The 144,179-nt window shown below is 42.2% G+C and overlaps 4 protein-coding genes and 1 long non-coding RNA gene across 5 annotated transcripts in view; 3 read left to right on the top strand and 2 right to left on the bottom strand.

Moving 5' to 3' along the window:
* Positions 1–48,921: 48,921 nt before the first annotated feature.
* SARAF (store-operated calcium entry associated regulatory factor) lies at positions 48,922–64,471 on the bottom strand. Its single transcript, XM_079726695.1, has 6 exons — positions 64,342–64,471; positions 56,976–57,154; positions 53,355–53,772; positions 52,583–52,712; positions 51,801–51,955; positions 48,922–49,763 (listed from the first exon to the last, which is right to left on the bottom strand). The coding sequence occupies exons 1-6, from the start codon at positions 64,442–64,444 to the stop codon at positions 49,738–49,740; spliced, it is 1,011 nt and encodes a 336-aa protein (XP_079582821.1). The 5' UTR covers positions 64,445–64,471; the 3' UTR covers positions 48,922–49,737.
* Positions 64,472–67,592: 3,121 nt separating this feature from the next.
* LEPROTL1 (leptin receptor overlapping transcript like 1) lies at positions 67,593–76,947 on the top strand. Its single transcript, XM_079726633.1, has 4 exons — positions 67,593–67,686; positions 73,252–73,327; positions 75,669–75,855; positions 76,684–76,947. The coding sequence occupies exons 1-4, from the start codon at positions 67,671–67,673 to the stop codon at positions 76,798–76,800; spliced, it is 396 nt and encodes a 131-aa protein (XP_079582759.1). The 5' UTR covers positions 67,593–67,670; the 3' UTR covers positions 76,801–76,947.
* Positions 76,948–84,188: 7,241 nt separating this feature from the next.
* Positions 84,189–91,515, bottom strand: MBOAT4 (membrane bound ghrelin O-acyltransferase MBOAT4; the record flags this gene model as incomplete). The annotated part of the gene is made up of 3 exons (XM_079726605.1): positions 91,196–91,515; positions 87,972–88,196; positions 84,189–85,152 (listed from the first exon to the last, which is right to left on the bottom strand). The coding sequence occupies exons 1-3, from the start codon at positions 91,315–91,317 to the stop codon at positions 84,189–84,191; spliced, it is 1,311 nt and encodes a 436-aa protein (XP_079582731.1). The 5' UTR covers positions 91,318–91,515.
* A 6,742-nt stretch (positions 91,516–98,257) lies between these two features.
* On the top strand, positions 98,258–123,611 carry DCTN6 (dynactin subunit 6; the record flags this gene model as incomplete). Its single annotated transcript, XM_079726584.1, has 7 exons — positions 98,258–98,280; positions 106,558–106,622; positions 116,282–116,387; positions 118,343–118,431; positions 119,690–119,737; positions 121,406–121,548; positions 123,148–123,611. 7 exons carry the CDS (start codon positions 98,258–98,260, stop codon positions 123,244–123,246), a joined length of 573 nt encoding a protein of 190 aa, XP_079582710.1. The 3' UTR covers positions 123,247–123,611.
* Positions 123,612–141,359: 17,748 nt separating this feature from the next.
* The window catches only part of LOC307068735, a 3,006-nt gene continuing 186 nt past the window's right edge, over positions 141,360–144,179 (top strand). The window contains exons 1-2 of the long non-coding RNA XR_013811470.1: positions 141,360–141,449; positions 143,098–143,174. This is a non-coding gene — a long non-coding RNA (uncharacterized lncRNA). The remainder of the gene's footprint in view (positions 141,450–143,097; positions 143,175–144,179) is intronic.

Raw genomic sequence — 144,179 nt, 5'->3', positions numbered from 1 at the left:
TGTGGAGGAAAGTTGGATAGATGGGTAAAGTCGGGAGGGTAGAATTAATGAGCTCTACAACAAGCCAAGTAATTTGGCTTAGTATATCTGATGCAGTAGTTCCCTTATACCAAATATTCACTTATTCAGTCATTATTACTTAAATCACTAGGTTCAACTCTTCACTTCTTACCAGACCTATCACCTTGGGCAAGTCACAGAATCTTTCTGAGCCTCTATAGTTAGGATTAGGTTTGATGGGAGACTTAGGGTGGAATAAAATAAATCGCAGTACCTAAACAAGATACAAGTTTATTTCTCTCTAGCGTAGGAGTTCTGAGATCTGCAGTCTGAGGCTGGTATGAAGGTCTGGCTGAGCAAAGTCTTCAGGGGCCTAACTCCTTCCGTTCCAGAGTGTGGCCTCATCATCACGGCCCTAAGCAGTACCCACATTCTAGGCAGCAGGATGGAAGAAGGGAGAAGAGAAGGAGTAAACGATGTTCACCACCTGTCTCTTAGGGGAGTTTTCCATAAGCTGCCACCTCTCCTGCCACTCTAAATCCCACTGGACAGAACTTAGTGACATAGCCACACTTAACTGCAAGGAGAGGGGTTAATGTCATCTTGAAAGTGAGCATTCATGTACTCAGTCAAAAATATCTGTTATCAAAGAACAGGGAAAAAATATGAGGAGACAACTAGCTGTTTCAACCACACTGTAGTTTACCTTAAATACATGGAATGTATTTGGGAGGAGGGTTAGAATTAAATGAGAACGTATAGACAAAGCACTTTACACGATGCTCATGAATGAGAGTCCCAAGCCTCCTTCTCCTCTATATGCACAAAAATCAGCTTATCCACATGTATCTGCTGACCACCTTGCATCTTCAGACCAGTTACAATCATTAACCTTTCCAAGTAGAAAAATTAACATGCTGCAATTTCTCCCTATGTTGAGATCAGCAACCTAACACAAAAATATTGCCAACTACATTTCACAACCTTGCACAACTGTTTACACTGCACATTGTGAAGGCGCCCGTTAGAACAATGGGACAGTAGCAGTGAGGTCCTAGGCTTACACTCTCCTGTAGGATGTAAGCACTACAAGGGTGGTGATCTTGTCTTACACAGTCACACTGAAGCCCTGGAAAAGTGGCCGGTACATGGTTGAGATCAATCAGTTTTTGTTGAAGGAACTGATATTGGAATTGTCAAATATACACTGCAAAATATATAATATTTAAAAGAGAGAAGGAAGGAGTGAGCAGGATACATTATTATTGCAAAACACACTGCAATGGATAGACAAATAAATCGGGATACATTCACAGAATGGAATGCTACAAAGCAGCAAAAATAAAGAACTGTTTATATATATCAGTATGGATAAATCTCTCAAACATTTTTCAGTATGGATAAATCTCTCAAACAAAAAAGCAAGTCACAGGAGAATATGTACAGTATGATTCCATTTATATAAAGCTTAAAAACAAGCAAAATATATATATAAATAACATATTGTTTAAGAAGTAATAATAATAAGTCAGTTATATAGTGCTTACTCTGTGCCAGGCACTAATCTGAGCATTTTACATTACCTCAGGTAATCCTTATAACCCTGTGAGGTAGGTGCTCTCATTATTTTCAATTCACAGATGAGGGAACTGAAGCACAGAGGTTAAGTGACTCTCCCACAGTCATACAGTTAATGTAATATGTGTAACAAAACTAGAGGTGCTTCAAGGGTTCTGAAAACGTTCTCTTTATGTGTATGACAGGTACATATGTGTTTATTTCATTACTATTCTTTAAACTAAACAAATGTGTTATATATTCTCTTTTATGTATGATATATTTCGTAATAAAAATTAGTAACAAAGGGACTTTCCTGGCGGTCCAGTGGTTAGGACTCCGAGCTTCCACTGCAGGGGGTGCAGGTTCGATCCCTGGTGGGGCAACTAAGATCCCGCAAGCCACATGGCACAGCCAAAATCAATAAATAAAGACTTCCATTTAAAAAAATCAATAACAAAGAAACACATTGGTATGAATAAAGAGTAACAAGTGAAAGGGAGCTCACCTCATCAAAAGGGAGTTTATTAGACAGAAATTTTTTTTAAAAAAGGTGGGGTAAGCCCTAACAAAAAGGAAAGAAATTCTTTGAATTTACAGAAATATTGCTATATATATTAAAGAAGAATCCCATTTTGACTGTCCAGTTCAATCTAGTACTAAAGCCTTATCATTGTAAAAGGACCAACAATAGAAGTCTATAATTAAATGAGAAAGAGAAAACTGGAAAGAGATACACCAAAATGTTTGCTCATGCTGAGAAGGCAGGGCTGTGCATGATTTCCCCCCTTATTTTTGAAGATCATAGACAGACTCTGGAGTTGGACAGACATGAGCTTGATCTGGGTATCTGTAATGCACTGGTTGTGAGACCTTAGAAGAGTTATTTAAATCTCTCTGAACCTTCATTTTCTCCCATGTAGAATGAGGATAATAATACCTTGGAAGTGTATTGTGAGATTTTAATGAAATGATGTGTGTGTGTGTGTAAAAAGCAGCATGGCACTTAGCTTGTAATAAGCCAAGAAAAGCTGGTATTGTTATTTGTAGTGACCTTTGTCTCCCTTTATTTGCCTGCCCCCCCGCTTCTGAGCATAACTCACAGAAGAAGAGCCACATGAGGACACAGCAAGAAGACATCCATCTGCAAGCCAGGAAGAGAGCCTTCACCAGAAACCAACCCTGCCAGCACCTTGATCTTGGACTTCCAGCCTCCAGAGCTGTGAGAGAATAAATGTCCATGGTTGAAGCCACCAGTCTATGGCATTTTGTTATGGCAGCCAGAGAAGACTAGTACAGGTAGGTTGGAAACAACAGCGAGTATGTTCATGGCTATCCTAATTGTAGTCTCCCACATCTGAGATGAGAGGTTGGCATTTTTTTCCTGAGTGCTTCCAATTCTCCCAAACTTTGAATATGTAGGAACAGGGACCAACTCAAGTCATGCTGGGAGACTCTGGGTGAAACCTGGGAGAACTGGCTAATAAAAGCAGGCAAAGTGTCTTCCACTGGCAGTTGGTGGAAAAGCAAAGTCAATTTATTGGCTATTCCCAGGGCAGAGCAGGTTTTCTGTGTGTAAATCTGGAGACAAAATCTCTTTGTCAGCAAGTTTAGATGGGGGTCTAAATTTGAGGTTGAACTATTTGTCTGTATTTCTTTTAGTCTATTACACATCGGGGTCCCTAAGTGAATTAAAGTTCAGCTACTCTAGGTAATTAGAGTACCTGTTTTTCTCTTAGCCAGAAAGGTCAGAGAGGAGAGGAGATATGCCATGTCCCTGATCTCATCTCCTTTCCTATAAAACCATCCTTCTTCCCTTCCATCTCATTGGTGTGACAAACAGCTGCATTCAATTTAATCCTGAGCTGCTCTGCCACAGGTTCTCTTCGGAAAAAGATCCTCTGGGGAGTTTTCACACATTAAGAGAGTAGCCAACAAGATAGCAGGAGGTGAGTTTTCCCCACTCATCGGACTTATATCAACCTAAAGGCAAGACCAATAATCAAACAGCAATATCTGTTGAGTGCATATCATGGGCCAGGCACCGTGCTAAGAATTTTATACACATCAATCTCTATTGTCTTAGTGAAAGTCCTCCCCAGCCCTGATAGCAAATCTCCCTTCCTGTCTTGTCCCCTCCGTTTCCAGGTAGGTGATTCTCAAATGGCCCTGATATGAGCAAGAGATAGGTGCAATAATATAAATGTCCCTTTCACTTGGTGGAGGTAGTGGGGGGGAATACATTCCCGGAATTTGGAATATTGACTCCTTCAGAGCTCCCAAGGGTGTTATGGCATCACCTAAGTGAAGATGGGACCCCAGAATCATCCACTGGCAATTACAGATTGTTCCTTTCAAATCCTCTGAAGTCAAATGGGCCTCTCTCCAACTCGACCAATTTCTATTCATCTTCATTCATTCAACTGTCAACCAATCATTCCAAGGTTGCAATTATTTTTATGGTGTTATTCTTAATGTCCAAGGGTATCCACCAATTCCTAACTGAGTACTAAATTTTACCCCCTGCTTCTGCAATGATGCTTCCAGACACCATGGAACCCAAACTTTAAAATCCGCCATGATGTTTTCATTTGGTTCATGGCAGGCCAGCACCATCACTAATACACTTTTGACAGCTGTTATGGGTCAAGTTGATTCACCAGAATACAAACTAATTGGCAGAAAGAGAGACCACAGTAAACAACACACACTGCAAAATACAGTCAACTCAGGATACAGTGATAGAGCAGTCATTGGCTGAAAATATTTGCAGCATGGTACATTAATGCCAGGTTTATATAGAAAAGCCAATGTATACAAAGAAAGTAGCATTAGAAGGGTTAGCTCTCATTGGCAGAGAGCATACTATGTTGGGGGCAAAATTTGCAGCAGGCAGCTATTATTTCAAACAGGTCTACAGGGAAAAAGCTAGACTAGAAATGGTTGCTTTCTGACTAACAAGAGAATACACACAGTATATCTAGTAGAAAGTCAATTAACATAAAGCTGGTGAATTCGTTTATGAGAGTGGTGAGTAATTAACATAGGACTGGTGCGTTCATATACAGCTTAAGTAAGCAAATTCAATATTCTATACAAACAATTTATGGCTTAAGTAAACAACTACAGTTTCTTACAACAAACACATTTTTCAACACTTTTGGTTATCACCAACTTTCCAGTTAAAACATTACTTTCCCAGGAAGTAAAATTATTAGAATACCATTAAAAAATAGAATGACTTAGAAAGCCTATTGCTTCTTCTCCTTGTATGCCCACAAACATAAAGAAAAGAAGTGCACCATGATGACAAGAAATAAAGCAGAGTAAGCTGTTTGTTTGTGGGTTTTTTTGGCCACAAGGCACGTGGGATCTTAGTTCCCTAACGAGGGATCAAACCTGTGCCCCAGGCAGTGGAAGCAGAGTCTTAACCACTGGACCACCAGGGAAGTCCCCAGAAAGTTTTAAATTTAAACAGGACCTTTGCCCCACCAGGCTAGTACCTAACGGGGGCCTTTGTTCACTGTACTCTGTGGTTAACAATATGTAAGGTGCTCTAACCTTCTCTAGTTTACCTCGCTGAGACACAATAGAGCAACCTGCACTTAAATTTTCAAAGGTCCTCCCTCAACAAGACATATGCTGGGCTTCCCTGGTGGCGCAGTGGTTGGGAGTCCGCCTGCCGGTGCAGGGGACACGGGTTCGTGTCCCGGTCTGGGAGGGTCCCACATGCCGCGGGGTGGCTGGGTCCGTGAGCCATGGCCGCTGAGCCTTGCGCGTCCGGAGCCTGTGCTCCGCAACGGGAGAGGCCACGGCAGTGAGAGGCCCGCGTACCACAAAAAAAAAAAAAAAAAAAAGACATATGCTATCCAGCCTTCCATAAAGGAGAATTGTTACCCATAATTTCTTCTAATTTTATGTAAGGTGGATTCAAAGTTGTAGTGGTTTTTTTGTTTCTTTCTTTCTTTTAAAGCTTATACTGTTACTTCCATGGTTCGATAACACTCAGAAAATGGAATTTTTTTATATAGAAAACATACATCATGTACTGTTTTCTGTAATTGATTGTTTTACATAAACACACACATCTATTTTAGAAAACTGCTCCAGAGGGAAATGGCACTATAACAAATTAGCATTGCAGGGAGCAACATTAAACTGTTATCCATATATTACTTTTCTAATAAAAAAAGGGCACCCAGTAAATGCAAAAATAACTTTTTTCTAGAACCTAAGGCCATTTTCTACATCAGTAGAGACTCACTGAAAATGTTTTTAATAACATTCAGAGTTAGCATCTCTTCAACCACTGCTTATGTCTGCTTGCTCACCTTAGTTTTTTTGTTTTTGTTTTTTTTTGTTTTTTTTTTTTGCAGTACACGGGCCTCTCACCATTGTGGCCTGTCCCGTTGCAGAGCACAGGCTCCGGACACGCAGGCTCAGCGGCCACGGCTCACGGGCCCAGCCGCTCCACGGCATGTGGGATCTTCCCAGACCGGGGCACGAACCCGTGTCCCCTGCATCGGCAGGCGGACTCTCAACCACTGCGCCACCAGGGAAGCACTCCCTGTGATTTTGATTCGAATTTCCCTGACGATTAGTGATGTTGAACTCTTTTCATGTACCTGTTGGCCATTTGTATGTCTTCTTTGGGAAAATGTCTACTTAGGTCCTTTGCCCATTTTTAATTGCATTATTTGGTTTTTTGCTATTGAGTTGTATAAATTCCTTGTATATTTTGGATATTAAGCCCTTATCAAATATGTGGTTTGCAAATGTTCTCTCCTATGCCGGTTGCCCTTTCCTGCTGTGGAAGGTTTCCTTTGCTGTACAGAAGCATTTCGGTTTGACGTAGTCTCACTTGTTTACTTTTGCTTTTGTTCCTTGTGCTTTTGGTGTCATATCCAAAAAAGCACTGCCAAGACCAATGTCAAGGGGCTTACTGTGTGTGTTTTCTTCTGCGAGTTTTATGGTTTGCGGTCTGACGTTCAAGACTTTAATCCACTTTGAGCTGATTTTTTTTTTTTTTGCAGTACGCGGGCCTCTCACTGCTGTGGCCTCTCCCGTTGCAGAGCACAGGCTCCAGACACGCAGGCTCAGCAGCCATGGCTCATGGGCCCAGCCGTTCCACGGCATGTGGGATCTTCCCGGACCGGGGCACGAACCCGTGTCCCCTGCATCGGCAGGCGGACTCTCAACCACTGTGCCACCAGGGAAGCCCTGAGCTGATTTTTGAGTGTGATGTAGCATAGAGCCCACCTGGATAGTCCAGCATGATTGCCTCATGTCAAGATCCCTAATTACATGTGTAAATCCCTTTTTTCCAAATAAGGTAACAGGTTCCAGGGATTAGGGTGTGGATCTACATTTTGGGGGAACCACCATTCAACCTACTAAGTCATGCTTATTAACATAATTTGTTTTTTGTCTAAAAGTAGGTTAAAGCAGAGACTTGGCTTATATACACTGGCATTGCCCACAGCACCCAGAACAGGACGCTGCCCAAAAGTCCACTGAACTTGTTTTTAGTAAACTGATCTGAAAATCTAAGATTGAACCAGAAGGAAAACAAAACCACTTCCCACGACATTACCTAAGACTACCTCCTGCTTCCTCTCCTTTCTCCAGAAGTCACTTTCAGAGGAGACTTGAGACCGCTGGGGAATGGAAGGATGTCATTGAAAAGACCTACTATTACATAATGATAATGAACTCTGTGATGAAGAAATACTCTGAATTATGTTTGAAAATAAGAGGAACTACCACAAACTTACAGATGAGTGATTTGAAGATCCAGTATTTAGAGCAATCCCTCCAAGTGGGAAACCTCCTTACCCTCTATCACAATAGAGGTGCCAAGAGAGACCACTCTCAGGAATGTACAAGTTTACATGTTTATAGTCAGAGATGCACCAGATGTAAAGTACACAGAGCACATGTCCAGAGAGAGGGAGACAGAGACAGGGCACAAGGGTGCCGGACGCAGTGTCTGGGACCAAGAGAAGCTGTGATATTCAGAGTGACTCCCTGAGCTGAAGAGATGTATGATCTTAAAGTACCAATTCCAGAAGCTGAAGCCACACTGGAATTAGCTAAGAAGATAGTGACAAGGCAACCCAGGTAACAAGGAGCTGACTGTCCCCACCGAGCACTGGGAGGGGTGGAGGAGGCCAATCTCAGGCCGAATGGGTTAGGTAGGAAGTGAGCTCTGGGGCAGCAAGGCGGCTGGAGGGCAACGTGGTGTCAGAAGCGACAACACTCTCAGCCTGACGTTAGGAAAGAACTTCCAGATGCAGGCTCCAGCCTTCCTATTCGCATCAACAACCCCCATCAACAATATCAGAATCCTCAGCTCCGGACCAGCTCGCCTTTCCTCTGAACACAAGCCTTTGCTCACGCGACTCCCGCCAGTCCCGACCCCCGAGGCCACCTTCTCCACGGAGGTTTCCACGAGAGACCCACCCACGCCCATCCTCCCCCAGCTCCGAACTGCCTGGGTGCTGCAGGCTCTGCCCCGCGTCCTGTCTCAACATCAACGTCATAGCTGAGGCCAAATCTTGTATCTGGATCCCTGCCCAGCTTCTAACAAGGAGCTTTTCGTGTAGCCGGTGTTCGATAAACGCTTGTTGAATTAAAGGCACGTCCTGAAAGTTCAATTGAATCCAGGATGGCTGGTGACTCAGGAGCCGAAGAAAAGTGTAGGAAGTTGGTCTGAGAGAAATTCCTGGCCAATCATCTCTCAGTACTCAGCCCACTGCCACTTCCTTCTATCTTGATTTAACACCCCTGTTACACAGAACCGAACCTGCCCTTCTCTGTACCCCAGAGGCCCTGTGCATGCTTCCATCATGGCAACTATCACAATGTGTTTTTAATTTGCTGACATAAATCCCACCTCCTTCCCAGTCGATTCTAAGATCCTTGAGGGCAGGCACCATTGATTCCTGTCTGCGTCTCTAACATTTAGAGCAACGGCTCAGGGCTCAGACTTGGGGATCAGATAGGATGGTATCTGATCCTACTGTGAGCTGTGTAACCTTGGAACGCTTTTGTTACTTCCCCTCTCTAAGCTGACTTGGTTGATGCAAGGATTATTGAGAAATAGTATTCTCCATAATTACTGAGATAATCATAATTACTATTATTAATGCAAGCACTGCATTTAATTCAGTGCCTGGCTCAATCAATCAGTTAAATAAATGGTTCAAAGTTCATAAAGGCTGATTTTTCACCCTCTTCTTGCCTGTATTACTGCCTTTGCCAGGAAACTGTTTCGAGAAATGATACGTTCAGCTACTTATTCAAAAACTCTCTTTTCCTGCTTTCAGATTCCCGACACAGACCTTCCAAGTTCTTCTAGGGCTTCGAGTACATGGATCTTCGACTACAGAATTTCTCTGGCTTCTCTGTCCCCAGTGCACCCTCTCTGACGACACTGGTGTGTCCGTGTCCCCCGTAGCACAGACCGGATCGCGGCCGCACCCACTGGCACCAGCATGATGCCACTTATCACTGTGCCCTTTGCATTTATGTCACTTACGCCCATGTCTCATTCCTCCTCTGGTCAAAAATAGGAGAATCATAGTCCATTGTAGAGAATATTAAAAGCGCAGAAATCAAACTAGGAAATTTCAAAGTGAAATTTCAATTATCTTGAGAAAGAACAAATGCAGTGTGGCCTTTTTTTTTTTCAGTGTGGACTTTTGAAGGATTACTCAAGCCTCTATAGGAAAAAAAAAAGAACAACTCACACCCAAAATAGAAAATACACGAAAACCTGTAAGATTCTGTTCTACCCATGTCTATAGTCCAGAGTTATACACACACACACACACACACAATAAGTTCCATTTTCAAGAAAGAAAAGAAACAGATTTTCCTATCAAGAAAATCAAGCTAATAAATGAAGAAAGTCGTGAATTAATGAGAAGATTCGAAAATAAAATTTTTAAATAACCAGGATAATTTCTAAAAAAAGAGAAGTCAAACCACAAAATTAGAAGATGTATAAATTAGCATTTAATAATTCAGCCAAGGAAATAAGGTAAATAATGTTCTAGAAATCTCTAGGTTGTGTATGTGGTAAAGCGTCAATTTCATCACAGTAGACAAGGCAGCCAATAATTCAAACCAAAAAGAATCTGCTTTGCATCCCAAAAGACACAGCAGAGCTAGCCCTGTGTCAGCACTCCCTTCCCCCACCTGATCCCGTGACAAGACACCACTGGTATGAGCTTGCAGACTTCAAGCACCCAGAGAACCAAAGCCACTGGATCTCAGAGCTAGCAACGTGGGTTCAGATCTCCTCACTCCCACTGCCCTCTAGCCCCAGCCTGGTCAGCCCCTTGAGTGCTACCTAAGCTGACCCTGTGAGTGACACAGCTAATGATTATGGCTAATGGGAGTGTTCATCACTGCATGTGCTGAAAAGTCAAGTTCGAATGGGTCTAGTCTGGACTGCTAGGAGTGTAGGGTCTAATTCCTGCCTTAAAAGGCCATACGCTTGTGGTAATGACAAATGTCAACACACGGCAGATGGCAAAAGTGGCCGTGTCAGGTTCTGACCCATTTAACATTTTTATTAAGGATCCAGGAGAGTGTAAATGGCATGTCAATAGTATCTGCACATGGCAGCGTATGGACAGCGAGCCCTGAGAAGATGATGCCGCAGTCCCAGGGGCTCGAACAAAGGAAGAAAACCAAGAGTCAAGCTGGCCGAGGGAGAGATGAGTTAATAGGCTTAGGAAGGATGGACAAAGCACAGGTAATGAACGGGCTGACCGGCCAGCACTGAGGATGGAAACTCGGCATGAGTCGCGTCCCCACAGAGCAGAAGCTGTGGCTCTGTCAGATCGCTGCGTGGATCCCCAGCTCAAAGCCCCTCCGGGGAGGAGAGTGCGCGCTGTTATAGTAAAAGTAACTGGAGTGATGAGTCTTGGTGGACTGGGGGAGGAGAGCATGAAGACAGGAAACTCTGGAGAAGTGGGGGAGGAAAGGTCAAGGCATTCTGCAAAGGTCAGGAGTACAGAGCATACACTCCCTCTCCTTCCCTTGTGCTCACACTCCCTGACTTTGCTTCTCAGTCACAAGGTGAACCAATGAACCTCACACGCTCACTCTCAAGTTGGCACAAGCAATGCATACGGTCTGGGGGTCCACAAATGTTAAACCAGCATCTAGGGTTAGGCCAGGTTCTCCTCTACCTGGCTCTCAGTTTCTCAAGTGTAGGGCCTAACCATGAACGGAACCCCCCTAGATGAAGAAATACATCTCTGGGATTAGCCGGAAGTCCCTTTGCCCTTTATCACCAACAACTAAAGAACACCAGGCTCTCTTCTCTGGAGGTGTATGAGGACGATGCCAACAGCTATTGCAAAAACCCCAGAGAGAGAAACGGGGTGGGATGGGGTGCGGGTCTTCATGGGAGCCAGTGGCAGGGCAGCTCCCCTCTAACCTGTTTAATCAGAGGGTCTACAGAGTTCATGGATAATTTGCTATTAACAGGTTTGAAACTCTCTGTTGTCATTGGTTTCCTGCCTTCATTCATCCTTCTTTGTCTGCAAGCCCTTCCTCGAGCAGTTAACTGCTCATTAGCACCTTCACAGAAAAGGAACGAAACTGAAAAGGGATGGGGGTAAGATGCTGAGTCGCAACTTGACCTGAGACAGAGAAATGGTTCAGCTGATACCTTAGGCATCACCTAAAATAACAATCTTATAGATCTAACTCTAGAATTGTCCTTAAAATCAAGGTAAGAAATAATGTTTCCTCCTGTTTTCCTTTCATTTTTCTTTCTTTTTCTTAAATGTTTGTGTTATGACCCTTGATACTCAGAATCTTGGGATACTATCTGTCTTAATGATAATCTATCTTCCAATTTATAGAAAGGAGTACGAACAGGATGAATCTTCTCTTACTGAGACTCTGTCTCTGTTTAAAGTAGTTTTCTATTGGAAACCTGCAGTGTTCCAATTCTTGAGGGCAATGGAACGGGGTGAAGAGACAAGGGGGACACTTTTCTGAGTCGCCAGAGAGCCTGGGGAAGGGGTTACTTCTGGCAAGACACCCAGGCCCCCGGTATCTAAGTCATCTTCACTCTGTAAATTAGGTAGTGACAGCAGGAACCCTTCAGGGGGAAACAAGAGTTTAGCAGACAGGCAAAGAGTCCACTTTTGAATTAAGAAAAAGCCCAGAAGCCTCTCTCAGCCATCAGATGGGCCCAGCCTATGCCAGGAATACCTGAGATGGAGGCTCGCTCATGAAAATCACAGCTGAAGAAAGTCAGGCTTCTCCAAAGGGAAAAACCAGCCTCAGCAAGTAGCAAATACAGATACTGATGCGAAATGAGTGGGACAGGCTGGATACGCAGATTTTAGGACCTGGGAACATGAAGATATGTAAGTTTAGCTATGAAGCACCCCTCGTGGAGATAATAATCCTCCTTGATGAAGCCATATTGGTTTCTGTTTCCAAACCAACCCCTGACTCCCTGAGATGTCAAGAAGTCATCTCAAAATTAACATGTCCAAAATCAAAGTCACATTCACCACCCCCATCTCAACCGAAACCCTATCATTTCAGTTGCTCAGGTGAAAAATCTTGGAGTCTCTCCCTTGACCTCTGTGTGTGTCTGTCTGTCACTCACACACACACACACACACACACACACACACACACACACACACACACACACACACACACACACACACACACACACACACACACACACACACACACACACACACACACACACACCCCTACGTCCAGCTCACCAGCACCTCCTGCTGGCTGACCTTCCTAGTTCCCTGACATTCCCAACACTTTCACCACCAACTGGTCTCCTTCCACACTCACCCCAGTAGAGTCAATTCACTGCACAGCAGCCAGAATGATCCTTTGAAAACTTAAGTCAGATCATGTTATTTCTCTATCCAAGGACTCTCCAATGGCTTCTCATTTCATTCAGAGTAAAACCCAGAGTCTCTCCCAGGGCCTATAAGGGCCTGGCATCCTGGCCCCCCTGCTGCCTCTTCCATCTCCTTGTCCACTGAGCAAACCTTCCCCTTCCTGCGGCTCCTGGCTGTTCCTATGCCTCCCAGGCATGCACCCTCCCTCACACCCTCCAGATCTCTGCTTACATGCTGGCTTATTAGAGAAGCCTTCCTTTAACACCCTACATAAAATAGTCAGCACCCACCCATGCTCCCCATCCCATTTGCCAGATTTTACTTTTCTTCTCCAAAGCATTTCACCACCGAGTGTATCTGACTGTGTTTCTTATCTGTAGCTCCCACTACAGAACGTGAGCTCCATCAGGACGAGTTCTTCGTTTCACTGCTGTAACCCCCAGGACCCAGAACAATGATGGATGCATCACAGAAACCCAACACGTCCTTGATGAGTGAATAATACCCCCGACTGCTCTATCTATATAGTTTCCTTGCTATTTCCTTAGTGTGATTTGTTTTTGTCCGTTAGAAAGTCCTTCTGAAAAATTTCTACCTTATCCAGGCTGGTCTAATGGAACAAATGATCTGCCTACACGAGGCTTGAGGGCAGAGAAATTATCCCCTGAGAGGCTAGGCCTGATGACAGCTGGGGCCATGCCAGGCTGAGGTCCTAGAAGGAATGAATGGAACGGAGGCGGCGGGGCGGGGAGCAAGTCCAGAGAGAAAAATAGGAGAGGACTCCGAGCGGCTCAGAGCACCGATCTCTCCTCCCTGTGGTTTTCCTCATAAAGTTAAACCCAGAAAGAGTAAGTGACTCGCCCAAGGTCACAGACATATTTACTGGCAGAGCTGGAAATACAAACCAAACCCCTCACTGTGTCCTGGGCTTATTTCCCTCCAAAGTGCATTTGTGAAAGAAAAAAAAATTATTTTTAAAAAACTGTTAAGCTTACTTTATTTCTGGGTGTTAATTGATGAATCCATTTCAACCCTAACCCTTTTATGTTCAACATGTTTTTCATCAATCTGCACAAAGAAAAAGAAGGCAAGCTTCTCTCATTTGCATGTGACATAAACCTGGGGGAAAATATCTAATATAGTGAATGACAGGACCATGATCAAAAAGATGATGAGCAAAAGCAATGAACCAAAACTGACAAGATAAAAATTAGCAGGAGTCTCAAAATTTAACTACAAAAACATAGGAAGGAAATGTGATGTAGCAGCAATGCTTATGAAAACTACGGGGGTGCTTCAGGTCACTGCAGAGGTTTAACCAGAGGAACCCAATGGAATACACAAGCCTGGGCCCCAACCCTGATTCAGGAGATTCCAATCCAACAGGCCCAGTTATCAGTACACTTTCTAAATGTCACAGGTGATTCAGAAGTACACCCGAATTTGAGGACCACCAGTTAACAGCAAGATGAGGGTCAGTCACAAACGCAGCAGGGTCCCCAGAAACATCAAGGTCGTCTTGGGTTACATTAATATAGATAGAAATATAGACTCTAAAACAAAGGTGATCCTACTTTCTTGTACACAGATAAAACCTTTCTGTTTATTCATTCATTCATTCATAAAATTTTGATGAAGTGCCTTTGAAGAGTGAGGCACCGGGTTTACAATTAAAAGACCTAGTCCTGTGCTCACAGAGCTTACAATCTAATGGAGAGAGGCCATGCCGCGTAGCTGGTGTCCCAGGCTTTGCCAGCCTGTGGGCGCACATGAGGATAATGCTACAAACATGACACTAGATTCTGATGCTCCTTGTCTCCATATGTTTGCCTCACAAGAAGTCCAACCTTTCCCTAGGATTCCTCACTCCAGGCATTTCCAACAGTCTCCAGGAGGGTTTATAACTGTCCACAATTCACTCCCCATTTCTTCTCACTTCTTGGCAGGAGAATAGGGACTTAAACTTAGCCCAAGGAGCCAGACTCTACAACCAGTGGCTTCAGTACTCATCGCAAAGGAAATTTCCAGCACAGCCAGTCTTTCATCCTTACGGTGCTCTGCCCTTTTTTTTTTTTTTAAATAAATTTATTTATTTATTTGTTTGTTTATTTATTTATTTTTGGCTGCGTTGGGTCTTCGTTGCTGCGTGCGGGCTTTCTCTAGTTGCAGCAAGCGGGGGCTACTCTTTGTTGTGGTGCGCGGGCTTCTCATTGCGGTGGCTTCTCTTGTGGTGGAGCATGGGCTCTAGGCGCACAGGCTTCAGTAGTTGTGGCACGTGGGCTCAGTAGTTGTGGCTTGCGGGCTCTAGGCGCACAGGCTTCAGTAGTTGTGGCACGTGGGCTCAGTAGTTGTGGCTCGCGGGCTCTAGGCGCACAGGCTTCAGTAGTTGTGGCACGTGGGCTCAGTAGTTGTGGCTTGCGGGCTCTAGGCGCACAGGCTTCAGTAGTTGTGGCACGTGGGCTCAGTAGTTGTGGCTTGCGGGCTCTAGGCGCACAGGCTTCCGTAGTTGTTGTGCCCTGTCTTTGAAGGTACAGAGCATGCTGCTTCCCTAAGCAGGGGGCCTCCCATCGCAATGCTGCCTGTGCCTCTAAATGTCACCCCTCTCGTAAGCCACATCCATGGAACCAGAAACACCAGCTCCGCCCACCGTAGCCTGAGGAGGTCAGGAAGGGCTCCCTACCCAGTACTATCCACCCCTCCAGGCATCTGGACCTGATACTGAGGGTCACTTGCAACTCAACTCTTCTTGTCCTTACAGCAAGTTCCTCCCAAGGGCCCCGTTCTCCTCGTCTGAGCCGCCTCGGTCTGTTAGACATGTTTTTATACCCTTGGACCAAGGTGGGAGTCAGAGTCACGTACTCTCTCCCAGGGACTTCCCAGGGCCACATGTAAAGACATGGCTGCAAATAGTCAGCCTCACTTTCTAGAATCAACTCCATCTCCCATCTCCCTCCCAGCCAAAGGCCTGTTCAACTCCAAATACTGAAATCAGTTCTGGGGGCCAAATTTTAAAGGGTGAGGAACAAGCTGGAGTTTTTGTGGGGTTTTTTTTCAAAAGAGAATGGACAAGAAAAAATGATAGGGGCTTGTCTGGTGGTGCAGTGGTTAAGAATCCACCTGCCAAGGCAAGGGACACGGGTTTGAGCCCTGGACCCGGAAGATCCCACATGCTGCGGAGCAACTAAGCCTGTGTGCCACAACTACTGAGCCTGTGCTCTAGAGCCCGCAAGCCACAACTACTGAGCCCACGTGCCACAACTACTGAAGCCTGTGTGCCTAGAGCCCGTGCTCTGCAACAAGAGAAGCCATTGCAATGAGAAGCCCGCATACCACAACAAAGAGTAGACCCCGCTCGCTGCAACTAGAGAAAGCCCATGTGCAGCAATGAAGACCCAACACAGCCAAAAATAAATAAATTTATTTAAAAAAAAAAAAAAAGAGGGCTTCCCTGGTGGTACAGTGGTTGGGAGTCCGCCTGCCGACGCAGGGGACATGGGTTTGTGCCCCGGTCCAGGAAGATCCCACAGGCCACGGAGCAGCTGGGCGCGTGAGCCATGGCCACTGAGCCTGCGCGTCCGGAGCCTGTGCTCCGCAACGGGAGAGGCCACAACAGTGAGAGGCCCGTGTACCGCAAAAAAAAAAAAAAAAAAAGATAGAGGACTTCCCTGGCGGTCCAGTGGTTAGGACTCCATGCTTCCACTGCCGGGGACTGAGTTCAATCCCTAGTAGGGGAACTAAGATCCCGCATGCCTCATGGCATGGCCAAAAAAAAAAAAAAAATTCATTAAAGAAAAAAAGAAAGAATTAGATGTGTTAAGCCTGATTGCTTCTGAATCTGGGTTTCTCCGAATAGCAGAAGAAAGCAAGCTTTTGGTGGATAGGTTTGGGTAAAGGTGTGTAGTCTGGATCAGCTGAGTGAAGCACAGGCAGACAGCAGGAAACAAAACTGAAAGGGATAGTTAGGCCTCAGAGAGCCTAAGAAAGTCTATTTGGGGTTTGAAAGACCATAAGGGACTCATGGAGACTTGTGTGTGGAATCCAGACCTGCTCAGTGGGCTGTGGTCCTCTGTCAGAGGACGGATTTGTAAGTGCAGGGCAGAGACTAGAGACAAAGCAATTGGTTAGCACACCATCAAAATGCCCGCAGTACCAGACAGGGAGCATCTGAACTAGACAAGGTGTGATGAGAACCCCCAAAAATAGGATTTGATGTAAGAGACATTACGAAAGTAGAATTCAGCCACCGAGTGGATGGCAGAAAGGAACCCAGAAGAGGAAGGAGTCAGGACTCTTTCAAGTCCAAGCCAATGGGATCAAGTAACTTAAAAATGAGGAAGAGATTTAGGTTGGGGGAAGGGAGTGGGGAGGGACTGAGGTCTGTAAGTAAAGAATATTTATTCCATTTTGGACATTTTGAGCTTGAGATCCTGGTAGGCACCCAGGTGGAAATGTCTAGAAGATTATGAGAAGGTAGAAATGATGCCTATTGGAGTAGGCTAAAGTTGAGGTAAAAAACACTCAATTAAATAAGCAGGTGATCTTTGTAACCCTGGAAAGAACAACTTCAGGAGAGACTGGGGAGTGAAAGGTGGATGGCAAGGCTTAGCAAAGGAAAACAGTCAGTTAGAGGAAGTGGAAAAAAACAAAAGACAAACAATAAGATGGCCTTTTATGATTATTAAAATTAATACAAATTTTTGTATTTCAAGGACATATAAAGAAAAAAATTTTAATTTCCCACCCCAGAGATAAATGCTATGAACATCCTGACATTTTTTTCTATGCATATTTTAGGGAGGTTTGTATTTTTTTATTTGGAATCATACCTTAATGCAGGTTTATTCCTGATGGTTTCATTCAAATTCTATCTGGAGCACTTTCCTGTGTGATTAAGTAGTTTTCAAATGCTGTGTTTAATTTTTTGAGTAACAGTCCACCTTTTGCCTAAACCAAAATGTATGTCAACAGCTAGGATAGTCAGGGTTGTTTCAAATCTCTTCCTGTTATACATAAAGATCCATCTTTCTTGATGTTGGAAAGAAAGATAAAGACAGGAAGTTTGCTCCAGGGTATGGCAGGTTGGGGGGAAGAGGATTTTGAAGGATTTTGTTTTTAATGCAAAAGAAAACCGAAGTTGTTTGAAGACAAAGCCAAGAGAAATTGAGACAGAACACTGAAAGAGGAAGGCTCTGGAAAAAGCGTTGAGTTTAGGGGGAAGGTGATGTTTTTGAGCCCCAGCCTACAGACAACAGCCCCAGGAAGACTGTACACAATCAGGGTCAACTACTACGTGGCAACGCTTCTGTCCAGCCTCGCTGCCCTCCCCTTCGGGGGACTTGATTTCCTGCTCAGGAAACCAGGTGGCACTGGGGGAGTCATCCTCACACAGCTGCCCTCGGGGCTAGTGAGAGCACTTCCTCTGAGCCCCTCAGAGAAAAAGGCTACCTAGATTCAGGACCAAATATTGTTCTAATTATTTCGATCGGAGCAAAATAATTATGGGCCACGTTTCTTCCTCGCTTCCTGTAGGATGATCAATCCAGGCTCATGGGGCTCAAAGCTATTTCCCTTTCCCTCATTTTCCATCCCTCCCAGGAGCCCGTGTGTCTATTCCTTCCTTGCCTCTCGGCCTTCCTCCGGTCCCCTCCTGGTCCAGTCCCCATCCCAACCCAAAGGAACAATTAAGATCTCCGGATGCCACGGTCCAGGTTCAGCTCCCATGCACTTGAGCAATCCTTCCAGTTTGCTTTTGCGGCCCAGATCCCCCCACAGAGGTTTTGTTTGAGCGTTCTCATATGCTCCACTGCAAACTCTCCATATCTTTGTTCTTGAAAGCACCCAAATAGTGCATTGCCAGAAGAAAAGGGAAAGACAAAAGCCTCCAAGGGGTGAACATCCCTTTGCTTTTCTGGTCGTCTGAGACTATCATGCCAGGGAGTAAACGAAGCACCATTTATTAGGCTACGTGCATTGGTGTCACAGCCAGTTTCCCTGAGACGATGCTAGGGAAACAGGAATGGGAAGCAGCAGAGCTATTCGGTAGCCACGAGCGCCCTCTAGTGTTCAATCAGAGGCCTTAACTCCCCCACGACCTAACAAGAAGAATAAAACAATATGTGGATACACAACGGATATTCTCTCACAGTATCTTAATTTTTCATTGCATTAGGTCACACAAAGAAAAGCTGTCTCTGAATAATTAACAAATTATTCAGAGCGAATAAAAACTTTTTAAAAGGTACCTTGGGTCATTTAATTCACTAGCCATTAGCTGCAGTTTCCATGTTTAAACACTGAGCAGAGTTGTCATTCTACATTAGTGAGCTAACCCCAGAAAAGGTTTTCACGGTGAGATCCAGTACTGTCAAAATTGTAGAAAAACAGATAAACTCATACTTTGCTGGCGTCATTATATATTGGAAGAGCAACATGACAGTATGTTTAAGTATCATGAAATATAATACCTTTTGATCCTGATTCCAGGAAATAATGCAACAGAATTTTTAAAATTATATAGACAGGAACGTGGACCACAACTTTATGTGCAACAGCTTTTCACTATTATATTACTCATACACTTAAAATAATGACTTTCAAACCTCTGTATGTGGTTTGATGTGAAATGAAAAGAGCAGATTATAAATTGCATTACAGTATAATTACAAATTGTAAAATGTGTATATTGTACGGATATGTCCTAATACCAGCTTGAAATATAAAATAATGAGAACAGTTGTGTTAAAGGATTGATAGTCTTTTGTTTTTTGTTTTGCTTTTAATTTTTAATTTCATTTTAACTGCTTATTAACAGATATTTAGCTTAGGATAAAATTTTTAAGTCTACAGGACCCTTCCCCAGTCAGGACTAAGCTGTTAACTCTCAGCTTGTAGCTTGGGGCCAAATGATCATTTCAAGGCTTTTGCTTCTAAAGGTCAAGAACCCTATTAATTTGAGAGAAAACACAATAAACACACAGTAAAAGAAAAGAGTATATGTATAGCTGATTCAGTAGATGTATAGCTGATTCACTTTGTTATAAAGCAGAAACTAACACACCATTGTAAAGCAATTATACTCCAATAAAGATGTCTAAAAAAAAAAAGAAAAGAATTACTAAAAACAAAACAGCCTATCAATAAAATCACATTATATGAATTGCATGGCTGTCAGGGATGACTGTAATGCTGGTCATTATTGAATGTCTAGGTGAGTGTAATGTTGATACAAATAAATTGGAATAGAATCTTAAGAAAACTACTAGAACACAAAATTATATATTCATACCTATTCTTGACAGTTTAGTCACTGGTATATGTACATACAGATCAGAGACAAATTTGAACTGCTTCATGTTAATGAAATTGTTAATGTTTACTCTTATTTTACTCTAAAGTTCCTGTGGTTCAGAATTTTTGATGACAACTAACCCTAGAGATTAAGAACGCTGGGGTCAAGTACACTTATGCTTAGTTCTGCTCCTGCCTCGGAAGACCCCATGGTCTCAGCAATTTCTCGAGAGACCCAGAGTATTTTCAAAAGCAGGGAAGCAACAGCCGAAACAAGGTGATAGTCTGAAAGGCAGCTTTACAATGGCCTCTGGGAGAGCATCAGTAACATCCAGCTCAGGATTTGGGACAAAGGTAAAAATTCCAGGCAAGGTTTTGGTCTCTCCCTGAAGGTTTGATTTAAGCCCCCGGAGTGGTCATAGAACAGACTGGAAATCACAAGCCATGCTCATGCCCATACAATCTAAACTAACGAGATACCATCCAAATAGCTTTAGATTCATGATGTGGGGATAGAGACCCAGCCCAGGGAATGTTTCAGAAACAGCCACACCATCCAAAGGCAGAACAAATAAATGTAAGGTATGTCCTCAAAGCAGGCCAGACTATGGTTCAGGGACAAATAAATCAATTTGGCAAATAACATTAATGTCCTCATAGATGTCTTCCTGGCTGAAATATGTATGCAAATCTATTTAACAGTAGAAAGATAAGGGGGGAAATGGAGCTTATTCACAATCAAAGTGAATAAAAAGCCTTCACAAAGATGAACACATTATAATTAGAAATAAACCCCTAGGGAAATAGGACTAGTTCAGCATGTAAGAATATGCATTCCACTTGCCAGTGAAAAGATTACAGTCGTGGCAAATATAATACGTGACTATCCCTGCCAAGTGGGTTGAGTATCTGAGCGGGAGTTCCCTTTAGCTTCATGCTGTAAAATTCCATGAGGGTTACACCCAGGGGGAAATAGGGCTTTCTTTTCTTTTGCTGAAATAAATTCCACTCTTCTGCTTCAGAACCAGTGTTCAGAGTTCTAGGCTGCTTCTCTTTCCTTCCAGTTCCAGACTCCTCTCCTCTTTCCTTCTTGTGACATCCAAACCTATAAAAGTAAGGAATCCCAGACGGGAGTGTTTGGGACAGACTCCAGTCTTATGCAAGGGCCTGGATCTTTTCAAAGCTGTTTTCATTGCCCTTAAATACACCACAGAAAGCTCACTTTAAATGGCTTACCTGGAAAGCTGACAGCAATGGGTGAGGGTGAGGGACCCAGTGCCAAGTGGGTGGCCCCAAGACAGAGGGGAAGTTTAGAAGGGGATCTTTCATGTAGGAAGAGAAAAAGGCCTCAAGGTAGCCAGCAGAAATAAACTGGGTTAAATTACTAAATGTAGAAGAAACTGAGCAGAACAACCAGACCATGTAGCAAGAGACAGGAGGTGGGGAAAAGGAAAAGATAAAAAGCAGAACTATGGAATGCTTTGCATCTGTGACTTCAAAAGTCAGAGGAATATCCAACCATGGCTGAACCCCATTTGCCCACTGCTAAGGGACCTGGTGCCCATCCCCCTTCTTTTGGCAGTGGCTTTCTGGTCAGAATAAAACGCATTCCAAAGAAGAAAACAGGGGCTTCTCTGGTGGCGCAGTGGTTGGAAGTCCGCCTGCCGATGCAGGGGACACGGGTTCATGCCCCGGTCCGGGAGGATCCCACATGCCGCGAAGCGGCTGGGCCCGTGGGCCATGGCTGCTTGGCCTGTGCGTCCGGAGCCTGTGCTCCGCAATGGGAGAGGCCACAACAGTGAGAGGCCCACATATCGCCAAAAACAAAGAAGAAAACAGTAATGTAAGTCTAGGTTCTGTGCAGACTACCTGGCTCCATCTTGGATGGAGAAGGAGTTGTTCCGGAGAGGAGCCTGGAAGACTTTGTGCTTTGGGCAAAGAACGATCAGAAGACTGATTTGTGTACTCAAGGGAGAAGTTGGGCTTCTGAGGGCTACTGACTTGTTGCTCCTCCCATGGTCAACCAGGGAATAAGTTGTGTGATTACATATCCATAACCTCTCCTAGTTCTACACCTGAGCATCAGCCTGGAAGGCACCATTGTGTGGGAAATGGTGAACAATCATTCTCCCAGGGTCCTGGGTAATTGGTCTGGGTTAGAAGCAATCTATACAGGCTGCTGTTAGATTGTACTCTATTTGTTAGAAGTCAGCTTGGAGCAATCAACAAAGAAATAAACAATCAAAAAATGTTAACAGTGGCTTCAACAAATCCAGGTAAATAATCCAAATTTCAAAGTTTGCTCCACTGTGACAGGAACCCAGGTTCCTTCTATATTGTTGCTCTACCACGTGGAGCCTTGACCTGGTGGTCCAAGATGACAGCACCTTCTTCCAGGCAGCAAGATGAACAAAGGTTCTCAAAACCTGTTGAACAATATTTCCACTTGCATCCCCTGGGCTACAATTTAGTCACAATGTCATACCCAGCTGTGAAGGAAGTTGGGAAATGCAGTGTTTTTTCCAGACAGCTATATGCCGAGCTAAAAATTGGGAGTTCTGTTACCACAGAAGATGGGGAGAACAAATATTGGGAGAAAAGTAGCAGTCGGTGCCTTCCTCTCCTTGACCTTATCATTATCCAGATGGAATGGGGAAGGGAGAACAGGGAATAAACGTATAGCAGCAGGTGTATTGATTTTAGAAACATGAGTGCCCAGACAGTGAGAGGTTTGGTCCAATGTCTATTTTAATTTTAATGGCTAATGTGTACCAAGAACTGACCTTTTAGAAGAAAGGTGTCTCTTGCCTGGTCACTGCCATAGCAGCTGGAGAGGAGTTAGAGGAGCTTAAACAACAAGAGGCCAGCAGGAGGGTGCTGGGAACCTAAGAAGATAAGTCTTGGGCTTCCAGGAGAAGAAGAGGAACAGAGATGGAGGAGAAAAGGTACCCAGATGTCAAAAGCAACCATCATCTCTATGTATGCACCACACTTCTCCGAGTGTCTTGGGTTGCTGATACCCAGTTAATTTTAAACTTCACTTCAGGCATCCTTACCTCCCAGAAGCCGGGCCTCATCTTTGAGAAACACCAACAAGGATATCACTCTGAAAACAGAGCAAGCCCAGCTTGACGGAGGCTGCCGTGGCAGGAGTCTGAGGGAGTGGCCCTGTGGCACCAAACAGCCATGGACCACACACAATCTTGTTCCTGTTTCTACCAATAATGTGTTGTCATCTTCCAAGAAGTCTCCTGGATTCACTAACCTACTTTTTCCTATTTATATAAGTAGAAACGATATTTCTGCCCTCTGGCCATCTCTTAGGTTCACAGGAAGGGTAAAACAGATAGTACAGAACTTGAAGCACCTTGGAGATAAGATAATTTATTATACAGTTATAATCATATATAATAGATAATCTATAATAATGGCTATAATTATATAATATAAAGATGTATATCTAAATTAATTATATCATATACCACATATTATATAAATATGTGTGTCTATTATTAATATCACATAATATATAATATAGTATGTTAATTATATTATATAATCACATAACATTATTATAACTACATAATATCATCATCACATCATTTACTGTGTGATTATATAATATAATTACATGATAAACTTTATTACTATATAATTATAATATAGTATATGTACTATATTATATATTATAATATATTATTTCTACTTAAAAATAGGAAAGTTTAGAAAATACATATTATTTATAATATATATTTATATATAATATAAAATAGTCTCACACAATTTACATGGTTTCCACTAACCAGAGGTTTGAGAGAAAACCTGGAAGTGTAAGAGAAAACGTGCAGGCGCCCGGCGCCCACCCCACCCCACCCCCGCCAGACGCAGGGCGCCGCCTTCTCAGCCGCCATCACGGCCCAGGCGCTCAGGCTGCAAGGCGGGCTCTCCTTAGCTCACGCTGGGCCACCCAGGAACCCCCCTCCCGCGCATTCTTTCCGAAAGAAGTCCTAAGCCACTGACCTAAGTTGCCCTGCAAACGTTTATGGCCCCGACGGTGCGTTCTGTGGAGGAGACCCAACCCGGAAGAAGCCACGGGGGCAGGTTCCACTCTGGCGGAAGGGCCTCTCTCTGCCCGTTGCCCCAGCGGCCAGCCGGCGCGTCTCCCCATCCGGTTCCTCTCACCCGGTCTCTGGGTCCGCGACGGTGCTGAGAGACCCAGTCCCCGCAGCCAGCTCTCATCCCGCCACGGCCACGGCCATGGGCCCCCGAAGGCCCCCTTCCCGCTGCCTCCCCCTCGCCCCCGCCGGCAAAGGCCACTGTGCCCACCCTGCGCCCGCCTCCGACCCCCTTCCATCACTGCCCCCGAGTTCTCTTACCTGGTCCAGCTGGGCTCGCCTCCGTGGCGGAGAAGTTCACGCAGCTTGCGTGCGGAGCGGAGAAGCCACGCTATCACGTGACGGACGTTCTTAAAGCGAGACGCTGCGGCCCGCAGCCGCTCAGCTCATTTTCCCAAAGGCTGAGGGTCCTCGCGCCTCCGCATTTTCCTGCCTCCCTCACCTCGGGACCTCCAGCTCGCCTTTCACCAGAGCACCTCACGGTAAGAGCCAAGGCCATTGCACACTGGTCACCGTCCCAGGGACTTGGTGGAGGAGGTCATGCAGAGGACGTGACTGCCGGTTGACCTGTGAGCCCGAGCGCAATGGGAGGCTTCTCACGCCCTCCCCTGTCCAGAACTTCTGAGATTCTACCGGGAGGTGCCGAGATCTACTCGTCTTGCAGCAGCCCAAGGTAAACCTGTGCGTAAGTTCCCTTGCTTATTGAACCCGCCACCTAGCATTCTGCCTCTTTCTTGGTCTCTCCTTGCCCTCCGTATTCAGGACCGGTTTCAGATTCCACCCCGGAAGCTCCTGAGGCTTTGAGCCAACAGGACCACAAGGCCCTGTAGTCACCATTTCCACCCCTGCCCTCCTCCACCCTCACATACTCCCCAAACTTGGTCCTAACAGACCCTGTCTCTGGTGCCAGAACACCTGAGACCCACACTTACAGAGAGAGGAAGAATCCATACACCAGATGCTTTCCGAGAAGGGAGGGGAAACCTGCAGGTGCATCTGGAACCATCAAGCCTGACCTCTCCTTCCCACCCCACATCCTCCTTCCTAGGACCAGCAGCCACTCCTCAAAATCCCCAAGTGCGCCAAACCTTTGGATTACAAATTACACATCCTTACTTAAACCTCATAGGTGAATAGCACAAGTACATCCCAAACACTACAGAAGAAGTTGGTGGTGTGTTTCTCTCTAAAAGCTTACAATCCAGTTAGAGAAGCAAGAGTGGCCCACATAAAATAGAGCCGGAATAATTAGCATAAGGGCATATAACAGTTAAGAATTGCATGTAAATCAGTGTTTCTTTAGCACCCATCAGACCACCTGAAAAACTTACTAAAAACAGATTAAAACTTTTATTTATAAAAAAATAAAATAAAAAACAAATACAAACCATCACACACACAAAAAATTTTTTTATAGTAGGTCCGGGGTAGGCTTGTGATCTTTCTAAGAAAACTCCTGTGTGATTTTGATGCTTGAGGGCCAAGGGTGCAGCACAGAGATATGGCACAATAAGCATCATACATTAGTTAGCAGTTCTGTTGCAACAACCAAATAACAACTAAAGCTATTAAAACTATGTTTTCTCTACCGCCCGGTTCCATTACTGTACCAGTCACCACTCTTAGCAAAACCAATTATTCTATTTCAAAAAGGAGAATCAGAGACTACAGGAGAAATGCCGCTCTGTCTGGAAAATCTCAAACGCATTCCTTGACTTAACAAAGCACGTGAAAAGAAACAAAAAGCCCATTTCGTACCTCTGAGCATCAGGCAAAAAAATATATTCACGTTTTCTTTGGAGAAATTACTAAATTTTGTTGCTGTGGGTTGACTTAGGTATCTGGGGCAGCTGCTTTAGCTGGTACTATGAAACTCGAATATTTTGAATTTATTCAGGCCTTAGAACCTGAGAGCATCGTAGCCACCCCACCTCCACCAAGTCTTCCTGTGACTTCAACACTTTATCAGCAGGATCCAGCTCAGCATCACTAGGGGGAAAAACATTCCGATAAAAGAAAACCATAATTTGGTTCCATCTGTATTTCCAGCTCAAACAACTTCTTAATAAATGTTCTTTACTATAGGAATGACACAATTTTACTCTAAGTTGCCCAAATTATTTTTCTCTAACTGAAAGACATCTGAAAAGAGAAGAAAAAATGAGTTCAGATTAATTTTTTAGGGAGGGTCAGATTAATTTTTTTGGTTGGCCCAGAGGTAGAGGAGACTTCTGGCTTCTTGTGGTCTTGATCAATCTGCTCAACCCTCAGGGCCATCAACCTTAGAGCCAGAAACAAGGCCACCCATGCTGCCCCATACCCACCCAGCAGACTCTCCTGTGAGCTCTTAACAATGCCAACTGCTAGGATAGAACCCTGCAGTTCAAAGATGGAAGACACTGTGGTCATCCATCATTTCACCTTTTACCAACCTCTTTATTTTACAAGTAAAGAAACAGATGCCCAGAGATTCAAGGTCGCAGAGCTAAAGCCACCTTTCCTGGAAGTGGGAAGGGCCCTCATGTCCCCTGCAGCCCAAACTCGGTGGCTCCAACCTTCTCTCTTTTGGAAAGAGGGTTACAGAGATGGGAGTGGGTTTCTCTTGCCACTTAGCCTTGTGTGTTTTGAAATCATCCATTAATCCACTTGGCAGCCTTGTGATGACAATATATTTAACCCTGCCGGGGGCCCAGTAAAACTTGCTCACTAGCGGGGATGGGGCTAAATGACTTGCAGTGAGTGAAATGACTCCCCAGGGAGACAGGACGCCAGGAAGGAAACGTGCACTCATGGGGCCACCATCTCCCTACACAGCGCCGGAGCTAAAGGAAACAGGGGAAGCACCCGCACAAGCAAGGGTTCAGGTTACGCTTTGGTTGCAGGCTTCCTCTCTCCGGGTGTTAGGAGCCTGCAAGAAAGACGGGGGTTGGGGAGAGCTCCATCTACACCCCAAAGGACTAGCAGGGCTGGGTTCGCCTAAGCGCACAGAAGAGTCTCAGCGTCCAGTGTAGCCTAGAGCCGGTCTGGGCGGTCGAGGGCTGGCAGGGCCAGGAAGGGAGGCTGGGCTGGCCTCCGGGTTCCAGTGCCAGCGGGGTGGGCAGGCGAGGAAGGGGGAGGCTCTTTCCGGCTGACTCACCTCCCCCCCTGCAGCTGCTCTCCCTCCCCACCCTGCCCTCCTCCACTCCCACCCTTTTCCCGGTCTGGGTTCAAACCTTAGCAACTAGCTCCGGCAGCTAACAACACCTGCTTACTCAAAAACCTGGCACGCCGTCAAGGGACCGGCACAGAATCTACTATTTTGACACCGCACCTTCCCGCGATGCCAAGATGCTGGAGAGAAAGAACACAGCCCAGTGGACTGGCCCCCGGCCACGTGGCCGCCTCGGGCGCTCACATTTGCATTGGCTGCCTCGGCCCGCCTCCCCTCGGGCCCCGTCAGTGGGGCGCACAGAAACAGGTGGCAAGCGCGGCCCCTGGCGGATGCACTGAGCGCCCACGGCAGATGCAGCGTCACTCTCCTTGCAGGTTTCTTGGCATATTCCGGCCCTTCCTGAGCCAGCGGCTCACAGGAGCTTGCTTCCTGGGGCGAGATCCAGCCCCTTCAGCGTAACTGTCCAGGATCTGGCACTCACCCCACAGGAACTGGGCACTGCGTTTTCTAGGTCATGGAAACCTCTGCCTACACCTCATTGCCTGCAGCTCCTGACGGGTCACAGAGACAACCAGGTACAGGAGAGACCCAGATCATGGAGGCCTCGAGGAGGAAAATCATCATCCCTGGGCAGGGCAACGGCAATAGCAAAAGGAGAATTCTGGGACCCTCTGGAATACAGGTCTCCAAATCGAACCACTTACTTGTCCCACCCTGGACCAGCCAAATGATGCCCAGTTTTCACAGAGCTCTCCCCACACTCGCAACGGTTTGGATTAAAAAAAAAAAAAAAAAAAAAAAAAGATTTTTGTTTTCTATTGAAATGGCTATTGAGTTTTAGCTTTTAAATTTCAAATCTTCAAATCACTGGAAATTTCTTTGCATGAAATCAAGTACCTGACCTCAAGGCACCTATGTTCTCATAAGAAAATTCAGGTGGGCAACTATAGGTAATATATGTAGCTGGTTCACACAGCTCCATGACACAAGAGGCATAAAAAATGCCTATTTTTTAGTCAAATTAAATCTAATAAGACCCTCCTTTCCAAAAGTGATGAAAAGTCTAGTGTCTGTCATTTCAGAAGGTTCTTTTCCCTCCCATGAACATAAGAAACCATGGAGCTTATATGATTTAAAAAAAAAGAGGATCCTGACCATCACCCCAGCATGATATATACTGCCTTGCTCCTCGTCCAGGCTGTATGCTAGGTGTATTCAGTGACAGGCAGTTTTAATCCCTCCTTTATGCCAAGTTCAACCACGAGGGAGAGTCCTCACACAGCCCAGCAGCCGCTGCCTTTGTAGGTCTTTCCACCTCTGAGATGTTGAATTCAAGTGAGCTCAGCTCTTCCCTGTTTATGATAAACTCACAAGCCTCTTTCCAGCCCTGGGGGACGTAGCCACTGCCTCCCCGTCCTTCCAGGCCTCAGCTCAGACAGCTCCTCCTGGCACTCTGTACCCTGCAGCCCTGTCATAGCTTCTTCATAGCACAGATCAGTATCAGAAACCATTTGATTTATGGACTTTTTTTCCATAACCACTTTGTTATGGTTTCCTGGGTTCTTCAGAAGAACATAAATTCCATGACAGCCGAATTTTTGCCAATCCTATTTGCTGATATATATCCAATGCCTAGAAAAGTGCCTGGCACACGCCAGTGATAAATATCTGTTGAATGAATAACTGAGTATGCCAGGTCTCCAATCTCCTCCTTTCCTTATACTATCACCGTTCTTCTGCCAACAGACCCCCACCCCTAATGGACCTACGTCTTCAAAAACAGCATAACTCGGGTGGAAAATGGGAAAGTGTTTTTCATGCCTTCAAGCTGAGGCCACAGCAGAAGAAAAGTTAATTTTTCAATTGCTTATCACACACATATATATATACAGATACATCTTTCATGTCAGGGTTATTTTAAGGGAATAGTTGGTTAGGGTCTGAGCTGGACCACATCACAAAACTGATCTGATTTTCAGAGTGGTGATTTGGACTTAGTTTAAGGTTATTTTTGCTTTTGTTTGCTACCCAGCTACCCAATGAGCAGTGAAGTGAATATGCACGAAAATAAGCTACGGTTGAGTAGAATACTCCTGTTGCCTCCTAATTCCTCACAGGGAGCCCCCCAGAACTGAGTGGTTTCATCAGGTCAAGTAGAGTAAGGAATCCACCAAGATGGAAGAGCCCAGAATCTCAGTTTGTTGACTTTCATAGGAACTTCCTAAGCCATATGGGAAATTCCTGCCGTACAGAGGGATATACGTCTGTCCTCTATTTCTAATAACACCAGTGGGCCAGCTTCAGGTGTGGAGGACTAGGCTTGGTCACAACCCACCATAGAAATTATGGTAGAAAATAGCTTGGTATCGTCAAAATAATAATAATAAATTATTAGATTATTATTTGAGTTGATGTATGGTTTAATCAAGGAGAGTAGTGTGCTATGGAAGACAGGAAGAAGAAGATGCCTTCAAACCTATGAAGTAGTTTTAAAGACTTGGAGAAGAGTAGAAATTGTGCAGAGGGGAATAACCCACAAAAGCAAGCCTGGCTCAAAAGCCGGCTGTGGGCAGCGATTTACATTGAAAGAATAGAGCCACCTGGTGGAGAACATTGAAAACAACCAAGAATAATAAGAATCAGTGAAAATCTGCTGGTGAAATCAAATCCCAGAAGTGGTGACTATAAGAGACCATTTATTTTCATATGTGATGAAATTGAGACCCAGAAAATTTAAGTGATTTGCCTAAGCTGAAAGAATCAAGTAATGGCATTATTAAATGGGTCACACTTGGATATGATTTAAATCCAATATGAACCAAAAAGTGGAGATACTGTTTTGTTTTTTATAAATTTATTTACTTTATTTATTTATTTTTGGCTACATTGGGTCTTCCTTGCTGCACGCAGGCTTTCTCTAGTTACAGCAAGCGGGAGCTACTCTTTGTTGCGGTGCGCGGGCTTCTCATTGGAGTGGCTTCTCTTGTTGTGGAGCATGGGCTCTAGGTGCATGGGCTTCAGTAGTTGCAGCACGCGGGCTCAGGAGTTGCAGCGCAGGCCCTAGAACACGCGGGCTTCAGTAGTTGTGACACATGGGCTCAGTAGTTGTGGCTCACGGACTCTAGAGCGCAGGCTCACCAGTTGTGGCGCACGGGCTTTGTTGCTCTGTGGCATGTGGGATCTTCCCGGACCAGGGCTCGAACCCATGTCCCCTGCGTTGGCAGGTGGATTCTTAACGACTGCGCCACCAGGGAAGCCCGAGACACTGGTTTTGAAGAACCTCAGTTATCAGGGGGGTTTTGTAATACACCCTAATACTTTTTAACTCTTGTCTCTCCCTTAAACCCAGGAATGTATAAAAGATCAATCATAAAAAAAAATCAATCATGATCTCTTAGTTAGTCTTGATTCTTTACCTGGTTGATCTCCAAGATCACACGCCGGACTCACGGCTATTTGTCACAACTTCACTGCCCAGCCTGAGGGACTCCCAACAGGGAGGGAAGCAGAGGCAGCAGCTTCCCTGCTGGAATAAAGATTGCCTTCTCCACACCACCTCTTATCATTTGTGGCAATAATAAGATTCCAAATAAATTTCTCTCGATGATTAGATGCACCTATCCTACCTCAACTGAAGAAGAATTATGAAAATGTACCTTGTTCGGATATACAGAGCTGCCTTTGGGCCTGAAACTTGCAGAATGGATCCACTGGAGACATGCTTTTGTACACATGTGAGCACAGGCTTGTTTTAACACAAGTAGAGTATGGAAGCTACTATGCAGACAGGAATAAAACACCATTACTTATTTCAGTAGAGATAGTCTCTGAGGCCCTATCTCAAGGACAAATACAAGTAGCCAAAAGAAAAAGCAAAGCTATAACACTCAGAATTTTTAGCTACAACCTGTGAAGTCCACTCAGGCTACTTAAGCAGAAAAGGAACTTGCTGAAGTATATTAGGCAGCCAAGAGAATTCCTGGGAGGGGGAGAAGGCCAGGCACTGAAACTATGCGGGCAGGAACAACACCCAACCACATTGCAGAGACTCCTGGTGAACCACCTTTGCCACACGGCTCATTCCTATGGCTCTCAAGGCTGCATGTTCAAAAGCTCACTATCACTTTCCCAAGAAACCAGCCATCTCTCACCGTGCTAGTCAAAAGAGCAATTCCACCATGTAGCAGAACTCCTATGCACTCACCAAACCCATGAGGTGTGTTATGTGCCTGAGTTCTGGCCAATAGTATGTAGGAAGAAAAGAAGCATACCACTTCTGGGAAGAGCCTGTAAAAACCTCCTACAAATGGTTCTCTCTTGCTTCTTCAACTGCCGGAGTTTCTGAGAGCCCACATGGAAATCTGCTGCACCAAGAACTCCGATATCAGACTTTGTTATGAGTGAGAAGCAAGTGTATATTGTGTTTCGGTCCTGAGGAAGAGGTTTATCTGATACAGCAGCTACTGTTACCCTAAGGATACCACTCACATTGCTCATTTCTAAATTGTCTTCTATGGGAAAAATCTAGGTTAAACACTGCACCCTCACTGCAAGAAAGCCTGGGGATGCAGGTTTTCTGACATCATTCTTGTGAAAGCAGGATGCTGCATGTGGACAGTTATCAAGATGTAGAGAAAATACTTAGAGCAGTGATAAATGAAGCATGATCCCTACAGAAAGGAACAAATGGTTCACAGAAAATGAAACCTCAGTGGCCAGTAAATATGTGAAAGGATTGTCAGTTTTACTACTAATCATGGAAATACAGATTTATACCAAAAATAGAGTATTTCATAGCCAATAGATTGCAAAATGTTCTAAATTTTTCACAAATTGGGTGCTGATGTGGAGAAATGGCCCTTTCTCATCACCTTGGTCAAAATGTAAATTATTACAACCATTTTGGAGAGCAAAACTGGACATTATATAATAATGTTGAAGTTGTACATGACAACACAACCCAGCAAGTCTGCTTCTAGACATATATCTTAGCAATGGAGTGCCTCACACCAACAGATAAATGCTGCAGCCCAGAAGTGACAAGTATTGCTTTTATTCACATACCATTAGCCAGAACTAGTCAGATGCAAGGGAAAAGGGAGAGTATTCCTCCCAAGTGTCCAGAAGGGGGAAGAAAACTGGAGATCACTTAGCACTAGAAGTCTCTGCCACACTTTTTCAAAGAATGTCAACGTTGAAGCCTTTCTTGCATGAATCAGCAACAAAAGCCTGACTGCAAGAGCTTCTCACAAAGCAGAGACTTGTCACTGAAGGATTGCAAGAACTTTTGATTGAAACAGAACCCGTAGTCGGGTTCCATAGAGGAATGGTTAGCCCTCGAGACTCTGAAACAGAACCCATAGTTGACCACTCTTCCTTCCTCCTGCTTCGGCTGGAACAGAAGACTCTCCACCCAGTAAGGGTGTGTGTGGCGAGTCCAGGAGCAGAGGGAGCAGGTGATCTCTCTGAAACTTAACAGAGAAACCCAAGAAACGGAGGGGAGTGTATTCATTGATAGCATTATAGAATCACAGAATGTGCATATTCATGGATAGCATTATAGAATCACAGAATGTGCATATTCATGGATAGCATTATAGAATCACAGAATGTGCATATTCATGGATAGCATTATAAAATCACATATTCACAGATAATATTATAGAATCACAGATCTAACCCCTAGAGTTAGAAGGGGCTTTAATTTCACACCTTCATTTAACAAATGAGACCCAAGGTTGCCGAGGTCACTGATGGAAACAATCAATCTTTTGTTCATTTTTGCTCTTCCATTGCAGCTCTTTCTCCACAGAATTCAGTCATGAGACTATGAGGCTGGCGGAGGGCGGGAGCAAACCAAATAACAGACCTCAAATTGTGCTCAGAACCCTTCTTCTCTGTCACTTTGCCCATTGTTTTTGAAGGAAGCATGTACACATGACTTTTTCATCCCTAAGGATAAATTCTTTGCCGAGAGGTATGTCTCCCCTCACACAGTGAACTCTCAATGGGCTCATTCACTGTCCTCCACCATGTGCACATCGTTTGACTTTCAGAGTGGATAAAAGTTGGACTTTCAGAGTGGATAAAAGTTGGACTTTCAGGCTAAGACCTTTATGACATGAGAAAAATCCAACTAGCCACCAGTGAACCAACCATTCACCTCTAACTGTACCCTAATGGGAAACAAGTCTCACCTTTCAGCCAAAGTCATGTGTTCCTTGGGTGAAATTCTCTGGAATGCACTGGTTGGTAAAAATATTTCCCTAAATCAAAGGAATTAACCACACACACACAAAAAATCAACCATAAAGTTATCTTGCCTACTCCCTTCTTTCCTATAACAATAGAAGATGGATTTTTATAGCTGCTTTGAAAGCTACCAGCACACAGTTACTTTTAAATCAGAAAACGTCATATTCGGAAAATTAAGCTAACAAACATTAACATAAGATGGGTGATATTAGTTATTAACTGAAATACCCGTCTTATAGATTGCAATTATATTTCTATCTCAGCCCATGGAAGGTCATCATATAAAGATAACTAAAGTAATCATCACATACTAATGATGTGCGTTTATCATGAGTGCATACAACATGAGTTGTAGTCTGCAAAACATCTAGAAAAAGGGTGAAAGAAGAATGGCTCCATCTTACAAGGAACAGAAATTCCTCCCTAGACTGTGGGTCTGTATAAAATAGGAATGACCAAGCCTTCACGGTTCCATGGCAGAATCCCCCAAATTATCCAAATCCACATTCTGACTCTGCAGATCAAGTAAACATCTGGTATTAATTTAGGTTCCTGAAAGAGGCAATATACCATGGGATTCCATTACTGAGTAACATCAGTGTAAATGGTAGAGTAGGGAAATCTAAAAGTCCATCTCTCCATAAAAGCAATGAATAAACTGGCAAAATTTGTCAGAATCAAGTTTTTCAGAATGCCGCAATCTAATCAGCTTACAGTAACCATTAATCAAGAAAAAAACAGCTGACCCTTGGGAAAAAGAGCTCTGTGGCACTTTTAACTTACCCTGGCCCCATCCTTGAGTGGCCCAGCTTGGCAGTGGCCTTGAAGGCAACAGCCCACATTCCCAGTACAGGTACCTAGTACTGGAGGGGGGGAAGAGCAGCTTTATTCTTAAAGATTGTGGTGGTTTGTTTCGACCTGTCTGGTAGTTCCCTGAAAGACTAGCTCAAAGGGCTTGCCTTTATTTCAAGAAATTCACAACTTTCCCAGGGCTGAGACTGCTACCTGGAGCGGGGAGAGTGGGTGAGGGACTCATTTGTTAAAAATATTTAAAAGAAAATATATTAGCTGATGCCACCTGGGGCAATGAATAAACACTGGAATAAACAGTAGACAAAATGAAAAGCTTAGGAGGAGAGGCTGGGGTATGAAATGCTTTGTAGAATAACGGCTTTGAAAAGCTCCCACATATTCCTAGGAACCTAGGAGGCTACACACATGTCCAGGGCTGATCTCTCACTTCTGGCCGGTGTTCAGGCTCTGCACAAGCAGGAAATGAAGGATAAAGCAGGGCTGTAAATTCCCTGGTGGAGCGCTGAAGACATTACCCAACATACCCAGACCATCTCCAAAGAATAGGAGATTTTTGTTATGGTTCCAGGCGTGAAAGACATCTCTGTAGAATCACTGGTTGATCATTAAACTAACAGCAGAGATTTCATTGGCTACAATGACAAAGAATATAGACTTTATAAAATTAGTCCATAAAAGTCACTAAACAAGCAGCAACTCCAACAAGCAGTAACAAAATACCCTAGGTAGTGGGGGAGAATCAGATTAGCAGAGTTACCATGTTCTAATATCCAAAGTGTTCAGTTTTCAATTAAAACTTACAAGGTGTGAAAAGAGAAGAAAGCCAATAAACAGGAAATAAGGAAATTAATAGAAATTTCCCCTGAGGAAGCCCAAGTTTTGTACTTACTAGACAAAAACATTATATTAACTATTTTAAATATGCTCAAGCAGGCAAAAGAAATTATACACAAAGAAATAAAGGAAACAATGATATCTCACCAGATAGAGAATATCAGTAAACACCTAAAAATTATAGAAAGGAACCAAATAGATACTCTGGAATTAAAAATAAAGTACAATAATGAAATTTAAAATTCAGTATTATCAGTCATTAAGGAACTGCAACTCAAAACCACAATGAGATGCCACTTCACACCCACTAGGATGGCTGTAATTTTTCGAAACGGGAATTCCCTGGTCGTCCAGTGGTTAGGACTCTGCACTCTCACTGTTGAGAGCCTGGGTTCAGTCCATGGTCGGGGAACTAAGATCCCACAAGCCACGCAGAATACAATAGGATAGAATACAATAGGATAGAATAAAATAAAATAAAATAATTGGAACCCTTATACATTGTCAGTGGAAATGTAAAATGGTGCAGCCACTGTGGAAAACAGTTTGGTGGCTCTTCAGAAAGTTAAACACAGAGCTACCATACAACCCAGCAATTCTACTCCTAGGTGTTACCTAAGAGAACTGGAAAATGTATGTTGAAATAAAAACTGTACACAAGTGTTTAGAGCAGCACTATTCATAATAGCCAAAAGTTTCCACCAAAAGGTGGAAACAACTCAAATATCATTAACTAAAGAATGAATAAACCAAACGTGGCATATCCATATAATGGAATATTATTCTGCCATTAAAAGGCATGAAGTGCTGATCAGTGCTACATGATGAGCTTTGAAAACTAATGAAAGAAGCCAGACACAGAAGGCCACATATTGACAATTTATATGAAATGTCCAGAATAGGGAAATCCACAGAGACAGAAAGCAGAGTGGATGCAGGAAGCTGGTGGGAAGGGAAGACAGGAAGTGATTCTCATGGGCATGGAGTGTGTTTTTGGAGGGATGAAAATGGTCAGAGTTAGATGGTGGTGATGGTCACAAAGCCTTGTGATGTACTAAAAGCCACTGAATAGTACACATTAAAATGGTGAATTTATGTTATGTGAATTTCATCTCAATTTTTTAAATGTGTGTGTGTGCATGTGCCCACACATAGCATAGGATTAAGTTATTCAAACTGTGGTTAGTCCATAGGCTGTATTTGACACCCAGCTCTGCCAGGTAGGTGAATGAAAGCAAAACACTTAACTTCTCTTAAGTCTCAGTTTCCTGTGTAAAAAATGGGGATAATAATCATACCTTGCTCATAGTGTTGTTATGAGGATTAAAGGAGCTAATGAAAGTAAAGAACATACCACGGGACTAGAACATAGTAAGCACTCAGTAAATAGTGCAAAACATAACTGAATGCACAGAAAATAGATACCTATACAAAGAGAGAGAGAGAAAGAGAGAAGAAAGAAACAGACTCCTACTGCAAAGAATGTGCTAATCAGCCCACAGGAACTTTCTTGTCTTGAAACTTTACTGGTAGGAATTTTGTAATTTATCATTCTCTTTTAGATTTGCCTAGAATGACTCAGTCCCCTAAAGGCAAAGTACTTGATAAAATGACGAACTGAAGTCATTGAATTAAAATGTCATCCTGTTCATACGCACGCGCACACGCACACACACACCCCTGAGAGCCTGTCTGACATAGCATATTAGTTCCACTCTAAAACAGCATCAGCAATGACTGAGGAAAGCTGTTCATTGCAAGGGAAAGCAAATGTTGTGAATTTCCACTTTGTGCAATGCATTCACCAAAATTACAGCTCCACATAACTTGCATCTTCTTTGTCCATACAAATCTTTCCAAGGCCAGCTCAAATCTCACCTCGATTGAGCCTTTCTAATCACCCCAGCAGAAGATACTTCGTCTTCCATTGAGCTTCTCAGAAAAAGGAAGGAAGGAAGGGAGGGAAAGAGGGATGGAAGGAGGGAGGGAGGAAAGATAAAGAAAAGGCACTAATTCAAAAATCCCAATCTCCTACCGTAACCTTTGCTTTCCCATCACTTTCTCAAGTTCCTCCAATCCCAAGACAAGAGTTCTTTGACCTCATCAATGTCCCCAACACACCGACACTTCCAAACATTTTATCCAGTGTGTCCTTCCTCATCCAGCAGCAATTCCAGGATCTAACACTGCATTTGCAAATACCTGCAACTCCTTGATCTCCTGCTTCCAAATCAAAACCCTAACTATGCATGGATCCAATACCACCTAACTCCTCTGTGCCTCAACCTGAAACACTAGTTATTGCTGGAGAAAAACCCCAACCAGGCAGAATGGTAAAAGGTCAAATCATAGTGACCAACCTCAAACTTACACTCAACCATGCTGCAAATCTTCCTTTATCTGCTGAGGACCTCTCCCATATTTCATGATTTCATACCCCTCCCCTCCACCAAAATTCCGACTTCCTCCTTCCCTTATACCCGCAGCTGATACTCATTCTTCACACTTCATGAAGAGTACAGAGCCCTCCAAGCCGAGTCCCTCGTATTTCAGCCACCAAACCTCCATTTGCAACTACTATCTTCTTTCTCTTTCTGTTATGCAGAGGAAGTGCCTTTCCCTTCATGATACTCATTTTTCTCCATATCTGCACTGGACTGAATTTTCTCTCCACTCAGGGTCTGACTGTCCACCCAAGGTGTTTATAAGCCAGGTCTGAGTGATCATGGGACAACTGACTCTGGTTTTTCCTTTTGTTTATTATGGAAGTTATCACTGATTACTTATATACTTTTTTTTTTTTTTTGCAGTACGTGGGCCTCTCACTGTTGTGGCCTCTCCCGCTGCAGAGCACAGGCTCTGGACGTGCAGGCTCAGCGGCCATGGCTCACGGGCCCAGCCACTCTGCAGCATGTGGGATCCTCCCAGACCGGGGCACGAACCCGTGTCCCCTGCATCGGCAGGCGGACTCTCAACCACTGCGCCACCAGGGAAGCCCAATTACTTATATACTTTTTTAACAGAAGAATTTAAGACAAAGGTATGATCCATTGTCTTCTAAAAGTTCTGACAAGCTTGGAGATACGGTAATACCTCCCCCCTGACCATCATTTGAGTCAACATTCAGCCCCCATTCCCTTTGGAGGCAGGAATAGATACTAAATTCCACCAGCCATGAAACTAGATGGGCCCAAGTCTTGAGGAGATCATATTAAGTGCTACTGAATATAGCAACTACATCTTGACAGGCTGTATAGAGGCTCAAGCCTCTTCCATAGCAGATTTAATTGTCACTAATTTTCTAATTTACCTTAATCATAAAAACTGAGTCAGAGAGCTTACCTAATCGCCAATCTCTGAAAGAGGAGTGAATTCAAAAGGCATCTGACAGCATTTGAGGGACTTGGGTGTAGGAGGGTTTACCTCTGGGGAGCCACTTTTCTTGTCAGTGAATCACACAGTCAAATTATAGGAGCAAGTGACAAGAATTCGGCTAGATTCCAGCTCCCGGTGTCAGAAGGTTATTCATCAACCCTACAGCAGGAGCTGTCTGTTTGGCAAGGATGTTGCTTCTAATTAGTAGTGCTCCCCGTGGGCCACCCGGCAGGACCTTTATTTTCTCCACAGTTATTAATCAGCTCTCCGGTGTTAACAAGAAGATCAGATCTAAAAGTACGTAAATTCACTCTCGATTCTTTGTCCAAATCACTCAGCAGGCCACCTTACCAGCTCACTAATGAGGTACCGGCCAACTAACTAGCAAGCTGGCCGACTCCTGTTCCTAATGATTACTTCCAAAATGGGATTTTTTACATTTCAAATACATAGGCCAATCCAACACACTGAAATATATAACTTTTCAGCAACTTTCTGATAAAACTTTATCTAAACTAGGCCAAGTTAAAATTCAGTCACTAAATTACAATAAAATCGAAGAAATGCCCAGAATTGAAGAATTCAAATGGGCACAAATTCAACACCTGGGGACTTTACTGTCTGTCCCCAGAGAGGGAGCCTTCATCTGTATTCTGTTATCAAAATTTCATCCTTCTGATGTTTCTTCCTCTCATAACTTCAAAATAGAATTTATACTCTGAAGCAAGTATTAGATCGAACCTTATGAAACTGCCAATTTTTGATGTTTTTTGACTTAGGATCATGGCAATTTCATACAGTTCAACCTAATGCACAGGCCTTTGGAGGGTTTTTGAAGGGGACTGAGTTTTTCAGGCATAAAAATAAATAATCATAGGAACAAAATAGAGAGCCCAGAAATAAACCCATGCAAATATGGTCAATTAATCTACAGCAAAGGAAGCAAGAATATACAATGAGGAAAGACCGTCTCTTCAATAAATAGTAATGGGAAAACTGAACAACTACATGTAAAAGAATGAAATTAGCACATTTTCTCACACCATATATTGATACAAAGGAAACTCAAAATAAATTAAAGACCTTAATGTAAGACCTGGGAAACCATAAAACTCCTAGAAGAAAACCTAGGCAGTCGTCTCTTTGACATCGGTCTTGGCAATATTTTTTAGGATCTGTCTCCTCAGGTAAGGGAAACAAAAACAAAAATAAATAATTGGACCTAATCAAACTTAAAAGCTTTCACACAGCAAAGAAAACCATCAACAACATAATGTCTTATATAATAGTTTGTATATATAATAGATATATACATATAGATTGTATACATATATAATGGATTATAATATTTATTAGGTGGATAGATTGATAGATCTGAAATAGATATAATTTTAAGATCTGAAAAACCTGGGTAGTAGATACAAGAATATTTGATACACTTTTCTCCATACTTTTCTCATATTTGATAGTTTTGTAATATATTTTTAAATTAATAACTATTCACAAGAAAATGTAAAACTTATCACTGAGGATGAATTCACTGTTTTGGTCTCTGCCGACATCTGACACAGGAGAGAGAACTAGGCGTCCAGATGTTCCCCACCTGTTCTCCTCACAAAATTCCTATCATAAGTGATGTCACTAGTAAGAAAACAGCCTAGCACCTGGGATGGGGAGGAAATCAGACTAAGATGTACCTAAGGAAGATGGATATAGTATACATTAGGGCAGAGATTCTCAATACTGTTTCCTCTACACCATATCTGAGGAAGAAAAGTCACATTTGAGAAACACTTCCAAAAGAGTAACCCAGATATTTTTAAATAGCTAAGATTAGCTGTGGGTTATGAGCAGCATCATAATCTGTTGATTTGCCAGCTATAAGTCCACGTGTTTCTCTTCCTCATATCAGAGGGAATAAAACCTTGACCTAAGGTTTGAAAAAAATAAGGCATTGACTTTAGGCATCTGACTTCCTAACCAGACTAGACCAGAGAACCAGTCCTATACCTGACCTGGGGCATGGTTTGTGAGGGCTGGTGATGCCTTCTGGACAGCCTCTGCAGCTTCCTGACTGCTTCCTGTCTCTTTCCCTCCCACAGCTGCTCTGAGAGCCAGTCATCACCCCAAAGGGAGGCCTGGGAGTGAGGCATATTAGGGACGCTGAGAAAAGACTGAGGGATTGAAAGAGGATGCCACTCCCAGTGCTGGAGCCAGTGGTTGACAGTGGTGGTTGGAAGTGGGGTAGGGAGAGGTGCAGCCAGGAGAGCTGATGTTTCCATCTTTCCTCTCCCTCTCACTACCTCTTGTGCTATTCTACCAACCCTAGTCATCTACACTCCTCCAGAGCCTACCCTCTAATAGTGTGAAAAGAAAAGAGGAGTGGCCACAGGCAGAAAGAAGAGAAGTGAAGGAAACAGAATGGAAGGCAGTAGAGACAGGAGAGGAGGTCCCGTGACTGGACCGTTGACCCAGTGAGCTGGGTCGGTGTAGGTAGGGGATTATCAGATGGGCCAAAACTAGTAGAGGATAGGGAATATACAGGGCAATTTTCCAAAACACTAATGAAAGCTACTTTTTAAAAAGATTGCATAAGCAACAAGGATTTACTGTATAGCCCAGGGAACTATATTAAATATCTTGTAATAATCTACAGTGGAAAATAATCTGAAAAAGAATGTATATCTATATATGTATATATATAACTGAATCAGTTTGCTGTACACCTGAAACTAATACAGCATTATAAATCAACTATGCTTCAATTTTTAAAAATGGGGATTGGGAGGAATTCCCTGGTGGTCCAGTGGTTAGGACACTCCCTGCTTCCACTGCAGGGGGCACGGGCTCAATCCCTGGTCCGGGAACTAGGATCCTGCATGCCCTGTGATGCAGCCAAAAAAAAAAAAAAAAAAGTGGAGATTGGAATTCATACTTTACATGATGCTCATATATTTTTTTCTTTTTTTTAACATCTTTATCGGAGTATAATTGCTTTACAATGGTGTGTTAGTTTCTGCTGTATAACAAAGTGATTCAGCCATATGCATACGTATATCCCCATATCCTCTCCCTCTTGAGCCTCCCTCCCACCCTCCCTATCCCACCCCTCTAGGTCATCACAAAGCATCAAGTTGATCTCCCTGTGCTATGCATTAGCTATCTATTTTACATTTGGTAGTGTATATTTGTCAGTGCTACTCTCTCACTTCGTCCCAGCTTACCCGTCCCCCAACCCCATGTCCTCAAGTCTGTTCTCTATGTCTGCATATTTATTCCTGACCTGCCACTAGGTTCATCAGTACCATTTTTTTAGATTCCATCTATATGCATTATATGCTCACATATTTTTAAGTGAAGGCAAAAGAGGAGTCTTATTTTTAAAAAGATTGTCTTATTGGAACTCAAAATTTTAGTTAATAGGTGTTTCTGCTGTTCTTGAACAGGCGGTCAGTAATTTAAGGAAATCTGGCCATTTAAGATCCTAATACTATGGGACTTCCCTGGTGGTCCAGTGGTTAAGCCTCCGTGCTTCCAATGCAGGGGGAGCAGGTTCGATCCCCGGTCAGGGAACTCATATCCCACATGCTGCATGGTATGGACAAAAAAAAAAAAAAAAAAAAAAGATCCTAACACTTGTTCCAGTGGGCCCTGGTCTTAATTCGATCCCACACATACCCCATATTCTGTCTGCCTAAAAAATTTTTTTTTTAAATGTTTTCTGTGACTTCTTTGAAATCAAGGTAACCATCAAACTTCTCCATTCCTTCACTATTTTTCCCTCCTATGTCCAAGCTTACAGGGTGAAGCAGGAGAGGAAAGCAAGGAGAAAAAACAATTTCAAGTTTCACATTATTATTTCTAGAAGGTAGTATTGGAATGGAGGCTGACATGTCCCAAGATCTACAGGGTGGGTTGGCAAGCTGGACACCCATGAGAACCAATGGTATGGTTCTAATCCAAAGACTGGCAAGCTCGAGACCCAGGAAGAAGCTGATGTTTTGGTTCAAAGGCAGTCAGGGAGAAGGAATTCTCTCTTATTTGGGGGAAGGTCAGCCCTCTTGTTCTAGTCAGACCTTCAACCGATTATGTGAGGCCCACCTGCACTAGGGAGAGCAATCTGCTTTACTAAGCCTACTGATTTAAATGTTAATCTCACCCCAAGACACCCTCACAGAATAATGTTTGTCCAAATATCTGGGTACCTATGGCCCAGTTGAGACATAAATCTAACCGTCACAACACTTAAAGATGGAAGCCAGCCAAGAGTGTGTCTTTATCTATTTCCCACCACTGCTGCATTTGACCTACAGAAAACGACAGTAGATCCTTTCATTTCCATGAAATCCATTAACTAACAAATTGTGAATCACTTTACAAATATCAAGTTAAGCAATACTGAACTAATAATACTAAGAATGTCTATGTAATGAAGAGTCTGACTCCATTTTTGATGTCTGACTGCTGACAGCTTTTTTTTTTTTTTAATTGTGGTACGCGGGCATCTCACTGTTGTGGCCTCTCCCGTTGAGGAGCACAGGCTCCAGATGCTCAGGCTCCGGATGCGCAGGCTCAGCAGCCATGGCTCACGGGCCCAGCCGCTCCGCGGCATGTGGGATCTTCCCGGACCGGGGCATGAACCCGTGTCCCCTGCATCAGCAGGCGGACTCTCAACCACTGCGCCACCAGGGAAGCCCTGCTGACAGCTTTTAAGTCTCACCCCTCCCTCTCCCTCTTGTGTCCCTGGCCCTGCATAGGAGCTCTCACCCCAGCTTCACACCCTAATCATGATTAAAACTCATTTCAAACCTGCTTGAGAGGCCGGCCCTATTCTCCCAAGACACCTCAATTATGTCAGTAATAAACTTTTTTATACCCTCTTGTGTATGTGAGACATCATCAGTCTCGACATCCAATCCACACTTTGGGTGGACATCCATGTGCCTCTGCGGGGACCATAACAGCATGTATTTAAAATGATCGATTATGTGTTTGCCACTATATGTGAATCCAGCTGTCAAGATACTAAAATAAATAATATTATCAATCTGTTTATTGTCATGATGCTTTTGGAGCTCCCAAGTTCAAAAGAATTCATTCTCCCGGTAAGATTTCCTACTTGCAAAGACTTTCCTGATTAATATGGTTTTGAATAACTGTAGGAAATAATTTCTCTAATTCATGCCACTGTCCCTCTCTTGCTAGCCAGAGCATATATAGTGGGCTATTGTATGAGAACAAAACTGGTATATGATCAATTGCTTATTCATTCATCCAGTATGTGCTCTTTGAATGCCTGCTATAAGATAGACACTGTTCTGAGCAATGCAAATATAGTATAGAACAATATAGACAAAATCCTTGCCCTTGTGGGACTTCTACTCTAGTGAGAAGAGGTAGAAAAAATAATAATAAAGCATATAATAAGTTAGAAGATAAGTGCTATGGAGAAAACATGCAAGAGTGTAAGGAAGATGCAAAGTCCTAGGGCAGAAATGGGAAGTTGGAAATTATTTAAAATTGTAAAACAGAGTAGTTTGGTTTCGTTACTGTTGATTAGTAAACATATTTGGTTTTCCATTTCCAGGCCCATGTTATGATTGTACTTCCCTACCATATTAAAGTTAGGCATGGCCATGTGACCTGGTTAGGCCAACGAAGAGCAGAAATGACATGTCATTTCTGGACAGAAGCTTTAAGAACAGTGCATGATTCTCCACATGCCCTTCCCTCTGCTGCAGCCACAGCAGAAGAACATGCTGAAAGGAAGCTCTTGTGCACCAGAATCCCCGAGTAACTCTGATGAGCAGAAGGCCCTACTCATTTGATTTAACCCAGTGGGAATAGGGGATTAGTTGTTACTGGTCTATCCTAATGGATGCAAGTAGTCGGAGTAGACCTCACCGAGTGACAGATGATGGTGACATGAACCGGAGTGGCGACAGTGAAAAAGTTGAGGTGTCATCAGAATCTGGGTTTGTTTTTATGTATAGAAAAGAATTAAGTCCTATGTGACAGAAAATGGGGCACCAGTGACACTGGTTTTAATAGTATGTCAGAAACAGCTCATGTGAAAAACAATTGTAATATAAGCAACCCTCATCTTCCAGTAGCAGTCTGGGGGAAGATTATCTATCTGGTAGGTCTACAACAGCATCAACAAACCACAAAATATTCAAAGTAGAGACTTCACTGCACACTAACTTTGTATAGTGGAGCGTTACTGCCCTCTAGTGATAAAAGAAAAAAAGGTTTAGAAAAAGCTAGACACTGGCCACCAATGCTGCTAAGAAACATACATTTTGAAATTTTCAGTTCTCCTTGTGCCATGACAGGTTACTTCATAAGAATTTTTCATTAGGAGATACCATGAGCAATTCTTTTTTTTTCCTTAACATCCTTATTGGAGTATAATTGCTTTACATTGTTGTGTTAGTTGCTGCTGTGTAACAAAGTGAATCAGCTGCACGTATACATATATCACCATATCCCCTCCCTCTTGCGTCTCCCTCCCTCCCACCCTCCCTATCCCACCCCTCTAGGTGGTCACAAAGCACCGAGCTGATCTCCCTGTGCTCTGTGTCTGCTTCCCACTAGCTATCTATTTTACATTTGGTAGTGTATATATGTCCATGCCACTCTCACTTCATCTCAGCTTACCCTTCCCCCTCCCCGCGTCCTCAAGTCCATTCTCTACATCTGCGTCTTTATTCCTGTCCTGCCCCTAAGTTCTTCAGAACCTTTTTTTTATTTTTTTAGATTCATATATATATGTTAGCATACGGTATTTGTTCTTCTCTTTCTGACTTACTTCACTCTGTATGACAGTCTCTAAGTCCATCCACCTCACTACAAATAACTCAGTCTCATTTCTTTCTATGGCTGAGCAATATTCCATTGTATATATGTGCCACATCTTTATCCATTCATCTGTCGATGGACACTTAGGTTGCTTCCGTGTCCTGGCTATTGTAAATAGAGTTGAAATGAACATTGAGGTACATGACTCTTTTTGAATTATGGTTTTCTCATGGTATATGCCCAGTAGTGGGATTGCTGGGTCATATGGTAGAACTATTTTTAGTTTTTTAGGGAACCTCCATACTGTTCTCCATAGTGGCTTTATCAATTTACATTCCCACCAACAGTGCAAGAGGGTTCCCTTTTCTCCACACCCTCTCCAGCATTTATTGTTTGTAGATTTTTTGATGATGGCCATTCTGACTGGTGTGAGGTGATACCTCATTGTAGTTTTGATTTGCGTTTCTCTAATGATTAGTGATGTTGAGCATCCTTTCATGTGTTTGTTGGCAATCTGTATATCTTCTTTGGAGAAATGTCTGTTTAGGTCTTCTGCCCATTTTTGGATTCAGTTGTTTGTTTTTTTGATATTGAGCTGCATGAGCTGCTTGTATATTTTGGAGATTAATCCTTTGTCAGTTGCTTTATTTGCATATATTTTCTCCCATTCTGAGCATTGTCTTTTTGTCTTCTTTATGGTTTCCTTTGCTGTGCAAAAGGTTTTAAGTTTCATTAGGTCCCATTTGTTTATTTTTATTTCCATTTCTCTAGGAGGTGGGTCAAAAAGGATCTTGCTGTGATTTATGTCATAGAGTGTTCTCCCTATGTCTTCCTCTAAGAGTTTTATAGTGTCTGACCTTACATTTAGGTCTTTAATCCATTTTGAGTTTATTTTTGTGTATGGTGTTAGGAGTGTTCTAATATCATTCTTTTACATGCAGCTGTCCAGTTTTCCCAGCACCACTTATTGAAGAGGCTGTCTTTTCTCCATTGTATATTCTTGCCTCCTTTATCAAAAATAAGGTGACCATATGTGCATGGGTTTATCTCTGGGCTTTCTATCCTGTTCCATTGATCTATATTTCTGTTTTTGTGCCAGTACCATACTGTCTTGATTACTGTAGCTTTCTGGTATAGTCTGAAGTCAAGGAGTCTGATTCCTCCAGCTCCATTTTTCTTTCTTAAGATTGCTTTGGCTACTCGGGGTCTTTTGTGTTTCCACACAAATTGTGAAATTTTTTGCTCTAGTTCTGTGAAAACTGCCATTGGTAGTTTGATAGGGATTGCACTGAACCTGTAGATTGCTTTGGGTAGTAGTCATTTTCACAATGTTGATTCTTCCAATCCAAGAACATGGTATATCTCTCTGTTTGTATCATCTTTAATTTCTTTCATCAGTGTCTTATACTTTTCTGCCATACAGGTCTTTCGTCTCCTTAGTTAGGTTTATTCCTAGGTATTTTATTCTTTTTGTTGCAATGGTAAATGGGAGTGTTTCCTTAATTTCTCTTGCAGATTTTTCGTCATTAGTGTGTAGGAATGCAAGAGATTTCTGTGCATTAATTTTATATCCTGCTACTTTACCAAATTCATTGATTAGCTCTAGCAGTTTTCTGGTAGCATCTTTAGGATTCGCTCTGTATAGTGTCATGTCACCTGCAAACAGTGTCAGTTTTACTTCTTCTTTTCTGATTTAGATTCCTTTTATTTCTTTTTCTTCTCTGACTGCTGTGGCTAAAACTTCCAAAACTATGTTGAATAATAGTGGTGAGAGTGGGCAACCTTGCCTTGTTCCTGATCTTAGTGGAAATGGGTTTTTTTCACCATTGAGAATGATATTGGCTGTGAGTTTGTCATATATGGCCTTTATTATGTTGAGGTATGTTCCCTCTATGCCCACTTTCTGGAGAGTTTTTATCATAAATGGGTGTTGATTTTTGTCGAAAGCTTTTTCTGCATCTATTGAGATGATCATATGGTTTTTATCCTTCAATTTGTTAATATGGTGTATCACATTGATTGATTTGCATATATTGAAGATAACCTGCATTTCTGGGATAAACCTCACTTGATCATGGTGTATGATCCTTTTAATGTGCTGCTGGATTCTGTTCGCTAGTATTCTGTTGAGGATTTTTGCATCTACGTTCATCAGTGATATTGGCCTGTAGTTTTCCTTTTTTGTAACATCTTTGGTTTTGGTATCAGGGTGATGGTGGCCTCATAGAATGAGTTTAGGAGTGTTTCTCCCTCTGCTATATTTTGGAAGAGTTTGAGAAGGACAGGTGTTAGCTCTTCTCCAAATTTTTGATACAATTCGCCTGTGAATCCATCTGGTACTGGGCTTTTGTTTGTTGGAAAAACTTTCATCACAGTTTCAATTTCAGTGCTTGTGATTGGTCTATTTGTATTTTCTATTTCTTCCTGGTTCAGTCTCGGAAGGTTGTGCTTTTCTAAGAATTTGTCCATTTCTTCCAGGTTGTCCATTTTATTGGCATATAATTGCTTGTGGTAATCTCTCATGATTCTGTGTTTCTGCAGTGTAAGTTGTTACTTCTCCTTTTTCATTTCTAATTCTATTGATTTGAGTCTTCTCCCTTTTTTTTCTTGATGAGTCTGGCTAATGGTTTATCAATTTTGTTCATCTTCTCAAAGAACCAGCTTTAATTTTATTGATCTTTGCTATCATTTCCTTCATTTCTTTTTCACTTATTTCTGATATGATCTTTATGATTTCTTTCCTTCTGCTAACTTTGGGGGTTTTTTTGTTGTTCTTTCTCTAATTGCTTTAGGTGTAAGGTTAGGTTGTTTATTTGAGATGTTTCTTGTTTCTTCAGGTAGGATTGTATTGCTATAAACTTCCCTCTTAGAACTGCTTTTGAGACATCCCATAGGTTTTGGGTCATCATGTTTTCATTGTCATTTGTTTCTAGGTATTTTTTGATTTCCTCTTTCATTTCTTCAGTGATCTCTTGGTTACTAAGTAGTGTATTGTTTAGCCTCCATGTGTTTGTATTTTTTACAGATTTTTTTCCTGTAATGATATCTAGTCTCATAGCATTGTGGTCGGAAAAGATACTTGATACAATTTCAATTTTCTTAAATTTACCAAGGCTTGATTTGTGACACAAAGTATGATCTATCCTGGAGATGTTCCATGAGCACTTGAGAAGAAAGTGTATTGTTGTTTGGGGATGGAATGTCCTATAAATATCAATTAAGTCCATCTTGTTTAATGTATTCTTTAAAGCTTGTTTTTCCTATACCTATAAGTGGACTATAACCTTTAAAAATTGTGAATCATTGGGCTTCCCTGGTGGCGCAGTGGTTGAGAGTCCGCCTGCCGATGCAGGGGACACGGGTTCATGCCCCAGTCCGGGAGGATCCCACATGCCGCAGAGCAGCTGGGCCCGTGGGCCGTGGCTGCTGGGCCTGCGTGTCCAGAGTCTGTGCTCCGCAACAGGAGAGGCCGCAGCAGTAAGAGGCCCGCGTACCGCAAAAAAAAAAAAAATTGTGAATCACTGTATTGTACACCTGTAACATATATTATACAGCAACTATACTTCAATAAAAGAAAATAAATAAATAAAAAGAATTAGTAGTATATGTAGTGATAACACACAAATCTGTTCTTGTCTTTCCTAGCAAAATAATGAAGTTTAATGAGTATAACTGGGAATTGCTGAATTTAGGTTTTTTGTGTGACCGGTAGCTAAGGCAAGACTACCACAGGAAATTACTGTTTAGGGAGAGGGAACTTCTGCATGAACCCCCTTTCCTTTGGAAAAAAAAGGTAAAAAAGTAACACCAATTTGTGTCAAGGCTGGTAAAAAGAAAGAATAAAACCCTTGGTTTGTTTTTATTTTTTCTGTCATTTTAATGTAAGATTGACACAGACTGCTACAATATCTGAGATTCCACAGAGAACTACATGCTTCTGTTATTAGAAAACCTTTGCTGAAGCACTTGAACTTCTTTAAAAAATGAATATGGAGGCTTCAAGCATTTTTGTCAGCACACTACCATTCACAACAACCTTCTAGATACTTATTTTTTACCTTTTCCTAAAAAGGTAGTTCTCACTTACCAGAACCCCACACACCACTGACAGGTTCAAAGCTCCTGAGCTCAGAAGTGATCAAAACACACAGGGAAGTATAATTAGTAGTCCAAAGTTTGGTTTAAATGTTTGAAGAACAGCAAACACCCAATAACACATACCAAATAGATTATTATCGCTTCTATGATGTAATGAATCAACAACTAAAACCACCTAAGACTGAAAATTTCTGTACTCAGTGTCTATTGGTATAAAGCCTTCATTCTTAATGCTTCTTATGGCATCACAGGTGTCAGAAATCACACAATACATTCTCAGCATTCTACAGTAGTCATCACTTTGAAAAACTATAATATACATCTGCATGTTACACAAACATATGATTCTCTAGATAAAGCATTTTGTCATATGTCAACTCCTAGCCTCAAATAACAGAACACAAAAAACTATACAGGACAAAACACCACAGAACTTTTGCATATTCCCCTTCCCTAGTTGTTAGCAAGGGGCACGTTTTATAAGAGAAAGTGATGAAAAATCAGAAGTTTTGCATCCAATGTTTCACCCCAACTTTTTACTTTCTTATCGTCTTCTGGTACCACCATATCCTAGGATGAGAAGAGTAAATTTTATATTAGTTTTTTTAAATGCATTAGAATTGCTTATAAAATTACAACAGTAATACACGTTTATTGTTAGCAAATGATACAAGACATGAGGGAAGAAGGAGAGAATGAGCTTGCGGACCAGGGCTGCAGGACTCAGTGCATCAACTCCCCACAAGAGCCCTTCCAGCCATCCAATCAGCATCAAGTCTGCTAAACACATACACGCTTGCTGGCAATAACTTTTAGTCAGGAAACCAAAGATGTGTTCTGTGCTGGGGCCAGCGTGGTACAGGCAAGACCCAAAGTCTGAGCCAAACAGGGCAGTGGAGCCTAAGCCAGGCCCTCCTACCTCTCACGACTCCAGTGGTAAATAGAAGTAACATGGGGGAGGATCACGGACTTTTGATGGTAAAGGTTACCTAGGCACCCCCAGCTCCCCCAAGATGCAAACATGCTAACAGACAGGTTACAAGACCACAGTGTTCCCATCTGGAAACTCAATTTTTCTCAGATCTTCCTGTAGGTTATTTGGTAATGTCTTATGATTTTCTTCACATAAGTCCCATACATTTCTAGTTGATATATACAGTTTCTTACAATTCTTGTTTCCACTGAGAACGAGGTTTCTTTTGTCACATTATGTCCTACATAGTTACATCTTTATATATCTTCTCAATTATTACCACCTCTTTTTCTCCCCCAAAGCAACCACTATCAACATCTAACACCACAGATTAGTTTTGCTTCTTTTTAAACATGTATATTTACAAAACATCAATGTTGCAATCATATTGTACATATTCTTGTGCGTCTGGCTTCTTTCTTTACATCTGATAAATTTATCCACATTATCACATACAACTATTTACTTACTCTCACTGCTGCACAGTATTCCACTGTATGAATATAACTCAATTTATTCATCCATTTAACTGCTGGAAGATACATGGATTTCTTCCAGTTGAAGGCTATTATGAATAAGGATGCTACAAACATCCTTGTACTTATCTTTAAGTGTAAAAGTCTACGCACTTCTGTTACTATGTATTTGTGAAACTGCTGTATCTTGAGTATGCTTATGTTCAATTTTAGTAGGTAATGCCTAACAGCTTTTCAAAGTGATCGTATCAATTCATTCACACCAGCACTATGAGAATTCCACTCTGACATTTTTAAACATATTTAAGTATATTTTCTGTCAATTTCAAGAATTATTCATTGTTCTATAACTTCTTCCCTCTGCTGAAGAAGACAAATCCAACCCCAGCAATCTACCACCGCCTCATTATCAACTACCTCCAATTCTCTAATTGGCTAGATATTTAACTCCAAATAAGTTGTCTTTTTATATTATATCTCTGCTTCTTTACAAAATTTCCTCTTAGCCATTGCAATAAACATATTTTTGATAATGATTTAAAGAATGGCTCAATACATTTTTATTGAGTTTTACCAAACTGAAAAGTTCAACCTTCTACCTAGAAAATTCCCATTTTAGAGCTTACAGGACCCCTAGAGATTAACCAGAATTAAACATACATGGAAACCAACGTCCAGGAAGGGTTTTTTTTGTTTTTTTTTGTTTTTTTTGCGGTACGCGGGCCTCTCACTGTTGTGGCCTCTCCCATTGCGAAGCACAGGCTCCGGACGCACAGGCTCAGCGGCCACGGTTCACGGGCCCAGCCGCTCCGTGGCATGTGGGATCTTCCCGGACTGGGGCATGAACCCGTGTCCCCTGCATCGGCAGGCGGACTCTCAACCACTGCACCACCAGGGAAGCCCCAGGAAGGTTTAAGTTAAAACCTTGGTTAGTGACAGACATGAGTCTAAACCAAATTTCTGTTTGAGTTTTAAAGAACAGAAGTGGGAGGAAAGAATAGATCTGAATTATATTTTAATCTCAGTTAATTGTGCAACTAATATTTCTGGTGGGTATACCACATAAAACCATGACTGCTAAATGTATAGTTAATCATCTAAGTTCCAAATTGTTTCTGTACTTTACTGAATAGGAACTTCTTGATTTTTTGCTCTCACCTGATGCTGTTCTGGTTCTTGGCTCTGAGCTTGAACACGATGAATAGCTTCCTGGGTCTCCGCGAAGTGGTGAATAAGCACGACTATTCCATGTGCTGGAGTATGAGGGAGGGTAGGATGGGTAGTACCACGAGTCAGAAAAGGGTGTTGCTGCTCTATAAAGACAAAAGTGTGTCAGGCATTTTTCTTGTGACTATGATTTTTAAATACCCTCCTATTCCTAAACCATCAGAAAACAATTTTTATCAAGTGTTTTTTCCTCAGTGTTCTGGTATATTAGGATTAACATAAAATAAACACTGTTTTATATTTCTGCCATTCTTATGGTCATTGCTATGAGGAAAGAAAATGACAGGGAATAAAGGTTCTTTCGTTTTGAATTCGCATTCAAATACAATCTAAACTTAAACTACTATTTAAACTGAAGACATTCCAAAATCTGGTCACAAGCTCTTTCCACCCTTGCTTCTCTCATTCTCCAACCAAACCAGAATGCCAACTGTGCCCCAAATGTTGTGTTCTTTCCTGCCTTCCCAGATGTCAACAGTCTTGCTTCTAACTCATATCTATAAGCATGACATGTGAAAGAAAACAACACATATAATATTGATCAAAGTACAGATGGCATTCTTTCCCATCCCCAGAGAATCTGATTTAATAGGGTAATGTCACCATAATTTATTTTCCTTAACAAAACAAATCCAGTCAAATTGTAAGTAAAACAAAGAAGCCTCTAAAGAAAGGCTGAATTAAAGAGCAGGTGAGATAAATGGAAAGCCTACCTGTTGCTGCCAAACAAATATCCTAATATTCCTCCAGTTCCCAAGCCAGTCCAGAACCCTGGTCCTGAATTTTCATGTCCTTGTTGTCCAGTGAAAGCACTGCCAAAACCAGAAGTTGCACCATGCGGTCCTAAAAATAAAAATGATTATGTATCCTCTCTTAAACCACAGTCTACAGAACTAAAGATAATATGACATTTCAATTGTTTCATCTGTATGCTTTAATACTACTACTCAGGGGACTTCCCTGGTGGCACAGTGGTTAAGAATCCGCCTGCCAATGCAGGGGACCACTCTCTTAATGTTGTCTTTGATGACTAGACATTTTTAATTTAAATAAAGTCTAATTTATCCCTCTTTTCTTTTTGGCTGGTATTTTTTGCATTCTAAGAAAGTTTTGCCTACCGTGACAAATATTTTCCTATGTTTTCTTCTGGAAACTTAATTGTTTTACTTTTATGTTGAGCTCTATAATGCTCAGTGAATAAAATTTTGTGTGTGGTGTGAGATAGAGTTCAAGGTAAATGCTTATTACCAAATCTGATCAAGTTTGATTGAGATGATCTGCAATTTAATCATGCATCCTTAAAATAGTAATCACAATTAACCTTATAGAGAAACAGAACAGAAGAAGTAAAAGAAGTTGAAAGTAAAAAAATAAGACAAATCTGCTTTGGTTTCCCAATGCAACCATTTTCTATATCAGAAACCAGCACAGGAATTCACTACCTGACTTCTATCCTACTTACTGCCATTGCCTAGGAAAACATACCTGTGAACTCAGACTTAAAGCCTGCAGGAGAGGGTCCTGCAGAGTCGGTGAATCTCTGATAACGATGGGAATATGGAGGATACTCAGAATATGGTGGAGGAGAATCATGACCATCACTAAGGAAGAATTTATAAACTCCAAAGGCAATAGCAAGTAGCACCACGATGGTAAGCACTCCACTGATGCTACAAGATTCTCGGGAGTACAACTTGTTAAAATAATCAGAGAAAGAGTTAAAGCCATGGTTTTTTCCAGACTCTCTCAATTTCTTCAGGCCAAGTTCCGTGTAATCTAAGTGATACTCCAAGCCACAGGAACCTCTCAGTACATACTGGTCTTCAGAGGATTCATAGCCTTCACAGCTCACCACAGTTTTTCCAAATTTGTACGCGATATCTAAATCGGTCTTACATTCCCACTGTGAAGAAAAGTAGAAACAGGTTATTAGAACCAAAAGATTTTTTTTTCATTTAATATACATTATTTGGGCTAAATAGCTGTCATAAAACAGCAAAATGAAGCAAGGGAATGATGATCAAAATTCAGGACGAGTATTTCTGTGTTGGGGGAGGGCAAACCAGGGGCTTCCAAGATACTGGTGATATTAACATTCTACTTAAGCTAGGTGGTGGGTACATGAGTGCTCATTTTATTACTATTCCTTATTCCTTACATATAGATGTAAAGAATTCTTTTGTACATATTAAGCATTCCTTAATTTTTAATTTTAAGCAAATTGTTTAAATGTCAACTTTTTAACCACTGTTGAAGATGCTTTCTTTAAAAATAGGGGTTTTTTCAATATTAAGGCTCAAATATCAGCATCATATATGAATATTTGGTAGCTATTGATATAACCTTCTGAGAAAAACTTCCTACACAAATTCTATAAAAACCATGGACTACCCTTCCCAGGGTCCAATCCATTAAGTAATTTTCTTAAGTTTTTTTAAAAAGACATTTAGAAAAACTACAAAAAGAATCTATGCTAGCCTCAAATTTTTCCAGCTTAAAAAAAAAGCCCCCCCCCAAAAAAAGCCCAGGTCTAGTTTGAATTCTATAACTATTTTGAGCTGAGTAGGTAATATGCTTCTCTAACAACATTAAAAAAGATATAAGCCAAAATAGATCTGATTGGTTCTATTGCTTTTCTCATTTTTGGACAAATTATCTTCCTCTTTCAACCTTCAGGTACACTATATCAGCTTTATTCAGATGCAATTCACATACTAGACATTCACCCATTTCAATGGTTTTTAGTGCATTCACAGAGCTGTGCAACCGTCATCACAATCAATTTTAGAATATTTTCATCGCCCCCAAAAGAAATCTTATCTCCTTTAGCAGTCACTTCCTGTTTCCCCCCAAGTCTCTTAGCTCTAAGCAACCACCAATCTGTCTGCAAGGATTCCCCTACTCTGGACATTTCATGTAAATGGAATCATACAATACATGGTCCTATGTGACTGGCTTCTTTCACCTGGCAGAATGTTTTCAAGGTTCACACATGTTGTAGCATAAATCAGCACTTCATTCCTTTTTATGGCTAAATAATATTCCATCGTATGCATATACCACATTTTGTTTCTTCATTCATCAATGATGGACGCTTGGGTTGTTTCTACTTTTTGCCTTTTATGAATAATGCTGCTACAACGTTTAGTATGTTTCTGTGTGGACACACATTTTCAAGTCTCTTGGGTACACACCTAGGAGTCGAATGACTAGGCATTCAGTAACTCTATGTTTAAACCTTTGAGAAACTGCCCGTTTTCCAAGGTGGCTGTGCCATTTCACATCCCTAATGGCAGTGTATGAGGGTCTCTCCACATCCTCACCAACACCTGCTACTACGCCTTTCTGATTACAGGCATCCTGTTGGCTAGGAACTGGTATCTTACTGTGGTTTTGATTTGTATTTCCCTGATGCTGCACACTTTTTCAGCTAATGATGCTGAACATTTTTTCACATGTTTATTGGCCATCTGCATATCTTCTTTGGAGAAATGTCTAGTCAGATGCCTTACCCACTGTTAAATTTGGTTATATGTCTTCTTACTGAGTTGTAATAGTTCTTCATATACTCTGGACACAAGTCCCCAATCAGATATATGACTGCAAAAGCTTTCTCCTATTGTATGTGTCCTTTTCGCTTTCTTGATGGTGTCTGTTGAAGCCTAAGAGTTTTTAATTTGGATAGTATACAATTTTTCTATTTTGTTGTTATTGTTCTACACTATTCCATTTTTTAAATAATTTTATTTGGAGGAAGATTTATAAGCTTGTTGATTTAGGTAAATAAACTCAATCTCTATCGGTATTTCATGTTAACTGTCATTTCCTTAATAGCATATACTGAAAGTGGCTTCTAATTATTATATTTATACTCTTGAAATTAGAAGAGGCTCTCTCCTGCTACTAAACATAAGTCAATGTATGACATCCTCTATACTTCGTTGCTCATGCCATTCACTCCCTTCTGTATCTCTTCAGCTCTAAAAATGTTATCCTTCCTTACTAACACAGTACATATAATACTTTCTTCTTCAAGTCTTTCCCAATCCCCCCAACTGGACGTGACTTTACAATACTTTGTTGGCACGTAGATGTAATGTGAGTGCTTGTCTTATCTATTCTCCTAGGAAGAGAGTTTCTTGAGGGTTGTGACTCCATCATTCATTTTTGTATAATACTGTTTAATATATGTTTAATGAATGACTTTGCCGTTAGTATCTTTTTTCCATCAAGACTGAAAAGTAATATAAAAGTAAAAGTAATTTCAGCTTTAACCTGAAGATTCTGTGATTTGGTTAACAAGACTAGGAAAAGATGTTGTGAAATACATATTACCAAGCAAATATGAACTCTCTCCCTGAACTGCATACACTAGGCACAAAGGTTGTATCAAACAAGAATATCACTCTGATGGAAGGGAAAACTGTCAAAGCAAGTTTCTGGCCGAATGACCAACCATCTTAAATCCTTTCTGAAAGCAGGCAGAATACAAAGTAGAAATCTATTAGTATTGATTTAAACTGAATTCACTTAAAATCTATTCCATTTCTAAAGGATAATAAATTTTGGAACTTCAAGGAGGTGGTCTATCCTAAGTATAAAATGCCAAAGACCTGAAGACAATAAAGCCCACTGAAGTGCTTTCATTCGTAAGTAACAACCAAAAGTTGTTCTAAAACAACTTTTTAAAATCAAGCATTTGAAGCACAATAGGGACACAGGAACCCCACCCCCACTTACAATCTACAATTCCTTATCATCTTAACTTTATGTTTTAAGGATAGGTTGGTATTCTTTGAGGAATGACAGAGAAATGACAATCAAAAGAAATCCTCTACCTTTCAAAACAAAAGTTTTGAAAATGTACTAATGTCTTCTGAGAAAGTTTTGGTATAAAGATTACAATGAATATTTCCAGGCTTTAAAATCAGTTCATTTCTTTCAGAGGATGTTTCTTTCAGAGACCGAATCGCTGATTTATATTTGTATATTTTAGGTAACCGGAGATTTTCTATATGTACTTCCCCAAAATACTGAATAATGTCTCAGTAAACACTTCACTGAAAAGGATTCCATTTAGACTGCCATCAACATAAAGAGTATTACCTGTACATCATAACCATCCCAGCCTTTGTTCTGACACTGTATGACTTTGGGGGTGTAAGAATCACATCCAGCTGTGCCTCCAACACATTTCAACTGTGGGATCGGATCCAACCTACGGGAAGTAGTATAGCGGTCATAGTGGAGGGTAAGAGCTTTTATATCCCGCAACAATATTCTGTCTGAAACAGTAAGAACACAGATAAACAGATGGTAAACATCTTGTCATATAGAAAGATTCATTCTAGTAAAACTCTTGTCATCAAAAATACTTTCAAAAGTAAGGGTCTTTCTTGCCTTTTGAGGATGACTAAGGAAGAGAAGATGGAACAGTTTCCCAAATCCCAAAGCCATCGCAACAACCTTCAGGCCTTTTGCACAAAAGTCAGAAAGTCACTCCTTTAAGGTCTCCCTTCATTTCAGGATTGATGTCCCCTAAACTGCTTCTATATCGTAAGTTCTACATAATTTTTGCAAAATCAGAACCAAAAGTTCATTAATCTGAAACATTGTACTACTGTATGACAATTGACAATAATATCAATGGTTAATTAAAATAGCAAAACATACATGAATGTTCCTGAAGCGCATTTAATGACTTAAATGTCTGTCAACAGATGAACGGTTTAATAAAATTTTGGCCTATTCACAAAGTGGAATATTCTACAGCAGTTAAAATGAGTGAACTAGAATTCATGTATCAGAATAGAAATAGTAAAAACATATTAAGCAAAATGCAAGTTGTAGAATGTTTAGTAGGATGGCTTTACATAAACTGCGAAAACTGGCAAAACAGTACTACGTATTGTTAAGGTCTATACGTGTATATACCAGTAGTATGAAAACATGCATAGGAATGACTAAACACCAAATTCAGAGCACCACTGAGGAGAGAGGGAGAGCAGAGACTTTCGCTCTCTATCCCTAATGTTTTATTACTTTTCAGGGGGGGAGGTTTGCTTGCAAATATAGTACAATGTAAAGATTCAATAAAACTGGGTGGTGAGTTTTCATTGTGTACTTCTGTGGGTTTAAATATTTTAAATATTTCACAATTTTAAAAATTAAAAAGTTAAACTATTTCACAAATTAAAAATCATATTGACAAAGCAGTTTAAAAAGAAGTCAAAACAAGGAAATTATGGCCGGCATGGATGTATCAATACATAAGTGAATTTTGAAGTGTTATTGGAAAATGAATAGTCTTCCTATTTATCATCCTCAGATTATGATGGAAGATACTGTGGATTGGTTCACTCAACATCCATTCTGCCCTCAAACTGGTATGACTTCTTGCAAAGCTAAAAGACTCCTAAAACCTCTTGCAGCTACAAATCCCAAAAGTGATTTTGGTTCTGTCAACCAGAGGGACTTAAGCGAGATCCGGAGATCAGAGCTTAAACTCAGACAGTGCCCAGGCTAGCAGGCAGTCATGGGGGCTCGGGGTTTTCCTGACACTGTCCAGTGCTCCGTAATTAGCGTCGTGGATGCCAAGAGGCTTGATGTGAGCCATCCAGTGTTCATTGCTGCAGATGTAGCCGACATCACTTTCCACCATTTTGTTAGCACCCAATTCCCTATATTCAACCTGTCAAATTAGCAAAATTTGCTGCCTCTCAAATTCCACTGAAAGTACAATAATTGAATTGTTTTGCCGATGTGAACAAACAAGGTCAGGCAAAACAGAAAAGGAGATGGTAACAGAATTTTGGAAGGTGAAAGCAGATAGACCAATAGTTATGTGACTAGTCCTAAATGTAAGTCAAGTGCCAGACCAGCAGGTGGGGAAAACTGAGAACCAACCTGACACACATAATGGAATCCCTAAAAGCAACAGGAAATGGCAGCTGTTGAATTGGAGCTGACTAAAGTAAGCACTACAAGGTGAAAGCTGCTTAAGAAGAAGCTACATCCCTAGATGGTCTCCCCAGCTCTTTTCATTCATATATATATATATATATATACACACACACACACACACACACACACACACACATATATACATACACACATACATACATATACATATTTCACAATTTTTTTAAATCTAAAAGTAACACTTTTTCCTTTTAAAAAGAGAAATCCATTCTTCCTCCAATTTCACATTTCTGTGATAACCAAAATTAGCAGCCTGGTCAGTACCTTTTTCTTGCTCACACAAACAGATACATATACAGGGGTTGCTTTGATTTTTGTTAGTTTATTTTTATAAAATTGAATCATACAGTGCACATTACTCTTCACATGCTTTTGCACTTAATCAGACATCAAGGATATTCCCTCACGTCAGCAAATACAGATCTTATTTATATTTATTTACCAAAAAAAGAGCTTAATAAATTTGACTAAGATGAGACTTACTGGTCACCCTTCTCTCACCAAAATACAATAAAACTAGAAATATAATAATATAAAGTAATATAATAACATATAAAACAGTAAAAAGACAGCTGAAAACCAGTAACAACAAAGAAAGGAAAATTGGGTTACAGCAATCAAAACATATCTGTAATTAAATCTATAATAATGTAAACAGTAACACAGCATTAGGAAAACTGATCATGTGCACAATGTATAAAAATTAATCCCTGATGGTTAAACACTTACCAAAAAACAAACAACAAATTAAAAGTACTAGAAGAAAACACAAAATGAAAGAATATGTTTATGATCCTGGGATGGGAAAGATCTTAAGACACCAAAAGCAAGACTGACCAGCAAGATAGTGACTATACTTGGCAAATCACGTTCAATCTATGAAAACCCAAGAATCCATAATAATACTCAAAGGGAAAGCCAAAAACTCACTTGTCTATACTTAAAGTGGCTACCAATTACCTCCTTACTTTGAAAACTAGCAATTAAAGATTTTAAATTAAATGTTTAGCCTGACTTTCCACCCAGAACCATAATCTGAAATAGCCTCAGTTGATAAGGCAAATCTCAACTTTACTGAAGAATATCAGTCAGTAAATGCAGAAGAAGTGATAGAAAAATCACCATTTTACAACCCCTAAAGAAACAGATTCAGAAAAGGATTAATTAGTTTTAAAATCATTAAGTGAATGGATATTGGTATGGTGCCAAGTAACATTACACGGAGTGCTTTCTAGTCACAAAAGGGGGAAAATGTAACTTCACGGGGGAGAAATAAGCCACCGTAATCCACTAGTCAAACTTAACACTGCTAACGGTATAAAGATCGATATTACACCATCTCCTATAATGTAATCCCCAGAAGTATTTAATATGAATCTAATCAATCCTTTGGACCTAGCATTCAGTTTACTAGAAATACAAGAAAAAAAAGCTAAAACAATGTCATAAGAAAACAGAATCCAGAACGTAGGATATTCTAAAGGATAACTGGCCCAATCCCTTCAGCAAAGCAGTAGCATGAAAAGAGACCATTCTACATTTTCAAAAGACTAAAGGGATAATTCAGTCAGATGCAATGCCTGGTCCTGGACTGGGCCCTGGTTTGAACAAACTAGTTTAGACATTTTAGGGACAACTGTGATATCTGGCTATGGAATGAGTAATTAGTTGATATTAAGAAATTAGGGTTAATTTTGTTAGATGTAATGTTATTTTTACTAGGTGGAGAAAAGTTCATTAAAAAAAGGCTTATACTGAAGGATTTAGTTATGGCCTATCATGATGCCTGTAACTTACATTAAAATATATCAACATTTTAAAAAAGAGAGAGTTGAAAGAAAACAGAGAATATAAGATTAATAACTTTCCATCAAAACTTAAAATATTTTCCCCAGAATCCCTCCAGTAGACTGATGAGAATGACTTAGTGTCAAGGGATTCTAATAAAATGAGTATTTGGCTTTTCCAGTATCTATGTGGAGGAAGACAAGGAGAAGAAAGTAGAGAACAGCTTCTGAGTAATCATACAACAATGTCTGTCACGCTTGGTACAAAGAGTAGTAGAAATAAACATTTTATTTACAGTTGTTGGACCTACAAAATCCAAGAAAACTTCCCAAAAGACAACTCTGCTATATTAAGAGAATTTGATAAAACGGCTGGATATTTTATCAATTACCCAAAGGCAAAAGATTTTTCTATAATTGTAATGTCCAATTACAAAAGAAAATGTAAAGTCTATCTCAAATTAGTGACAAACCATACATCCATAAAATATCTAGAAATAAACTTAGGGTCAATATGTGATCTATATGATTTACTAAAATTATCTGGCAGAGTACTCGACACATAATAGGTGATCAAGTATGATAAATATTATTGAGAATGTTTAATGAGCCATATACCTATGTGTTATCGTTACCATGACTCTACAGCATCTTTCCTCCCTAGAGATCCTAAAGGTTACTATGTTTTGTAACCAGAATACATAATGTTGAAGCCTTAATCCCCAATGTGATGGCATTTGGAGGCAGGTCCTTTGGGAGGTGATTCGTTTTAGATGAGCTCATGAGGATGGAGCCCCAGTGATGGGATTAGTGCCCGTGTAGGAAGAGGAAGAGACCAGGGCCCCCATCCACCCACTCACCCCCACCTACCCCCACCCCGCCCCACCCCCGCTCTTGTTATGTGAGAACATAACAAGAAGACAGTCATCTGCAGAGCAGGAAGAGGGCCCTCTCCAGACACCAAACATGCTCGCACCTTGATCTTAGACTTGCCAGCCTCAGAACGCAAGTAATAAATGCTGCTTACCACGCAGTCTGTGGTATTTTGTGATAGCAGCTCAAACTAAGACAAGGTCTAAGAACAAAATGCTCACAACCTTACTCCACTAGTACATCAGTCAAGGGTGACACAGAGTTCCCTGAAGTCCAGACTCACAAATCGAAATCCACTTGCAGGTCTCAAACTTAAGATGAACAAAACCAAACTCCCCCAAGCCTGATTCTCCCACAATCCCACATCTCAGGAAACGGTAATTCCATCCTTCTAGTCACTCAAGACCCAAAACCTTCGAGTTATCTTTGTCTTCTCTCCTCCTCTAACCCCTGTATCTAATCCCTCAGAGTATCATGTCAGCTCCACCTTCAGAACAGCTGAGAAGCCCACCACTCTCACCAACTGCACTGCTTCCCCCCACCCACCCCCCGCCAACCATCACCACTCGGGACTTGTTGTACAAGCAGTCCCTTCACTGGCCTCCCAGCTTCCCCCCACCCACTCTCACTCCCACAGTCTGTTTCCCACAGAGCAGACAGAATGTGCCTTTAAAACACAGATCATATTAGGGCTTCCCTGGTGGCGCAGTGGTTGCGAGTCTGCCTGCCGATGAAGGGGACACGGGTTCGTGCCCCGGTCCGGGATGATCCCACATGCCGCAGAGCGGCTAGGCCCGTGAGCCATGGCCGCTGAGCCTGCGCGTCCGGAGCCTGTGCTCCGCAACGGGAGAGGCCACAACAGTGAGAGGCCCGAGTACCGCAAAAAAAAAGAAAAAAAAATCATATTAAAAAAATATAGAATAGAATAGAATGGGATAGAATACAGGTCATAGCAGACCCATCCCTTTAGGGTTCTCATCAAATGTCACCTTAACAGTGACTTCTTCCCTGACTAATGTATATTTTGAAAATCCCTGCTTCTGCCTGCACACCCTGTTCTCCTTACCCTGTTTTATCAATGTCCAAACCACTATTCACAATATGACACGCTATTTACCTGATTTGTTTATTTTCTGTTTCTCCTCAATAGGTGTGAACTCCAGGGCGAAACACTGTTTCGTTCACTGCAGTATTCCCAACACCCAGAAGAGTGACAAATACAAAGTAGCTCAATAAAGAATTGTGAAAATTTTTAGGTAATCTCTTTAGAAGTCGTACAATTTTTTTTTTCTGGACAAATTTTTGCTTTATGTTAGCTAAAGACTAAGTGAGCACAACCAAAGTCAAACAAAAGACAAATAAGGGACTGACTACTGCTTGATAAAACTACCTGATAAAATCTAACTCAATAAAATGCCTTCATAAAATAGTTCCTCAAAAGAAATTTAAGTCCAAGTAGTTTGATTGTGTTTACTCTGCAAAATATTTTTGTGCCTTTTGTTCCAGAACAATAGTTTTATAGAGTAGGTAGACAAAGAGCTACCAGGAAAAGGTTCATCGTTAATTTAAATTTGGCTCTGTTTTTTTATTCCCCTGACTCTTCATCTGTAAACCTCCTTTTTTTTTTTAACCTCCTTTTTTTATTCAAGAATTGATTGAGGGTTCAACTAATGTTTTAATCCAGTTTTTAAACTGTAATTCTGATCAAAGTCTCCTATCTATATAAAACTTTCTAGAAATACATAAGGAAAATGTACAGACATTTAAATCCAACTTGGCTTTTTATTAATTAGTAATAAAACATCCACATCAAAGGAGTACTCAAAATCAAGTACTTACAAATAGCACCTTCTCTCTCATTTTAGCATTTAAGAATAAAAAATAAGAAGCTACAGAAATAAATCTGTTGCTTAAGTTCAAAAACACAGGCATTTCCTATCACCAAATCACGACTGCAACATGGGTACACTTTCCATGCTTTCACATCTTTACTCCCCAAAACAAAAATGTTTTCATTGTTTGAAAGTCATTTTTTACATCACTCCAACTTAACAGCATGCATCATTTATTAAATGGAAAACTGTATGTATGTATACATATATATGCACACACATATGTATTAATTACATGGCATATTCTCGATTCCATAAAAATTCGTTAGACAATTCTAATAACATAGTGATATGAAAGAACTTTTTTTCCTAGAAATCACTTATCGTGTACCATCACAAAAAAAAATTTTTTTTTAATTCAGCAGGAAAAGCTGGTGTAACGCAATGTACGTCACTGTAATGGTCAGAATAAGCAGCGTGAGTTGTGCTCACATAAATAGTACAGTCTATGATTCTGCTAACCTACCTCCAAGGTTTGCAGCCCTGTCCACTAAATGTGACTCAAGGGCTGCCGGTGCCATGCAGCTGCCAGGTACAGCAACAGGCAGCCATGACAACAGTCAGCGACGATGACATCAGACAGTCTTGACAACAAAGCAAGATGCGCAGGTGAGGGTCGAGCTTTCCAGCCAGACCCAGGGGATGAGGGCTGTAGCCCGAGAAAGAAGAAGGTGGGCAAATTCTGGGAGTCCAAGCAAGGGAGAAGGGAACATTAACAACATTAGAGTTGTCCCGCCCCGCCCACTCCCCAACAGTCCACACTCGTCCAGGAGGACGTCTGGGAAGAGCAAAGAGGCCAGGCAGGGCACAGATGAACAGCGAAGAGGATGGAAATGAGGAATTAGGGTAGAAGGGCTCAAGGGGCGGCGAACAGAAATGGTGGAGCCTCTTAACGCTGCCTGAAGGCAGCAGGAAGGGGGGAGTGAAGGCAGCACTCACCAGGGTCTTTCCAGCCCCGGGCAGAGCCCGCGATCAGCAGAAGCAAAAGGAGGCTGAACAGAGCGCAGCGTCCAGCCGCTTCCGGCCCGCCGGCCGCCACCATGGCGCTCGGTGAAGATGGCGCGCGGCTGCCGGGAGCTCGCGGGCCGGAACCCTGGCTACGGAAGGCCGCGCACTGTTAAGCACCGACGCCGGCAGCTTCCGCCGCGGAAAAAGGTCTACCGCAGGGGCGCTGCTGCAGGGAAGGTCCGTGCGCAAGTCTGACGACACTACAGCGGCGGCGAGTGGGAGAACTGGAGTGGTCGCTGCTGTCCCCGCCCCTGGAGCCCAGCGCGGCTGCGGGCGGAGTCGAGGGCGGGGTGCCGCCGTTGAGGGCGGGGCCAAGGGCGGGACGCAGAGGCTGTGGGCGGGGCCTAGGGCCGCCCTCCTGACGGTTCAGCGCGAAGACTGAAACCATCACAATGCAAAATCTAAGTGTAGTCACGTTATTTACAAAACCTTAATAACCTTCCCGAGGGACGCTCCTGTCCCTTACTCAACTTCACGTCTTCAGCAACTAGCATAGCGTCTGGCGCATGACTTGCGTTCCATTAGTTTGCTAAATACAGAGTGGATTTGAGAGAGGCAGCACGGAAATATATTGTCTGGTTTCAGAAGCTCAGAACCTTTACATATTTCCTTCCACGTGGAGACAGTGGGAATTTACAAGATATCCGGAGGAGAAACTACCACCACCTAAATAAAGAACCAGCCAGGGAAAACAGTTAAGAGTGCATAGGCATTATCTTTGAGGTCTGACAGTCCTGGATTTCTCTCCTTCATTCATTCATTCAACAAATATAGGTTGAACGCCTAGTATGTGTCTGGCGCTGTTTTCAGCTTGGAGTATGCAGACAAGGTCTCTGTACTCATGGAGCTTACACTGATGAGAACTAAGATAAACAAAATTAAATAATAAATTAATAAACAAAGATAATAGTGATAAGTGCATTGATGAAAATAAAACAGGGTGATACAGTAGAGACTAGGAGCCAACTTCAGGGAGGGCCTTGCTGAGGAAGTGATTTTGAAGCTTTGAGACCTGAATGATGAGAAAATACAAAGATGGGGGAGAGCCTTCACCGCCTGGGGAACAGTGGATGCAAAAGCCCTAAGTTTCTGTTTTGAGGAACATCACTCACTAATTTGATTAACACCTTTATCTATTTAGTACCTAACAGTACCTGCCAGGCACTGTTCTAGGCACTGGGGATACAGCAATGAATAAAACAAAACTTAGGGGTTGGGAGAGGCAAACAAAGCCAGGGCAACTGAAGCAAAGTAAGTTTGGGGAAGAGTGGAACAAGAGTAGGCATAACAGTGGTGGCTTGGAGTGGGACCAAGTGGGACTGGAATAAAGATAATAGAGAATTCTGGTCTCCACATGTTAGGTTTGAGGTGACTTTTAGGAATCCAGGTAGACATGTCAGACACTTCGATATTCAAGTCTGAATTTCGAAGCCAAGGTAAACTTGGTAGTTATGCTATCAAAAAGAAGACAGTATTTAATGCCACAGGAAGAGATACAATTCATAGGGTGAGAATTTAGATATAGCAAAGACGGAGGCCCAGGACCAAATTAAGAGAACACTAACATTTGAACCTTGAGCAGAAGTTCCTAGAAAGAGTCTGAAAAGAAATCTCTGGTGAGGTATAAGAAACAAACAGGAGAACAGTGGTATGGTAGTTGAGAGAAAGAATGGTCACCAGTGTCCACTGTTGTTGAAAGTTTGGATCAAAAAGTGACCTTTGGGGGGCTTCCCTGGTGGCGCACTGGTTGAGAGTCTGCCTGCCGATGCAGGGGACGCGGGTTCGTGCCCCGGTCCGCGAGGATCCCACGTGCCACGGAGCGGCTGGGCCTGTGAGCCATGGCCGCTGAGCCTGCGTGTCCGGAGCCTGTGCTCCGCAACGGGAGAGGCCACAACAGTGAGAGGCCCGCGTACCGCAAAAAAAAAAAAAAAAAAAAAAAAAAAAAAAGTGACCTTTGGATTTTGAAAGGTAGAGAATTACCTTAAAAAGAGAATTTCTGTTATTTGAGATCCCATCAGTTGCCACGTACAGTTCTAGACAGTGGTGAACAAACATAAAACGTTGTACAAATTTACACTCCAGTGGGAGAGACAGCCAACAAATAATATAGTTCAGATAAATAATAAGTGCTTTCAACGAAGATGCAACACAGCCAAAAATAAATTAATTTAAAAAAGAAAGGAAATTAGGGGACTAGCACTTCCCTCAGCCACCAGGGCTTGTGCCCCAGAAGGCTTCCTAAATGTGATCTTCACCTCCCCCACCCCTGTAAACACTGTCCCTTCCCCATGATGGCTTTTCCCTTTTCTCTCCTAGTTACACACCTGTTCATCCTGCTGTTGTCCCTCCCTCGGGGAAATCTCACCTGACTGATCTAAATCAAAGACTGTCACAGGACTATCCACTTTCTTTGCAGTTATCATTGTTGCAATGTTACGCTTTTTCGTGTCTGTCTCTCTCACTAAACAGCAAGTTCCTTGAGGACAGAAACCGTACCTAGTTTTGCTCACCTCAGTGTTCCCCACACATAATATCAGTAAATGTTCAATCAATTTGTAGGATTACTTAACTAAATGTGTTTGTACCTCTGCTTACTTTTTTCCTAGCCCTGTTACTACCAAAAAAAAAAAAAATTCTCACAGACTCCCAAGAGTTCGGATTTGTATTAAATCCACTTGTTACTGAGTCCCGCCGCTCCTCCCTCTGGAGGTGGGTCTCACCAGACCCTAGTTCTGCGTCGGAAAGCGAGAAGCCTAGTGCAGACCACCCAACTGGCCTTACTGCTCCTTTATTACAAGATAGGGAGGAGAAAGTAATGGGTGCGCTTTGAAGGACGCAAAAGGATCCCCCAAAGGCATCACACCAGGCCTCCCTAAGGACCGCGTCGACTCGCGCTCCCTTCCCGAAGGATGGGGAGGTTGCGGGATGCGCGTTGGGGTCTGCGGGATGGAGTTTCCCGGACACTGCAGGGAACACGGGAGCTGGAGTCTCCACGGCCCGGGAACCGGGGCAGGGGCGGGAAGCCTCGCAGGGCGGCGATCCCACGGGAGCAGAGCCGGGGAGGAAGGGGTCAGCCCGAAGGCCCCCAGCCCGGCGCGCCCCCCGCGCCCCAGCGCGAGCGCGAGCCGCCGGCGGAAGTGCTGCGTCGCGCACTTCCGGGTGTTGTCTGGCCGTCGCCGCGCGTCTCCGGTCTCACGGCCGCCGCCGCCGCCGCCGCCGCCGTCGCCTCGGGTCCCGGAGGCAGGAGCGACGTCACCGCCATGGCCGGCATCAAAGGTGGGCCTGGGGCGCTGGGCGGCCGGAAGGCTGCGCGGCCGCCCCCAGAGAGGGGGTGGGGGCCCACGCAGGCCCCGCACGCCGCCTCCCGGGGCCGGGCGCGCGCCGCGGGGCCACTGCGCTGGCGGCAGAGCCCTGACCCCCGACCCCCGGCCTGCGCCCTCGGAGCCGAGGTGGGCGCGGCGGCCTCGGGGAAAGGACGGCGGGGTCGGCGGCTTGTCCGCCAACCCCCACTTTCTGCTGAGCTCGGCAGCCTCGCTCCCACTCGTCGCGCCCCGTACGGAGAATGAAATGGCCCGCGGGGTGTTCGGAGTCCCGCAGCCGCTCGGGCCATCACACATGTTTTGCAGGAGTTTGCCTCCGAGAGCGAGGCGGGCAGAGGGTGGTTTTGAGGGGGTCGCTAGAGATGCCAGTTACGGAAAATCAGTGTCATTTCCCATTTAAAGGCACGAGTGCGGTCTTCGGGCGCTGAGCCCAACCGAGTCCCCCAGGAACGCCCTGGAAGGCCTTAGGGATGGTTCTTTCCCAAACCTCGGCGATCACATCCACGCTCAGGACCCGTACTCAGAGCTTTACGCTCCTAAAACGGATGCATTTTGATTTGCGGTGTTGGTCTGATAGGGTAGACCCTGTGAGCGACCCCAAAGGGTTCCTTCCCCCTGCCCTCTCCACAGTTGCACGTTCAGGCTTTTCCACATTTCAAAGTTTTTATTTAGTTGGGGTTTTTTTTTTTTTAAGGCAAAAGAGTTTTTCATTAAAACTCAATGGAAAAGTACTCGTTTATTAGTCAGTTTCCTTTAGAAATAAGGGATGTCGCATGCTTTCCAACTGTTTTGTAGTTTTGTTAGCGTGGTTAGAAGCAAATACCATTACCAACGTTTTCCACTTAATTCTTGACAACGAATTACATTGATTTCCTGACCTGAGGCTTTGTAGAAGGGGCAGGCAAGCAGGAAGTGAAGAACTTCAATAACAGTGTTTTTTCTGTGTTTTTTATTTGCTTTAAGGACAGCTTTTGCTGAGCTGCTTCCCCAGAGTCACATTTTTACTGTTTCTTATTTGTTTGTAACGTCTGAAGACATTTCATTTCCTATAGAAAACTTTGTCAATTGACCAGCTGAGTTACTTTCCAGTCTCCTTTTGAATTCTAACAGACCTTTTAAAATCCCTGTGTGAAAGGCAGTTATGGTAGAATGCTGTTTTTTTAAGAATGTTGCCAGTTTCTCAGTTCTTTGCCAGTTTCTCAGTTCTCCATTTGTTTACTGTCAATAAATGCAGGAGTCTCTCTCTCAAGAAAATAACTTTGTGATTGTGGACTTAGGTGAATATTAATCAGCAGAAAGTGTCTCAGATGGGATTGTACTTACACTTTAGGTTTCAGTAAGATTTTCTGATTGTTATGATTGTTTCAGTATGTTTTCTTCCTGTTGGCCTATCTTTTTGTTAGGTGGGAGTGTTGCTATGATTTAATCCACAACTTATTTCTTAAGCCATTTGCCTATTACTTTGTTATATACTGGATTTTTCTGGTAACTCCCAGGTTAGGGAACTGGTCCCTTCTCCTACTGTAGTCTCTTCGTAATCACGAACTAGCACCCAGTCTTTTGAGAGTTTAGATAAATCGGGCTGTTCCATCCCCAGCCTGGAGGCTTTGGGTGTAGAAGCCAGACTCATCTAAGTTTTGCCTTCTGGATGTCAAGTCACTCAATTACAGCATAAAATTTTGCCTCATTGATGTGTCATCTAGGACAACCATTTATACACAAATGATGAGTTTTGTATATAAATCAGCCTAATTGCTGATCTCATGAGACTGGAGAAACTTTACGACTTTTGAGAACACTTTTGAGCAGTTTATTTAACCCCATTGGCATTTATCTTATCCATTGTGACTGGGAGGTGAGATGTCACATAAAATTATTTTTGATACCTGAATCTTATTTCAGTTCCTTGGGTTGTTTGTTTGTTTGTTTGTTTAAAGAAATCATCTTCATTAACTTTTTAAGAGTGTACTCAAAGACTTTAGACTCTTTTTTGAGGATAAGAACATAAGTAGGGACTTCCCTGGTAGCACAGTGGTTAAGAATCTGCCTGCCAATGCACGGAACACGGGTTTGAGCCCTGGTCTGGGAAGATCCCACGTGCCGCGGAGCAGCTAAGCCCGTGCGCCACAACTACTGAGCCTGCGCTCTAGAGCCCGCGAGCCACAACTACTGAGCCCACGTGCCACAACTGCTGAAGCCCGCACACCTAGAGCCTGTGCTCCGCAACAAGAGAAGCCACCGCAATGAGAAGCCCGCACACCGCAATGAAGAGTAGCCCCCACTCACCACAACTAGAGAAAGCCTGCGCAGCAACGAAGACCCAACGCAGCAAAAAATAAATAAAAAATTAAAAAAAAAAAAGGAACATAAGTAATTTTTCTCTGTCATAGAACAGAGTTAACTTCAGCAACCAAGTCCTAAGGCTACTTATCTCTTGGCCAAGATTATCGCAAATCTGGTATGCTCTTTGAGATTTTTATGCCTGATTTAACCTTTTTTTTTTTTTTAGTCTCTTCCCCCCAGTCAGAGGGCAGTTCTTGCTTGTATGCAGCTCTCCTTCCTGTTTCTCATCTCTTTAAATACAGGAAGCAAAATAAGCTTACAAAATTTTGTCTTCACAGGATACAGATAACAGTAATCCAGGAAAGAAAAGTTACTTTTCACTTAACTTTGTTCTGGGTACCTGAGTTGCCTATTGAAATATATATGTATAGGTGATCCTTTAAAATAAAAAGGTTTTATTCTGCTGGAATTCACACACAGTTGTCACAAAAAATGAATAAATAACTTCTGAATAAGAGCCTAAGTGTCTGCTTATAAAGAATGTTAGCTTTAGTGTATGGGCTTTGTGGAATCTATGTTATCTGTCTGTTTCCTTCAGGAGTCTAAGCTCAATGCTGCATAAATGGCTTTTGAATAAATAAGGTGTTGTTATAGTGATGAACTTAGCTGTTTGAAATATAACTATATTTCACAAAGCAAAGATGGTGTTTTACTTCTTCAGCATGTCTTATAACAAGTATCTTTAGTGTTCAGAGAATTATTTGCATTTTAGATCTAGTCCAACCCTTATTTTCTAGAAGAAAGAACTGATATTTAGATGACTTATTTAGTCAGCTAGTAAGTGGCTGGTAGGAGCTGGGACCCAGTGCCTCCTGACTCTCAGTTACGGCTCTTTCTGCTCTGCTGCATTGGGCTCTCTTCTCTTTTTTCATCTCCCTCTCTCTCTCTTTTCCCTTTGCTTCCTTTTGTTCATTCTACACATGTTTATTATTGAGTGTTAAGAGCTGAGGCCTGAACATCAGCAACAGAAGAACTCTTTCCCTGCTCTTGTGGTGTGAACAGCTTCCAAGGGAAGACAAATACAAATCAGTATAACATTGCAGCTGTGATAAATGAGCACAGGGGAGGCATCCAGAGCAAAGAGGACCTCTGCACGTGCACGTCCCTCAGCCTGGAATGTTCCCCCCAGATAGCCACGAGATTGATTCACTTCTTCATTTCATATAGATCTCTGCTTAGATGTCTCCTCATCAGAGATGCCTTCCCAGCTGATGCATCTAGAATAGCACTCCCACCCCCTTACTTGATTTTTTTCATAACATTTGACATTTATTTGCTTACTTTTTTAAAAAATTGCTTTATTCTCCCACCAGAATGTAAGCATGAGAGCAAGAGCTTCGATTTCTTTACATTGCGCTGTCTCCAGTGTCAAGGACAGTGTGTGACACACAGTAGGCACTCAGTAGATATTTGTGGAATAAGTGAATAAATAAACATAATGGGAATCGGTCTAGTCAGGGGCTTTGCAAAAACTTCACTGAGGAAGAGATAACTGGGCTGTGACCTGAAGGAAAAGTAGGAGTTCACTTGGCAGAAGGAGGCAAGGACTGGGACAAGAATTCAAGCTCCGTGAGTGACATGGCCTTGCCTGTTCATTAACATGTCCCCAGCACCTGTTAGGTATTTGGGTCTATGTAGACATTTCTTGAATGAAATAAGTGAATGAAAAAGCGTCTGAGGTAGAAGGGATAGCATGTGCAAAGGCCCTGTGGGTGAGGGAGCCGGCTGATTTCCAGGAGAGGAAAGGGGGCCGGTACAGCTGCAGTGCCGAGGCCAAGGGGTGCTAGCCTGGGGTGATGTGTGTCCGAGCAAGGAAGTGGGGCCAGCTTATGAGGACCTGTCTTGAACTGAACAAAACAAACGGTGAACTTGGTATTTTCCTCACTGCTTACATGGCATTCCCTTGTAAACGTGAAGTTCCTCTTTTGCTGCAGATTAAAGTGCAAGTGTGTCTTTTTCTTTGTGCAACTGAAAATCTAATGGCATTAAGGACTAAGTAAATGTGTTCACGGTTGACATGACCTACATCACTGATCTGAATGAAAACTAAATCTGCCCGGCTCCCATGTCAGTGGGTGTCCTTGATTATGACCATCTTAATTCAGAGAAGTATATCAGTAGTTCTTAGCAGCATTTAACCCCTTGTGTTAATTTTGGTTTGTATATGTTGGATTTTGTCTTGGTAATTTGTAGACCTTCGACAGCTCTTTTGAATTTTAATGTTTCTGTTAAGGTTAGTGAACTGCATCATTAAAAAAAAAAAGTAAGTTATTCTCTTAGCCACTGTAGTTGCAGAAATATAGGTTGTATAGAATTCAAAATAAATTGATCATTTGTTTCTTTGCTTAATTCTAGGCCATTGATTAACTATGTATATTCAAGGAAGTTGTTTCTACTCACTTATCTATGTGAAAACACTTTATAAAACATAATGCTTTGTATAAGTATGTGTGTGTGATTCAGAAACTATATTTCAGCTATAGAATGAATCTATTGCTTGTGATAATGTCTTAAAACAGTGATACCACCGAAGGATTGTACCTGTTATCCTGCAGATTTTCTAATGTGTAGGAAATTAGGGAAAGAAACCCAGCTATTGTTTTGCAAACGATTTAAATATCTGTAGCAGAATTAATTAACTGAGATTACTGACTACAGATATCCACGGACACTTTTCACCCATGCCTGTTGGGGGTGTGTGTGCAGGAAGTAGGAACTGCTCAGGAGAGGGAGGGTTTCCCATAGATGAGGCTTCTGAAGTCCAGTAAAGTTGACTGCGGAGTTTCTCCACATACCACTTTTCAAAACTGTAATGATCTGAGGAGTGAGTATCATACTAATGCCTGGAGGAGCATTGATCTCGCAGACTGGGATGCTCATTTGACGTGGAACCAGTAATTTGGGAATGTGATGATGTGCTGGCGATAGGTCAGGGATTTGAATATCAGTATCACTGTATTTTGCTTTGAAGATGCCACAAAAGACTTATTCTGAAACCAGATAACTTCAGCTTTTGAAGATGATTCACTAATACGTTTGCTTTTTTGGTGTGTTTTGTTTGCTTTTTGCCTCTGGCATCACAGGTAATGTTCAGACTGCTAATAGTAATATTAATAAAAATAGTGTTAATTTAATTTAATAACTATTTCTATTTGTCTTTTTATTTTTTACTTTGCAGCTTTGATTAGTTTGTCCTTTGGAGGAGCAATTGGGCTGATGTTTTTGATGCTTGGATGTGCCCTTCCAATATACAAGTATGTAAAATTTTTGTCTTTTTGAGTGTTAAAGTGTAAAATTTTTCTACTTTTAAAATTAAAAAAATATATTTTTTTACTACAATAGAAGTAATCCTGAGAAATGGTCGTTTACCAAGGACAAACTTTAAGTCTTCACTTAAAATGTGTTTGAAAAGATTTTAGGACAGCAACGTGCAAAAAAGACTTTGGCTGTCCTTGACTACTGCTAAGTCTTTAATGGCAGGATAGCAACAAAGTAGCCCAGTACTACTGCTTAATTTTGAGAACCAATTGATTAAATTAAATACAAGAAAATGTAAAATGTCTTTTGAGCAAAAACAAACAAACAAAAACCTGTAAGCAGAGTCAAGAGCAACTGACAAAAAAAGTCATGTAAATGACTTTTGACAATTACTTTCCTTAGGACAGAGAGAATTTTTTTTAATTAATAGGATAAATTAGTAAGAAAAATACAGGGCTTCCCTGGTGGTGCAGTGGTTAAGAATCCGCCTGCCAATGCCGGGGACACACATTCGAGCCCTGGTCCGGGAAGATCCCACATGCCGCGGGGCAGCTAAGGCCATGCACCACAACTACTGAGCCTGCGCTCTACAGCCTGCGAGCCACAACTGCTGAACCTGTGTACCACAACTACCGAAGCCTGCACACCTAGAGCCCGTGCTGCACAACAAGAGAAGGCACCGCAGTGAGAAGCCTGCGCACCTCAACGAAGAGTAGCCCCCGCTCACCATAACTACAGAAAGCCCGCGCACAGCAACGAAGACCCAACACAGCCAAAATAAATAAACAAAATAAATAATTTTTTTTAAATCAAAAAGAAAGAATACAGGCAATGCAATAGAAAAATGAACTACAAATATGAAAAAAGAACTGCAGATTGCTACTAAGAACATGAAAATATACTCAACCTCACTCAAAATTAAATGAAATCCATTGACAAAGATAAAAGATATGGCAAACAAGCATTGTCATGTACTCTGGGTGGAAGTTTAAATAGTGCAAGTCCTCTGGGAGGCCAGCTTGCCTGTAGCTCTCAAAATGTATATATTCTTTGAACTAGCCTCTCCACTTCTTAGAATTACTCATAGAAATCCACTTACAGATGTTTGCAAAGATATGTGTAGTCAGGGGAGAGTATGGATGTTCATGGCAGCCTTGTTTATAATAACAACAACAACAAAAAAAAACTGGAAGCATCCTAAAGGTCTGTCAAAAGAAAAATGATAAATTATAGTACATCCACCAATGAAAATACTAGGCAGTCTTAAAAAGAATAAGAGCTGGATTGCTAACATGTAAAATAAGATATATTGTTAAATTTAAAAGTGCAGTGATTCATTCATATCTTTAAAGTTTATCTATATGGGAATATGGAAGGACCCAGATGAGTAGGAGTGGGGAAGACACAGACAACCTTGGTTTTTCACTTTTTGTGCTTTTATATTTTTTGCACATTTTTTTCCTTAAACTTATGTCCATTTGTAATTTTTTTTTTCTCGAAATATTTAGGAAAAGATCTTTTAGGAAAAACATATAGATAAATCTTTGCTTATCATGAGTGTCTGAGTACAAGCAAATCTCCATTATGATGTATGTTTTATTTTATGGCAGTTTTAAAAGCCGTCTATTTCTTTTTAACTTTTTATCTTGAAATGATGATAGGCTCTCAAGAAGTTGCAACAGTAGTACAGAGAAGTCCCTTATACCCTTCACACATCTTCTCCCAGTGTTAATATCTTACACAACTGTTTTTATATGATCACAAACAGTAAATGACATTGGCACAATGCGATAGCTAGACTGTAGACAAAAGCCATCTATTTTTATTGTGATAAAGATATTCTGACTGAAAGTCTTCAATATTACTGTCAGTTCATTTTCTGTATTTTGATTTCAGTATTTTGGGAGTTCCTAGTGACCTATGGAAAGTTTGGGAGTGTTCCAGCTTCATGCTAAGGCAGGATGTTAGAAGTCAAGGGCATGAATCTTGAATTTTAAAAATTACTGTTAATAATTCCATTTTTCAATAATCCCTTTTTATTTATAACCTAAAATGAAAAACAATATTTTTAATTTTGGGCTTTGATTCCAACTGTTAAAATTCATAAAGCATTTTCTTTTAATTTGAGAAATATTTAATCATTGTATCATAACTTTAGGAATACTGTGACTCTAAATGTCTCTCTTTTCAGTGTTCAGGTTATCGCTTATTTTTAAACTGTGTTATATTTTGTACCTTGCAATATGCTTCGGTCCTTATTTTTAAAAAGAGTGGATTTTGTGTGAGGAAAATGACAAAGATAGCAAAAACTACATTAACTTATTTTTCTTTTTCTAGCCAATACTGGCCTCTCTTTGTTCTGTTTTTTTACATCCTTTCACCTATTCCATACTGCATAGCAAGAAGATTAGTGGATGATACGGATGCTATGAGTAACGCCTGTAAGGAACTGGCCATATTTCTTACGACAGGCATTGTGGTCTCAGCTTTTGGACTCCCTATTGTATTTGCCAGAGCACACCTGGTAAGTGAAAGCATTCTTCTAGTGGTTTTACATTAGATTGTGTTAAGTTTTTCTCAGGAAAAACGTTTTTGTTAAATGACATGAAAAAGAGACGAGAGACATAGGAACCTAGAGGATAAGAGATAAAAATCTTACTTTTGTGGTTGTTAACTGGTGGAAATACCGGAGAGCATTGGCAGCGACAGTTGGCTTGCCAGTACTTCACTGTCAGAATTGGGCACATGGACTCGGCCAGTGCTGAACAACCACAGGCCTGCCCTGTATAGCTTAAACATGGAAGACCCGAGGAGATCCGTGTTCTCTGCAGGTGGGAAGGTACCAAAGAGTAGAAGAGGCCTCCCAGACTCACCAGTCAGATTCGCTCCTCCATCTCTGGGCGGGTGGAGATGGCAGAGAAGACGGGCTGGCCACCCTTCCACATGGAGAGGGCGATGACTCCCCACCTCTTGAAAAGAATGTGCACGAGTGTGTTTGCATCTCTGATACTTTAAATCTAATCTGCTCTCTAGATAAAATTTTTAGGTTCACTAATGAAGTGTTGGAGCAAACTTCTTTGTAAACAGAAAATTATAGAATTCTGTGCTGCCTCCTCATAGCCTGGAAGCTAGGCTTGCTTTTGAATAATTATCATCTTCCATGACTTTCTGTCTCTTTAAAGGAACCAGCAATACATAAGAACAGCATTACATGTTCAGCAGCGTCAAAGTTATTATTACAAGTTGTATTTGTTTTGGATCGTGATTGGCTACAACTAGAGCCTTGATTCACTTTTCGTTTCCTTGTTGTTTTTCATGTCTGTTAACTGAGCGTTTCTGTCTTCTTCTGTAGATCGAGTGGGGAGCTTGTGCACTTGTCCTCACCGGAAACACTGTCATCTTTGCAACTATCCTGGGCTTTTTCTTGGTCTTTGGCAGCAATGATGACTTCAGCTGGCAGCAGTGGTGAAAGGGATTACTGAACTCTTGTCAGATGGACTTCTTGTCATTTCTCAGCCGTCCGTGCACACAGGAGGTGGGGCGGTGATGCTGAGCAGTGGAGCAAGCCTCTTGGGGGTGTTCTAGGTGCTCCTTCTCACTTGTATTGTAAGCATACTATTTTTTTTTTTTTTTTTTTTTTTTTTTTTTTTTTTTTTTTGTGGTATGCGGGCCTCTCACTGTTGTGGCCTCTCCCGTTGCGGAGCACAGGCTCCGGATGCGCAGGCTCAGCAGCCATGGCTCACGGGCCCAGCCGCTCCGCGGCATATGGGATCCTCCCAGACCGGGGCACGAACCCGTATCCCCTGCATCGGCAGGCGGACTCTCAACCACTGCGCCACCAGGGAGGCCCGTAAGCATACTATTTTCACAGAGACTTGCTGAAGGATTAAAAGGATTTTCTCTTTTGGAAAAGCTTGACTGATTTCACACTTATCTCTAGTATGCTTTTTGTGGTGTCCTGCTGAATTCAAATATTTATGTGTTTTCCCTGTTCAGTTTTTTTTTTTAACCAGTATGCAATGTTAAATATTTTTTAAATCTAATAACCATTTGCATTGGTTAGGAACTAGAGTTCTGCTGGCTATTACTGGGCTAAAGTACTTTTTTTTCCTTAAAATTATTTAACCTCCATTACTACACAAAGTTATAAAGATAAGTTTTTCAATCAGTCAGGATGACATCACTCCCAATTTTATGCAAACATGCAGACTATTAGCATACCTTATAGACAATATACTCAGTGCAAATATAGCTGCATTTATACCTCAGAGGGGCCAAGTATTAATGCCACACCCTCCATAAGGGTTGCTGGTTTTGCTGGAAAGCAGGTGTTTTGTGAACTGAAAATTATTTTATGGAATTGCTACAAAGGAGTGCTTTTATTCTCAATTGTTAGAAGAACTTATTGTTAAAGGTAAGAGTGTAAAAACAGATTTTTGAGATATGGTTTTTATTTATGTTACAATTAGAGTGAGTTGCATTGTGGGAAGAAACGATGTTGAAATTCCATTTTTTTGAATCCTGTTTCTATTTACAAGTGGAATTTTAAATCTTCTTTCAGTCTTTCATGTTTTACATGGGTAAAGGGACACACACAGAACTACTACTGATATGGGAAAGTGTATGTTTGCATCCTACATACTAGAAAACCTTTTCCTGCCTCCTTATAACTTATTTTATACATTGTATATATTAAGTAAAATAACTTTTCCAATATGGTTTAATAACACGTTAAATTAGAGGTTTTAACACACCTGGAGAGTGATTGCTCCACCATACATTCAGAGTGCCCCAGCCCTGCAAGGCCTTGACGTGATTAACAAGTGACTTGTTAGTTATGCCGATAATTCATGTATTAACAGCTCAAGATTTAGACCACGGTAATTGTAGTTCTTATCCCCTAAGGTTATATCATATGTAATTTTAAAATATTTAAGGCAAGTTTCCTGTATACCTCTCAACTGTTTTGATTTTTATTTCACCGTCATAGATTTGCTGTTTCTTTTTATAAACGGTCTTGATTGTGTGAATTAATGCAAAGTAGCCAAATCCAGCTGTATAGCAGCTTCAGACACAAAGCTGACCAAAAAATTCCCAGTAACCAGGCATGATCAAATTGTAGTGGACGTTCCATCTCACAGTTATCAGTACTTTTTTTCAGGAGCTAGTCTTGAAAATGTTCAAGTTGGTCTGACAGTATTTTGTTAAGGACATTTGTTTATATGTTTATTCAGTATACTTACATAAAATCTGTTCTGTCTTCAGACGAAATGGAGTAATCATGACAACTGTCTTGTGCTATAAAGTTGATTTCTCCAAAAAATGGGAACAAATTGTGGGTTTGTTCAGCTTTTTACTAAAAATGCCTCAAGGCCGCGGGCTTTATCGCCCAACTCAAGTTGTTACTTTGAGCCGTGAGATGGGAAGCAGAATAAATATGCGTGCGTGTGGCTGTCTTACACACAGGCTGAAAGCAGCTTGCAGTGTTAGGATGTGGTAGGCGTAAAGACCAGAGGGGCAGCCACAGGTGGATTAGGCAGCTGGTGGTACAGTTGGGAACTCAGTGCCTGTGATCTACTCAATTTTTTATCTTTTCTTTTTTTTTTTTTTTTTTTTTTTTGCCAAAAAAACATTCTCTGGTCTTCCCCCATCCATTTTCTGTTCTAGAATGTCAGTGCAGTGCACTGCCACTGTTTCATTTACTTGGCCATAGACTCTTTTTCTGAGAACTGCGTATTCTGTATACTAATCGCACTGGCAGCATTGTGTCTTTGACCTTGCGCTATAGCTTGACATAGTGCTGTCTCTGATTTCTAGGCTAGTTACTTGAGGTCTGAATTTTCCATAGAATGTGCACTGATCCTGCATTGCCATTCTTCTATGGAAAGAGAACTTTTGATGATGAAACAATAAAGATTTTAAATATCTATTTTAGTTTGTGGGTGTTTTTGAAATGAAAATATACAACACACTTCAGTTGCTGAAGTGCATTATCCATTTTAACAATGTGATATAAAGCAAGGATGACGTTAGTTACAAGGTTAGTCTTGCAGAAGTTACACTTCCAAAATAAAAGTGAAAACATAGTAGTAAATACTACACTGAAGCTGTATGATTTTGAGCTGTAGTAAAAGGATTCGTAATCTGGGGGAGTAGAATTTTTACTGACCTTTTAGAAAAATAGCCATAGAAGGTTTTGTTGACATAAAAAGACTACTGAGCGTCAAAAGTCAAGGTTGTACTTGTTCTTAAACTTTCAGAAACTTTTTTTTTATGACTGCACGTTTTATTATATATTTATTATTATTCATCATTAGAGCATTTTGCTTTTTGCAGACATTTCAAACAGTTAAAGGTAAAAAAAAATTCATCTGTGTGGTACAATGTGAACAGAGAAAAGTACTGTTCTCTTATCAAACATGAATCTTGTCCCAAGTTGCCCTAATTATAATCTCATTGTATACTTTAAAAAAAATTCAAATCATAGGTTCTTAGTGTCTGCTTTAATATGATTTTGGGGGCATTGTGAAAATAATCCAGACTTTTAAGGTAAACTCTAGAATGTTTATATTGTATGTGACTAGTTTTATAAGTTTCAGGTAACTTTAAATCACATCAAATTTAACAAGCAGCCATGCAACATTACTATTAAGTGGTATGTACATTTTAGATCTCAGGAGGCTTTTTGATGCATAAATTGGTGGGAATTTCAAATTCATATTTCTTCTGTATAAGCCTGTATTATCTTTTTGTCAGAAAAGATTAGGGAGCCCTTGTTTTATTGCAGGACTCCTAATTTTCATGCAGTCCCAGGGAAGAGAACATATCCTGTAAAATAAATATTCCAGACAACTAAAGCTTAACTCAAGAAGAACTATGTTTGTTTTAACTATTTTGACCTAAGTATTAAATGGATCATATACTTTTATACTTTCTTAGAATATATTAAAACATTTTGATTTTTCCTTGGTAATTTAGGGTTATCATAAATTATTTTTCCCCTATTTTTTATTTTTATATTGATAGTTAATGTACAATATCATATAAGTTTCAGGCGTACAGTATAGTGATTCACAATTTTTAAAGGTTATACATTTATAGTTATTATAAAATATCGGCTGTACTCCCTGTTTGTACAGTATATCCTTGTAGCTTTTTTTTAACTTTTTATTTTATATTGGAGTATACTTGATTAACAATGTTGTGATAGTTTTAGGTGTACAGCAAAGTGATTTTAGTTATACATATTCATGTATCTATTCTTTTTCAAGTTCTTTTCCCATTTAGGTTGTTATATAATATTGAGCAGAATTCCCTGTGCTATTTTCCCCTATTTTAAATGGCCCCTGACCTGTATTTTTCTGCAATTGTGTCTTTGCCAGCTTTTCTTACAACTGAGTGTTGAACACTCCTTAACTTCTTTTATTTCTAATTTTCTAGTCAGTAATATGTTAGTAAGAATGGAGTGTGGTCAGGGGAAAAAAGTGAGGTAACCAAGCTGACTGAATCAAGTATATAACATTTCTGTACACAATACAACATCACTGGAGTTAACTAGGGTGTCTCCCACCTCTTACACAAATGAAAGGCTTTGTGACGGAAATGGCTCTTTAAAAAACTGTCATTGTTAACTGTATACAGATAAGGGGGGTGGGAGGAGCACCAGATAGGGAGATGGCACAGTGCTGAGCAGAAGCGTTAGAGTTCAGTTTTCCACGCTTTCATGTAGGAGTTATTCCGAGCTTAAGGTCCTCACAGACCTTTGTCTGACTTCTGAGATCTTACATCTCTCTTCACCGTCTGTTTTCGGTTGCAGAAAGTCTAGAGATAGAGACAGTTTTGCTGTTTGTTGTCATAGGAAACTTCGTACTGTATATTTTGCTTCCAATCTCTTGAAGATAATTTGAATTCATCCCTGGGTTTAGGACTATAGGACTATATGCTGTAGTCACAGCAATTCAGATATTAACTCTTAATCTTGTAAATTCCAGCTGGAAGGAATAAAACAGAGAAAGTCAAAAAATGTTTCCACAGCTGAGAAATTAAAACCATAAAACATTCCTTTTTCAATTATAGTTCTGTTTTCTTTTGTGTATTTAGAGGCAGCACTAAAAGGGGAAGTCAGGAATCTTTTATTTCAGGAGCCAGGAGAACGGCTAATACTATGAAAGAGAAACTTTGTTGCAGTTTACACCATAGGAACCATCAAATAGAATAAAATATTATAGAACAAACATGAGTATTTCCGTATGTTTTAATAAGACATGAAGAGCATTACTACTTTATAATTTAGTTATCCTGATGTATAATTTGGCGTTTCATATCAGAAATGTCTTTTTCTCTTATCAGATCAGTTATTGTTCAATATTATGTAAATATAGTATGAAATAAGTGTCAGTGAACTTGTGTAGATTTGTGAACCTCTCCAAAATAGGACAGATGTTTTCCTGAAAGCTAGGTATACTTAACATAGAACATTTGAAAATTGTTTCTAAAAGTGTTCACAGTTGAACAATTTCTTAGGATAGGACTAAGATGGATGGATTTTTATTTATTTTCGTCATGCTCCAAAACATAGGTGAGAGTCAGCTCTAAAACCTAGTTATGAGTATAGTAGTGAAGAAGAGGGTGTTAGTCTCCTAAGGATTAAGAAAAGCTGGGTTTGGGAATTCCCCGGCGGTCCAGTGGTTAGGACTACACAGTTTCACTGCCGAGGGCCCAGGTTCAAGTTCAGTCCCTGGTCGGGGAGCTAAGACCCCACAGCCACATGGCACAGCCAAAAGAAAAAAAAAGCTGGGTTTGAGCCATACTCCGTACCTAGAAAAGTCCTTTGTTCCCAGCGGCAGTTATACACTTCAGGACCGATTCTAGGTACTGTTGGGGAACAGAAAAAGATGGGGACACATGGTCTGTCTCCGAGCTGTCAGTCTAGTGAGCTAAGACGAGACACAAGAACGGACCAAAGGAAGCTGATTCCTATACATGCCAAAGGAGAAGTTTGGGGGTTCACAGGAGGAAACGATTTGGGAAGCAAAAGTGAGGTGGAGGGAGTTTCCCGTTCTGCTCTGGCCGGTCTTCTGCTGGCAGGCAGGGTCATGGACACGAGGGCGTGTCCAGAGCAACGTCCTGGTGGCGGTTCTTCAGCTCCCTGGGGCTCGGGAGGTGCTGAGCGCAGCAGCAGTGGTCGTGGGAGCTTCTTGATTCTGACACCCTCATCTCTGGGTCCCAGATACACTGGAGATGGGAGAGGTGGTGAGACTTAGTGTATATTTCAAAGGAACTGATAAGGGCTTCCCTGGTGGCGCAGTGGTTGGGAGTCCGCCTGCCAATGCAGGGGACATAGGCTCGACCCCTGTTCCGGTAAGATCCCACATGCCACGGAGCGATTAGGCCCGTGCGCCACAACTACTGAGCCTGTGCTCTAGAACCCACGAGCCACAACTGCTGAAGCCCGCATGCCTGGAGCCCGTGCTCTGCAATGGCAGAAGCCACTGCGATGGGAGGCCCGTGCACGGCAGTGAAGAGTAGCCCCTGCTGCAACCGGAGAAAGCCCGCGTGCAGCAGCGAAGACCCATCTCAGCCAACTAATTAATTAATTTAAAAAATTTTTTAAAGGAACTGATCAAGCAGATTTGCTGATGAACTGTGTGGGAGAAAGGGAGAAGTCAAGCGTGACGAGCAAGTTTTCAGTTGTCCCTGTCAGGGGCGTGGGGAGAAGAAGATGTAATGAGGGAGAGTTGGAAAGAGACAACTGAGGTGGACACCACTTCCAAACTACTGGTTCGTCACCTGTATTTCTTACCTACAAATATCATCATTCGCCATGTTTAAAATCTTTATCAGACAAGAGAATACTGTTGACACGTTGACCTGTATCTGCTTTATAAACTCCTTGAGGGGGCTTCCCTGGTGGCGCAGTGGTTGAGAGTCCGCCTGCTGATGCAGGGGACACGGGTTCATGCCCTGGTCCGGGAAGATCCCACATGCTGCGGAGCGGCTGGGCCCGTGAGCTATGGCTGCTGAGCCTGCATGTCCGGAGCCTGTGCTCCGCAACGGGAGAGGCCACAACAGTGAGAGGCCCGCGTTCCGCAAAAAAAAAAAAAAAAAAAATCTGGCTGATGAAGTCAAGTCACAGAACATTTTACTTTTTTTGCACCCAAACCCAATTACGATTCCCCAGGACCGAACCTTGGAGAAAACACTACTTTATTTTTCCTCGGGGCTCTTCTTCCTGTAACAATAGATTTGATTCAAAGACACGTAGAATAATCTTATTACTGATAAACCTTTTTCCACAATGTGTTCTCTCCCTGTGGCATACTGTCCTGAGACAGTGAACCTAGAACCTGCTATCTGCATGAATGGGAAGAAAGGGAAAAGTGTACCGAATACTCTACATCTCATGTGATGTTTTGCATTCCCACCTGAAACGTTACATGGCCCACCATCAGCATTTATTCATTCCACAGACTTTTGGAACCAGACACCAAGACTACAAAGTAATTGAAAAGGAAGGTGAATAGGAATTTGGGAGCAATATATACACACTACTACATGTAAAATAAAAAACAAGGACCTACTGCCTAGCACTGGGAACTCAATATTTTGTAATAACCTATATGGGAAAAGAATCTGAAAAAGAATATATATATGTATAGCTGAATCACTTTGCTGTATAACTGAAACTAATACAACATTGTAAGTCAACAATACTTCAGGTGCATACATCCAATACTTAAAAAAAGAAAAAAATACTTTTATCACGGAAAAGTGCAAACACCTGCATCTTCAAGGCGCCATCTGGTACTTTCTAAAGTCTGTTTCATGGGTGTATAAGATGAAAATCGGGGAAAGACGTCAGTTAAATTTATGCTTTCTCTTCGCTAAACAAAAAAGCAAAATACAATACACCGTGGGAAAGACGCTGTTGTAAGAATTCCACAGCAGCCAGAGAGAGGAGAGGCTCCGGACCTCCACGGCCAGCATTATATAGGCAATGATGAGCTGGGTGTGGGCCCAGGTGAGAGTTCTATAGAGCACCCGCATCGGCCAGGATCTGATGAACACGTTGGCAAAGGTGTGAATCAGGTAGTCGGCTTCCACCATCACAGCCCAGCAGAGGAAACCAAACACCTGTCCCGGGTGGAGTCCGTGCCACCAAGCCGAGAAGACGAACGTCTGCAACAAGGGCCAGGTCCTGCCCTGCTGGAAAATGAGGCGTCGGAGCCACCGAGCTGTGCTCTGGTTCCACTTTCTGGTGAACAGGGCTATCCTGTGGGTTGTTTCCAGAGTCCAAATGTCCGCATCAGAGATGTATCCCTCCTCACCGGGGCTCCGACCAAACTCGGGTCCAAAGCCCGCTGCGTAGAGGAGGGAGTCATCCAGGAGCCAGTGGGAATAGTAGGTGAGTTTGAAGAGCCCGGCGGTGGACCACGTGACATAGACGCACTGCAGTTGCCGGCAGTCCGTCAGTCCTGCTCCTGCGCTCACTGCCTGCCTCACCACAACCTTCAGACACTCTAGTCCCAGAATCTGCAGACCCCTCCGGGTCAGAGCCCAGAAAGAGTGCCTGGGACACACACTGCTGGGCCCTTGAACACGAGCCTGAAATCTCTGGAAGGAACACAGGGGGCCTCCTAGGAGAGCAGGGAAAAAGAGCAAGTAGCTGAAATAGGGCAGAGCCTTCCACAGACGCTCAGACAAAGAGCTCTTGTTCCTGATGCCTCCTGCTGCTGCTGCCACTTTCCCCTCACGAATGTCCAGAGACAGGGATGTGACCCTCTGGGTCAAGAGCATGAGGGAAGAAAGAGTGACGCAGAACCTGAAAGAGATTTTTTCTTCAATGTAAAAACACTCCACATTTACTTTGCAGCGCCTCACCCAAGACCCAGTGGCAGGGACTTCCCTAGTGGTCCAGTGGCTAAGACTCCATGCTCCCAAGGCAGGGGGCCCAGGTTTGATCCCTGGTCAGGAAACTAGATCCCACATGCATGCTGCCACTAAGAGTCTGCATGCCGCAACTAAAGATCCCACATTCCACAACTAAGACCTAGCCCAGCCAAATAAATATTTAAAAAAAAAAAAAAAAAGACCCAGTGGCCAATGGGTGGCTCTAAACAATTAAGACCAATCTCATGGCCTGCAGTTGCCCCCACAAAGACTCTTGGATTAATCCGGAACCACAGGCTCCTCTGAGCAGGATGGAAAGGTAAATGGAGAAATGAATCATTAGGCAAATAAAAGAATGACGAGGAATATTACAGTGAAACGTTGATTATAGTATTTCTAAGAATACCTTATAAAGATTAGGATCGAGGTCAGGGAGAAATTTGTCACAGAAGAAACAAGACCTTAGTTCTGTTTAGTCTTAGTTCTTCCTATAGAGACTATAGGAAGTTGGAGATTTGGACTGTGAACCAGTCCCTGACTGCAAGATTCTGAAGGCTTTGGGATTTGGGCTGAGGAAGAGCGAATCAAGCTAGAGGCTCAGGGTGTGTGCTGAGTCATTAGCATTTGAGCTGTGTTCTTCACCAATCAGCTGACCTGTTCCTGCGTCCCCATCACACAGTAGAGAAGATCCTGCTGACCATGGAGAAAATTAATGAGAGTTACAGTGACACACTCTACAGCCAGGAACACTGTCCTGTGGAGAGAAGATGGCTCTGTTTCCCAACCGTTGCTGCTTCTGTGTCTGAGAACTTAAAGACAACTGATCTCCTTACTTGACCTATCAAACAGTAAGCAAAGTGGCCACCAAATGCCACTAACCCCTGTTCAGTCCTCTTCTGTTAAGGGCTGAATGTGTCCTCCCCCACCCCAAATTCATAAGTTGGGGGCCTAACGTCCAGTACCTCAGAATGGGTATATTTGGGGATGGGTCTTTAAGAGGTAATTAAGGTAAAACGAGGTCATGAGGGTGGGCCCTAACCCAAGATGACTGGTTTCCATATGAGAAGAGATAAGGACACAGACACACACAGAGGGAAGACCATGTGAAAGCAGAGGGAGAAGATGGTATCTACAAGCCAAGGAGAGAGGCCTCAGGAGAAGCTGAACCTGCCAACACTTTGACCTTGTACTTCCAGCCTCCAGAGGAAGTAAATGTTTGCTGTTGAAGCCACCCTGTCCGCAGTACTTTGTATGAGAACCAGAGCAAACTAACACATCTTCCCGCTTCAGCTCGGGTTCAGCCTCCCTCCCGTGCAGCCAGATTCTGTTCAACTTGCTCCTCCAGCCCCTATCAGGTCCGGGCTTCCTCCTGAAATCCCAAGTCACCACATCCCGGTCAGTACTCCCCACTCCCTATCCACCCACCATCTTGCCTCTTCTTCAGAGAAGCAAGCCCTGGAGCCTTTGGTGAAAACAGTCAGAATAAAGAATAGGATTCTGGGGCTTCCCTGGTGGCGCAGTGGTTGAGAGTCTGCCTGCCGATTCAGGGGACAGGGGTTCGAGCCCTGGTCTGGGAGGATCCCACATGCCGTGGAGCAACTGGGCCCGTGAGCCACAATTACTGAGCCTGCGCGTCTGGAGCCTGTGCTCCGCAACAAGAGAGGCCGCGATAGTGAGAGGCCCGCGCACCGTGATGAAGAGTGGCCCCCGCTTGCCACAACTAGAGAAAGCTCTCGCACAGAAACGAAGACCCAACACAGCAAAAAGGAATTAATTAATTAATAAACTAAAAAGAAAAAAATTTACGGATGTCAAAACGGTTTAGTAATTTTTTATACAACAAAACAGCGGATTATAATGTAGCCTGGGAAAATTAAAAAAAAAAAAAAGAATAGGATTCTGGGTGTGGGAGGGATGGCAGAGTAAGGCAACCAACGGCAGCTAGAATCAGAGAGGTGACCCCCTCGACAGGTCACCCCTCCAGTTCACGGAGCGACCATGAAGCCAGGCCAGTGGTGATCACAGCGAGAGCCAGGAACAACAGGCTTCAGGATGGCAGAGATGCCTGATTCCCTCTAATCCTGGTGATCTCACTGGCTCAGGAAAACACGTCCCTAGACTGTAATTAGCGCCCTATTTTTTTTTTTCCTGGATTGAGTGACTTCCCTTTTTCTGGGGGATGGAAGAGCTGAGTGTCAGTGAAAGTAAAACTCTTGCAGAGCAGGTGTGTGGGAAGGCAGCAAAGGTTTATGGTAGATTTATACCTTTCCTGTCCTACTGAAACAGCGGGGAGGCTGCCGGCTATGTGTCTAAACTACCTACACTGAGGTGTGTGTACTCTGCTTAGTTACCTGCAGGCCGGCCTCATCTGTGGGCCCTGGGACTCCTGGTTCACTCCCTTTCTCGGGCACAATGTGAATTACAGCTAGTGCCAGGCACTGTGCCATGCAGGCAGCACATGGTAGCTATTAGGAGATAAGTCATACAATTGCACTTATATTCATTCATTAACCCTAACCTAAGAGGCTTGCAAGATAGGTATTGCTATCCCCCCAACACACACTTACACACACCCTTTATTTCAGAAAAAGACATTGAGGCTGAGAGAGGTTGACTGACTCACTCAAGATCACACTGCTGGGATGTGGAAGAATTTGGATTCAAACTCAACGCCCAGGTCCTCCCCACCAGCACCCCGGTGCAAGCAAACCCTGGTGGGCTCCGTAGGAACACAGGAACGGGCTGCTTTACCTCGTGGAAGGAGCTTCTTGCAGATAATACTCCGTATAGTGCAGACCCAGGTGGCACAGCGTCTGCCAGCTCATCTGAAAGAGGAAAGTCACCCTGTGGACGTCCTGGGGGCCCAGCGAGTGGATCAGGACCACGGTGCACAGAGCGGGGATGAAGACCAGCACAGCGAAGGAACCCATGGCGGCTACTGCCAGGGCTCCTCCTACCACCAGGAGGAACAGGTACCTGGAACACAGAACGCCTTAGAGCAGTGCGACAGATGAGTCACTTCCCGTGGCAGCCCGTCTGTGGAACCCAGTGGAGGTGGGCGCCCCTCACCCCTACAGAAGTCACACTGTTGTCACTCTGAAGTATTCCTCCTGTTCTTCTGAAGGAGAGAAACAGGGAGGGTAGAGGCAGAGTCCATGTGTAAACCACTTCAGCAGGAGACAAATCTTGATTTCTGCCTCTGGGACCCTGGGCACCCCTCTTTGATGTCTGCCAGGCCAGTGGGGAGATACCTGCCCCCAACAATCCTGTGGGGACCGGTCTGGAATGTTTCCCAGTAGGGCCACACTCAGCCCTGCGCTTGCTGCCCAACCAAAGTGGTGGGGATCTAGGATCCAGGATCTAGGAGGACTCTAGACATCATCTCATGCAGGTGAGTCTCTTCCCTTTCCACAGAGCTGCACCCCCTGACCCTCAATGCCTCCCTTTGATAAGTGTTTGAAAACTCAATTACAAAGTCTTTAAGTGTATCGTTTAATAATTGTTGTCATCTGCCTACATAGTTTAGCCTATTCTCCAAATCCATACCAATAAAATCATACAGTATTTGCTTATTTGAGTAAAGCTTCTATCATTAGTATAATATTCTGTTTTTTTAATTTATTGAAGTATAGTTGATTTACAATGTTTCAGGTGTACAGCAAAGTGATTCAGTTATACATATGTATATTCTTTTTCAGATTTTTGTCTATCGTAGGTTATTATAAGATATTGAGTGTAGTTCCCTGTGCTGTACAGTAGGTTCTTGTCGTCTGTTTTGTATACAGTCGTGTGTATATGTTAATCCCAAACTCCTAATTTATCTCTACCCCCTCCTCAGCTATCCCTTTGGTAACCATAGTTTGTTTTCTATGTCTGTGAGTCTATTGTCTATTTCTGTTTTGTAAATAAGTTCATCTGTATCATTTTTTAGATTCTACATATAAGTGATACCATGATATTTGTCTTTATATCTACCCTCAATCCTCTCTACTGTACTTTAAGTTCTCATGACTTGGTGCTTTTTGTATTGTTGTAAATACATTGTAAATACATGTTGTAAATGATGTTGTAAATACATCAGTGAAGTGGTTTGTGGAGCATGCCTCCTTTGGAAACCAGCGGATGCCCTCTGGATCTGCAGAGGCACCAGAGTTTCCATATTATGAGGACTCGGCTTTTCTTTCCACAGTATATGGAGATTTGTTTGTTTTTTCCTTTTAACTGGTGCCTAGTTAATACATCTGAACAAAGAGGCCAGAAAAAAAAATCTGAAACAGGGACAGGAAAAGTGAATGAATCTCTGTGTCACAGGGTGTAGATCATGGCTCTTTGGCCTGTGACGCACACGCCTTTGCAAGAATTTCTTTCTTTCTTGAGGGAGACGGCAAGTGCTTCAGTGTGCGAGGCTCTATTCCACAGGCCCTGGCCATTCCTGAGCTTCAGCCTCTGCTTGGGATGACTCCTTCTCTACCTGCCCAAGCCTTCGCCTCCCATTGGAAAATAGAGGAGAACACTTATTCCTTACACAGCAGAGGTGAAACATGAAACAGTGCTATTCCTCAAAGCAACTGCCCTGGGGATTTGTAAACATTATTATGTCTACACATGTACAATGCAGGATGCATGATTTTTTGGAGTGCTTATTTTATTCTGGGCATTGGGCCAATAATTCCTTTATATGAAATATCTTCATTTAATCCTTAAAACAATCCCATGAGGTAGGCATTATTATTTCCATTTTACAGATGAACTCAGAGAGTTTATTCACATACACAAGGACACTCAGGAAGTGAGGGACCAGGACTCACCAGGCTAACTCCCAAAGCCAGCAATCTTAACCTATGGGAATTAGCCCTTATTTTTGCACTTGTTTTGCTTTATTGTTTGTGATTCTTTCTCAATAGGAAACTTTTTCTTTTTAACAACTGCTTCCCTCGTCTCCTAAACAAAGGTAAAGCGCCATCAACCAGTTGTGAAGATGTAATAACCTACCATAGTTTAATCGAACTCAGCCATCCTGGTTGCTAGAAACAGCTAGATTTTACTTATGAATCCCCAATATATAAAAATCTTAGTTTCCAAAATAAGTGAATTATTAAGAGGTAGAACTTTGGCAATGGATTTTCACTTTACAAAAGGATATTCCATAAAACCTTTTTTTAAAAATAGGGACTGTCTCTAATGTATTGAATTTACTAGGTATAAAAAATCATTTCAATCAAGTTATCAAATCTCTAGTGACAGTAATTTTGGATCCCAGGTAGAGATAAAACTAATCAAACAAAATTTATTTTGACTTTTTTCATTTCTCTGAGAAATCAGACAAAGGCATTAAAAAAATCACATAGTTGTATATTTAATAAAATTTAATTTTATTCAAAATGATAGAATTCCATGAAATTAAGACTGTTCAAGAACATCTGGGGGTGGCGCTTCCCTGGTGGCGCAGTGGTTGGGAGTCTGCCTGCCAATGCAGGGGACGCGGGTTCGTGCCCCGGTCCGAGAGGATCCCACATGCCGCGGAGCGGCTGGGCCCATGAGCCATGGCCGCTGAGCCTGCGCATCCGGAGCCTGTGCTCCGCAACGGGAGAAGCCACAGCAGTGAGAGGCCCACATACTGCAAAAAAAAAAAAGAACATCTGGGGCATACGGTTGATTTATAGATGCATCTATTTGGGGAATTCCTATATCACCCCAACATCCATCTGTCCCCCATTTATTTTCATCCTTTTCCTACTTAATGTGACCCTATCAAATTTTGGCTGAGTCAATGCAGACATGATGTCAATTTCCAGTTCTGATTCACTCTATTAGACATAATCATGATCAAGCAATCAATAATCGGTGGCAGTGATGATAACTTAAAAACAACCAGTGTAATTAGTATTTAATATTCACATCTGCACTCCAACCTGGGCTTTTTGATCTACTATAGTATTCATAGACGTAAGAGCAAAATTAGCCATCAAACCTACCTGGCATGAGTGGAAAATGAATCCATAATGCAGAGATAATTAAAGAGAAGCGCAAAAGGAAAAGCAGCCCCTTGATAAAGTGATACAGGATGGAGGAAGAACAGCTGAAGCCAATCCATCATGAACTGGAACAAAAGATACTGTCCTTTCCAGAATCCTTAACTGATGCTTTCCTGGAAATCTCAACCAGGTTCTCTTTGATCTTTTTATACGGTTTAGGAAGGCCTGGCTGAGCAAAAGGCAAACAAAAGCACTGGAGATAAGCAGTATAAAAGTTGGCTTTCTGATAAAGGGAACTCACTATAGAAACCAAAACGCATCTGGTGTCAGATTACCTAGTAAGGATATGTATGAAAAGCATTGCTTTCAGAAGTTCTGGTTTTGTTTATATACTGCAGTATTTGCCTTTCCAGTCATCTGACTTTCATATTCTTCTCACTAAGTAAATGGAAAATCTCATTTTCCAATTGTGGACAGTCAACTCACCCGACTGGGGAGGGGGAACAAGAACACGAACTGTGAGGAAGGGAGGCCGGTTCCCCCTCCCAACCATTTCCTCCTTAGGCTCTTTATACTATTTCCTTATGCTATTTCTTCTTTTTTTGTATAGTACCTAGTCACCACCCTTTATATACCTATTTCTCGATTAGTTTATTGCCCGTCTCCCTGCTACAATGTGAGCTCTGCAAGGGAGGAGCTTTGTTTTGTTTATTGCTGTACCCCCTACACATAGAACAGTGCTGGGTGCGTACGATGTACTCAGTAAGTACTTGTTAAAATCTGAAAGGTTTTAAGGAAGCTAAAGTGTGGAGAGGAACATTTAAAGAGAAGCTCTTCTTTAGGGTGTGGACAAGAAATCCAAGAGACGCTGCCTACAAGCAAGACAAGAACAAGAGGCCATTTCTTGGCGGGTAGAGGTCCATCTACTGAGCCCAGAGCATTGCAACGCCATCCCAGACCAGCCACTTTTCATCTCTGAAGGCACATGGAAGAGCAAGCAGCCTTAAATAAGGGACGGGAGAGTATAGCCTGATTCAAAAGCATCTTAAGGGCAAGGACCCCCTGTTAGTGGGAGACAGCTCTGCACAGAAGAGAAAACATGAAAGAAAGCCTCCAATTAGCTAGAGAACTCTGAGCAAATCAGTCCCCTCTCTGAGACTGAACAACTTCATCTTAAAATTCTATATAATAATGACAGTTATTCAGCAGAATTGCTGTGTTGTCTTCAACAGAACTGTTATGAAGATTAGATAACATATGTAAAAGCATGGAGGATAAAGCTGGTTGGTTGAATGTAGTTGAAGGTAACACAATTGAATAATAAAAATGTTGAGCATTATTGGGCTACCATTTTATTTATTTATTATTTTTAAAAATAAATTTATTTATTTATTTGTTTTTGGCTGTGTTGGGTTTTTTTTGCTGTTGCTGCTCGCGGGCTTTCTCTAGTTGCAGCGAGCGGGGGCTACTCTTCGTTGTGGTGCGCAGGCTTCTCATTGCAGTGGTTTCTTGTTGCGGAGCACGTGCTCTAGGTGTGCGGGCTTCAGTACTTGTGGCTGGCCGGCTCTAGAGCACAGGCTTGGTAGTTGTGGTGCATGGGCTTAGTTGCTCCACGGCACGTGGGATCGTCCCGAACCAGGGCTCGAAACCGTGTCCCCTGCATTGGCAGGCAGATTCTTAACCACTGCACCACCAGGGAAGTCCTTGGGCTACCATTTTATGACAGACCTGTGCTAAGCACTTGGAGTAGAAGGATGAATAAGATACGGTTCCTGCCCTCAAGTAGCTCTGAATCTACTAGGGAGAAGGAAATGGCAACAAATACTTGCATTAAAGAACTATAGGTGCCGTATACCACTGGCACACTGTAGTGGACAAATAAAGAAGCAATCATCTGCAGAGATAAGGAATTTTTTAAATGCAGGGGAAATGGAGAAGGGGGAATGCTTAACTTGGCTCTGGAAGGATGTTTCCAAACAGATGGATAGTTTATTCCAGGCCACAGATGGCACAAAGACCTAGACAAACAGTAGAGCAATTAATGGGAGAAAAGGGCTCCCTAAGCAACGAATAAGCTCACATCATAGTAAACATATTAAAATGCAGTCAAAACCCCCATTAAATATACTTGCTAGGTTCAGAAGAATTGAGTTGCCCTTAATTTGTTAGGGAAAAGCTTATGCTTTTTGTCATTGAATTAAATATTTATTAATTCATACTTGTACTTTTTGCATTTTGGAATCAGCACATTTTATTTGCAGGTCTCAAACATTTTATAGGCTCCCCGAAAAGCCTGTAGGCCCTAGACACTGTAGCTAATATTGATAAAATGGTCCTTTTTACAAGCATGCCATGATGGTTAATTTTGTGTCAACTCAGGCTATGCTGCCCAGCTGTTTGGTCATTACCGTCTAAATATTGCAGCAAAGGTATTTTTAAGATGAAATTAAAATCAGATTTAAATCAGTAGAATTTTAGTAAAACATATTACCATCCAAAATGTGGGGGGTGACTTCCCTAGTGGTGCAGTGGTTAAGAATCTGCCTGTCAATGCAGGGGACACGGGTTCGAGCCCTGGTTTGGGAAGATCCCACGTGCCAAGGAGCAACTAAGCCCATGCGCCACAACTACTGAGCCTGCGCTCTAGAGCCCACGAGCCACAACTACTGGAGCCCGCGAGCCACAACTACTGAGCCCACGTGCTGCCACTACTGAAGCCTGCGCGCCTAGAGCCCATGCTCCACAACAAGAGAAGCCACCGCAATGAGAAACCCGCACACCACAACGAAGAGTAGCCCCCGCTCCCCGCAACTAGAGAAAGCCCGCGTGCAGCAATGAAGACCCAACACAGCCAAAAATAATAAATAAAATAAACAAAATGTGGGTGGGCCTCATCCAATCAGCAGAAGGCCTTAAGACCAAAGACTGAGGTTTCCCCTCCGCAGAAAGCAATTCTGCCTCATAGAAACCCTGCCTGAATTTCCCGCTTGTAGATTTTGGATTTGAGACTGCAAGATCAACTTCTTCCAGCCTGGGGGTCTACGTAACTACGTGAGCCAGTTCCTTAAAATAAATGTGTCTCCCATGGCTTCTGCTTCTCTGGAGAACACTAGCACCCATGCCATGGAGGTCTTTTTTTTTTTTTTTTTAACATCTTTATTGGAGTATAATTGCTTTACAATGGTGTTAGTTTCTGCTGTATAACAAAGTGAATCAGCTATACATATACATATGTCCCCATATCCCCTCCCTCTTTTTTTTTTTTTTAATTAGTTTCTGCTTTATAACAAAGTGAATCAGTCATACATATACATCTGTTCCCACATCCCTTCCCTCATGCATCTCCCTCCCTCCCACCCTCCCCATCCCACCCCTCCAGGCAGTCACAAAGCACCGAGCTGATCTCCCTGTGCTCTGCGGCTGCTTCCCACTATCTATCTACCTTACGTTTCGTAGTGTATATATGTCCATGCCTCTCTTTCGCTTTGTCACAGCTTACCCTTCCCCCTCCCCATATCCTCAAGTCCATTCTCAAGTAGGTCTGTGTCTCTATTCCCGTTTTACCCCTAGGTTCTTCATGACATTTTTTTTTTTAATTCCATATATATGTGTTAGCATACGGTATTTGTCTTTCTCTTTCTGACTTACTTCACTCTGTATGACAGACTCTAGGTCTATCCACCTCATTACAAATAGCTCAGTTTCGTTTCTTTTTATGGCTGAGTAATATTCCATTGTATATATGTGCCACATCTTCTTTATCCATTCATCCGATGATGGACACTTAGGTTGTTTCCAGCTCCGGGCTATTGTGAATAGAGCTGCAATGAACATTTTGGTACCTGTCTCTTTTTGAATTATGGTTTTCTCAGGGTATATGCCTAGTAGTGGGATTGCTGGGTCATATGGTAGTTCTATTTTTAGTTTTTTAAGGAACCTCCATACTGTTCTCCATAGTGGCTGTACCAATTCACATTCCCACCAGCAGTGCAAGAGTGTTCCCTTTTCTCCACACCCTCTCCAGCATTTATTGTTTCTAGATTTCTTGATGATGGCCATTCTGACTGGTGTGAGATGATATCTCATTGTAGTTTTGATTTGCATTTCTCTAATGATTAATGATGTTGAGCATTCTTTCATGTGTTTGTTGGCAGTCTGTATATCTTCTTTGGAGAAATGCCTATTTAAGTCTTCTGCCCATTTTTGGATTATCCCCTCCCTCTTGAGTCTCCCTCCCACCCTCCCTATCCCACCCCCCTAGGGGATCACAAAGCACTGAGCTGATCTCCCTGTGCCATGCAGCTGCTTCCCACTAGCTATCTACTTTACGTTTCTTAGTGTATATATGTCCATATCACTCTCTCACTTCGTCCCAGCTTACCTTTCCCCCTCCCCGTGTCCTCAAGTCCATTCTCTACGTCTGTGTCCTTATTCCTGTCCTGCCCCTAGGTTCTTCAGAACCTTTTTTTTGTTTTGTTTTAGATTCCATATATATGTGTTAGCATATGGTATTTGTTTTTCTCTTTCTGACTTACTTCACTCTGTATGACAGACTCTAGGTCCATCCACCTCACTACAAATAACTCAATTTCGTTTCTTTTTATGGCTGAGTAATATTCCATGGTATATATGTGCCACATCTTCTTTATCCATTCATCTGTCGATGGACATTTAGGTTGCTTCCATGTCCTGGCTATTGTAAATAGAGCTGCAATGAACATTGTGGTACATGACTCTGTTTGAATTATGGTTTTCTCAGGGTATATGCCCAGTAGTGGGATTGCTGGGTCGTATGGTAGTTCTATTTTTAGTTTTTTAAGGAACTGCCATACTGTTCTGTATAGTTGCTGTATCAATTTACATTCCCACCAACATTGCAAGAGGGTTCCCTTTTCTCCACACCCTCTCCAGCATTTACTATTTGTAGATTTTTTGATGATGGCCATTCTGACTGGGCCATGGAAGTCTTTCAAATTAATTTAGACAGACATTGCTTAAAAATGAATAGATGTTGGGCTTCCCTGGTGGCTCAGTGGTTGAGAGTCCGCCTGCCGATGCAGGGGACACGGGTTCGTGCCCTGGTCCGGGAAGATCCCACGTGCCGCGGAGCGGCTGGGCCCGTGAGCCCTGGCCACTGAGCCTGTGCGTCCGGAGCCTGTGCTCCGCAACAGGAGAGGCCACAACAGTGAGAGGCCCGCGTACCGCAAAAAAAAAAAAAAAAATAGGTGTTTACATGCTTGGAGACAATAGGATGTTTTAAATTCATCCATATATTTATTCAACAGTTTTTTTTTGAGTATCGACTATGTGTCAGGTACTGTGGTCAGTGAGTAAAGAGTAGGGACAAACTCAGATGGCCTTACTTTCATGGAACTTAGTCTTTGGGGGAGGTGGTAAAAGAAGTACAGCTGGTGATGGATGCTATCCTTATCCCTTGGAGATAACCAACAGTATAGCAAGAGCGACCTATTGTTTAAAAATTTTTATTTTATATTGGACTATAGTTGATTTACAATGTTTTGCTAGTTTCAGGTGTATAGCAAAGTGATTCAGTTATATATATACATATAAGAGTGACCTATTTCTGACTCAGTGATCAGAGAGGCTTCTCTGAGAATGAAGGTCAGATTCTTGTATCAACTGAGCTGGGCTACAGTTCTCAGTTATTCAAACGCCAGTCTAGGTGATGTAGTGAAAGTATTTTGTTGATGTGATTAAATGCCATAACCAGCTGATTTTAAGGAATGGAGATTATCCTAGATAATCTGGGTGGGCTTGAGTCAATCAGTTAAAAGGCCTTGGGGCAGAGCTGGAGCTTCCTGAAGAAAGTCCACCTGTAGACAGGGCTTCACTCCATGTGTCGGAGTTCCAGCCTGCCCTGAAGATTTCTCACCTGCCTAGCCAGCCCCACAATCACGCTGACCAATTCCCTGCAATAAATCTCTTAGTATATTATCTCCTAGTGGTTCTGTTTCTGTGGTCGAACCCTGGCTGATACGCCCAGTATATGACATCTGAGACTAGAGTCAGAAGGGGGGGTGGGGCCGAGGGCAGGTGGAAGCCGTTTGGGTCTGAGATTCAGCCTGGCTTCCTGGAGAATGAAAGTGTGATTAGAGAAAGAGGAAGAGAACATGAAATTAAAGAAGAGAGAACTGGGCAGGGGCTGGATTTTTAAAGGAATGGGAAGTAAAATAACTGAATTTGGTTTTTAAAGGATGATTTTAGCTACAGGAGAGTGGCTTGGATGGGGGTGTGATTTCAGAGGTCACGGGTGGAAGGGGAGGTTACAGGGGGAGGTTAGATTAGAGAGGTGGCAGAGTAAATGATGCAAAGTGTAAGAATGAGATGTAGGAACAGCAGAACTTGCCGGTGAGTTATGTACGGAGAGGTGAGGACTGTCAAGGATGACTGTTGAGTTTCTTGCTTGAGCAACTGGGTGAATGGCGGACTCCTTTACTAGACAGATATCAAATGACCAACTTGGATCCTCTGGAGAGAGGCCAAGGGCGTAAATCAAAAGCTCTGTTCTGGACATTTTAGGTTTCATAAGACCCAAGTGGACACGTGAAGTAGGCAATCGAATAATCAGCCCAGCAAGGAGGACAGCATTAGAGATATTAACCTGAGACCGACAGCAGGTAGAGGGTACTTAATTTACGGGAATAACGAGCTCACACTGAAAGGGAAAAGGGCCCAGGGTTTAGCAGTAGGATGCTTAAGGAAGGGAGACTGAGAATGAACAGTGGGTATAATGAGGTCTCAATGACGTGCGTTGGATCAAACTAAACGGCTGTTTAAAATCCGAGTCCATCGATCCCCGGATTGCGCTAAAACCAGATGGTGGCCACGCACCGACCCCCGGCACAAATTCGCTTACCCCAGCGAAGTGGAACCTTAAACCAGAGCCCGCCCCGCCCCCGGCCCCACTCCGCCCCGCCCCGCCCCCGCGAGCAGCCCCAGGCTCCGCCCCTTCCCGATCCTGCCAGGCTCTGCAATCGTTCGTAGAGATCGTCGCTTTGCCCAGGCGGTTGTGTAGATCCAACTGGAAGTCAGGCCCAAACCATGGCGGAAAAGACTCAAAAAAGGTGGGTCGCTGTCTGAGAAAAGCCTGTTCTGTCCTCTCCGCAGGGGTGGAACCTGTTCCTGGTCCCCTGTGGTGGGGACTTAGATGGTGTCTTATCCCGGGCGCCCGGCTTAGACGGTTCCTAAAGCCCAGACCTGGGCGTCCGCGGAGGGAGGGGACGACGGAGTAGCGGTAGAGCGGCCCGGGAAGGTATACGGAATGGGGCAGGGAAGCTTCTGGTTCTCGGTCCCTCCGCGACCTCTCCGGCTCTCCTCCGCCACGCGCCTGCGCGGAAGCGGTCTCGGGCGGGGCTGCGAGGGGAGGAGGGTGTTGTCCCCCGACCCGGACACGGAGGAACCGTCCCCTTCCCTTTCGCTGCCTTCGGGGTGGCTATAGCTGACCTGTGTCCCCGACACACACGGGAGTGCCGGCCGCTCCCCAATCCCTTCCTGCCTGTCGTGGGCCCTGTGTGTTTGTGTAGACGGGCTCCGGGGGGGCCGCGCCTGGACCAGAACTAGCTGCTTTGTAGACGCGTGGGGACAGGCCCTAGGGCTGCTTCTCCAGTGGTCTTACTGGCTGGGCACTCTGGGTGGAAAGGAGCGGCTGGGATGGGGACACGCTTAAGTTAAACCGTTTCCCACAGCAGCAGTGTTGAGCACTGTCTGGTGACTCTCGGAAAAAGAAAACCGACAAACCTTGTTTTGGGTGCCATAAATTAACATTTAGGTTTTTCTTCTCTTTAGGCAGGTAATTGTAATCTTTTTCATAAGATAATGAGGAAAGATCTGCTAGGAATATTATGCACAGTGTATAGTAGTGTGCAGTGGAGATGAAGGTGGTGTTGATTGTTGTTTTAATAGGTAGGTCTTTGGCTAATCCTTCTCCCAGCTGCCTGTTTCCCCGTCCGCCCCATCACTCCCAGGTACAGTGAGGTCTACGTGGAGATGTTCGGACCACGTTTTAATTGATCTAGTGGTGAGTTTAATTATTCCTGCCTCACAAAGTGTGCTGATTGTAACACACACTGCCTGGAGCCTCTTCCTTCTGCATAAAACTGAAGACAGGGCATTTTTGTCACAAAGTGTGCTGATTGTAACACACACTGCCTGGAACCTCTTCCTTCTGCATAAAACTGAAGACGGGGCTTTTTTTTTTTTTCGGTAGGCGGGCCTCACACTGCCGTGGCCTCTCCCGTTGCGGGGCACAGGCTCCGGACGCGCAGGCTCAGCGGCCATGGCCCACTGGCCCAGCCTCTCGGCGGCATGTGGGATCTTCCTGGACCGGGGCACGAACCCGTGTCCCCTGCATCGGCAGGCGGACCCCTAACCACTGCGCCACCAGGGAAGCCCTAGACGGCATTTTTGAGTCTCACCTGTTCTCGCTTGCCCAGGATAAGTTAAACGTTAGATAATACTTTTTTCATAAAAAAATAATAGCGAGAGGGAGGCTGAAGGAATGGAAAACTGGGATGGGAAATCATGTCTAAAATGAGATGTTTTATAGAGGTTAATTTATTTGTCCAGGGCTTAATAAAATTGCTTTTTTAAACACACAAACTAACTTGAAAAAACATTTACAAATGTTGATACATTCAAGGGCAGCATCATTCAGCTGTCACAGAAAGAATATCCAAAATGACAGGATGTTTCCAGGAAACTTTCAGCTAACAGAAAAGAGATGACTGGTGTTAGGATAATGATGTCCCGGAAAAGAACTTTGCTTCAAAACATTTAAAGTCTCTGGGCTTCAGTTTCCTCATCTAGAAAATGAGAGGTTTGGACCATTTTCTGTTTTCTATTTCATGTCACTGAAGTTTTTTCTTTCTTCTATTCAGTAGAAAGGTTTTATATTTTCTGTGATTTCAGCAGACAAGTGACATGTAGTAACCCAGATGGATCAGTTTAAAATTTTATTAACTTGTTCCTTGTAGAAGGTCAGTGCCTGTTAAAATGATTGGAGCAGACATAGCTGTGTCTAATCTCAACAACATTTCTTGAAGATAGACCCAGGGATTATTAGTTTTTGGTTTGATATTCGTCACTTTTCATTTATATTAGGGAATATTTGGGAGGATTCTGGAATATGAATGATGGAGAAACATATTAAAGAGTTTGTACCCTTCTGACTCTTCAGAGCTGTATTTCTGGTCTAGAACTCTCTCATGGCTCCAGATCTGGATATACTGGGTCTTTCTCCATGGATACCTCAAGCTGAGTTCATCTAAAATTTAACCAAATAACTTCATTTTTCATTTTCTTTCTTTTCTATGTACTGATGTTTTTCATATCAGTACAGATATGTACTGAAATGTCAGTACATGATATGTCAAATGCCTCGTAAAATTTTTTTCCAAATGCTCATCACATAATCTTTCTGGTTTTTTCTTTTTTCCTAGAAATCTTCCCTTCGAAGTCCTCTGTCAACTTTGCTCTCTAAGACTGATGCACAGCTGTTATCCTGATGTTTCCCTCTGTCCTTGCACACTGGAGCCTCTGTTTCTAGAATCTGTCTTGTCTGTTGGTTTACTTTTATTTAGCTAAGTACATCCTTCATTAGCTTCCTAATAAAGAGTGCACAGGAGATTTTTTTTTTAGTCCTTGCAAGTCTAAAAATGTCTTTATTTTCCTTCCGTAGTTGTTTGCTAGTTTGGCTGGATAAACAGCTCTAGGTTAAAAGTAGTTTTCACTCAGACTTCTGTAGGGATTGTTTGCTGGTGTTGTAGTATCCAAAGAAATCTGATGCCATTCTGATTATTTCTTCCCCTCCGTGTGTGACTGTTCCACCCCCCACCCCTGGAAACTTTTGAGGATCTTCTCTATAGTGTTCAAAAATGTTATGATAATGGTACTTGCCATGGGTGTTATGCATTCAGTGAGTCCTTCCGGAGTGGAAATTGATAGCCTTTGTCCCGGGGAATTTTCTTATGTTATTCTTTCATAGTTTATTCTCCACCAATATCTCTATTTTCTCCTTTCAAGATTACTTTTATTGGGATTACTTTTATGCTTCATGTACTGGTCCGTCTTGCCTTTTCTCTTTTTTCTTTACATTTTGTTCTGCTTTCTGGGAGAGCTCTTTTTTAACCTCCATCCTTCTAGTGAATTTTAAATATTAGTCATGTTTTTTATTTCTAGCACCTCATTCTTAGACTCTGTTCCTTTTTCATAGGCTTCTGTCTTGATTTATGCAGTAGTGTCTCATTTCTCTCAGTTATAAGGGTTGTGTGTCTTTAATGTTTTCTTCTACTATCTGAATTAACTGTGTTTCCTCAAACTATTTTTTTCCCTGTTGGTTTTGGTTTTTTCCTTCTTAGTTGGAGGCTTTCTGGATGTATCTGATAATGGCCTTCCGTCCATTCTGTCCATTGTTAAGCATGAGAACAGCACAGCTGGGAGCTCCAGGTATATGCATTAGGCTTGTCTGCTGATGTGTTTCAGGGTAGAGCAAGTCAGGCAGCAAGCTGAGTTTTTCATTGAAGAACTCAGGATGTCTGGTAGTTTCTGTAGAAAAGAATCATCTTCTTATCTCCTTGCTGCCTGAAATTCTGTGTGAGACCAGGAAGGCACATGGGGACGGGGTGCTGGTGGTCTCACTGTTGCTCTCCCCGTCATTGTCACCTGGCTTTGGCTTGATATCTTTTTTTTTTTTTTTTTTTTTTTTTCTTTTTTGCGGTATGCGGGCCTCTCACGTTGCAGAGCACAGGCTCATTGCGCAGGCTCAGCGGCCATGGCTCACGGGCCCAGCTGCTCTGTGGCATGTGGGATCTTCCCGGACCGGGGCACGAACCCGTGTCCCCTCATCGGCAGGCGGACTCTCAACCACTGCGCCACCAGGGAAGCCCTTGGCTTGATATCTTAAGCGCAGCGCCTCATGGAGGGGCCAATCATCATCCGGCTGTGCCCCTGAGGATGGGGATCGGGGGCAGACATCTGACTGCTTGGTTGCCTCGCGTTTTCTCCCCTTCCCTAGTGCCTGGTGCCTCCAAGCTAAGCCCCTCCGTGACTCTCTTCCTGCTGCTTACAGGCTTCTGAAAGTCTCGACACCTTTCATCTGCTGTTACCTCCTCTCCCTTGCTCTTTGGGAATAGTACTTCTTTTATTCCTTTACTGTTGTTTTAGTGGTATTTTGAAAGGAGAGATAAGTTGTCCATGTAGACCAGGGGTGGGCTAACTTCTGTAAAAAGCTAGTATTACCTTGTTTTTATTGTTAAGGAGTACATAGTGTTCCAGTAAGCTGGTGGCAGTATTTTATTTCATTACCTCTCCCTTTTTATGGCTATCAAGGTTATTTATTTATTTTTTTAAATAAATTTATTTATTTATTTATTTTTGGCTGTGTTGGGTCTTCGTTTCTGTGCGAGGGCTTTCTCTAGTTGTGGCAAGCGGGGGCCACTCTTCATCGCGGTACGCGGGCCTCTCACTGTTGCGGCCTCTCTTGTTGCGGAGCACAGGCTCCAGACGCGCAGGCTCAGTAGTTGTGGCTCACGGGCCTAGTTGCTCCGCGGCATGTGGGATCTTCCCAGACCAGGGCTCGAACCCGTGTCCCCTGCATTAGCAGGCAGATTCTCAACCACTGCGCCACCAGGGAAGCCCTATCAAGGTTATTAACAATGTTTCACTGTTCTGAATAATATTGTAATGACCAATTTGTGCATATATTTTCCTCCTATTGAATTCTTGATGATAGAACTCCAGAAATAGATTTCCTAGATCACACATTATGAATATTTTTATGATTCCTGATGCATATTGGTACAGTAATTTGAAAGAGGTGTCCTGATAGTGCCACCAGAAATGTCCTAGTGTCTCAGTTAAATTACAGCTGCATCACTATTGGATAGCTGTCATTAAAGGAAAAACAAAACACCTCATCACCCTGAACAAACTAATATGAGATAAGAAATGGACCAGAATATAACCATATTGAATATTCCAAGTATTCACATTTATCTCATAACACAGCCTTTCATCTTCCCTCCATTGACTTGTGTCATGTTTCTGCTAGTACGATATCAAGCATCCTGGGTGTAATATGACACAGAACAGTTATGAACAGTTGTCTAGAAATATTCTAACCCATGCCATTGTGAATATGGTATAATCAGGTTATATTTGTGATAGCAGTTTACTTATTTGGAGACTGAAAGTAATGAGAAGTAATGCTAATGAAAAATAATAATTTTTTCCTTGGTTAAAGAGGATTGTTGCTGAAGCAGTGGGGGAAATGATTTGAAGAACAGAAAAACTGGTCTTAAAGGGAAACTAAGGAGTCTAACGTTCATTAAATGATACTTACAAGTTACATGAAAGTATTTTTAGATAAAATAAAGGGGCAGACACTTTTAGGGATTCTGATTTGAGGGGGACTTTTTCAGGAAAGTGGATAAAGTTTCACCCTGATTATGGAAACATATCCAGGACTTCTTTAGTACCTGGCCTTAAGAAAATTTGATCAGTTATTGATTGATTGATTGGATAGGTAATGCATTTGTGTGATTCAAAATGCAAACAATTTAAAAAATGATATATAATGAAAAAAATCTTCCATCTACCCTTGTGTCCCTGCTATCTAGCTCCTCTCTCTGAAGGCAGTGAGTATTGATTGTTTCTTACCTGTTCTTCCAGAGATAGTTTGGAAATATTCAAGAAAATACAAATATTAAGCAGTTACACACTAGTACTACTGTACACGTTGCACCAGTTGTAAATGATGCTCAAAAGTCATTTCAGGGGCTTCCCTGGTGGCGCAGTGGTAGAGAGTCCGCCTGCCGATGCAGGGGACACGGGTTCGTACCCCGGTCTGGGAGGATCCCACATGCCGCGGAGCGGCTGGGCCCCGTGAGCCATGGCCGCTGAGCCTGCGCGTCCAGAGCCTGTGCTCCGCAAGGGGAGAGGCCACAACAGTGAGAGGCCCGCATACTGCCAAAAAAAAAAAAAAAAGTCATTTCAGAAAAGCTGAATGTGCTAAACACTTAAGTATTTTATTAGAATGGTAAGGTTTTCTTGTTTAAGTTCATGTTACATATAATGAAAATTTTCAGTCATCGAGGACAAATTTTAAAAACATATGACTGTTTCACAGTAAAACATTTGAAAAAATAAAACTTTGCAATAATATTTTTTAAAATCAAAGAAGTATCCAAAAAAGACATGAAAAACAAATAGAAAGTACCATTAAATTTGTTTATAGTATCTACTGTATGTTAAAAATAAGCAAGTAGGTTCTTCCCTGGTGGTGCAGTGGTTAAGAACCCGCCTGCCAATGCAAGGGACACAGGTTCGAGCCCTGGTCCGGGAAGATCCCACATGCCACAGAGCAACTAAGCCCACAAGCCACAACTACTGAGCCCGAGTGCCACAACTACTGAAGCCCGCGCACCTAGAGAGAGCCCGTGCTCCGCAACAAGAGAATCCACTGCTATGAGAAGCCCACACACCGCAGGGAAGAGTAGCCCCTGCTCACAGCAACTAGAGAAAGCCCGCGCTTAGCAACGAAGACCCAACGCAGCCAAAGATAGATAAATAAATTAATTAATTAAAGATAAATCAATAAATAAGCAAGTATTTTCATACATGAATATAGAATGATATTTTTTTTTTTTTTTTTTTTTTTTTTTTTTTTTTTTTTCCGGTACGCGGGCCTCTCACCGCTGCGGCCTCCCCCGTCGCGGAGCACAGGCTCCGGACACGCAGGCCCAGCGGCCATGGCCCACGGGCCCAGCCGCTCCGCGGCATATGGGATCCCCCCAGATCGGGGCACGAACCCGTATCCCCTGCATCGGCAGGCGGACTCCCAACCACTGCGCCACCAGGGAGGCCCTATAGAATGATATTGATATGAGTGAATCATTGCACTCTAGATTTCTAGTCCTTGCTGGTGGTGATACAAATATTTATTTAAATATAAATATGATATTTACTGAAATGAGAAAACAACTTTTTGGAAAATTTATAAATCAAGTCTGTAACATGCAAGTCAAGAAAACTTCAACTGTTATATACCAGGTTTTAGTAATTTACTTGAAATGTGAAGTTCATGTCTTAGAAGAAACTTTGATAGGTTTTGTTTATCTTGTGGAGCTAGAACATGGCAAGGATGTCTGGTTTCATCACTCTTCTACTTAATATCATACTGGAAGTCTTAGCCAGGACAATAAGGGAAGGAAAATAAATAATATGAATACAAATTGGAAAAGAAGAAATAAAACTGTCCCTATCCACAGATAACAAAATTGTTTACATGAAACTGGTTTGCATGGAAAATCCCAGAGAATCTATAAAAAACTACTTGAACTAAGTGGGTTTAGCAAGGTTGCAAGATACAAGGTCAATATACAAAATTATTATATTCCTATAAACTTGCAATGAACAACTAGAAATCAAAATTTTGAAAAATCCACACAGATATAAAATAGAAATATCTAAAATGGTATTGTTATTTCATAGAAACTGAGAGCAGATTTAACACCATGAATAATATCATTACTACTAAGAAAAATTATTAATGACTACGAGTTACTTAATGATTATCAGTTTAATGGGGAAGTCATTTGGTACAGTTCTTCGTGTCAGCTCATGGCTCAGCTAGGGCAGCATTTAGCTAGATTCAGCTGTGTCCAACAAAAGATCACAACAGAATATCAAAAACATTAATAAATTATTTGGAAATTATTAATTTTTTGAATAATTTGCACTACAATTTATATCACTTGATCAGCAGCTTTATCATATACATAGAGAATAAATAGGAATATTTATAAATTTTAAATTTCTACATTGATTTCTATATTAATATTACATTGCTGCATTGTTAACTATCTTGAATGAACATTCTTTTTCCTCTTCTTAACCAAAATACTGGCATGTTACTGTCCATCTTCTGGCTTTGATTTTGTTGACTTAACAATGTAGCTTGGAGATCATTCCAACTCTTTACGTACAGGATTATTCATTCTTTATTATGCTGTATATTAGTTCATAGTATACCATAGTTTATTAACAGTTCCCTACTAATGAACATCTAGATTGTTTTGAGCTTTTTGCTATTTAAAAACAATGTTGGTGTTAAAAGAGTCCAAAGCCTCTTTTCCTCTCAAGCATTTTAAGAATGCATGATAAATAATTTTAGCTCAGTGGATGGTGTGCCACCTGAGAAGTTTATAATATATTAAATCTTACAGTTTACTTTTCATTTTTCCCTCAATTTGCTTTAACCTTTTTCTCATTGCAGTGTCAAGATAGCTTCTATAACAGTATTTTTAAACTTTACACATGATGAATGTTACCTTTTTTTCCTACAGTGTGAAGATTGCACCTGGAGCAGTTGTGTGTGTAGAGAGTGAAATCAAGGGTGATGTAACTATAGGTAAGAAAATAGCCTATTAGTGTTGCTTCTCAAGAATTGTTGTGATTTATTTCAGTGCTTTACAATTCATTAGGTTTTATTTTCTGTGTTTGACTGATGTCCTAATGTTATTGAGAAACAGTGTATTTCTCTAAGTGTTTAATATTTCTAAAAGGATTTAGTGTGATGGAGTCTGTATTTAAACTCATGTCTGATAAACTAACAAGGCAATATAATAAAGTCATTTATTTATCTGAGAGACAGCTATGTGTACCTACTATGTGCCAGGCACTGTGCTAGCACTAGGGACCCAGCAGTGAACACAGCAAAGGTAGTGCCTTCACAGAGCTTACATTCTATTAAGAGTATAAACCACGGAGTCTGACAGACTTGGGGTAGCATCCTCGCTCCTAACCTGCTGAGTTACCTTTGGCGTGTCACTTAACCTGTCTCTTTTTCCCCATCCGTGTAATTGTGTGTATCAGAATTAGGTTCAACTGCTTGTAGTGGTGGCTTACACACTCAGAGGTTTACTCCCTTATGTAAAAAGCCCAGGGGTAGGCAATTCCGGGCCTGTCAGTTGATTGTCTGGGAACTCCAGCCTTGCAGGCCAGGATGTGTTGGCTAAAGCACAAAGAGTGATCTTGGATAAGAAAAGGGAGGAGTGGAGACAAAGGGTGTACCTCCCAGTGTATCAGCTCCCCTTAAATAGTCTTCCTGAAAGTTCCACACAGCCTTTTGCCTTGGTCTCGGTCTCATGGACACACTTAGCTACAGAGAAGGCTGGGAGATGTCGTCTGAACTGGACACGTTGCTGCCCCCTTATTGGGTTCTGTTACAAGGCAAAAGGAAAGAATGGATATTCGGTGCTAGTTAGCAGCTTTTGTCACAGGCAAAATAGGAGTGCCTCCCTCAGAGGTTTTTCTTTTTTTTACCTCATAGGTTTTTGAAGGATTAAAAATAAAAGAATATTTGTGAAAGTCATTGCCCAATACCTAACAGACAGTAAGCACTCAATAAACGTTGGCTAATCACACTGTAAAGCCAGTGTAGCCTTGCTAGAGGTGAAGTCCAACATTTAAATCAAATGAACAATTTAACATGAGGCAACTTGCTTATATGAACATGATTAAATTCCCCCAGATGCACATTGTAGCACATTCTAGTTCTTTTACATGTGTTTTCACTGGACATGGTGCCCTGGTAGCTTTATTAACGTGAGCCCATCCTGACTAGCCACTGTGTGTTGCTGAAGTAGAGCTTTCAGGGAATTAAGTACACTTTCAGAGAGAAGATATGCCTTGTTCCCTTATACTAACAGTATCTGTAAAAGAAAAAAAATTTTTTAATTTTAGTAAGTCTAAGCCTCCAGCCACTTCAGGCATCATGTCTTATAAAACCAGTTAAGATTGTGCCTGTATTGGGGACTTCCCTGGTGGCCCAGTGGTTAAGACTCTGCGCTCCCAATGCAGGGGGCCTGGGTTTGATCCCTGGTCAGGGAATTAGATCCCACATGCATGCCACAACTAAGAGTTCGCATGCCACAACTAAGGAGCCGGCAAGCCGCAACTAAGGAGCCTGTGAACCACAACTAAGGAGCCCGCCTGCCACAACTAAGACCCGGCGTAACCAAATAAATAAACAAAATAAATACAGCATTAAATTACTAAAAAGATCATGCCAGTATTATGGAACATCATTAGGAATTTGCCAGGTTGGATTTATTTAATTATAATATTTTAAATTGACAGAATTTCAAAGTTTAGATGGTGGCTCTTTCTTTCCAGTGCTGTATTAACTCTTTGTTAACTCTTAAACCACTTGCAAACTTTTTATGAGGAGAAATTATGATGGTCACATGTTTATCAGAATGTTCCTCTGCATTTTGCCTTTTTTTTTTTGGCCTCACGTGGGCTCTTAGTTCCCCTACCAGGGATTGAACCCGAGCCCCCTGCACTGGGAGCATGGAGTCTTAACCACTGGACCGCCAGGGAAGTCCCTCCTCTGCATTTTTATTCTAGTATTTTTATGGTTTTCTTCATGATTCGTGGAATAACATCTAATCGTAGCCCACAAGGTATTCTGTACTTAGAAGGAAAATAAGACTAAAATAATTACTTTCCCTCTCATTTCTACTTCTTCCTCACTTTAAACAATAAGTGTTCAGTATCTACTGTATAGTAGATATATAGATGGTATGAATGTCCCTATAGGCATAAATGTACACACAGGTATACATATATGTTTGTGTGTGTGTGTTTCAGATTTGAAATAACAGGTCCTGTCCTTGCAAAGCATCCCTAGAATAGCAGTAAAGGCTTTATCCTGTGAAAAGGAGAGCTGGACCACTACATAGGACTGGGGCCTGGGGGTTTCAGGAATCAGCACTCGCTTTTCTGTTCTCCCTCTGTCTTTTGTTCCTTTGTGCTTCTCCCCTTTGTTTATCCCGTTTATCTTCCTGCCTTCTGTAAATGTTGAAATTATGTAAAGAAATACAGTATTTAAATCTACTTTCCATGTAAGCTGATTACCATCTGATCGTGCACAATTTTGATAGTTAAAATATAAAATGATTGTTCAACACAGATTTTCAGTGACGGATTGTAGCATAAGAAATGGCAATTTTTTTAAAACTAGTGATTTGAAGTTTATCATAGAATGGACCTAAGTTAATATTTGTTGGGTTTATTTTTGACCCAGCTTTTTAGAACAAGAAAATTTGCTCATGTTACAGAAACATCTCAGTTTTTTAAATTAAGGAAAGGGGCTTCCCTGGCGGTCCAGTGGTTGGGAGTTTGCCTTCCAGGGCTGGGGACACGGGTTCGATCCCTGGTCAGGGAACTAGGATCCCACAGGCCTCGGGGCAATTAGGCCCACGCGCCGCAACTCTTGAGCCCATGCCCAAACTAGAGAGAAGCCCATGTGCTGCAGCTAAGACCTGATGCAGCCCCAAAATATAAATAAATAAATATTTTAAAAGAAAATCAAGGAGAAGATTCAGAAGTGATATAGTTACCCGTTGTTCTATGTTACACAAATCTTTTTTTTTTTTTTAACTTATTTATTTATTTAGGTCTTCGTTGCTGTGCATGGGCTTTCTTTAGTTGCAGCGGGTGGGGGGGGTACTCTTCACTGCGGTGTGCGGGCTTCTCGTTGCAGTGGCTTCTCTTGTGGAGCACCGGCTTTAGGAGCGCAGGTTCAGTAGTTGTGGCTCACAGGCACTAGAGTGCAGGCTCAGTAGCTGTGGCACACGGGCTTAGCTGCTCCCCGGCATGTGGGGTCCTCCTGGACCAGGGCTCGAACCCATGTCCCCTGCATTGGCAAGCGGATTCCCAACCACTGAGCCACCAGGGAAGCCCCACACAATTCTTACCTCATTTTCATTGTGCCTGTTTCTTATCTCTAATTTTATATATAAATATCGAAATTTTCCAGTATTGGTATTTAGTCATTTCTATCATGTTATATTTGGTATAAAATTATCTCTTATCTTTTGATACTATTAATTCATTTTTCTGATGTAATACATCAGATTAAAAAAGCTCCTGGGAGATATAAAGTTAAATCAAAGCTGAGAGTAGAGATAAGTTATCTGGTTAAATCTCACTCTCCCTACCATGTTGTGTTTTTTTATTTTTAGTGTTGTGGGGTTTTTTGGGGGGTGGTGGTGGAATTGTCTTCTTAGGGAAACCTTTATTTTCTTATTTATTTTTAATAATTTTTATTGGAGTATAGTTGATTTACAGTGTCGTGTTAGTTTCTGCTGTAGAGCAACGTGAATCAGTTTTACATGTACACCTATCCACTCTTCTTTCGGCTCTTTTCCCATACAGGCCATTACAGAGTACTGAGTAGAGCTCCCTGTGCTATGCAGTAGGTCCTTACTAGTTGTCTATTGTATACATATAGTCGTGTGTGTGTATGTCAGTTCTGATCTCCCAGCTTATCCCTCCCCCTCCCTTTTCCCCCTGGTAAGTGTAAGTCTGTTTTCTACATCTGTGAGTCTATTTCTGTTTTGTAAGTAAGTTCATTTGTACCATTCGTTTAGATTCCACATATAAGCAATATATGATATTTGTCTTTGTCTGAATTACTTCACTCAGTATGATAATCTCTAGGTCCTTCCATGTTGCTGCAAATGGCATTATCTCATTCTTTCTTATGGCTGAGTAATACTCCATTGTGTAGATATACCACATCTTCTTTATCCATTCCTCTGTCAATGGACTATTTTTCAACTTACGGCTGTTTTTGTTTTTGCTTAATTTATCAGGATAACTAATGTAAGTCTTCTGTTACAGCATAAGATTTGAGCACTTAATAAGCTCTGTTTTCTGGCTTAAGTGGCAATAAATTTAAGTGTAGTTTAATTAATAGATTTTTCAGGATGTTTTACATAACTTTTCATTCCCTCATCAGTTTTACTCTTACCAAATTATTCCATTCTGAAATATTTGAGGAGGAAAGTAATTTTTTCCTTTGCTATGTTTCAGTTAGTAGAACTTTAAACCTGATCTTCTGTTTTCCTAGAAAATCAGGTATTTGGTTTATCAAAGTTAACTAGTCCGAAGATTTGAAGTACTGTCCTTAACCAGAAACCCTGTGGCTGTGGCTCTGCAGGAACCTGACCCTTTCATTAGAGGCAGCTAGGAAACAGACCTTGGGAAAAATAACAGCACTCTCGTTAATTATAATTTGGCTAAATAAGGTTTCATAGTATGAAGCCTGTTTTTAATTAGTTTGCCTTGATTCATGGGCCATGCATTATTTCCTGAAAATTTTGTTTTGAAAGCTGAAAAACATTTCAGAAAGGTAGCTCTGAGCACAGTCCTGTAGTCCTGTTCCAGGGTGAAGGCAGACTCCTGGGGTTAGGACAGGGCTTGGTGGGACATCGTAATGTGAAGGCAGAACTGAGGACAGTGGCAAAGCTTTGTGATGGAAGCACTTTGTCCCACTTATTCTGCCGTTCTTTCCAATAGAGTTTTTAATACAGGCTTCCCCTTTATTGTGGAAATCTTTTTTTTTAATTGAGGTAACATTGGTTTATAACATTATGTAAGTTTCATATATGCATTATATGGAAATCTTTTTCAATAAAGCAGAACAGTGGCTTTGACTTGAGAAATTCATCGAATATAAAGCAGTTCTTAAAGGTACTTCAGCTTACAGGTCAAAGGAATTGTTTTCATTTTCAAAAGAGACCTTGTGGCTTTTGGAGCTATTTATTGACATATGAAAATGTCCACAAAGATTGCTTTCTGTGGCAAAGATAGACAGGAAAAATGCCCTTTACTAAATGAGGGGAATGGAAATTTGATGCAAGGAATGTCTTTCTGGCTGGGTTGCGTCAAGCCCGGCCAACCATTTAGAAAAATAATTCATCAGCCAGTGAGGCAGCTCCGACTCTAGACACACTTATCCAAACAAGGAGATAAGCCAAATAGGGTTTCAGCACATTTGGTAAGAAAATATACAAACTGCCCCGCCAGAAAGAGCGCCAAGAAAGTTCACAGCAGCCTTGTAAAAAAAAAACTTTCCATGGTGACAGATTTTTATTGTTAAAGCATTTTAACCTCAAGACCCTTCAGCTTGGTTTGAATTCAGACCCATTCTAGGTAAAAATGCCTCTTGCGTGCAGAGAAGTATGGAGCAGACTGTGCTCACATTCCAGTGTCTTGGACTAGTGCTCAGGTTGCCAGGCTGTCTGGTGCCGACCTCCAGCGCTGTGCAGAGACAAAGCCTCACTCACCTAAGTCAGAAAGTTCCTTTAAGGAGTTCACCAAACTTAAGTCTTAGCAGTCACATGTCCTGCAGCTCATATACACATACCACCCTCTCTAGTCTCTGCCCAAAAAAGACCTACAAGAGGTTAAGGGAAGCTATTCAGTTTATTGTCACCCATGACCTTGTTAACATCACAACTTGCAGTACATAGTTTCACCTTTCAAGTCATTTCAGCCCTGAACTCCAAGACTTGTAGTTTGGCAGTGTGGCCACCAGGTGGAGGTGTTGTCCTAAACACAGGTCTCGCAGCAGCTGCTCACAGGTCTCATATATGCTTTATATCCCAGGGCAAGGCCATCAGATTTATAACCAGTTTTCCAGTTACTTACTAACAAACTTATTAATAATGATAAAAACAATAACAATAATAAACACCTGGCTAAAATAGCCCCGCATTATTTTTAAATATTGTGTAAGAAGATATGGGATTTGGGATTCTTTAATTTTTAAAAATTTGTGCTCATCTCTTTGGGTTTCTTTTGTATACTTAACATGTATTATATTATTTTTGAAAGGGAAAGATGAAAATACCAATTGTTTTCAAAGCTGTACTTTAGAGGAACTTTTAAAGAATAACAGGTCCCAGTAGTACTTTTGTCGTATTAGCCCTTTCTCACGTAGCTTCTTGCAAGGCTGCTTGTTGTTAAAAGCTGCAGCCTGAGTACCAGCAGAATATCTAGTGCCTCTGGCTACTTATCTAGCTGTGGCAAAGGATCTACTTTCTGTCACAGCCATGATGATCTCTTCCTCCTGTCAGATTTTTAATGCTAGCAATGGAAAATTATTAATTTTATTAATTATTAATCTTTTTCACTATCTTACAGTATGGTGAAGAATTTTCCTCCCTGGTTAAAAAGAGGTTTTACCCCAGTACCTGAGTATCAGGGAAGTAAAGTACTCCCTTTTCTTCTGTTTCTCAGACCAGAAGGAGTTATTTTGTTTACTGTGATAAAGTTCTTAGCTCTTAGTGTCAGGTAGTGATGAACTTCCCATTTTGAAGAACTATGATCTCCTTTTCAAACATTATTTTATATAATCCACACTTCAGCCCAGTGAGGTAGGTTATCATACTCATCTTTTTATAGATGAGAAAACTGAGGCATTTGAGAGATTAAGCACATAGCCTTTAAGTGATAAAGGCCAGAGCCTGGACTTTCTAGACAAGGGGCGGGGTGCTAGCTGGGGCTTTAATTATAAATAACCTAAAATAGAAAGATCGAGTCCCTTTATCATGGAATATTTTGACATAAAATGTAAATCTTGTATTGTGCAAACTACAGATTTAAATTGGTTCACATGGCTGGAAGACCTGTAAGAAATTTCTCATTTCAGAGGAATCCAGTGTTTGTTTCAGCAATGTTTTAGCACCTCTCCCCAAAAGTATTAACTTCTAAATGCCCCTTATTAAGGGATTGGTTAAATAAATTATGATATATTCATATGATGTGAAATAATATTCAGCCATTAAAAAGAATAGCCAGGGCTTTCCTGGTGGTGCAGTGGTTGAGAGTCCGCCTGCCGATGCAGGGGACATGGGTTCGTGCCCCGGTCCGGGAGGATCCCACATGCCACGGAGCGGTTGGGCCCGTGAGCCGTGGCCGCTGAGCCTGCGCGTCCGGAGCCTGTGCTCAGCCATGGGAGAGGCCACGTCAGTGAGAGGCCCGCGTACCGGAAAAAAAAAAAAAAAAATAGCCAGCTGAATGTACTTATATGGAAAAATCACCATGACTTACTAGGTGAAAAAGCAAATTGCAGAATAAGTACTATTCCTTGTTTTTTTGAAAAAGTATGTACTTGTAATTTGTATTTTTTCTCCTTTATTTTTTAACTTTATAATGAAATATATTTTATATACAGTGATATTTACAGATTTTAAGTATATAGTAGTACTTAAGTCTGGAATAATATACTCCAAATTTTTAAGAATAGTTACCTCTAGGGAATGGGATTAGCAAGAGAGAGGATCTTTCACTTTTGGCTTTGATTGAGGTTTTTCTAATGAGTATGTATTCCTTTTATAAGTGTGTGTGTGTGTGTGTGTGTGTGTGTGTGTGTGTGTGTGTTTAGCAAAGGAATAAGGCATACGTGGTCGCAGTCATGGTCGCCTTGAGAAGCTTCCCGGGGATCTCAGTGATCCCGTCTTCTATTCTGAAATCTCCTATCCTGAACAGGAGAATTCGCCAGGGAAATTGTACTTTAGCAGCTGAGAATTTGGGGAGCCAGAGGTGACAGAAATAACAAAGCCACTCTCTGTGCATCCTTTGACTTGGGCCCCGCCTCTTTATCAATCCCGAGCTCTTCATTGTTAGGGGAAAAAATATGCTGCGCCGAGATTCCTTCCAATTCTCTGGGCACCTGGAATGCCTCTTTATTTTAATACATTTTTGAGCAAGCATGTTAAATATTCCCAATTTTTAAGATAAACAAGCTCAAAAGGGCAAATATAGCACACATTCCTTTTTGTTTCCCTGTAACATACAGCCCTGCCTGTCACAAGCAGATAATGATTCCTGAATAAATTAACACGTTAGGAATATACTTTATTAACACAATAGCACACTGAATGTCCTGGCCGGGTGCCGTCTGTCTGACTCCCCGCCTACTCCCTGTCAGCACGTCTGCCCACCTTCTCTTACTTTCAGAGTCAGTTACTTCCTGTCCGCTTGTTTACAGATAAAAATGGCCTTGGTATGGGTGCGTGGGCGGGTGTTGGAGGGAGCGGCTGCCTCGATTCTGTTTTCTCATTAGCGGTTTCATTATCACCCAAATGCCAGGCCTATGGGGAGGGGATGTTACCGGGTTTAGGCAGTGCAGTGCCTCCTCCACCGCGACCGCCAATGGGCTTGATGATAGCCCTTCCTGCCCCTAGACCTGAGGTTGGAGTCACTGCCTCAGGTCTCCCTTTATCAGAGTCGTAGGACTCCAGTAACCATGCTTGGCTCCTTCCTCTGCCTGCCGTTACCCCTTTCACCTGGTTAAAGTCACATCCTAGGCCAGTAGGGATGGTGACAGAGTAACAAAGCTAAGGTTAGTCTCCATATTTTCTAACTCTCATCTCGCCCATATTTCCTCTTAATCCCTTAATAAAAGGACTAATTTTGGGCTCCCCTGGTGGCGCAGTGGTTAAGAATCCACCTGCCAATGAAGGGGACACGGGTTCGAGCCCTGGTCTGGGAAGATCCCATACGCCGCTGAGCAACTAAGGCCGTGTGCCACAACTACTGAGCCTGAGCTCTAGAGCCCGTGAGCCACAACTACTGAGCCCGTGTGCCACAACTACTGAAGCTGTGTGCCTGGAGCCCGTGCTGCACAACAAGAGAAGCCACCGCAATGAGAAGCCCACGCACCGCAACAAAGAGTAGCCCCCGCTCACCGCAACTAGAGAAAGCCCACGCGCAGCAACGAAGACCTAACACAGCCAAAAATAAATTAATTAATTAAAATAAATTAATTAATTAGCTAATTAAAAGGACTAATTCTGTAATGCACTAGCATAAGAAAGCACCAACATTGTAAGCAAAGAGAGCCTTACCTGTATGAGGGAAAGGAGGAAGGGAATTAATTTTTATTGCTGGCTACGTGTCAGAATACTATGTCTACAAACATTACTTCATCTAATTCTTAAAACAGCCCTGCAGGACTGGTATTATCACCGCCCCCATTTCACCGCTGAGATAACAGAGGCTTCAGAACAGAGGGTGAGCCACGGCTGTCCGGCTTCAAAGCGTGTGCTGTCTCCACTCACCTCGGCTTCAGATTTGGCACGAACGGCAGTGATAACGTTTGTAATGTGCCTAGTGTGGTGCCTGGCACCTGCTTTAGGAAACGTTCCTCCCAATAGCCTCCTTGGAAGCGCAGCCTTCAAAAGTAATTTCTTTTCACCGTACTTTTAACAGGACCCAGGACGGTGATCCACCCTAAAGCACGAATCATTGCAGAAGCCGGGCCCATAGTGATCGGCGAAGGTAACCTAATAGAAGAACAGGCGCTCATCATAAATGCGTGAGTCAGACTCTTAACAGATGCTCTGAATCAGGTGCCACAGAGAGTGTTTCCATTCATTTCAGCCCCATCTCTAGGGACCTTTTACAACTGACATCTGGAAAGCCCACTATTTGAGAACTAGGGAAACACTAAGCATCTTTTTCTTTTTTTATGTTTGTCTGTTTATTAATTAATTAATTTATTTATTTATTTATTTTTAACATCTTTATTGGAGTATAATTGCTTTACAATGATGTGTTAGTTTCTGCTTTATAACAAGGGGAATCAGCTATACAAATACATATATCCCCATATCTCCTCCCTCTTGCGTCTCCCTCCCTCCCACCCTCCCTATCCCACCCCTGTAGGTGGTCACAAAGCACCGAGCTGATCTCCCTGTGCTATGTGGCTGCTTCCCACTAGCTATCTATTTTATGTTTGGTAGTGTATATGTGTCCATGCCACTCTCTCACTTTGTCCCAGCTTACCCTTCCCCCTCCCCATATCCTCAAGTCCATTCTCTACGTCTGCGTCTTTATTCCTGTCCTGCCCCTAGGTTCTTCAGAACCTTTTTTGGTTTTTTTTTTTTTGGATTCCATATATATGTGTTAGCATACGGTATTTGTTTTTCTCTTTCTGACTTACTTCACTCTGTATGACAGACTATATCCATCCACCTCACTACAAATAACTCAATTTTATTTATTTTTATGGCTGAGTAATATTCCATGGTATATATGTGCCACACCTTCTTTTCCATTCATCTTAAGCATCTTTTTCAACACAAGTAATTAGTAAATGAGGAAACCAAAGACCAGAGGGGTAAAGAGACTTGTCTAAGGTGAGATAGTTCGTAGGTGGATGACTAGAATCTCCGAGTCTCGTTCTGATAATCTTCCCCTTACGTATGACAGCCTCTTCTGTTCCTTAAGCAAACATTTCCTGAGGACACCCCCAATGGCCCAGTGCTGTGCTCACTGCCTCAAATTGTCTTTTAGTTGGATGTCTTGGTTCTGGCTGCAATGTTACCCAGATGTGTGAACTTAAATCTGATATATATTTTCATATGCTTTGAGGGATAACACTCAGAATTATATTTGAAAAATTGGGGGTCCTAGAGGCAATTTTTAAACTTTATAAAATATTAGAACATGTACATAATCTTAGTGAACTAGACTATAATACCTATGAAATTTTTATAAGCATTTGTAAAGCTTTCTAGGTAAAATTTTGGCAGGAAATTCAAGCTTATACCTAATTTATAGCAACAGTGTATGGAATTTTTAATAAAGACCTTGGGAAAATACTTAACTGTGATAAAGAGATTGATTTCTCTTAATGCTTACTTAGGATTTGGGAGTTTCTTACTATATTAAGCAGTTTCTTTTTAAAATATATTTTGGCACCTTTAGTGTAAGTCAACTAACAGTTATATTCTGCAGTAACTCAGCTGTCACAGATAAAGCACTGTTTTTAAATGGCTTTTTCCTCTTAGACCACAAACATCTTATGTTCTAAATGTTTCAGCTATCCACCTAACAGCGTAAAATGATTATTTTATGTGAATATCTGTTTACATTTCACAATCTTGCATGATTATTAAGAAAGGAAATTTTTCAAGTTAGGCATGATTTTGATTCCATTTCAACAAGCCGAAAGTCATAGCCAGCATCTTTTCTACCTTGTCCTGGGAAAGGCACACCGGGCTTTAAGTTTAAAAAATAAACAAAGAAAGGCTGACCTTCTGTACACACCTATGAGTTCTTTACATTTCAGTAGTTCTTTTTCAACTCAGAATAAAGTCTTCTGTGGCATAGAGGATAAGTAATTCACTTGGATTAAGAAATTACTTACATCGTTACATATATTAAGCTTGATGGAGGTAAAATTGAGAGAATGAACCCAAATTCTAAAACAGCAGAATTGCTTACTGCATTGTTGACTTGTTGATAATTTGTCTCTTCTTCTTATAGTCACCCTGAGAATATCACTCCTGATACTGAAGATCCAGAGCCCAAACCTGTGATCATTGGCACCAATAATGTGTTTGAAGTTGGCTGTTGTATCCTTTGCCGTAATTTAAGATAAATCATTTCCAGCTGTCTTTTGGTACCTAAATCTCCTCTGTAGAAATTGTTGTAATTTATCTATGAAATACTTACATTATATGTATATAATTATTTTTTTAACACATAATATAATTGTGTATAATATATGTTATATATTATGTAATTTATATTATGTGTATATATAAACATATATAAACTACGTTTTTAGGACTAGGCCTTCCAGCTCTTTGAAAAGACTTGTTTACACTATATCAAAAAAAATTATCCCCTCTGTTCCATTGAATAACCCGAGTAAAAGAAATATGCTGTTTTCAGGTGTGCATGCATGCACACACAAACTCACACTCACCTTTAGGAACCATCTTGCTCCTGTTGCTACATCTTGTTGGCAGGTACAGTGACTGAGTGGCAGTAGCCATGAAATAGAGTAACCTTGGCTTCAGTCCTGGTTTAAGAACCACACTCTGTCCATTTGATTCCTATATAGTTTTAGGTGGACAGTATGTTGTTGTCTGATACAAGGAAATGGTGGATGGGGATGAAAATATTTCATTCTTTGCATTTTTCCCCCCAAGTGTCACCAGTGCCTTTGCTGATTTCATACTCTAAAAAGATAGTAAAATCTTTTCAAGATGTCAGCGAAACCTTATTTTATAATAGAAACTACTTGAAGGAGAAAATCTAAAGGCTTAACAATAGCAAAATATTTAAATAAATTAAGCTGCAAGCATAAAATGGACCACTAGAACCATTAAGCAGTCATTTACAATTATGTTTTTAAAGATTTTTGATGGTATGGGATAAGGCTTGCAAATGGAAGTGAACCAAATAAAGCGAGCTACAGACGTTTATACGGTTTGATTTTGTACAGTTTGATTTCCAGTTATATAAAGGGAATTATACATATTTACATAAAGATATATCAAGCCATTAACAGTGCTACCCTTAAGTGATTGGGTGTTAGTTTTCATTTTCTTAAAACAATTGTGAAAATATGTTACTCATAAAATCGGGGTATAAGGTGCTCATTTCTTTAAAAATATAGAAGACATTTATTTATACTTGAGATATTTCTATACAAAGATTGAAACTTTACTTGCAGACTGCCCTGGGCAAGGAGTTCTGGTCAGGCCAGCCCGCGTGGCCCCTCCCATGCCTCTGTCTCTGCCCCAGTACAGGATAAGGACACAGTGAATTAGTAGGGAAGAAAGATGAACATATTCACAATGTCCACTTAACTCTGGCTTACAGATTCCCAAGCCATGAAAATAGGAGATAATAATGTTATTGAATCAAAAGGTAAGTTATGTTTGGAACTTTATTGTGAAACTGATTACCTCCTTTCTCTTTGTGGTGTTCCAGAAAACAACCTAAGTACAGACCACGGCAAAGTGGTGTGCTTGGAAGGAAGGCGTGGTTGGAAGTGGGCTAACACAGCTGTGAGACGAATTCTTTGCCTTTAAGGAACCTAATCTAGTAATGTGTTTCATACATTAAATTGAAATTCTAGCTGTGTACATTTAAATCAGGATTGAGTTAAACCATAAACTTCAGGTGAAAGATTTGAAAAAGATTTCTCCTAAAAACTAGTGTCTGACTTCCCTGGTGGCTCAATGGTTAAGAATCCGCCTGCCAGCACAGGGGACACGGGTTCGAGCCCTGGTCTGGGAAGATCCCACATGCTGCTGAGCAGCTAAGCCCATGCACCACAACTACTGGCCCTGTGCTCTAGAGCCTGTGAGCCACAACTACTGAGCCCACATGGCACAACTACTAAAGCACGCGTGCCTAGAGCCCATGCTCCATAACAAGAGAAGCCACCGCAATGAGAAGCCCATGCACCACAGCAAAGAGTAGCCCCTGCGCGCCACAACTAGAGAAAGCCGGCGCGCAGCAACGAAAACCGAACGCAGCCAAAAATAAATAAATGATTTTTAAAAACCAAAAGAAACTTCCTTCCTTCCTTTAAAAAAAAAAAAAAAAAAACTAGAGTCAGTGGTAATTTAGTTGATTAACGTTATTGTAGAATTAAAGAAAAAAATTAGTTTCTCTAGCAGTTTGCTTTCTTGAATTTCAGGACTGCTTTCCCCTAGCCCATCAGAAACAAATGTAAGCTACTTTATCATAGGCGGGGCTAGACGGGGGCCATGTAAGTCACCATCACTGCTGGGAAGCAGCTCCAAGAGCTTGTCCAGAAAGAACCAGAGTGATAAGACTTTTTTAGAATAGTGCCTTTCCTTTCGTGGTCTTGATTGGCATGAAAGAAAATGTTTTCTTTTTAAAAAAAAAAAAAAAAGGCTTTTTGTTAATCTGCTTAATGGTTTTTATTTAATTTGGATTACCAGTTACGATGATGATGATTCCCACTGTCATTTTCTATTTATTGTATACTTACTATGTGTCAAACCTGTGCTTGACACTTTACATTTACTATCTCGTTTATTCCTTACAGCAAACTATGAAGTGGGATGGTCTCCATTTTATAGATGAACTTGCTCAGAGAATTTACAGTGACTTGCCCAAGATTGCACAGATAGCAGCGGAGCTCTGTTTTGTTTTGTTTGTTTTTTTGGGGGGGGTTGGTACACGGGCCTCTCACTGTTGTGGCCTCTCCCGTTGCGGAGCACAGGCTCCGGACGCGCAGGCTCGGTGGCCATGGCTCACGGGCCTAGCCACTCCGCAGCATGTGGGATCCTCCCGGACCGGGGCACAAACCCGTGTCCCCTGCATCAGCAGGCAGACTCTCAACCACTGCGCCACCAGGGAAGCCCCAGAGCTGTGTTTTGAATGCACTTGATACTAGTCTGGTGCCTGCCTCTGTGCTGTACAAACTCTGGACTAAAGTGATTTCTTAATATTTTTTTAAGGGCAGTTTGTATTTTTAGACTTGCATCATCTTAGGAAAAAAAATAGTATTCTAGTCATTGAATGTCTCACATGGTAGTTCTCTCTGTGTCTTTCCTGCAGCGTATGTAGGCAGAAACGTAATACTGACAAGTGGTTGCATCATCGGGGCCTGCTGCAACCTGAACACGTTTGAAGTCATCCCTGAGAACACAGTGATTTACGGCGCAGACTGCCTTCGTCGGGTGCAGACTGAGCGACCACAGGTACTAGAACGTCTCTTTTAAAAAGAGTCTTTTCTAGGGCTGCTAATTTTCCCAAAATACCACATAATTGTTTTAATGGGGCAGCAAGTCAGCTGTTTAAAAAGCAAATAATTAAAATAAAACATGAGAGAAGCATTCCTAAAACTATAATTTCTTTGTAATTATTGAGTCCTTAATATCAGAAATATGTCCAAAGATGACAATGACACATTGATTATGGGAAAAGAAAATCCAGGGATGTTATTCCTAGTCTTATGTATTTTCACTGGAGGTACATCACCAAGCCTTACAAACTATATGGATTTGCTCCTAAAAATACCAACCTTTGAGGGTAAGGAATGAACCTACCAAATTTATACTGAATAGCCAACTTGGGTTCATCTATTAGTTTACTAACATAGATGTCTTGAAAATAAACACAGCTTGTGAATATGCAGGTATATTTAGATATTTTCCTGTCTTATGAGAAATTGTCCCCTCCTAATAACCAAGAATAATGGGAAGTACGTATTTGGAGTTTCACATTAGATAGGAGATAAGTAAGATAGGGCATTTGGGACTTCCTTTGGACAGAAGACATTCTGATTGAAGTTTGGAGCCTCACTGTTTGACACACTCAGTATATTACCCACCCTCCTTCCCTTTCCCCAAAGAAAGTATTTTTCAAGACATTTAGCACTTTTGGTTCTTAGCCATATTTTATCAGAAATTAAAATTCCAGTTCTTTCTGGGTTATTGTAATTTGTCATGTTTGGCTTTTATTATTATTACTATTATTATAAGCAAGCATTACCTCTATAGACCAAAAAGGAAATAAGAACAAATCCAGTATTTTTTCACTATCTTTCTGCATAACAGCAAAACAATTGAAGAGGGAGAAATGAAGCTGGAGTTGGGTTAAGGGAGATTAGAATTAAGTGAGCAAGAATATCTGAAGTTTAATACATAATGGTATGTATGCAACACTGTTTTTCATTATCTTGCTGATCCTAAGGATCATGGAGAGGTCCTTATTACAGAGGATTCACTCAGACCTTTGGAAACAAAGTTCTTAGGGCAAGGGCCTAAAAGTCCGTAATTTTCACAAGTACTCCAAGTGAGATTTACAGTGAGGGAAGTTTGAGCAAAGCTGGTATATGAAGAGTGAAGATCAGGTGAGTATCACAGCTGTGTGCTCTGTAGGTCGTGTAGAAAGCAGTGTACTCGGGGTATTTTACTTGTGTTGTCTACTATAATTGGAACTTTTTCAATTCTTAGAGGCCAAGGTGAAACCTACAAAAGCAAGGTTGAAAACTGATTAACATATATTTTTATATGTAAAATTTTTTGGCTTTTCCTTATTACCAAACTTCATGTATGTTCACTGTAAATTGAAAAAACAGAAGCAAAAATAAGTCAGTGAGTGGGATCCACTGCAGGGGCACAGGTTCGATCCCTGGATCCTTGGTCAGGGAACTAAGATCCTGCATGCTGCACGGCAGGGCCAAAAAAAAAAAAGTCAGTGAAAATCACCTGTAATCCCATGACATAGCGATAATCATCTCTACCTGATGCTCTTTGCTTTCTGCTGGTCAGTTCTTAATTTTCTTATCTTTTTAGCCCCAGACACTACAGCTGGATTTCCTGATGAAAATCTTGCCAAACTACCATCACCTAAAGAAGACTATGAAAGGAAGCTCAACTCCAGTTAAGAACTAAGAACAATATGTGACATCAAGATAACATTTGTCTTTGACCACTGTCTTTTGAAAGAGCCACAGTGTTTATGCACTCTTAGTCCGCAGAATATGTGTTGACTTTATCTTGTAAAATTGAGTTAGAGAGGAAAGAAATGGGTTTTCATTGTAACTGTCCTCTATAATTTATATAAAATGTATTATTTCCTGATGTCCTTGTCCCATTTCTGATAATTTACAAATTTCTTATTTTGTGTTGTTTTGTTATGTAAAATGTTGGCCATGAATTTTAGTTATATAAAAGACTACCCATGATAAGAAAGAACATATTGTTATGTATTTATATTCTAACATTTACTAAACTAAATAAAAATGTTGATGACAGGACTTTCAGTGAATATACTTTAATCAATTTTTCTACTTGCATCAACTCTCCCAAAATAGCTCTTTTAATTTTTATTGTGTACTAGGTATATATTAAAGCTAATGTGGATTTGTAGCTGTTTAAAATTTCAGGTGAAATTTCAGCAGCTGTTGAATTAATTTAGACTTCATTTTGTTTCCAAGAAAAAGATTTTTTTTTTTTCAGTAAAACAAAAGTAATCAGGGAAAGATGTATTCAGTAGAATACAAAATCAAAAAGAATGGTGTCTGATGAAAATGACAAGTAAAATGACCATTGAGTGGTATTCTTAGGTTTCTGAAAACAATGAAACTAGAAGAGATTTTGATATATTTGTAAATGTATGAAATTATTTTGGCATATTACTAATCACTAATTATCGACCTTGTCATAATTCTATTTACCTAATTACATAATGGGCAAAGTATTGAGGATTTTATTGTAATTCCAAGTTTTTTTAATAATTCAAGTGCATACATTTAATGGGACATACTTTTTAACCTTTGAATCAGTAGATGTTGATTAATACTAAGACATTAAATGCTAAAATATTTTCTCTTGAAACTTTTTCATTGAAGTATAGTTGATTTACAATGTTATGTTAGTTTCAGGTATACAGCAAAGTGATTCAGTTATATGTATATATGTATTCTTTTTCAGATTCTTTTCCATTATAAATTATTACAAGATTAATTTTTAATTGTGGATAGTAAAAACCTATTTTTGAATTTCTGAAACTGACTGGTACAAATTAGCCTTTGTTCCAGTTGTGAACGACTTGATTTTGGTAAGAATATTCATGACTCAAGTTAGAAAACTGTACTACTACATATAGTGGTTTGAAAAAGGAGAACATCACATAAATGTCCTGTTTTTGATAACTGCTCTTTATTCATTTTTCAACCCCTGGCGATCAACTTAGGATTTTGTTGATCATGAAAATTTCTAGATAAAAGATCAGAAATTACAAAACTGCCCTTGAAATGCTGTACCAGTTCTGAAATATTATCTCTGGACAGGCTCTGATATGCTAATAAATGCCCTGTGCTCCAAACTATACAGGTAGTATGTGAAGACAGCAGTGAGATCCCTCCTGAGGACTTGGTAATAAGATATCCCCAGAGAGTCAAACTAGTTTAATCATCATGTGAGAAGAGCCTCAACGTTTCCCAGGTACACTGTGGCTTTTAATCACTATTAACTCATTTGAGGAAAGAAAATGTCAATTTACCAAGAGTTTAGAGAAACAAAAAGTGACAGTGTGCATACAGTGTTAACCCACAGAGGGGAGGTGCTGAATCCAAGAGATGTGAGCCATTCAGTGACCAGAGGTGTTCTCTACTTCCCGTAGTATCAGTTTATGAAGACTTGCTGTGGCTTGGGAAGAACATACCTCAGGACTTGCCACTTTGTCCTCTAACTGCAAGCTTAACTGAGCCACCTTCTGATTGCCAATACGGACTCTAAGCTATCATTCAGGAAAAGGGGGAGCTCTGTATGAGAGCATCCGAATTCCATTCTGCACATAGTAAACTTAGAGAAGCTTTCTGATTTATACATCAGTATCGTGTGAATTTAGTTTGTGTAGTTCTGCCTCCATGTCCGTCAGTTTAGTCTGTGAGTTTTGAATATTCTAATAAAATAGTTTATGACCCTTCAGGACAGAGAATCAAAGCCCAGACAGTTTATTGCAGTCTTTACTCTTTGGGGCTTCTCCATAGCCAGGCCCCAGCCTTCTCCTGGTGACAGTCTCTGTCTCACTAAGACCGCATTCAATACTCAAACTTCAGCACAGATATTCTAGGCAGTTATGCTAAGTGGTAGGACAAACCCTGACATGCTGGTGACATAAAAAGTAGCAACTAAGCAGGGAGAAGAATGAAACCATTTTATCATCACAGTTTGGTGATAGTTCTTGGGTCAAGATGATGGGTTTTCACCAGGTGAAGTGTCAGGTCTAGAAAGGGTACTTTTTACCCTGCTGTCTTCTTCATCCATTAACACACACTGTAGTGGTTTATCTATGCAGTGTAGAAAATTACCGTAAAATATAGCAGCTTAGAACAACAGATGTGTATTATCTTGCGTGGTTTCTTCGGGTCAAATCTAGGAGCGGCTCAGCTGGTGGTCCTGGCTCAGTGCCCATCAGGTTTCACTCAAGCCAGACTGCAGTCATCTGAAGGCTCACCTGGGTCTGGAATGTCCGCTTCCAAGGTGGCTGCCTCACATGGCCGTCGGCAAGAGGCCTCAGCTCTGCACACGTGAGCCTCTCCACATGGCTGCTGAGTGTCCTCGTGATGGGGCAGCTGGCTTCCCTCAGCTTCCTCCAGATCCAAGTGAGGAAAGACCTAGTCTCTAACGTTGCACACCACCACTTCCATTGCATTTTATCTGCTAGAAGCAGGTCACTAAGTCCATCTCACACTCAAGGGGGGGTGATTAGGCTCTACCTTTTGAAGGGAGGAGCATCCAAGAACTCCTGTTCATGTTCTAAAGCTGCCAGCATACACACGCATCATTCCCACCTGGGTTCCTCCCTAGTGCACTATCAGCATCTCTTAGGGGCCCCCATGCTGTGGGGAAGCTTTAGGAAGGACTGCTGTTTATTGATGGGCACACACATGACATCATTCAAGATCTTCATCTCATAACCTATAAACCCTGTCTTCTTAGACATTTAGATTACTTGTCCTAAATTTAGCATACATTTCATTAAGCATCAGTTTAACTTGTCTAGGCTTAATAGAAATTACTAATAAAAATCTTGAAGGATAAGGATGTTGAATGAGAGAATGTTGAAAATCATACAGAAATGCTAAAGTATGTACTTAGTAAACTCACTGACATTTTAAAAATTTGCATGTATTTGTTAAACTTGTATAGAACCTATTACATGCCAGGCACTGTTTAAAGCAGTTTACACATAACTTATTAACTACACATTAACTTACTCAATACTCTTAATCAGGTAGGTAATCTTACTACCATTATTTTGCAGATGTGGAAATTGAGGCACAGAGAGGTTTAGTAATCCAAGGTCACTCAGCTGGTAAGTGGCATTTCAGCTCCAGAGTTCATAACCTTAACCCCATTCAATGCTGCCATTTGGAAGACTGGTTAAACCTTTTAAGATAGAGATTCCATAGCTTGGTGAGCTTCCTAAATGCTAGTTAGGAAAACAGCTGTGGATTTGTCTTGCTTAGTTTTTGTTTCTCTTAAAGTTTTTAAACCGCATGAGACAAAACAATAGGAAAATTTTAAAAGAATTGTTTGGTCTTCCCACTGAATTCAGTAAGAATTGCCCAAAGAGGGATTCTCATGATAAGGCTACAGGTCATTCTGTCCAAAACTCTGAACTACTTCTGCTTATTATTACCAATTAAGTGTGGTGGTAAATTGTGGTGGTATTTTTATTGTTGTTTTTACTTATAAAAGTAATATAATTTCATTTTAGACATTAAGAGGGTAGAGAGGAAATACTTCTAATTCCATGGCCCACCCTAAAGCACCACCACTTTTATCATTTTAGTGTCTACTTCTTAGTGTGCAGTCCAACCACTAATGAAAGTAAATGAAGATAATTTAATCTTAGAACTTCATAATTCCACTGTAGACCTGCTGTTTTATCACAGGAGGGAAACAGGATCATTTTTTCCGCTTTTGGCTAGCAAATGGGTTCTCCTAGAGAATTTTATTATCTTTAGTAATCCAACCTATATTAAGGCTACTTTAAACATATTTTATTAAACATAAACTAGAAACAGTTCCTCGCCTGCCCCCTTCAAAGAGAGATAGGTATATTTTAACATTTTAGAGAATTTACCAGGAGTAGAACCAGTGACGCTACACACATCCACATGGGGGCTCGGGCATAGCATCTCCCTCAGAGAAGCATTGCTGGTCCCACCAGGGACCTAGCAAAGAAAGGTTTCTCAAATCTTTGTTAGCATCCTTCACAACAGAGTTTCCACACTAACTTCATGTGAGTTTGAGGGCTAAGTGTCTGAATTTAGATGTTCTGTTTCTTAAACCAACCCTATTTTCCTGTGATTCAGACCTTTGAACCAGTCTCTGTTCTCTGTGAAAAATAGGACTGGTGCTCAAGGCCCACCCACTTTTTACAACTAGTAAGTAGGCCAGTCCCTGATGGGCTAGTCACATTTCTCCCTGAGTTGTATGCTTTTCAAAATCAGTCACTTGTTCCCAAACTTGTTTATGCAAGTTGTGCTCAGTAATTACATAATTTAATTCAGTATTACCAAAATCAAACAAATATGAGGGCTTCCCTGGTGGTGCAGTGGTTGAGAGCCCGCCTGCCGATGCAGGAGACACGGGTTCGTGCCCTGGTCCGGGAGGATCCCACATGCCGCGGAGCGGCTGGGCCCGTGAGCCATGGCCGCTGAGCCTGCACATCCAGAGCCTGTGTTCCGCAACGGGAGAGGCCACAACAGTGAGAGGCCCACGTACCACACACACCAAAAAAAAAAAATATATATATATATATATATATGAGTGTGGAGAGAGTCGTAATCTCTCTGAAAATAAGTTGAGTGCTTGAGAAAGACCTGATATCAGGAAAAAAAGATGCTGTGGAATTAGAAAGACCTGATATCAGGAAAAAAACGTGTGGACAAAACAAATGTGAAAGTTTGGGTGGGAGGAAAGGATTGTTAAAATCTAGAATAATTCTGCCGTTGGTTTGCTCCACAAGTGTTTTGAGTCCCCACTCCACTGAAACTAAAATTGGCGAGGCTACTTGCTGTGCTAATGGTCACCCTATGTGAAGCCCCAGTCAGCAGACCCCACTCAAAGAAAAGGCCTTAGCCTGATATCAAAGGAATGATGGATGAATGGACTTGTATATGTTTTAAATTAAAAACAGTTATAAGGATTTTTATTATAATTTTATGATTCCCCATTTTAACTGGCTTTTCTCTTTAACTGACCAATGACAGATCCTGACGACATAGGGGAAGAGAGCTGCCACAGTATAATATAACCAGGAGCTGCCCGCCGTACACAGGTATGGAGAAATGAATTACCTGGACCTCAGTGCTTGCTAGTGACTTAAGTACATTTTGAAATGAATAACCTCATTTTTATAAAGATTACACAGAAGCCCTTATTTCTGCGTTAGATGTGCTTGGTTTTTTTTTTTTTTTTAATCTTTTGGCCACATTACACAGCATGTGGGATCTTAGTTCCTCAACCAGGGATTGAACCCACACCCCCTGCATTGGCAGCACAGAGTCTTAACCACTGGACTGCCAGAAAAGTCCCCTAGATGTGCTTGATTTTAATATAGCGGATTTTTATAACTTAATTACCTATCATGTGCCTAAGCCTGCTATCTGAAAGGATGGTTTCAGATCTTTCAGCTTATCCTGTAACTGTGCCTAAAATATGCTTCCGTTTTACTTAAGGCTGGCATAATTGTAGATGTGTGATCTATATTGCTTAAATGCTCACAGCCCAAAAGTGAAGGCTGCAACTTTATATTTACTCCTGTAGTTCGTGAACCTCTGCTGTCATACTATATATATATATATATATATATATATATATATATATATATATATATATATATATATATATATACACACATATATATATGGTTTTTGGGTTTTTTTTGCGGTACATGGGCCTCTCACTGTTGTGGCCTCTCCCGTTGCAGAGCACAGGCTCCGGACGCGCAGGCTTAGCGGCCATGGCTCACGGGCCCAACTGCTCTGTGGCATGTGGGATCTTCCTGGACCAGAGCACGAACCCGTGTCCCCTGCATCAGCAGGTGGACTCTCAACCACTGCACCACCAGGGAAGCCCCTCAATATATTTTTTAATTGGGGAAAGAATGACCCACACCTGATCCCATACGCTGTCAGCCTTTATATTTTAACTTTATCATAATGCAGTAAGAAAAATTAGAAAGCTCTTTACTGAATTATAGATAAATTATTAAAGTGTGTTTGTGCTGGATGACAGAAAATCAAGTGCATTTGAATTTTGAATATTGAAATAAGAAGGGGGAAAAGTCATGCTGTAAATGACATTTTGCTTAAATCACCTTCCTCTTTCTGCAGTATACAAGGGCCCCTTCCCTATATTTCAAGCTTTGCATAAAAGAAGAGCTGTATTAGATCAGGGGCAAGCATCCATCCCTGCTTCATCCTTCTGAGCAGATCCTCAAATTTTGTTCAATTTTCTACCCAATCCACAAGTAAACCTCAGTCAGTCCGTGCCAATGAGTGTTTGCCCTTTCCCTGGTCCACAATTGCACGTGTAACTTAAATATGCTTAATTCAAGCTCAGGGAAGAACTTAGAGTTGGGGAGGAGATTTTCCTTTTGTCACAGGATGTGTATAGGGGAGTAGGCTGCCTCTTTCTGCTGGCAGCCACCTTACCACCATGAGGAGAGGCAGCAGAATGGAAAGATAGGAAAAATATAGGTGCTCCAAGACATGGCTGAGCCTAACCTTAGAGCCTACCTAACCCTGAACTTGTTAGGGGAGACATTTTCTCATTGTCTTAGCTGGGATTTCTATTACTTGCAGAAAATACAAAATTTTTCAAGAAATATTGCCTCAGTTTTTTTTCTTTTTCTTCTTTTCTTTCTTTTTTTTTTTTTTTTGTGGTGAAGCAAGGTACAGCATTTATTTGCAGGACACAAAGCAAGGAGAATGGGCAACATATGCTCAAAAGACCTGAATTCCCTGATGCTTTGGAACAAGGGTTTGTTTAAGGCAGCATTAGGAGCGAGGGTCACAGGGTCACAGGTCGTCAGCTCATGAACATTCTACTGGTTGGTGGTGAGGTAACAGGGTGATGTTTTGGAAATCTTAATCATCAGTCTTCTGGTTCCAACCAGTCTGGGGTCTGCATGCTTGTGGTCAGCATGTAGTCAACATCCTCCACTGGATGGGGGTCTTAGTTTCTTAGTTTATGTCTGAAGCAAGTTCCTGAAGCAACACCGCCCTGTGTACTGTGGACAGCAGGCAGGACATGGTGGTAGTCTTCCCACCTCAATTTTTTGGTGGCCTGCTTTGCTCGTGTAGTTAGCACAAGCCTGGTTCATCTGTTGAGCAACCCAGCACTGCCTGCTGCTGCATGGGTGGCAGATTGAAGAGGGGCAAGAATGAATAAACAGGGCAGAAAAGAAACTTTGTTAACAAGAGATGATGGTAGCTTGGGATGTAGCAATAAAGGTATGGACAAGTGGAAAAACTAGAGAGATTTATGAGAAAAGTGTATGATTCTGTGGTCTTTAATACATTCACAGAGTAATACAATCATGACTAATTTTTTTTAGTTTTTAGTTTTATTTATTTATTTTATATATTGGAGTATAATTGCTTAACAATGGTGTGTTAGTTTCTGCTTTATAACAAAATGAATCAGTTATACATATACATATGTTCCTATATCCCCTCCCTCTTGTGTCTCCCTCCCACCCTCCCTATCCCACCCCTCTAGGCGGTCACAAAGCACCTAGCTGATCTCCCTGTGCTATGCGGCTGCTTCCCACTAGCTATCTACCTTACGTTTGGTAGTGTATATATGTCCATGCCTCTCTTTCGCTTTGTCACAGCTTACCCTTCCCCCTCCCCATATCCTCAAGTCCATTCTCTAGTAGGTCTGCATCTTTATTCCTGTCTTACCCCTAGGTTCTTCATGACATTTTTTTTTCTTCTTAAATTCCATATGTATGTGTTAGCATACGGTATTTGTCTTTCTCTTTCTGACTTACTTTAACATTTTCATCACTCCAAAAAGAAAACCCCACACCCATTAGCAGTCCTTCCTCTTTCCTTCTCACCTCTGGCCACCACTAATCAACTTTCAGTCTCTGTGGATTTGCCTGTTCTAGACATTTTATGTAAATGGAATCATGTAATATGTGGTCTTCTGTGACTGGCTTCTTTCACTTAGCATGATGTTTTCAAGGTTCATGTAAGTAATAGCACGTATCAGTACTTCATTCCTTTTGATGGCTGAATAATATTCCAGTATATGGGTATACCTCGTTTTGTTTATCCGTTCATCAGTTGATGGACATTTGGGTTGCTTCTAGTTTTAGGGGTTTTTTTTTGCTATTATGAATAATGCTGGTATGAATATTTATGTACAAGTTTTTTTGTGTGACAAGTTTTTATTTCTCTTATACATACCTGGGAGTGGAGAAGAATTGCTGGGTCATATGGTAACTCTATGTTTAACTTTTTGAGGAACTACCAAACTGTATTCCAGAGTGGTTGCACCATTTTACCTTCCCACCAGCAACGAATGAGGATTCCAATTTTTCCACATCCTCACTAGCACTTGTTAATATTTGTCTGTTTTATTTTAGCCATCCTAGTGGGTGTGAAGTAGTGGTATCTTATGGTTTTGATTTGCATTTCTTTGATGACTAATGGTGTTTGGGGCACAGATCATGGCTTGCATGCAAAAAGTATTTTAGTAATTGAAAAAAGTATTTTCAGTATTATAAAGTGGTTTGTTTTTGTTTTGGTTTTTTTGGCCGGGCCACATGACATGTGGGATCTTAGTTCCCCGGACAGGGATTGAACCCTAGCCCCCTGCATTGGAAGTGTGGAGTCTTAACCACCAGACTACCAGGGAAGTCCCATTATAAAATATTTTGATAAAATATACATCCAATAATTTAACAGATAATAATAACTGCCTTGAACAGTACTAATTGAGCCATCAGGGAATGAACTAAAGTAAATTTACATAGAAACAAGGGCTTTATCCTTTAGAAAGAAGCTTATACTCGAATTGGGAGGTATAATGAAAATAACACCTACATATGCACATTTATTAAGGCTCAAATCAAAACACTAATCACCTAAATACTTAACTTGTGGTCCATGGATTATCTGCAAACTGTGGGGTTTTTCCTAAAAAGATGGTCACGGTCCATAACTTCTGTGAATTTCTTAAAGAATTCTAACCACTACCACCCCCAGCAAAAGCTAAGAATGACTGCTGTAAAATTTTCATCGGGGAAAAAATGACTAATGCATTCTTAATGTCTGCTTCCGTTAACATTTCTTTCTCAATGTTAGTTACTGGTTAAGTTATGCATTTTGCTTTGGTTACCATTTCTTCTAGTCAAGGCTTTCTGAGTCACAAGATGAAGATATCACTTCACACTAGTTTAAGCAAAAAGGACTTTATGGAAGGTTCTCAATGTGGCTAATGGAATCCAAGGGCATCCAGCCTGGCTGGGACCAACAGAGGACTGGCCCAGGAAGCCGGCAGCCAGCTTCCCTCGCTCGAGTTCTCTCAAATTATCCGCTCTGCTGAGCTCTCAGCGAAGCAGCCACCACTGCTCGTGCGTGCCCCTGACCCGGCATGCCTGCCCTCACTCCCTAGTTTCTGCGTCCTGCGTTCAGTGCCCTGCAGGAGTGACTAAATAGTGCCTCACAGCCCCAGTTCAGAACCCTCAGGATTGAGACTCTTGTTAGTCCCACTGCTAATCCCATCAGCTCTAGCCAGGAAGGCAGCATCCTGGATGCAAGTGTGACCCTGCCCCTGGGTCTGAGCAGGGACAGCTCTCAGGAAAGGGGAGCAGAGGCGGAGAGACACCCCATCTGTGTCTCCCGCTCCACTCAACTGAACGTGAACTTGCTTGTCCGTGTGCCTGAACTTCAGGAACTTTTCATCTATGTGAGTCTCTAGAATCTGAAATGAAATACTCTCATTTCCTATGGAGATGATAATTGAGAGAAAACTTATTGATCTTTTAGATCAAAATCTCCATTATGTTAACTTTATTGCAAACCAAGCCTTGAGGGATTTGTGTCACTTCCCATATTACAGTTTCAGATCCTGGCCACCATCACCACCACTGCCACACACACCCACATACCCACTAGCCAAAAAGACAGATGCCTCCTTGAATATTTAGCTTAAAAGTAGTCACGGTTGGCCTGTTGATTGATACCAACCATCTGAGGTGAATCCCAACCTGCAGTGTTGCATATGTATTTTATTTCACAAACTCTCTCCTGTTTCCAAGAGTGCTGTGAGATTTGTGTGGGTTTTTTTTAATGAATTTAAATGAATATTGCTTTGAGAATTAAGTTTGACCATTTTCCAGTACCCAGTAGGCTAATAATGGACGTGGAAGCCCCCATGGGGAATCTGTTCAATTGGACGCACGCAGGAGACCCACCCCTTATCCACCATTCACAGTAGTGGTGGCGGCCGACACTCCCTTCAGCTTCTGATTCCAGCCAGAGTCTTGCTGTCATGGACTTCACAGGAGGGTCATCATCCCCCCGATTAGTGAGGAAGTCTGGAAACCATCAGCTTGTTACCTGAAAACTGGGTTTGCCTCTTTTTGAGCATCGAGCCAAAAGACACAACCAAGCCAAAGATCGGGAGAAGGAAGGGTTTATTATTACTTGCAGCAAGTAAGGAGAACCCTGGGGATCTTTCCCAAAGCAGTGTCTCTCTGAACCACAAAATTGGGGAAGTTTTAAGCTAAGTGTACATGCATATTCATGAAGGGGCTTGAGCAGAGGAGAATTCAGCACAGAATTGGGGCAAAGGTCAACGGAGTCCAAGCTTTAGTTGATGGAAGTCAGGAGGGTCAGGTCATTCCCTCCACTACCTGCGGGGGAGCCTTAGTTCCTGCAGAACTCAAAGACATTATTATGTATATCCCTTGAGGAAGAACTCGGACTCTGCTTTATCATTTCACTATTGTTTGACTGCCTTTTCTCTGTTCCTATATTCCTTTGTTCCCTTAGTATCATTAATTACTGAGACATGTTCAAGGGCGAGCATTGTGGCCATCCTTAGATCCCCAAATGGCTTAGGCCAAAATGGCTTCTTCTTATGTCAAGAAAGCCATTCCTGGTTCTCTTTCTCCCGGGATCCCCTAACCTATCTGCTTACAAGCTCATAGGTCCTCTACCTTGGCTGTACATCAGCCCCCCAGGCCAGACCTCATAGTCTCTGAAAAATTTAAAAGCTTTCCAGGTGACACACAACCCCCAAGGTTGAAGACTGTCACATTTGATGGAATTTTCAGACAAAATGTGTGGCATAAATTGCAAAACAAGGGTAGGGTTGTTTTTTTTGTTTTGTTTTCCCATATTTCAGTTTCATTATAAATATGTCTCATTCAGTACATAAAATTTGGGGGGGAAAAAACCATTCACAGCCCCAAAATAAGGAGAAAACCACTGGTACCATTTAATCATATTTTCTACTAATGTTTCCTATCCATATTTTTTATATAACTAAGGCCCCAGTGTAAATACACAAAGACTATTTGGTTTTATTTTGTACTACTTGACACTGTAAGGAAGCATTTTCCAGGCAAGGCAGGCAGTATGGTTATCAGAAAATTAGAAGTAAAAATCCTCCCATCACTTTAAGGTCCATCCCTCCCACCCACCTTAGCCTCACTAGGTCAAAACAAGAACTCACCAAAGTTAAAACACAAAAACAGGTAGTCAAGACTTAACTGGTTTTACCTCAGGGCCTCACCAGATAAGGGCTCTTTTAATAACAAAGCTTCCATTTAGGGACACTGAATTGCCTTCCCCTTCAGAGTCTATGGACCACTTGCTTTGATGTGCAGTTCCCTTTAAACCTTGCTTGTTAGGCACCTGGAAATTCCTGAGAAAGTCAACAATACAGATTTTTGAGCCTCGACCTGACCTGATGTCCCCTCCCTGCCTTCCCAAAGCCTCTTCCAAAGGCAGTGTGCCTGGGGTGATAATGGGACCCCGGCCCCAGAGGGAGAGTCCACCCCGACTTACCACCACCCAAGTGCCAGAAGGGAGCTGCCAGCTAGAGGTGGCTTTTCCTGCCCTTGAGTGAAGGTGTTCGTTGACCCCCCTCAGACTTCTGACAGCTCCCTCAAAAACCGTTTGCCAAGGGCAGGAATCCTTGTCGATGGGCACCTGTCCTCTCTGGAAATCTGTAAATTCTCTTTGAATAGTTTATATTTCAATTAGGTTACTGTGCATAATTACGGAGGGTGACTCACAGAGAAATGAAACAGCTTAGAGAAATGATCACATATATACTATATTTATATGCACACACACGTAGACTGTCCATAAAGTACAAGTGTAAAGATTATGTGTACGTGAAAACATATTATAAAGGAGAGCGAGCCAGACTTCATTCTAGATGACAGTCCACCCCACCTGTCCCTTATGATCCATGGGCAGGTGTGGAAATGACAGAGCCTCCCTCTGAAGCCCCACCAGACAGTACAGATCTTTCTCAACTTACAATGGGGTTACCTCCTGATACACCTATCATAAGTTGAAAATACCATGTTGAAAATGAATTTAATACACCTAACCTACAGAACATCATAGCTTTGCCTAGCCTACATTAAACATGCTCAGAACACTTACATTAGCTTACTGTTGGGCAAAATCATCTAACACAAAGCCTACCTTATAATAAAGTGTCAAATATCTCATGTCATTTATTGAATACTGTACTGAAAGTGGAAAACAGGATGGTTGCCTGGGTCCAGAATGACTGTGAGTGTATTGATTGTTTACTCTCATGATCGCAGGGCTGACCCGAGGCTGAGACTCACTGCCACTGCCCAGCGTCACCGGAGAGCATGCCGCCAGCCCAGGAAAAGATTAAACTTCAAAATTCGAAGTACGGTTTCTGCTCACTGCCTGTCACTTTCTCGCCATCCTAAAGTCAAAAAATTGTAAGTCAAACTAAGCTGGGGACCATATTCTGTACTTGGTAACAAAGGAAAGGCCTTTGCCCCTGCAGAGCCCAAATCAAGGCTTTCCAACTTTGCATAAAATACCACTGTTTTACAAAGTAAACATGAGCAGAATAATTTAACAAGAATGGCTGTTGTCTTTCAGGTAAACCATAGATTCTTTAGAATTTGAGACAAACTAAAGCCTTCACAATCAATCACTCTAAAAAATCATTCCAAAATGTATTTCATTCATCAGAATGCTGCCTTTTTCCAAAAGAAATTTGAAGTGGGTTAAGGTAAAGAATGTGTACACATTAAGATGAACAAAGTAGGGACTTCCCTGGTGGCACAGTGGTTAAGAATCTGCCTGCCAATGCAGGGTACACAGGTTCGAGCCCTGGTCCGGGAAGATCCCACATGCCGCGGAGCAACTAAGCCCATGCGCCACAACTACTGAGCCTGTGCTCTAGAGCCCACAAGCCACAGCTACTGAGCCCGTGTACCACAACTACTGAAGCCCGCGTGCCTAGAACCCGTGCTCCGCAACAAGAGAAGCCACCTCAATAAGACACCCACGTGCCCCAACGAAGAGTAGCCCCCACTCGCCACAACTAGAGAAAGCCCGTGTGCAGCGACGAAGACCCAACGCAGCCAAAAAAAAAAAAAGATTAACAAAGTAGACATGAACAGAGCAAGTGGGAAAATGAGGCAAAGCAGACATCCTAACCCCGAGAACTAGCTAACCACTGTGACTGACGGTCAGACTTGGCTCCAAGAGCAAGTATACAAGGCAGTTAGCAGGAAACCTGGAACATGATAAGGGCTAATAAGTCGTGGCCAGTATTATTATAATTCATAACCAGTATTACATTTCTCAAATACCCATTTTATTTCATCGCATGAAGCTGCAGCTACATTCGTTTTTAAGGCTTTAAAATAATTTTGGAACAAGACGCCATTGGATTGGAATCTTCTGGTACAGTGCAGCACCAAGCTCGCTCTTCTAACTCAGGATCATCTGAGCCTTGCATTTCAGCAATTAAAAAGGAATGATTGGGAACTCCCTGGCAGTCCAGTGGTTGGAACTCTGTGCTTCCCTGCAGGGAGCACGAGTTTGATCCTTGGCCGGGGAACTAAGATTCCAGCAGCCAAGCAGCATGGCCAAAAAAAAAAAAAAAAAGATTAAACTAGCAATGTCCTTTTCCCATACGTTTAGCTCTTCCATCTCTGACTGGAAAATTTGGAGGCAATAAGGTCCCCAGTATTTTGGTCTGCAAAACATCTCTGTGATCCTTGACAGCCATGACAAATAAGAAAAAAGAGTAAGTTCCATTGTTCCCATCACATATAATGGAAGGTTTCAACTATAATAAGACTCTCAAAAAATATTTCTAGTGCAGGTCGAACCAAACAGGATTTTTCTGTTATCTATCATCTGGATCTGAGATGCTGCCCTGAAGAACCAACTTGTATAGCCAACGGCCCTCGTGCAGTCCCTGCGAGTCTCCCAGAAATGCCTCATGCCAGGGTCTGGAGTGAGTGTCACACTTTATACAGCAGACGGTGGCTGGCACCAGTGGCACCATTGCAGACATTAGGAAAACTAGCGGATTCCACCTGGGCACAAAGGCCAAGTCTCTCTTCATCTGCCCTCCTTTAGCTCTTCCTTTTTGCCTTCTGCCAAATACTTAGGTGAGTCCATCCTAAGATTCACCTGAGATGATACCAGAAGGAGGTTTATAAAAGCATTACCTCTCCCCAGGTATCTAGCACAGTGCATGATGCACGCTCAGTAAGTAAATGAATGAGAACCAAACAACATCCAAACAAAAATGACCCTAATGGGGCTTCCCTGGTGGCGCAGTGGTTGAGAGTCCGCCTGCCGATGCAGGGGACGTGGGTTCGTGCCCCGGTCCGGAAGGATCCCACGTGCCACGGAGCGGCTGGGCCCGTGAGCCATGGCCGCTGAGCCTGCGCGTCCGGAGCCTGTGCTCCGCAACGGAAGAGGCCACAACAGTGAGAGGCCCACGTACCACAAAAAAGAAAAAACAAACAAACAAACAAAAATGACCCTAATGGTTCCAGTTCAGTCCAGAAAAACAAAACAAAAAAACCCCACGGCATTTAAAGGAGAATGAGTTGTCAAATAAAATTGTCAAAATGAGACCCCCTCGATTTCACCACATACGCAGCCTCCTCCTTCAGTCAGACCTGCCTGATGCACCGTCATCTCTATGATCATCCACCTCTCCTCATCTGATCAGGAACTGTCATCAGCTGTTATTGTTTAGCAATTCTGTCTTATGAGATCAAGAAGATTGGAGGGGAGAGGAGGGACAGCAGGTGGGATACATTCTGTTTTCTGAATTGATAAGAAGAGAGGAGGCAACGTAGACATGGGCAATCTCCATCACTAATCAAATAGAAAATACTAATTTCCTGAAAAGAAAATCTGTGGGTTCAATGTCTCTTTACTTTTTCTCAAAAAATCTGCATTTGGGGGCCTCTCTGGTGGCGCAGTGGTTGAGAGTCCGCCTGCCGATACAGGGGACACGGGTTCGTGCCCCGGTCCGGGAAGATCCCACATGCCGCGGAGCGGCTGGGCCCGTGAGCCATGGCTGCTGAGCCTGCGCATCCGGAGCCTGTGCTCCGCAACGGGAGAGGCCACAACAGTGAGAGGCCCGCGTACCACAAAAAAAAAAAAAAAAAAAAAAAAATCTGCATTTGGTCCCAACCCACCAAGGTGAATGTAATTCTCTTGGATTTATCTCAGGCGAAAAACGACCCTATCTCGCTTCGTTCACAGTTAAGAACCTCTAAAAGCTACCTCCTGTCTACTGGAATTTTTATTTAACCAAAGGAATAAGCATTAATACTGATACATGTGTTGTTTACCCTGTGATTATGCAACGCAGAGAAAGTAAAAGAACAATTTGACTTGTAGAGTCTTTACATCATTGTTAAATTCTCCAACCCTGTCCCGTCATATCCCCACACTAAAAATCTTCAGAGGTGATTGTCAAACTTCATACATGTATTTTAAAAAGTTTGTTTGCATTTATAGAACATGATTCCACCTGTGATGTGAGCCTAGATACACAAACCCTATTTCAGTATTAGGACTGTTGTTTGTTTCTTTAAGTAAAATTTCCAGCCGACACATGGTAGATGTTAGAGGTGCTTAACCATGAGGGCAGCAGCTGGCGGCCAGGATTGGAACACACCACGCTGGTCGGAGAGCGAGGGGAGAGCCTTTTTCCCCTGACTGCTGGGCAGCGGGACCTCCATCCATCAGCCCAACACCCAATCTCTCAGCTTACAATCGACAGATTCTTAAGAAGTTTTTTCTTGCTTTTCTCCTGGAATGTTCCTACCGCAAGATCAAAGCCACACTCAGAAATATCGCTACATGCTATCTACGCTGATTTTTTTTTTTTCCAGTGCAAAGCAAGGAAGAGTGGCGTTGGCCCAGTAGTCCAGAAGCTCTTATCCAAGAGATGAGTGAAGGGAGGTTATAAGACCCTCCTTGTTTTACCTCTGATGCCAGAAGCTTGAGCCCCCAAAGGTCAAGATGGTGGCCTCCCTTAGAGCCGTGAAGGATGGGCCCGGAGCAAACCAAGCTGGGCCTGGATGCAGAGAAGTTAGTACACGGGTCGGGGCACGACAGTCCAGGTTGCTAGGGCTGACACCCCGCCCCCCGCCCTCCTCCCTGCCCCGCCCGCCCCGTTCCCCTTGCTCCCGCTCTGCCAGCCTCCCCTCACTGGCTTTACTGGTTTTACTTGCCCTGTAGCCAGCCTGGTCCCTCCCACAGCAGACTCCCAGCCTCTGGTCTCCTCGTCCTCCTCATAGCCCAGTTTCCACTGGCACCTCCTCCTCGGCTGCCCTATAAATGATGCTGTTCCTCGGGTTTCTGTCCAGGGCCCTCCATGAGTCATTTCACCCACGCCCCTGGCTTCAGCTGCCTCCAGTCTGCTAACTGCGGCCCGGATTTCCAACCTGGCTATCACCTGATATCCAAGCTCCGGCCGTCTTCTAGAGAGCACCACCCGATGGCCTTCTAGCCCTGCATGCAGCGTGTGCTTCCACCCGACCAGCCTCCCAGAAGTGCCTCACGGGGGGGGTCTGCAGTGAGTCCCACTTGATTCCGTCCCAGTTTATACAGTGGCTGCCACCAGTGGCACTATTGCAGACGTTAGGGAAACTAGCAGATTCCATCTGGGCACGAAGAACAAGCCTCTCTTCGTGTGCCCCCCTTTAGCTCTTCCTTTTACCTTCTGCCAAATCCCCAGGCCACTCCATCCTTAGAGTCACCTGAGATGATACGAGTTTATGAAAGCATTACCTCTTCTCAGGTATCCAAGTGCGTGGCTTGAAGGACCTATTCTCCCAAACTAGCAAACTTTCTGTCATGCGTTATTCCTTGCTACACAGTCAGCAGCCAGCTCAGCTCAATTCTACATCCTAAGTATTTCGAGACACTGTCCCTTTCTCTCCGTCCCACCCACCGCCTGGAGCAGGCTTCATCACCTTCATCCTGTAACAGCTTCCAGATTGCTTTTCATCACTCCCCCGTCTCTAGTTATCTTCCCCAAACACAGAATCCACCACGCCTCCACACGTTCTGTCTCCAGCCCCACCCCGTGTCTCCGGGCCCCAGCACCCCACCCCCCTGCATGCCGTTGGTCACACTGTCTCCTCAGTTCGGAATGCTCTTGTCTCTGCCTGTCAAACACCCACTCACCATTGAAAAACCCAGTTCAGACAGAAGCACCCCCAGTCCCTTGGGCAGAGTCAACAGTTCCATGGGCCTGTGGACCTACCTCCTGGAGCTCAGGGCTGTTCCCTTCCTCACTCACTACCTACCCGACTCCCAAGTGCGATGCTTCAACGGGCCAGGTGCTCAAAAATGCCTGCTGCTTTTGATTCCCCCAGAAAAAGAAAGCTGGAAAGCCACAGATGGGTTTCCTAACAGTCTCATTACATTGTCATTCTCTCCTGTCCTCACAACAGATACTGTTTACATGAGCATCTCATCTGCTGGGTATCTATTGAAGTGATTTCTAGAAGCAAAGAACAAGCTCTTACGAGGAAACTCTCACCATGGAAGCCTGTTCGGGAGGTAACAGACCCCCACCCCCCACCCCGGGAGCGGTCAGTCTTTACCTGGACAACCCGGAGCGTGGCAGGGGAGGGCAATGAAAGGAGGGAGAAGGAAATTTTGTTTCCATTAAAAGGTACCAGTGCTGTAAAAACTCCCAGGGTCGGAACCCCTACCCCCCTAACAGCATAAGAGCTCCTCGTATGTGTCTAGGTGTACAATTCTATTAGACCGATAGAGAAGTAATGGACTTAATAAACTGCAAAGAGCAAATGGCACTACGTGATGATCAGATGAGGTCTCCGGGGGTGGGCAGGCTGGGCTGACTCTGCCCTGCCCCCTCTCTGATCGGTCTCTCCCCCTCCCCGACTGCCGGCTTCCCCACTGTTGAAGGGGACCCTGGCAGAGGCTGGATCACGGAAGGCCACGGAAGGCTGGGGAGGGGCTGGCAGGGGGCAGAGAGGCCAGTGAGGAAGAGACGGAAATGGCATTTGGCTTGTGGGACAGCAGGATAACGTGGCACCTTCTCTCCGTCGCTTTCTCCCCTGCCGGAATCTGGGCTCTGGTCGCCTCTCTCCTGGACTGCTTTCCCTGGTGACCAAGCTCAGTGTCCCACCGCCGCCCGTGCCCGTCATCACTCTGGTCGCCAGGCTGCCACCAGAGCAGTGTCTCCAAGGGGCTGATGTAACCTTGTCTCTCCCTTGCTTCCCAGGGCCCTCAGCTATTACGGGGTTAACCCACGTGCTTCCCAGAGCAGTGTCTCCAAGGGGCTAATGTAACCTTGTCTCTCCCTTGCTTCCCAGGGCCCTCAGCTATTACGGGGTTAACCCACGTGCTTCCCAGAGCAGTGTCTCCAAGGGGCTGATGTAACCTTGTCTCTCCCTCGCTTCCCAGGGCCCTCAGCTATTACGGGGTTAACCCACGTGCTTCCCGGTCCTAATCCCTGCCTCTCCTCCCCTCCCATCCCTGTTGATGGGTCTCGCAAGTCAGCTGCTGCCTCTGTGTACTGACTGTCTCTGCCCTTCTCTTTGCTTGGAACCTCCTTTTCAAGATTCAGGTCAGGTGTCTTGTCTTCAAGGAAGATGTATATACACTGTTGACCTAAAACAAATAGAGTGCCAGATATTTCTCCAACAAAGATGGGTTTATTTGGGGTCAGCAAAGAACTGTGGAGGGGAGCAAGACGCCACCCCAAAAGGCCTCTTTGTCAGGCGGATTATTTCAAGCTGAAAACAGCCAAGGGCCCCAACACTCAGAATCTTTGACCTTCTCCCTAACTGCCTAAAAGGATTTGCATAGAGGGCCTGTTCCCGGAATAGAGCTGTCACCAGAGACATCAGCAGAGAGTGTGGGCTCCGTGTGGTGGGGGAAATGCCTAGAGACCAGAGTCCACGCTGGGTCCCACTGTCTCTGCAAGCCCAGCAAACATTTATTTATGAAACATTTGCTTTTTCATCTCCATGTGCATTGCCTTCCTCCCCCTTTGAAGTCCCAAACCACTACCCCCAACATCCTTTTTTGTCTTTAGCTGAAGATGGTATTTAAGGTGAGGGCTTGGGTCATTTGCATGAGTTACTCAGTTTTCCTGGGTCTCTCCCATGTATACATGTTACTGAACTTTTGTTTGATTTTCTCTTGTTAATCTGTCTCATGTGCACTTAATTCTTAGACCAGCCAGAAGAACCTAGAGGGGCAGAGGAAAATTTCTTACTCCCCAGCAATTGCAGTTTGGGGTCTGCAGCCATGGTGAGCCAGGGGCAAGGGAAGGAGATTGCTTTTATGGGGCAGAGAGAAGTTGGGGAGCTACAGTAAACAAAGAGTCTTTGGCTTTTCACTGGCTGAGTGCTAACCAGGAAAGGAGTCTTTCTCCTTCCTGGTGGGCTCTGCTGTCATCACAGGCCCTGAGATCTCCCCTTTCTGGTCTCCCAACTCCATTTAAAATAAATTGAGGGGGACTTCCCTGGTGGTCCAGTGGTTAAGACTCCAAGCTTCCACTGTAGGGGGCACGGGTTAGCTCCCTGGTCCGGGAACTATGATCCCACATGGCACACAGTGCCGCCAAAAAAAAAAAAGAAATAAATTGAGGTTTCTGTTTATTAATTTTTACAACATTGACACACACAGACACACTCAGACACACATATAGACACACTCAGACACACATATAGACACACACAGAGATACACACACACACCCCATACTGCACCATACTCGAAGACTGGGCTAAATCCCTTCCCCGGGCTCTCCTAGCACCCAGCCTCTGTCACTGAACTGACCAGCTTTTACTGACAAATCTGTCCTCCTATCTCGATGATAAACCCTTCTGGGTCAAAGACCATATCCTTCACAACTTTAGCACCCTGCTTTCCCCACGCTCTATCTGGTTCAGAGTGGGCCGTCAATAAAGCTTTGCTAACTGAACCCAACCATAATTCAGGGCAGGCTGGAGGGACTGGGAGACGGAATGGCTTCCAGGGTGACCGAATGTAAAATTGATTCCCCTCTCCGAATCCCTGGGCAGACTGCAACCTTTCACAGCAATGGACAGTATCACATACCCTCACCCTTCAAGTCTTATCCTTGCCCCTTAAAGCACACATAAAAATTGGACTCCTAAAACTCAGCCATTCGCTGTTGAATTCAAGGCCTTTCTCCAGTTTGAGATATTCCACAGAAGAAATCGAGCCATTTCTAGGTAGCTGAAAGGAAACAGAAAAGAGACTGACTTAAAGCTTCATTCAGCTCTCACGT

Source organism: Hyperoodon ampullatus (genome assembly GCF_949752795.1).
Source record: "Hyperoodon ampullatus genome assembly, chromosome: 20".
In the NCBI taxonomy this organism is placed as follows: Eukaryota; Metazoa; Chordata; class Mammalia; order Artiodactyla; family Ziphiidae; genus Hyperoodon; species Hyperoodon ampullatus.
Note: the sequence above shows the minus strand (reverse complement) of the source record. Positions and strands in the feature narration are given on the sequence as shown.

Excerpts from the sequence above, each read along its gene's own strand:
- SARAF (XM_079726695.1), bottom strand. The coding sequence starts at position 64,444 with ATGGTGGCGGCCGGCGGGCCGGAAGCGGCTGGACGCTGCGCTCTGTTC. Across the intron at positions 57,155-64,341 it reads CCGGGGCTGGAAAGACCCTG|ACAGAATATTGTTGCGGGAT; the intron begins GTGAGTGCTGCC and ends TTACTGTTTCAG. Across the intron at positions 52,713-53,354 it reads CTTTAAGTCTGAGTTCACAG|GACCGCATGGTGCAACTTCT; the intron begins GTATGTTTTCCT and ends TTTTATTTTTAG.
- LEPROTL1 (XM_079726633.1), top strand. Across the intron at positions 73,328-75,668 it reads TGTGCCCTTCCAATATACAA|CCAATACTGGCCTCTCTTTG; the intron begins GTATGTAAAATT and ends TTCTTTTTCTAG. Across the intron at positions 75,856-76,683 it reads TATTTGCCAGAGCACACCTG|ATCGAGTGGGGAGCTTGTGC; the intron begins GTAAGTGAAAGC and ends CTTCTTCTGTAG.